The 130566-nt window shown below is 37.3% G+C and overlaps 2 protein-coding genes across 7 annotated transcripts in view; both read left to right on the top strand.

Moving 5' to 3' along the window:
* Positions 1–4139, top strand: part of LOC142933462 (uncharacterized) — a 10944-nt gene extending 6805 nt beyond the window's left edge. For all 4 annotated transcript variants that reach the window (XM_076077581.1, XM_076077579.1, XM_076077580.1 and 1 more), the window contains 4 exons: positions 909–1091; positions 1611–1762; positions 1882–2188; positions 3608–4139. In XM_076077581.1, the coding sequence (XP_075933696.1) occupies positions 909–1091; positions 1611–1762; positions 1882–2188; positions 3608–3963 (998 nt within the window). In that variant the 3' untranslated portion in view covers positions 3964–4139. The remainder of the gene's footprint in view (positions 1–908; positions 1092–1610; positions 1763–1881; positions 2189–3607) is intronic.
* A 5477-nt stretch (positions 4140–9616) lies between these two features.
* dgkzb (diacylglycerol kinase, zeta b) lies at positions 9617–86042 on the top strand. 3 transcript variants are annotated; one of them, XM_076077556.1, is made up of 33 exons: positions 9620–10771; positions 30786–30894; positions 32158–32253; positions 34290–34367; positions 34440–34496; positions 35538–35606; positions 35695–35766; positions 39181–39297; positions 39973–40047; positions 40379–40480; positions 41350–41432; positions 41546–41606; positions 42277–42390; positions 44386–44526; positions 44615–44693; positions 45840–45895; positions 45977–46039; positions 46910–46983; positions 47051–47162; positions 48571–48770; positions 48858–48958; positions 49107–49210; positions 49670–49739; positions 49816–49856; positions 49934–50127; positions 50286–50375; positions 51434–51502; positions 51585–51619; positions 52573–52616; positions 52899–53019; positions 54944–54980; positions 55072–55171; positions 85072–86042. In XM_076077556.1, the coding sequence occupies exons 1-33, from the start codon at positions 10608–10610 to the stop codon at positions 85186–85188; spliced, it is 3045 nt and encodes a 1014-aa protein (XP_075933671.1). In that variant the 5' UTR covers positions 9620–10607; the 3' UTR covers positions 85189–86042. The 3 variants fall into 3 exon arrangements, with proteins under 3 accessions (XP_075933670.1, XP_075933671.1, XP_075933672.1); XM_076077557.1 differs by lacking the exon at positions 9620–10771 and adding an exon at positions 28928–29949; XM_076077555.1 differs by having other exon boundaries at positions 9617–10771; positions 34290–34496.
* Positions 86043–130566: the final 44524 nt, after the last annotated feature.

The following is a 130566-nucleotide window of genomic DNA, read 5'->3' as shown; positions in this document are numbered from 1 at the left end:
AGACACTTCTACTCAGGTTAGTTAGTACTAGTTAGTTTCACGAGGACATCACGTTTAACCACGTTCCTTCCTCCAGTAGAGTCTGCTCCAGACACTTCTACTCAGGTTAGTTAGTACTAGTTAGTTTCACGAGTACATCACGTTTAACCACGTTCCTTCCTCCGGTAGAGTCTGCTCCAGACACTTCTACTCAGGTTAGTTAGTACTAGTTAGTTTAAACTATTACAAGTTAGTAACAAATAATACAAGTTAGTTCAAACTAAAAGAGGTTAGTTACAACTAATCAAACAGCAGTAAACCTTCCAGCAGGAGAAGACATATTTAGTCAAAGTTCTGCAGTGAAAATGTTACTCAAGTCAAAGTACAAGTACCTCAAATGTGTACTTGAGTAAATGTACTTTATTGGATTCCACTAGTAAGTTCTTCCCTCGTATAATGTTTAAAGTGTTTTAGAGAGGAGACGTTTTAAATTGACCACCTTCTAGAGACAGAAACCAGACTGTAGAACCACTGTGAACAGGAAGTGATTTATTTATCTTTATATTTTGGGTCTTCAAAAACACAACCCTCCAGGTGCATGCTGGGTCTTTACCTGCCTACCCATTGCTCCGTTCTTACTAATGAAACCACCGTAAACTAAACTAATAACTATATTAAATAAAAGTAAATCAATCATATACACAGAGTGTTGAAATTAATTCTTTCTCAGGACATAAATAATCTAAACTCAAGGTGCACTTACCAGGCTGATCCCAGAGCTTTTGACCACATCTTCATAATAAGACTTTCTCAGGAATATTAATAAACATCTTCTGCAAAGTGAACATCATGAACTCTTAGAAGTTACACAACAGATTCTCTGATGTAAACAGAGCTAGATATTGGTATTAAAGACTGTGTGTTTGCAGGTAAACCCTCTTATGAAGGACTGGAGTCGGATCCAGACTGGGTTCCTTCACTGCTGATGGGTCCCAGTGAGGGAACCACCGGAACCACCAAAGGTCTCCTCCAGTCTGTGCATAGGGACCGAGACCAGGACCAGAGACGCTCCACAGAGACCAGATCTTTAACTGAGACAGAGACAGCAGGAGGTGAGGAACTTCTAACAGGTCCTGAATCAGTCTCAGTGTAGTCCTGATCCTCTATGTGAACCAGTCTCAGTGTAGTCCTGATCCTCTATCAGACCTCCATCAGTAAATAGACCATCAGAGAGAAGATGGTCTATTTCTATAGAGTTATTCTTGATGATGTCATCCGTCATCTGCTGGAGACCCAGGACGTGTTGCTGGACCCGCTGGAGGGAAGGGAGGCTCAGGAGAACCAGAACCAGGACTGAGAGGGTCAGACTGTCAGACCTGCTGCAGTAACATGAGAGGTTTTCTAAAGAGACTCTGGTGCTCAGAGACACTACCACTTTAGTCCACAGGGGCCAGAATCACCACTAAAAGAACTTTCGTAGTGACTTTAACTTATCAGAGAAACAAGCTAAGCTAACGTTAGCATCATCTCGGCTCCTCCAGGACGTTGGAGAAACACAGATTTTCAACGTGACGTCTTTAGTGCTGCAGTAAAGTTAAAATGTTTCCTTTCTGTACTCCGTGGTGTTTCAGGTGCAGAGCGTCCGGCGGTCCGTCCCTGGACAGAAGTCCGTCCTCTGCTGCAGTCCGTCCTGCAGCGTAAAACCGTCTTCAGCCACCTGCCTGCATACGAGACTCGGGGACGAGCTGCTCCTGCTGTGAAGGAGACGCACCTGGACTTCAGAGTAGGACTTTACTTCCAGAGGATTCCTCTTTAGTTTGCATGTCAGTGAGTTGAAGATGAGAAACATCTGGATCAAAGTTGGGTTAATTTATTTATTCTGTATTTATTATTTTGTTTCAGGATTTCATCCGAGACGCTCTGGAAGCTTCTCTGGAGGCCTCTCTGGAGGCCTCCAGCAGGTCCAGGATCTCCGTGGAGCTGGACTCAGAGGGTCCCCCCATGAAGGAGGTTCACCAGACCTGTGAGCAGTCCTCCTCCTGTGAGAACTGTGTCCGGCTGATGAAGAGGAGCATGGAGCTGCAGGAGAAGCTGAGTCGTCTCACAGGAGGACCGGAGGACATGGAGGTCTTCACAGAGACCCTCCTCCATCCAGACCAGGACCAGCAGAGTCCTGAGACGGTCCACGTAGAGGAGCAGGACCCTGCAGGTGAATCTCAGTGATAGATGGTTATTGATCATTGATGATCCATATAAGCCCGAGAGGAGAAGACTTAGCAAAACACAGTGTGAAGCAATGCACTAATCACTAACATAATGATGTTGCACATCAGATTAAACAGCAGAACCTGAGCTACAAGAATATGTAAGCTGTTTGTACATGCTCCTAACACAACTCAAACACCAACTAAATACAGGACCAAATATCAAAATCCATATAACGCCACCTAGTCAACCCACTCGCCACATGTCTGCGCCCTGCTGATTCTGATTGGCTAACAGTGCTGTCAATCTCATTCTGGTGGGTGTAGCTAAATTCTGTTGGCTCTAACAATTCAAATGAGGTGTCATTCACTCAAATCGACCAATCCGCTGCGGAGATATAGCCCTGCGTATTCACAGGCAGCTGGCGTAGAGAAAACCTTCATTACGCACGTGACACCACCACAGCATGGTCTCCCATCAGCCTCTTCCAGCTTTTCTTCTCAGCATCTGTTGTCCGAAAAATCATTGACACAAATGCCAACGCTGCCAAAAGAAAGCAAGCTGGGATGAAGTTCAAGTGGGAAGTGGTCACCGTGAAGGATCTTTACATATTCCTCTCCGTTATCATCTCCACTGGCCTTGTGACAGTCCACCACAGGTCTGACTACCTTCACCTCAGCGACCCGGAAGAGAACGAGGAGAATGAGAAGATAAGGAACAGTGCTGAGTATGACCGCCTGTTCAAGATGAAGCTGCTCTACACAGAGATGGTGAACGCCTGCAAAGCCCATTTCCAGGCGTACTAGAATGTGTCCATTGATGAGCGGATGGTCGCAACCATCAAGGACACGCCCACAAAGTGGGGTTATAAACTGTTTGTGCTGGCTGATTCATCGATAGCCTATACCTGGAGTTTCTTTGTCTACGCAGGTAAAAGTGAGTCCACCACTGAGTTACTCAGCAGTGATGGACCTTTTGTCTTTTCCTCTCCTCGGTAAAGGCTACGAGGCTGGAACGCCGAGGGTGAAGACAGCCGTGTACTGCAGGAGGTGTACGGTTCCTCTGCCTCACCTTAAAGAAGAACTGCGGACAGTTACGACGACAGTAACTTCCTGATGTGTGTGTGTAGATGGACAATAGTGTCCATAGTTTTGGTTTTATGTGTTTTGAGGTTAAACACTGGTTGGTTGTTTACAATGTCACATTATCAGAGATCAGAGACTAGAAACACATGTTCTACTGAAACGATCGTCAGTAAAACTTTATTTACACTCTGATGGTTAACGTTAAACTGTGAGGGGGGGTCAGTATGGACCACTATTGTTTGTGGTCTAGAGACTTGGTTTCTCCTAAACAGGAAGTGTTACTAAGTGTGTTACTTTGGAGCCTCGGTAGAGTTTAAAAGTGCCGTCTGTCTCCTCAGGGATGGAGCCTCCTCTCTCGTCTCCTCCTGCGGTTCTAAAAGACGGCGAACGGGACCCGGACTCAGCCGACAAGCGGACTCAGGAGGGCCAGGCGTCCAAGCCTAAACCTCGACGGCCTCCTCGCTTCCAGAATGCCTGGCTGAAAAGGTTCTGGTTCCTCTGCTACTCGCCGACCCTGGACCTGATGTGGTGCCACATCTGCCGCCTCCACTCGGACAGGTCCCACTCCACCAAAGGTCTGATCAAAGGTTCCAGGATGTTCAAGTTACAGAACATCCATAAGCACAGTTCCAGCAACCACCACAAGAACAACGAGTCTCGCCACAAGATGATGGGGGGTCACCTGCAGCCGTGAGGCGTCACACGGGACTCATTGTGTCTTCAACCTCTGGTATAAATGTATACATGTGTTAAAGCTGCATTCTCTCTAGTGTCCACCAGGGGGCGACTCCTCTGGTTGTATAGAAGTCTATGAGAAAATTACTCTACTTCTCTCTTGATTTATTACCTCAGTAAACATTGTAAACATGAGTTTATGGTCTCAATCTCTAGTTTCAAGTCTTCTTCAATACAGCATGATGTTCATTTAGTACATTATGGTCCATTTAGAGTCACACAGACCATAAAGCAGGGGATGCTTTAGGGCGGGGCTACACAGTGATTGACAGGTCTCTACCAGACCATAAAGCAGGGGATGCATTAGGGACATCAGTCTAACTGAGTTAAAGCTAAACCTGCCAACACTTATTCATGTCTCATTTATTTAGACATAACTCATCTCTAAACCTTTTCTTTATTCGATGAGTCAGTGATATTAAAGCATAATGAGCAGACATAGAGTATTAATAGTCCAGCAGTTAAGATATAATACTAATATAAGTATAAATATATATAACTTCTACTCAACGTGGTCTGAATGATGTAATGAAGACGTCAGCGTTTATCTTCATGAAACACTTGTTTGCCGGTAGAAACGTGTCAGAATAAAACAATTGGCTTCATAATCTCAGATGTGTGTTGGAAGGCTCCGCCTCCAGCTGGAGTCTGTTAACGTCCATCAGCTCCCAGTCGTCTCTGCTCTGCTTTGATCAGCTGCTCTGGCTGTTTATTCTCAGGAGTTCAAACACGTTTAAACCAATCAGGAGGCTTTAAAGCTGCTGTCAGCTGATGGAGAACAAACAAAAAGACACTTCAAAGCAGAACAGATGAAGACACACTGATTAAAGTCTTTATGATTGTTCATATCTGATCTCGACATGGACTGATGTTTCATCATCGTTCAGGATGAATATTGACCACTGATCCTCTGAAGCTGATCGCTGTGACGAGGACGTTATTGATGGTTTCAGAGTTCAGAGGTTTCCAGTTAAACTCCTTTATTAAGAGCCTTTATTCTCATAATACCTCATAATATATTTTAATTTAAAACTAATCTACACATGATTATTTTATGTCCATTAGTTATTGCTAAAATGATCAAGTTAGAGAGAAGGAAACATAACAGGTTAATAACAATAAACTGGTTGATAACAGGTTAATAACAATAAACTGGTTGATAACAGGTTAATAACAATAAACTGGTTGATAACAGGTTAATAACAATAAACTGGTTGATAACAGGTTAATAACAATAAACTGGTTGATAACAGGTTAATAACAATAAACTGGTTGATAACAGGTTAATAACAATAAACTGGTTGATAACAGGTTAATAACAATAAACTGGTTGATAACAGGTTAATAACAATAAACTGGTTGATAACAGGTTAATAACAATAAACTGGTTGATAACAGGTTAATAACAATAAACTGGTTGATAACAGGTTAATAACAATAAACTGGTTGATAACAGGTTAATAACAATAAACTGGTTGATAACAGGTTAATAACAATAAACTGGTTGATAACAGGTTAATAACAATAAACTGGTTGATAACAGGTTAATAACAATAAACTGGTTGATAACAGGTTAATAACAATAAACTGGTTGATAACAGGTTAATAACAATAAACTGGTTGATAACAGGTTAATAACACTAAACTGGTTGATAACAGGTTAATAACACTAAACTGGTTGATAACAGGTTAATAACACTAAACTGGTTGATAACAGGTTAATAACACTAAACAGGTTGATAACAGGTTAATAACACTAAACAGGTTGATAACAGGTTAATAACACTAAACAGGTTGATAACAGGTTAACAACACTAAACTGATTGATAACAGGTTAACAACAATAAACTGGTTGATAACAATAAACTGGTTAATAACAGGTTAATAACACTAAACAGGTTAATAACAGGTTAATAACAAACTGGTTGATAACAGGTTAATAACAATAAACTGGTTGATAACAGGTTAACAACAATAAACTGGTTGATAACAGGTTAATAACAATAAACTGGTTAATAACAGGTTAATAACACTAAACAGGTTAATAACAGTTTAATAACACTAAACAGGTTAATAACAGGTTAATAACAATAAACTGGTTGATAACAGGTTAATAACAGGTTAATGACCAGCTTGTCTAATCTATTATTATATTATATCTGTTATACTATTTAACCCCTTCATTCTGTGACCGGGACAGGCTACTAGCTAGCTGCTAGCTGAGCATAAGTAGCTAACGTTAGCTTCGCTGGATAATCATCTTGCTTTTAAAACACAGATCAGTAACGCACACACACACATTCAGTCATCAAGAAGACGTGAAGACAGAATCTTAATAAAAATATTCTGAGATCCATTTAAAGTTCATATTTCACAATAAGATGCTGTGAGACACAAAACTGATTCATGATGTTTACACTGTAAATAATCAATAAGTAACATATAAGTATTCATTCCTCTCCAGAGTACTGTCAGCAAAGTGTACTAGAGATCACAGTACTCCTGAGTACTTGTATCAGTATCTGATGACATCACAGGAATGTAACTAAGTACATTTACTTTAGTTATGTACTTGAAAAATTGTACAAATTTGAGATACTTTACAGTATTAATTATTGATGCTAAAACCTTTGTGTTTTTTTTATCTATGGTACCAGATTACTTCTTCCACCAATAATAATAATTATAATAATATTTATAATAATAATAATGATTATATTAATAATAATGATTATAATAATGATTTTAATAATAATGATTTTAATGATTATAATAATAATAATGATAATAATAATATTATTAATAATATAGTCTTCCTAGAGGAATAGCTGGTGTAGGGGAGTACACACATGTTGGTTGATGATGGTGTGTTGTGCTCAGTCTCTGTAACACACTGAAGATCTAACAGTAGTCATTATGCTCCTGTGTTACTGGGAGAAGTAATGAGATTACAGGAACCTCCGGGACCATTACTACAGCAGAGAGAGAGAGCAGGCTGATGGGATTATGTAGAACCAGGCCAGCTGCGTCCTGGAGGACATGTTTTATGTCATATTCATGATTTATTGATTTATTCATCCACAGTTAACGCTTCACGTTGTTCCACCCTGAGGACCAAAGAGTTCATCAACAACAGAGACCAAGATGTTTCTGACCAACAGTGAAGGAGTCATCACATCAACCTCTTCTTCTACAACACGAACTGACAACAACATGTAATAAACAACAGTACACCCAATAACAACACTTCAAAATATATATATACGTACTCTATACACTACCTGTTCAGGTACTCTGTTCTCTACCTGTTCAGGTACTCTGTTCTCTACCTGCTCAGGTACTCTGTTCTCTACCTGCTCAGGTACTCTGTTCTCTACCTGCTCAGGTACTCTGTTCTCTACCTGTTCAGGTACTCTGTTCTCTACCTGCTCAGGTTCTCTGTTCTCTACCTGCTCAGGTTCTCTGTTCTCTACCTGTTCAGGTACTCTGTTCTCTACCTGCTCAGGTTCTCTGTTCTCTACCTGTTCAGGTACTCTGTTCTCTACCTGCTCAGGTACTCTGTTCTCTACCTGTTCAGGTACTCTGTTCTCTACCTGCTCAGGTACTCTGTTCTCTACCTGTTCAGGTACTCTGTTCTCTACCTGCTCAGGTACTCTGTTCTCTACCTGCTCAGGTACTCTGTTCTCTACCTGTTCAGGTACTCTGTTCTCTACCTGTTCAGGTACTCTGTTCTCTACCTGCTCAGGTACTCTGTTCTCTACCTGCTCAGGTACTCTGTTCTCTACCTGTTCAGGTACTCTGTTCTCTACCTGCTCAGGTTCTCTGTTCTCTACCTGTTCAGGTACTCTGTTCTCTACCTGCTCAGGTTCTCTGTTCTCTACCTGTTCAGGTACTCTGTTCTCTACCTGCTCAGGTTCTCTGTTCTCTACCTGTTCAGGTACTCTGTTCTCTACCTGCTCAGGTTCTCTGTTCTCTACCTGTTCAGGTACTCTGTTCTCTACCTGCTCAGGTTCTCTGTTCTCTACCTGTTCAGGTACTCTGTTCTCTACCTGCTCAGGTTCTCTGTTCTCTACCTGCTCAGGTTCTCTGTTCTCTACCTGCTCAGGTTCTCTGTTCTCTACCTGCTCAGGTTCTCTGTTCTCTACCTGTTCAGGTACTCTGTTCTCTACCTGCTCAGGTACTCTGTTCTGGTTCTAATTCAGGACTCAGAGGACCAGAAGAACTATAACAGCACTGATTTGAGGTGTTTTCTCAAAAATGGAGGCGACCAGTTTGACTCGTTACCGAGTAGAGAAACAAACATGGACACCAGGTGTTCACATTCCATCTCCTCAGAATCATAACTCAAATCATCCATAAATTGTGTTAAAATAATTGCAGAAAGATGCTCTTTACTCTTTTGTTTTAACATAATTGAACAAAGATTCTTATATTTAGTTCTGTATTCATTCATAAACATATTGAGAATTCTGCAACTCACATGAAGATTGTGTATTTCTGAGTCGCCTTTATTGTGAAAGTAACAAAATGAACCAATGACAAAAGACCATGTTTCAAACTAAGTGAGCTGAATGGTTCCTCTGATATTAATAACTGGTGGTGGAGGAATCGCTGGTTCTCAACATGTTCTCTGGAGAGAAACCAGGTCACAAGAGTCTGAGCCGACGCATCACATCCACTCTGCAGTGTGAGATACCAGCTCTACCATCAGCTGCAGGTGAGCATCATCTTCATCATCATCACCATCATCATCGTCATCATCAACATCATCATCTTCTTCATCATCATCGTCATATTCGTCATCATCATCATCATCATCTTCATCTTCATCTTCATCATCACCCAGGCATGTTCAGTAGAAGTAGAAGTACCCAGAGTACAACGTTTCATCAGCAACATGTACTTAAAGTATCTGAAGTAAAAGTACTCGACTCACTTCACATAATTCAAGTCAAAAGATGTATTTCTTTGAGCATTAGATATTATTGTTATTAATATTAATAATATTAATAATAATACTATTATTATTAATACAATTATTAATAATAATAATATTAATAATAATACTATTATTATTAATATTATTATTAATAATAATAATATTAACAATAATATTATTATTCATATTATTATTCAAATTATTATTATTGCAGCTGATTTTGAACATTTGAATCTAATAATTATAAACTGATCATATGTTTTGTGTTTGAAATAAACTATAAAACTAAATATAGTTTAATAAATGGAGAATATTCATAGAATTGTATTATAAGTAAAGTAGATGAATTAATTTCCACAGAACAGAATCAAGAAATGAAGATAAAGAAAATAAGACGATAAGAACCCAAACCTCCATGTTTCTCCAAATAGCTGCACAATAAGAGCGTCTGATTCATTTATTGAACTCACGGATAGCTTCACAATAAGAGCGTCTGATTCATTTATTGAACTCATGGATAGAAACTGTCACAAGTGTTTTATGGTTTAACTTTAACTTAAAAAAGGACGAGATGCACTTTATCAAAAATGTTTAAAGGCACCAGAACATGATGTCATCATGATGTCATCTGTCCTGAAACACTTCTGAGTGAATCTGTTTAAGGTCTCAGGTCTGAACCTGCTAATTGGCTATCAAAAATAACCCTCATCTTCATCTTCATCTTCATCTTCATCTCCACCTCAGAGCAGAGAACCTCAGGGGAGGAAGACACAGACACACACACACACACACACACACACACACACGTAATGTGGGCTGGTTCACCATCTGTTTGTAAAACCTACAGTATGTGGGATGTGAGCACATTGCAGAGTAGAGCTTGAGAAATGTGATCAAGTGAGAGGACAATATGTTGTGATTCATCAGCATGTTTGATTAGAAGAAGAAGAGGAGGAGAAGAAGCAGAAGAAGAGGAGAAGAAGCAGAAGAAGAGGAGGAGAAGAAGAAGAAGAGGCCGTGTCTGCAGCTCTGAGAGGAGAGGAGGAGTCAACTTCCTCTATTTTAGCAGCTGTACAGCCTCACAAGCTCCAGCAGGTGGCCCAGCACTCACCTCACCCTCTCAGCCAATCAGAGCGGCTGGAGCCAGAGGTGGGCGGGGCATAAGAAGAAAAAGAGAGGGAGAGCCTCAGAGCTCAGAGCTGAGATAAAAAGTAGAAAGAACAGAGAGAGCAGAGCAGCAGAGACTCTGGACACCGAGGACACAGAAGAGAGCCGTGAAGTGAGGGAGGAGAGGAAGAGTGCAGCTCCTGCTACACACTTCTTCTTCTTTGTTGTTTTTTCTGTCACTGTTCAAACTTCCTGGATCTGCTGGTGAGCGTGAGGAGAAAGAGGAGGTCTGTTCAGAGAGCATGAGGAGGAGAGAGGCTTTCTCCGGCTGGGAGCGTTAAGAGAAGGAAGGAAGGAAGCAAAGGAAGGAAGCCAGTTTATAGACACAGCAGCCCTCCTCACCTCCTCCTCCTCCTTCCTCCCTCGGCTGTAACAGTTTGTTGTGCTGCTGCTTCCTGGTGTGAAGCTGAAGCTCCACTTCCTGAGAAGTTGTCACGATGGCTGACGGCTCTCTGACCTCAGACCAGCTGTGAGGAGCTAGGAAAGGAAAGGAAGCCATGGACCAGCAGCCTGAGGAGGAGCAGCCGACCTCCTCGCTGCAGGATGGAGGAGGAGAGGAGCCTCCCTCCTCTTCCTCTTCCTCCTCTTCGTCCCCTCACACAGAGCTGCCCCCCCCGGCCCCCAGCAGGACCTTCACTGGCCTGAGGATCTTCTGCAGGAGGTGAGTGTGTCTCCTTCACATCATCTTCATCTCCCTCAGCTGTTCATGCAGCTCCTCTTCCTCAGCACAGGAAGTGATGCGTTGTGTCTCTGAGCATCTTCTTCACAAACAGGACGTGTTTGGTGTCACAGCTGTTATTGTTCTGGTCATGAAGAAGAAGAAACTCTTCTTCTGTAGTGTTTCTGCAGTAGTGGTGGTGTCCTGTTTGTGTCTTCACAGACGTAACATCAGAGAGAATGAAGAAGAAGAAGTCAGACGTTGTAGACCGGTGTGTTAAATAACATTTGGTTCACGAGATGCAGGCAGCATGTTTTATACTTAATGTGAATATAATTCATACTTTGTTGGCATCTTATTCTGAAAACCGGATGTTCGTCTGAAGAAACCGGATGTTGTCTCACGTTAATCTTTCCGCTAACTTTCAAAGTCCTTCGCTCGCTCCCGATCTGTGCCGTTTGAATGCGTTTACCGTGAATGTCAGCATATAGGTGCACTAACATGTAAGTGTCTGCTGAGTTGACCGCAGCGATGTCCAGTAGTCTCCAGGGAGAGCAACAGCTGGTGCAGCTTCTCTCTTTATTTCTGCCCCCCCCCTCGACCAGAAGCGGAAGTCGCCTTTTCTCTACGGCAACGCTGAAGGGACATCATATCTCCAATACAAAACGATAAACATGAGACAGTCTGTTACAATAATAATAAATTAAAAATACTTACCTGTTTTTTTGTTGTTGTTGTTTTTTAATTATTATTATTATTTTTTGTTTTTCCATCTCAAAAGGCTCAAGGACACACACACACACACACACACACACACACACACACACACACGCACACACACACACACACACACACACACACACACACACAACTGACTATAGGATGTTTGCTGGCTTTTATCCCACTGTTCTTGTCATCCTCTTGTTGTTATATATATGTATTGTCTCTTGTCTTTCAATTAAAAAAAAAAATAAAAATTATAATAAATTTAAAAAATGCGTTAACGCGTGATAAAATAATTGTCAGCATTAATTAATGAATGCGTTAACGCGTTAAATTGCCCAGCACTAATATATATATATATATATATATATATTATGATTATATTATGATTCTTTAACTGAGATCAGACACAGAGAGACGTCTGTTTATGGACAGATTTCTGAATTCATGATTCAGATTCTCGTTTGTTTTCTGACTGAAGCTCAGGACGTGTTGTGGAGATCATCATCATCATCAGTAGATGAACTAATATTAATATCAGTCGTATACTTTAGGTAACTAACAGGTTTTAATACTCTAAAGCTGAGAAACCGTCTTTGTGTTGTTATTGTTTTTAATAGAGAACAAACAAATAATCAAATTAAATGATTTCTTTGTGAAAAATTAAATAATGATTTCAAAGGAACCTTTTTAATGACGCACAACGTTAACGTAAAGACATTATTAATGAATCTGTTGTTATTCTGTTTGGAGATGAAACGAATTGTTTGAACGACAGAGAATATTATTGTTCTTGTTTTTATTACATTTCATTTATTTGAGTTTTTTTAAATTTTGGTGAGATAAAATGTGAAGACGTCACATGACAACAGTTTAATGGAGAAATGTTCTCATGAGCAGATTAATAAAATAGTTTTTATTAAAAGTTTAACAATCAAAGCTTCAACATTGAAGAAGCAACAAAAACAACAAACTGATGTTTATTGATGTCAATTAAACAATATTCAATAAGCTTTAAATATTCTCAAACATAGAAAACTAAAGATGATTCTAGTCAGAATAAATAATGAATAACAATGACACTGAAGTGTGTGAGTGAGCGTGAGTGTGTGAGTGTGAGGGTGTGTGTGAGTGTAAGTGTGTGTGTGTGTGTGTGAGTGTGAGTGTGTGTGTGTGAGAGAGGGTGTGTGTGAGTGTGTGTGTGTGTGAGTGTGTGTGTGTGTCCGTGTGTGAGAGTGAGGGTGTGTGAGTGAGTGTGTGTGAGGGTGTGTGTGAGTGTAAGTGTGTGTGTGTGTGAGTGAGTGTGTGTGAGTGAGGGTGTGTGTGTGTGAGTGTGAGTGTGTGTGTGTGAGAGAGGGTGTGTGTGAGTGTGTGTGTGTGTGAGTGTGTGTGTCCGTGTGTGAGAGTGAGGGTGTGTGAGTGAGTGTGTGTGAGGGTGTGTGTGAGTGTAAGTGTGTGTGTGTGTGAGTGAGTGTGTGTGAGTGAGGGTGTGTGTGTGTGAGTGTGAGTGTGTGTGTGTGAGAGAGGGTGTGTGTGAGTGTGTGTGTGTGTGAGTGTGTGTGTGTCCGTGTGTGAGAGTGAGGGTGTGTGAGTGAGTGTGTGTGAGGGTGTGTGTGAGTGTAAGTGTGTGTGTGTGTGAGTGAGTGTGTGTGAGTGAGGGTGTGTGTGTGTGAGTGTGAGTGTGTGTGTGTGAGAGAGGGTGTGTGTGAGTGTGTGTGTGTGTCCGTGTGTGAGAGTGAGGGTGTGTGAGTGAGTGTGTGTGAGGGTGTGTGAGAGAGTGTGTGAGTGAGGGTGTGTGTGTGAGTGTGTCCGTGTGTGTGAGAGTGAGGGTGTGTGTGTGATCCTCGACTGGGACGTGTCACGTGTCGAAGTGTCCCTGAGTAAGACACTGAACCCCCGGCTCCCCGGGCGCCTGTTATTGGCAGCCCACTGCTCCCTATATACAGTTGTGTGAAAAAGTGTTTGCCCCCTTCCTGATTTCTTATTTTTTTGCATGTTTGTCACACTTAAATGTTTCAGATCATCAAACAAATTTAAATATTAGACAAAGATAACACAAGTAAACACAAAATGCAGTTTTTAAATGAAGGTTTTTATTATTAAGGGGGAAAACAAATCCAAACCTACATGGCCCTGTGTGAAAAAGTGATTGCCCCCTAAACCTAATAACTGGTTGGGCCACCCTTAGCAGCAACAACTTTCTGTGTCCACGTTGTAGAGACGCCTGAACGAGTTGATTAGGATCCAGTTTGTAACTTTAGACGTCGTCTGATGAATTATTTGTCGTCTATTGTTGTTGTATTCTGATCCTGATCTTGTTAAAAGTTGAGTTTTCTCTGCTCTGTGTGATGTCGATGTTAAAGATCAGCAGCTTATGTATTTGGTGTGATCTTCAGGATGGAAGTGTGTTCTCAGTGTGTTGAGGCTGATGTTCTCCATCATGATGAATCACATGACCTGAGTGACACATGGTATCAGAGCGGCCTGAGATCAAAGGGTTCCAACAAAGGAAGGAAGCATTGTGAAACAAACATCCATATCCTCACCTGTGTACAAACAATAGATCCTACTCTGAAGTTTCACTTCATACCTCCGTCCTCTGATGAAGTCACTGAGTTGTTGGTGTTCTACAGAGAAAGCTCTTTACTGGACTTTGAGTTAGTCTGCAGTCTGTTACAACAGTAGAAATGTCATTAGAAGGATTCTGCTGCTTCTATCGTAGACACTTCTATCCTTCACGGCCGAGTGAAACATCTCAACACCTTTTGGATGGATTGTGATCAGATGTCTTGTTTTTATAGATAGGAAGTGACATGAGGGGGTGGAGCTACATGCCTCAGCTGGTTTACCCATAGTTAGCTGGTGTTAGCATGCTAACAGACTAGCTAACGCTAACTGGCTTTGGATGTCTTCAAAACACTTTCGATAAAAATGTGTGCTTCGTCATTTGAGTGAACTGACCCTTTAAAGTAGTATTTTGGTACCTCGTGTGTGTGTGTGTGTGTGGATCCAGAGATTACACAGACCCATTTCCTGAGCTATCTTTGTCACTCACTTGCCCTGTTTCTATAAATAGTCTGGTCCAGGAGGGACTCTGGCTCTCAGGGAAGAGGAGGAGGAAGAAGATGAAGAGCTGGAGGAGTACAAGGTCTATAAGGAGGATGAGGAGAGACAGGAGTAGTAAAAAGAGTGTGGGAGGTCATAGGGAGGACGAAGAGGAGGAGAAGGAAGACGAGGAAGAGGAGGAGGAGGGTCATAAGAGAAGGAGGATGATGGACAGGAGGAAGGAAAATAAAAGGATTTGCCGGGTCGGGGTAAAACGATTAGGAGCTCGGTAGGAGGAGGACCATGAGGGGGTGCAGGGTGAGGGCATGATGAAACAAAGGAGGAGCAGGAGATTTAGTGTTGACGAAAAGAAGGAAAAAGGAGAGACCAGAGGAGGAATAATAACAGAGAGCTTCTCCTGCTTTTAAGGAGCAGGAGCAGCAACTGAAAAGAGTTGTGAAGTAAAAAGCAACAGCAGCAGGAAAGAAGAAGAAGACGAGGAGGAGGAGGTGTGATGGAAGAGTAAAGGGTGGGCGGTCAGGAAGGAAGGAAAGAGCTCAGGTCACAGGTCAATTACATTACAGTCATTTAGCAGACGCTTTTTATCCAAAGTGACTTACAATTCAGATTCTATCACATTTCTACACCGTAGGCACAGCTACGGGAGCAATTTTGGGGTTAAGTGTGTTGCTCAAGGACACATCGACATGCGACTAGCGGAGCCGGAGCCAGGGATTGAACCGCCGACCCTCTGATTGAAAGACGGCCCTGCTATCCACTTAGCCACAATCGCCCAGTCAATCATCCTGAACACCAGTGGTGGGCCGTCAGGGCCTGCAAGGCCTTCTCTGCTGGCCTAAACAGAATCACTAAGCTATATCTATTTTATAATTTAATAATGTTTCTTAAATACACTACATGTATTATAATTTATAATAATATTTTCCACATTATCTTATGTTCTCATTGCACAGCTCCTGTCTTCCTCAGTTGCTCTGCTTCCAGTGCAGCTTGTTTTAAGTAGAGCTTTTATCCAATCAGATCTCACCTCTGTGTCTCTAGGTAAGAACAGAGGCAGAGGCCTGCAGACTCACAAGTGAATCCATGTGCAGTTTAAGTGAATGGGGACGATATTGTTGATTGTCATAGTGTTCAACCAATCAGATCTTTAGTTTGACATGTTGGGCGTATTCTTTGACGTGTCAGAGCTGCTAGCCGGCCTACAAGTACGTCATCATTACATGCAGCTCAGTGTTCAGGTGCAGCTCTGCAGTGAGGTGCAGCGTGTGCTGTGATTGGTCAGTGGGCGAGCACGTGACTATCGTGAAACAAAACTTAACAGCAGAGGCTTAGTAGAAGTGAGAGTTCAAATTGAAAGATATGGAAGAAATGACATTTTTTGCATTTATTATTTTACCTGCTGTGTTTTTTTAACACTCAATGGCTGAAGGAGGAGAAACAGATTTGCGAGTTGGGATTTAACCGGATTAAACTCTTAGTCAACAAAGAAAGGAGGATGGAGTTTGTCTTTAAGTCATATCACATCTAGTATCTGAACGGCCCTCCAGTGTGCAGCAGAATGCGTGTTGCTGCAGGTCTGCTGGATTGATTTGTTGCTCTGTTGTCGTATGAATATGTGTGACTGGTTCTTGTGAGTTTGTTGTTGTCATTGTGTTAATTATATAGATTTGGACTTTATGCATTGTCCGTTAATTACGAAGCATCCCGTCATGCGCGGAGTTATTGTTTGTTAAGCTAAACATCGAACAAAAAGTTCGGAAATTAGTGTTTGGTAGATTATTTCTCTGTTGTAACGATGCTTCTTGGCAATAAATCTTATACCGTTGGAAAGCCTGTTTATTTACCTTTCAAACGGTGACACATTTGTAAGAAACATGCATTTGTGGGATGAGCAGCACAGCTGAGTATGTGGATTGCGCCCATGAAAAATTTGCCAAATCTTCTCTGCCAAACAGCTTATTCTGCTGTTGACTCTTGTTTGGTGTTGTTTGGTGGATTGGATGATTGAAGTCTATCAGTATTGTAGCACCCCGTTGCCACAGAGACCCGGTTCAAAACACCATAAAGGCACGTACACACAGGAAGCAGCGTTATGAAAATATAAATCTTTTATTGGTACAAATCTAACTATGTGGAGTAACAGCAGTGACAGCTGGTTTAGCGGGCAGGAGGAGTTCACAGACCAGGTGCTAAGATCGCATCACAAACAACTTAAAGCAACAGAAACAAAACAAAAGACCAACGCAGCGTCTCACTAACTAGAAAAGAAATTAAAACGAAAACATAAGTAATCACAAACAACTGCCAATAAACAGAAAACAAACCCAAAAAGATTGTAATTCCACCCACCGAATGTTCAGCAACCCAGCCACCCCCACTTGGATTCCCCCCCAGCTACCATTGGGTGCACTGCTCAGGAAGCTCTAAAAAACACAAATACAACATTACATCTTTCTTAAGTGTACCCAATTTCCCCAGCACACAAAATACATAAAGAAAACCCTTCCACTATAAATATCTATACCTGCATCAGCCATCCCCCAAACACACGCTGTCCCCCCCGTAACGGATGCCTCCCAGACACTGCGCTACCGACGCACCTTATGCGGCCTCACGCTACGTCTCCGCTTGTTGCGGGAGAGCAAGTAGTTGGACTGCCCGCTTGTGGCGGCGGAGACAGAAAGCAGATTCAGCACAGCCGCTCGTGACGGCGGAGAGAAAGACAAAGGACGCGATTTGCCAGCAGGTGCATCTTTTCACTTAATCAGGCCCGTGCACCTCATTACCGGTCCGGCGGACCCAATAGTTTCACCCAGTCAGTTCCACTTGGTTACAGTAACAAGGAAGAAACAAGACATATTGGCAATTTTACAATTTATTCATTTAACAAACAGGAGCCTCAGTAGCGTGTGGAAGAACCATACACAGCCACAACAGCCTGGCTCCTCCTCCTCATGCTGGTCACCAGCCTGCTCACACACTGCTGTGGGATGGCATTCCACTCCTCATGCAGGATTTGTCGCAAGTCAGCCAACGTGGTTGTGTTGGTCACTCTGGCACGAACAGCTGGTCCCACAAGTGTTCACTTGGGTTGAGGTCAGGACTGCTGGCGGCCATTCCATCCTCTACTCCCACATTCTGGAGGTAGTCTCTGATGAACCGCTCTGTGGGGGCGAGCGTCTTCATCTTGGAGGATGGAGTTCGGTCCCAGACTGTGGAGAAATGGGATTGCCACTGGTTGCAGAATCTCATCTCGATATCTCTCTGCATTGAGATTGCCTCCAATGAAGACAAGCCTCGTTTCTCCAGTGATGGAGATGCCGCCCCACACCATCACACTGCCTCCACCAAGAGGTGTTCCTCTATTGGTGCAGCAATCAGCATAGCGTTCTCCCCGTCTTCTCCACACTTTGACCCTACGATCCAACTTCCTGAGGCAGAATCTGGACTCATCGCTGAACATAACGTTCCTCCACATGTTCAGGTTCCAGTGCAGGTGTTGCCGACACCAATGCAAACGGGCCTGACGGTCAATAGCAACAGCAGAATAAGCTGTTTGGCAGAGAAGATTTGGCAAATTTTTCATGGCCGCAACCCACATACTCAGCTGTGCTGCTCATCCCACAAATGCATGTTCCTTACAAATGTGTCACCGTTTAAAAGGTAAATAAACAGGCTTTCCAACGGTATAACATTTATTACCAAGAAGCATTGTTACAGAGAAATAATCTACCAAACACTAATTTCCGAAAATTTTGTTCGATGTTTAGTTTAGCCAGTAGTGGGCCGTGCATTTTATACCTGGGCCTTCACTGCTGTCCTGCAGCTGAAATACCACCTTATAACCACATGATGGCACCACAGCTGTTATTCATTTTTAAGACTGTAACTATGTACGTCTTCATATTAAACCGTTCGGTACGAGTCGTCTGAATAATGCTAGAGCATTTAGAAAATGCAAAAGCCTAAATTCAGGAAAATATAATGTTCTCAGCTGGTCTGGCTGTGGGATCTACTGTCATTCCTTAATGAATCCTATGTTAATTTCTGTGGGTCGCGACCCACAGAAATTAACATAGGATTTTACTTTCACAACTTGAACATTGAACGTACTGCTCTGCAATGTCTTTCCTCGTCTCAGGTTCCTCTCTCATGGTGCATCTCACTCAGTCAGAATGCATTTTGATTGGCTGAGCTGCATCACGTGATGTGATTCACTACCCATCAGCTTCTGCTGGCTGTTAAGTTTCGTTTCACGATAGTCACGTGCTCGCCCACTGACCAATCACAGCACACTCTATACCTCGCGGGAAAGCTACACATGGACACTGGCGGCATGTAATGCTGACATCATTATAGGCCAGCGCGCAGGCTCTGACACGTCAAAGAATACGCCCAACATGTCAAACTAAAGATCTGATTGGTTGAACACTATGACAATCAACAATATCGTCCCCATTCACTTAAACTGCACATGGATGCACTTGTGAGTCTGCAGGCCTCTGTTCTTACCTAGAGACACAGAGGTGAGATCTGATTGGATAAAAGCTCTACTTAAAACAAGCTGCACTGGAAGCAGAGCAACTGAGGAAGACAGTAGCTGTGCAATGAGAACATAAGATAAGAAAATATGATAATGTAGTGTATTTAAGAAAAATTATTAAATTATAAAATAGATATAACTTTGTGATTCTGTTTAGGCCAGCAGAGAAGGCCTTGCAGGCCCTGACGGCCCACCACTGAGTTTAGCGTAGCCTCCCAGAAGTGCGGGGCCTCATTTTCATTTCCCCACAATTTAAGCTTCTGCATTTTCCAAATGCACTAGTATTATTCAAACATATTGTTCAGTTCGTAAGCCTCGTACCGAACGGTTTAATACGAATACGTGATGTTACACCCCTAGAAACAAATAACCGTAGCTGTGGCACCATCATGAGGTTATTAGGAGATGGTTCAGCTGCAGGACAGCACTGAAGGCCCAGGTATGAAATGCACGGCCCGCCACTGTTGAACACAGACGTTGATTATTGAGGAGTAATGAGTGTTAATGCTGACTAATGAGGATTAATGATTTAAATCTTCTGTGGAGTCAGAAACCACACCACAGCTGAAGTACCATCTCCCACCAGCAGAGAGCAGCAACACCAAAGTCTTCAGACATTTAGCAGCTAAAGAAAAGAACCAAACTTCTGTTTCATTTAAAATGACTCGTTAATGAGAGTATGAGCTCATGGAGCAGTATTTATAAGTATTTATTAGTAGTATCAGTGGTATTATTGTCAGCAGAGAATCTGTCCTGCTCAGATGTGTTGATCACATTCGTCTCCACTGACTGAACCTAATTAGTTCATTTGTCATCTCACTCTGAAAGCTGATATCTCACCTGGTCCTGAATCAGTTTTCCTCTCTGTGAAAGGACCAGGTTAACCCAGATCCTTTATCTTTATCTACGGACGTCAAGCTTCACCTGAACGTCTCTTAGTAGTTATTTTGCGTTTCTTTGTGGTTGTTTTGCGTCTCTTAGTGGTTGTTTTGCGTCTCTTTGTAGTTGTTTTGTGTCTCTTTGTGGTTGTTTTGTGTCTCTTAGTAGTTGTTTTGCGTCTCTTAGTGGTTGTTTTGCGTCTCTTTGTGGTTGTTTTGCATCTCTTTGTAGTTGTTTTGCGTCTCTTTGTAGTTGTTTTGAGTCTCTTTGTGGTTGTTTTGTGTCTCTTTGTGGTTGTTTTGTGTCTCTTTGTGGTTGTTTTGTGTCTCTTTGTAGTTGTTTTGCGTCTCTTTGTGGTTGTTTTGCGTCTCTTTGTAGTTGTTTTGCGTCTCTTTGTGGTTGTTTTGTGTCTCTTTGTAGTTGTTTTGCGTCTCTTTGTGGTTGTTTTGCATCTCTTTGTAGTTGTTTTGCGTCTCTTTGTGGTTGTTTTGCGTCTCTTTGTAGTTGTTTTGCGTCTCTTTGTAGTTGTTTTGAGTCTCTTTGTGGTTGTTTTGCGTCTCTTTGTAGTTGTTTTGCGTCTCTGGGGGCCTCGGGGGCCCCTGAGCTCGTTCAGTAATGGCCCCGGGCCCCGGAGCCTGACGTGGGGCCACCGTGCCTAATCTCGCCTTGTTGCAACCGGAAACCGACATTATTTAAGGGAAATCTATTGAACACATCAGACAGAGTCTGTCTGCAGGTTTCTCTGGTTAGTTTTATCACCATGAGAGGCGAACGTCTCTACAGATTATCATGATTATCATTTCAGATTTCAACACAATCATCCACTTTATGACACAACAGATCCAAATAATCCTTATTAATAATCCAGCTGCTCCTCGCTGTGCTCTAATTTCAGACAACAAAACAAAGTGCAATATGTCGTCTCTCATGAATGATGCAAGCAGCCAAGAGCCAATCAGTGGCCAGTAAATAAGTACTGGAGTGAGTAACTCATTTAAGTAGAAGATGTAGTGGAGTAGAAGTATAAAGCAACATAAACGCAGTACTTGAGTGTAGTACTTGTGGTAGTACTTGAGTGTAGTACTTAAGTGTAGTACTTCTGGTACAGTAACGCGGTGCAGCTGGTTTTAAATAGCCTGCCGGGTCAGTGAAGGCATCGTCACTCGGCTGCTGATCTTTTAATCCTCTTCCAGCTAATCTGTTGCCTCGTTTAAGAAACACCAACAAGGAAGATCCTCTGTCCACAACCACAGAAGAAGAAGAAGAAGAACACCTCATGTTAATGAGGACGCGTCACAGAAAGTCACCTTTTAATTAATTAGTCATGTTTGTTCCTCCTCCTGATGACATCATGGTGATGTCATCGTGATGTCTTCAGGGACTCGCGGTCGATCAGGCTGTTAATGAAAAGACACCATCCAGGTGCATTATGGGAAATGTAGGCTCAAGTGTTTCTAGGACTAAAAGTCTCCAACTCTGTTAATCAGATTCTAAACATCAGAATGTGATTTATATATTATTTATATGATTGAGCGTCTTCATATTGATCTGAAGTTATGATCAGTTATTGATCAGTTATCGATCAGTTATCGATCAGTTATCGATCCGTTATCGATCAGTTATCGATCAGTTATCGATCCGTTATCGATCCGTTATCGATCCGTTATCGATCAGTTATCGATCCGTTATCGATCAGTTATCGATCCGTTATCGATCAGTTATCGATCAGTTATCGATCCGTTATCGATCCGTTATCGATCCGTTATTGATCAGTTATCGATCAGTTATCGATCAGTTATCGATCAGTTATCGATCAGTTATCGATCCGTTATCGATCAGTTATCGATCCGTTATCGATCCGTTATCGATCAGTTATCGATCCGTTATCGATCAGTTATCGATCCGTTATCGATCAGTTATCGATCCGTTATCGATCCGTTATCGATCAGTTATCGATCCGTTATCGATCAGTTATCGATCCGTTATCGATCCGTTATCGATCCGTTATCGATCCGTTATCGATCCGTTATCGATCCGTTATCGATCAGTTATCGATCAGTTATCGACTCGTTTGATGGAGTCGAGCTGCTGATGAACACGTTTAAGTGTTTAACCACTTCAAGATTCAATCACAACAGCAAGTTCACTCAACGCCTGTCAGACCCCCAACCCACAAACAAGCAGCTAAAATATCGACGCAACTCACCAATGAAGCCTCATAATAATCCACCATCGATAATATTCCAAGAAAAGCGCTCTTGTTACATTAGCAAAGGTCCAGACGATCCGATCCAGTAACATATTTAGTCCCAAACACAGTATTACCATAAATACCCACGGACTGCTGTTGCATCATTTCAAATTAGCCGGCAGATATGCCTAATTATTTATGTATTTTCAGTTTGCATGTAAACATTGACGCTCTCTGGGTCTCAAAATGGCGGCTGCCCTCTGACCTTTAGATTGACACCTCACTTGACCCAATAGGAGCTTCCATGTCCTGTCCACAGCCTACAACAACCAACGAGAGCCCCCGTTGAAGGACAGTGCCCGCCCCTCTTCTTTCGTGTAAAGCTCGAGCCAATTGCAACCGATCGTTCTGATGACTGACGCTTCGTATAGCCAATGAAATTTAAAAAATAATGATATACAGATTCAGGGGTTAGATTTAGAGGCAGAACGAGGAAGTGACTGTTGAAACCGCGAGTCGGGTCCTTGTGGCCGTGCCTTAAGTGCAGAGTGTGGTTGTTGAGAGTTTTGGAGACTTTAGGAAAGTGAATAACGGTGAAATAACTTATAGTTTACTGTATATCGACATAAATAAGCTTTAGTTTGAATTATGAATACACATTATTACACAGCCTAGGTATGTTACCATGGTTACTATGGGTCCCCAAATGTCCTTTTTTGTAAAGCTCCTCGACATACCCTCAGTAAACGTGTAAAATATTCATTTTCTGTGGTATTGTTATAATATATATATATATATATAAGGCTTCATGCTGCGGTCCCTTTGTGTTTCCCAGGTAATACGTCTCAGCTACAGACATCTGTTTGCATAGAAACCTCCTTCAGAGTGTTCAGACTTCTCTGACTGCAGCACGTGCAGTGATCCTGATGTTGGGGGAGGAGCTTCAGAGTGACTCAGTGACTGGTGAGCCGTGGATCGGCCGTTTAGAGGTTAAACATCACTTTCATAAAACAGACTCAATCAAAGTTCACACACATCATCACATGATTCACTGCATTGTATTCAAATTGAATGATGATTTGATACATTTTTAATAAACTTATTATAATAATAACTTAAACACCATCAGGAGAAGACTTGTTTTTAATATATATTTTATTTATAATATTTAAACTGTAATCGATCAAAATGAATGTTTTATGATTTATTAATAGTTTCAGATTGTTTTTATATTTGAATGGTTTTATGATGTCATCAGTCTATTAATTGATTAGATCTTCGTAGTCAATAAATCGATGACATCATCAGTGCGTCATCGATCTGGGTCCTGAGGGGCTCGAGACCGGTTGCCATGACGCTCGCTCCTCCGGTACAATGGCGTCACGTGACCTCCTCCTCTGATCTCCTGTTGATGCGGATCCATAATTCAGCAGCAGCCTTGAAGTGTTAATGAGCAGAGAGACAGACTATTATGGGATGTTGGAGAGCTGCTCCTGGATCAGTTTCTCCCGGGTCGGTCCTGTTAGGGAGCGGGTCCCGGATCAGCTCCGCGGTCCCGGATCAGCCAGCAGAGCGGCTCGTGCAGCTGCTCTGGGATCAGATTAGTTAAAGAGTTATTTTAAACAGCAGCTTAGTGTCACTCCTCTTCCTCCTCCTCCTCCTCCTCCTCTTCCTCAGCGGACCGAGTCTTCCTCTCAGGTTGTATCAAAGCTCTCTGATGGTTTTCTGTGGTTCTGCTTTAGTTGTGGACCTGGACCACCTCAGTCCTTCTGTGTGTGTGTGTGTGTGTGTGTGTGGACCACAGTACTCTCTGTGGTCTCTGTTTGTCTCTACAGGTGCTGTGATGTGTTTGTATCTCTAACGGACCTTCAGCAGCTCTAACGCTTCATAAAATATGTAAAATGATCCAAATTCAGCTTCAAATCAGAAGTTTTACTGTTTTTATCTCCGTCAAGCTTCGATGTGATTCACTTAGTGAGTTTAATATCTCAGCTGTTTTATTGTGTTTCTATGTTTGTTTGAATATGTGGAGATGATTGATCAGATGAGAGCGTTTGATCAGATCAGATTAGTTTCATCCTGTTGACATGAACTGTGTGTTTAATGCACATTTAAATATATCTTCTGGATGTTGAGTTCTTCTCTGAACGTGTGACCTGATGAACAAGCAGCAGCTGATGGATGATTCATGGATGTTTAGAGGCTCAATAACTCGATATGTTGATGAAAATAATCATTTAAAAACAGCCACAATAAAAGCTGTTCTGTTGACACCAATATTGCTTGCGTTATATTCAAATGGAATCATGTTATGTTTGGTGTATTTGCCATATTAACGTATTAGAATCATCAGGATGTCGACTTGAACACAAAGACTGACTCTGAAATGTAGTAATTATTTTTTATTGGTGCCTTTGTCTTTAATTAAATGCTCAGTTTGTCCGTAAAAGAATGTTAATAATAATTTATTTAATGAATAAATTCCTCCAGATCTGAGGACGCTTTAATCTCTGTTAATTCATCGCTGTAATAACGTTGTGATATTCATATTATCACATATTGACGTGTCATGAAGCAGAAGAAGTTAGAGATCACTAAGTGTTCAAACTGATGAAGCTAACGTTAGCACGCTAATATGTGATCCGGTTAACGTTAGCAGTTTGTTTTTCATGATTCATATTATTGATTATCATCGATCACTGAGATCATTTAGAAACATCAGAAACACACACATGAATTATTGTGAATAATAATGATTATTCTGTGTATTATTAGAGCAGCAGGACAACCCTTTAAGTGTTTTGGGCTCTTCAGGGTGAACAGATGTTGACGACAGCTATCTATCTACGATGTTTAGATAGATAAACTTTATTGTCCTTGAAATCTGTCTTTTGCTATCAGGCCGTCATTGTGCACATTGTTTAACAGTTATCAGGCTGTCATTGTGCACATTGTTTAACAGTTATCAGACTGTCATTGTGCACATTGTTTAACAGTTATCAGACTGTCATTGTGCACATTGTTTAACAGTTATCAGGCTGTCATTGTGCACATTGTTTAACAGTTATCAGACTGTCATTGTGCACATTGTTTAACAGTTATCAGGCTGTCATTGTGCACATTGTTTAACAGTTATCAGGCTGTCATTGTGCACATTGTTTAACAGTTATCAGACTGTCATTGTGCACATTGTTTAACAGTTATCAGGCTGTCATTCTGCACATTGTTTAACAGTTATCAGACTGTCATTGTGTACATTGTTTAACAGTTATCAGGCTGTCATTGTGCACATTGTTTAACAGTTATCAGACTGTCATTGTGCACATTGTTTAACAGTTATCAGGCTGTCATTGTGCACATTGTTTAACAGTTATCAGGCTGTCATTGTGCACATTGTTTAACAGTTATCAGGCTGTCATTGTGCACATTGTTCAACAGTTATCAGACTGTCATTGTGCACATTGTTTAACAGTTATCAGACTGCCATTGTGCACATTGTTTAACAGTTATCAGGCTGTCATTGTGCACATTGTTTAACAGTTATCAGACTGTCATTGTGCACATTGTTTAACAGTTATCAGACTGTCATTGTGCACATTGTTTAACAGCTATCAGGCTGTCATTGTGCACATTGTTTAACAGTTATCAGGCTGTCATTGTGCACATTGTTTAACAGTTATCAGACTGTCATTGTGCACATTGTTTAACAGTTATCAGGCCGTCATTGTGCACATTGTTTAACAGTTATCAGGCCGTCATTGTGCACATTGTTTAACAGCTATCAGGCTGTCATTGTGCACATTGTTTAGCAGTTATCAGACTGTCATTGTGCACATTGTTTAACAGCTATCAGGCTGTCATTGTGCACATTGTTTAGCAGTTATCAGGCTGTCATTGTGCACATTGTTTAACAGTTATCAGGCTGTCATTGGTGCACATTGTTTAACAGTTATCAGACTGTCATTGTGCACATTGTTTAACAGTTATCAGGCCGTCATTGTGCACATTGTTTAACAGTTATCAGGCTGTCATTGTGCACATTGTTTAACAGCTATCAGGCTGTCATTGTGCACATTGTTTAGCAGTTATCAGACTGTCATTGTGCACATTGTTTAACAGTTATCAGGCTGTCATTGTGCACATTGTTTAACAGTTATCAGGCTGTCATTGGTGCACATTGTTTAACAGTTATCAGACTGTCATTGTGCACATTGTTTAACAGTTATCAGGCTGTCATTGTGCACATTGTTTAACAGTTATCAGGCTGTCATTGTGCAAATTGTTTAACAGTTATCAGACTGTCATTGTGCACATTGTTTAGCAGTTATCAGACTGTCATTGTGCACATTGTTTAACAGTTATCAGGCTGTCATTGGTGCACATTGTTTAACAGTTATCAGACTGTCATTGTGCACATTGTTTAACAGTTATCAGACTGTCATTGTGCACATTGTTTAACAGTTATCAGACTGTCATTGTGCACATTGTTTAACAGTTATCAGGCCGTCATTGTGCACATTGTTTAACAGTTATCAGACTGTCATTGTGCACATTGTTTAACAGTTATCAGGCTGTCATTGGTGCACATTGTTTAACAGTTATCAGACTGTCATTGTGCACATTGTTTAACAGTTATCAGACTGTCATTGGTGCACATTGTTTAACAGTTATCAGACTGTCATTGTGCACATTGTTTAACAGTTATCAGGCCGTCATTGTGCACATTGTTTAACAGTTATCAGGCTGTCATTGTGCACATTGTTTAACAGCTATCAGGCTGTCATTGTGCACATTGTTTAGCAGTTATCAGACTGTCATTGTGCACATTGTTTAACAGTTATCAGGCTGTCATTGTGCACATTGTTTAACAGTTATCAGGCTGTCATTGGTGCACATTGTTTAACAGTTATCAGACTGTCATTGTGCACATTGTTTAACAGTTATCAGGCTGTCATTGTGCACATTGTTTAACAGTTATCAGGCTGTCATTGTGCAAATTGTTTAACAGTTATCAGACTGTCATTGTGCACATTGTTTAGCAGTTATCAGACTGTCATTGTGCACATTGTTTAACAGTTATCAGGCTGTCATTGGTGCACATTGTTTAACAGTTATCAGACTGTCATTGTGCACATTGTTTAACAGTTATCAGGCTGTCATTGGTGCACATTGTTTAACAGTTATCAGGCTGTCATTGTGCACATTGTTTAACAGTTATCAGGCTGTCGTTGGAGCACATTGTTTAACAGCTATCAGGCTGTCATTGTGCACATTGTTTAACAGTTATCCGGCTGTCGTTGGAGCACATTGTTTAACAGCTATCAGGCTGTCATTGTGCACATTGTTTAACAGTTATCAGGCTGTCATTGGTGCACATTGTTTAACAGTTATCAGGCTGTCATTGTGCACATTGTTTAACAGTTATCAGACTGTCATTGTGCACATTGTTTAACAGTTATCAGGCTGTCATTGTGCACATTGTTTAACAGTTATCAGGCTGTCATTGTGCACATTGTTTAACAGTTATCAGACTGTCATTGTGCACATTGTTTAACAGTTATCAGGCTGTCGTTGGAGCACATTGTTTAACAGTTATCAGGCTGTCATTGTGCACATTGTTTAGGATCAGGACTACACTGAGACTGGTTCATATAGAGGATCAGGACTACACTGAGACTGGTTCAGGACCAGTTAGAAGGTTCAAAAACCCTGTAATGATCTTGTGTTAAACTCTTCTTCTCTGAAACCAGTCAAACACTCAGGATGTTGTCACAGACTAATTACTGGAGTGTTGTTGTTGTTTGGAGGAAGATAAGCCAGCATGTAGTTGTGGCCTTAACCACTGTTCCTTCCTGTTGACATTCTGCCCCCCCCACCCCTGAATGTTTTATTATTCATGTTCCTCAGAAACAGCAGTTTGTCTTCCACAACATCTAGTAGTGATGATGTGTTCATGCTCATTCTGGAAATCAGCAACTTAGTGAACCTAGAATGAATTTAATTGACATTTATGTTGCAGCAGCTTCCACACAATACAGTTTTACTAACGATGGTTCTCCTCCAATACTCAGTAGAACATGTGTTTCTAGTCTCTGATCTCTGATAATGTTTCATTGTAAACAACCAATCAGTGTTTTAAAGCAACAGGAGGAGAGCTAGTGACGTTAGCAGCACCGCTAACGGCTAACCAACGGAGGTTCACTTCAGTTACATTATGATGCCTTCAGGCTCTGCTCAGTGAACATGAGTACTGGCTGAAGGTACATTATAACGTTATCATGATCAGGAATCTATAACAGATGATTTGCTCTTTTTTTTCTCTTGTGCTGATCTGATCCGTGATCAGGTTTAAAAACTGTAGTCGGATACAGAACTTTAGTTACAAACTGAGGTGGTCCAGTGGTTTTATACAGAGCTGAAGTCATGATGTCACTTCCTGTCTGGTTTCAATGAAATCTTTCATTCAAGGTTTCTTTCATCCATGAATCCACTCGACTCTACTGTCCAACTATTATTACAGACACCTGAACTAACCACAGACACTAGAAGAACTAGAACCTAGAAGTCACAGTTGAACTTCGGCTCTCTATAAAACAGATTATTTTAGTTTTTAATGGATGAATTACACTTCCTGTAGTTTTCGTATAATAAAACATATATAATATATAATATCTTAGTATCTCCTTAAGCTCTTCACACCAAGCTAACTACTTTTTGCGCCCAACAGCCAGAGAGGAGCATTTCAGACGTCTTCCTTGTCTCTCCGTCCATCATGGACACGTTTTTCCGCCGTCACTTTAAGAGGAAGGAGGCGGCTCCACTGGCAGGGGCAGAGTCTAAATCGGTCAACCAGCGGAGGCCCAGCGTGGCCGTCCCAACCAGCAAGGCCCGCCGGAGGTCCAACGCCGGGCTGCCGTCCTCCTCGCTGACCCAGCAGCGACGCCCCAGTGTCCAGCTGCAGGGGGCGCTGTCGTGCGCTGGAGGGGGGCGTCTGGCGAAGACGTCCCGGCACAGCAGGTGGGCGGGGCACGTCCGGCGGCGCTCCAGCACCACCACCCCCAGCCTCAACCTCAGGTTCGCCGTGTGCAGGAGGAAGGTGGGCAAGCTGCGGACCATCGACACGCACCTGCTGGGCCCGTCCATGCTGCTCGCCAGCCTCATCCAGATGGCTGAGGAAGAGGAGGAGGTGGAGGGGGCGGGGCTACCGGCCGGAGAGCAGCAGGTGGAGGTGAGGGGCGGGGCCAGCAACAGGAGGATGTTCTCACGCTCCAGCAGCCTCCAATCTGACAGCAGTGATTACTCCACCGCCAACGACAGCCAATCAGAAGCCAGCCAACCGTCCGAGGAGGCGGAGCAGCTGGCGGAGGAGGAGGAGGACGAAGATGCCTGCTGGTCGCACGTCTCCTCCTCCTCCGACCGCCCGTCCTCCTCCAACCGCCCGTCCTCCTCCTCCGGCCTGGAGGTGATGAGAGAGACTCCGCGCCCCCCCCCGGCGTGGCGGCCCCTCATCCGGGCCCCTCGCTGCCTGAGGAGGAACTCGTCTCAGCTGTTCTTAGGAGACGGCGCTCCTCTCGGCCGCCACCGGGCGTCCAGCCAGAGGAAGAGGAGGAGGATCTCCACCATCTCTAAGGCCGGGAGCCCCTGGCCGGGGAGGGGCCCCCCGCTGCCCAGCCGCAGGAGCTCGGTCCACTACCTCCACCAGCCGGCCTTCTACCGGGGCCCCGGGGCCCTCAGCCCGCTGGGCGACGCCCACCTGGAGAGCTGGAGCAGCTTCCTGCTGTATGTAGACCTCCAACACGGCGGCTCAAGTTTAGCTGAATGTTACTGGCTGCAGGTTTACTCCACAACAAACCTCAAAGAGTTTTAAATGATTCACGTTTCATCAAGTTCATCATAAAACACAACACCTCATCCTCTCACTTCATTAAAGTCGTGAGATGATTAAAATGGTTCTCAGCTGGAGACACACGTCTGAAGCTCATTGATTGATCACTGATCACAGCAGAGCAAAGGAATGGATGTGTGTGTGTACTTATGGATGTGTGTGTGTACTTATACAACTGTCGTTGTGAGGACCAGTTAGAACCTTAGAGCTTGTGAGGACACTTTTGGAAACGAGGACTTTTTGTCCTCTCTTCTTCAAAGGCTTGTTTAAGGGTTCAGACTTTAAAGGTTGAGGTTCATGTCAGTGTCCTCTCAAATGTAAAACGACAGGTGTGTGTGTGTGTGTGTGTGTGTGTGTGTGTGTGTGTGTGTGTGTGGCAGGAAGTGTTCAGCACACTGTCCTCAAAATGCAAATAAAGTTTCATATTATAACAGAAACAGAGTATCTGCTGCTGATTCTTCAAAAGAATAAAACTAGTTTCACATCATTATAAATCAATGCTTAATTTATTATAGGTTTCAGGTAACCATAGCAGCAACTATAGATATAACATGTAGAATATATTTTTGGTCATGAGATATCAAAAGACATTATATTGCTCCATTAATCCTGAACGTATCCATGATCCGGCAGGGAAAATATTAACATGACAAAACTACAACTAATAAAACGTATAAACTAATCTGGAGTCTGTTTCCTTAAAAGGTCTTTTGTCCTCTTGTGGTTTCAGGAAAGCGATGGCGAAGTCGGGTCTGCAGCACGCGGCGGCTCAGCCCAAGGCGGCAATGTCCGGACAGACCGACCCGCTGCAGGAGCCCAACAGCACCGTGGACTGGAGCGTGAGTCACTGCTGAACCAGCCGATCTTCATTCAGCTTCAGATGATTCAATCAATGAGGAAACCTGATTTATTTTTAAATCAGTCCGGATGTTAAAACCAGAAAGCAAAGAACCTTCCTCCTTTTATTTGTCTCTGCGACGTCCATGACAACCAGGGAACATAACGCTCATCTTGAAGTGAATTTTACTTTTATTTATTTTATTCAAACGTTTGTTTTACAGGAATATTTTCTATTGAGAGGCCTGGCGAAGATGGCAGGATGAACAAAATCCAAACTACAGATGTCAGACAAAACAGAGTTACAGTGAACCAACTTCCTCATTGCAGTTTGTTTGGATAGTCTGACTGAACTGAGAAAGAGAAAACGGTTCTAAACATGTATTTACTTCCCTAGAAAACATTTGCAAAGCCAACTTTTTTCAAGCATTTGAAATCCATCATTGTTTACATCCACCGTCACTTACTTTCTCTTTTACATTTTAAATATAAACTACGTATAAAAAACATTTCAATACTCGATATCGCTGAAAGCTCATTTTCATCCCGGGCCAGATGGACAATAATACAAACAAGGATGATAAAATAATATTCACTGTGTACATAGTCACAGGATACTGATGGTGTTTACAGAACAGTTCTGGTTGTTTGATTAGTTAACAACATACAATTAAATTCATGATTGCATTCTTGATTCTCCTTTAACCTTTAACTTTTTAGCATCATAGAAAAACACACGTCTACGTTAATAAATGGGATGGAAGAGAGTTTCTTTTTTGTGCCTTTAATGGAAAAATCCGACACATTTTGTGGATCTTGAGGGGAAAACACAGTCGCCTCTAGCTGTAGTTCTGTTATTGTTCTCAGTTTTGTTCTTCACATTGCAGCACATCTCATCATATAGTGTATATTGTAAAACCATCAGCGCTACAATAGGACTAAAACTACATCTCTTTTAAATTGTATTTAGAAAGTTCAGGTTCAACAAAAAGAGTCTGTTTGACTCTTGAATGCAAAATCTTTATCTTCTGTTTTTATTTATTTGTATTATATGATGGTTTTATTGTTACTACTAAATTCTTAACGTTTATTGTAATAGTTTTAAAGTTAACTCAACGTGTCTGAATGATTTGGGCCTTTGAAATGGTGTTCTTTTAAAATCAACCTTTTAAATTGATATTTAAATGTCAGGTTTATATTTTTATGTTAGATTCTGTGAAACAAAAAAGCTTGTAGAAATGTTTTTGATTTGTTTTCCATCCCAGGATAACGCCCAGTTCGGGGACCACATCTGGTTTGAGACCAGTGGCTCTGGAGACTTCTGTTATGTTGGAGAGCAGTACTGCATAGCTAAGTCACTGGTGAGTCACGGCGCCCCCTGTGGTCACAAACTGTACTTCCTGTTAATGAAACAGAGCGCTAGTGTCTTAACCTGAGGGGACTGTACACATGTTAAGAATTTTATAATTTTCTTTAGACCCTCCTGTTGACTAAGAAATTGAAGATTGCATATATATTCAAAATATGTAAAAGTGTTCAAATACTTACCCTTTTAACCATAGACCTATTTTTAGGCCTCTGCTCAAAAATTGCATACTCATATTAAAAAGAGTGTATTTCTATAACTACAAGGTCTATTTTAATTATTTGTATGTTATAATGAAGGTAGCACTTGTGAGATTTGTTCAGATGTGTAAATATCAGTATATCTGTTACTGGTTAAGAGTAAATGAAGATGACACACAGCTCAAATTGAAAAGTTTCAGGTTCACCTGAAAAAAAAGCCATTTCATTGTTATTATTTCTTGAAATGAGGCAGTGGTTACCCTAAAACATATCCCAAATCATAGCACAACATGTCAACAGTCCCTATGCAAATTTTGACTTTGATAAAGTGAAACAGAAAAAAGTTAGAGAGGTTTTAGTACAGAGAGGTCAGGCGAGGTCAAGCAAAATTGTCATTTTGGAACCAGCTGTTCCAGCTGTTCCATTATAATTTTATATACTATATAACTATATATTTCACTTGTTTTATCACTAATAGTGTTCAATCTATCCAAATACAGCAGTTTGGCTTCATTTTGAGAGCCTGAATCCTCTCTGAGCCTGTGAACCATGGATCCATCCTCGTCTGACTGCTTTTTCCCTGTGTGTATGTGGACTTATCTCAGCCTATGATTGGTCGATTGGAGTGAATGAGACCTCCTTCGACGCGTCATAGTCCAGAGAAATGAGTGGAGGTGACGTGAGCTTGATTGACAGAATCGTTAGCCAGTCAAAATCAAAACTGCGCCATGCCTCGCCGAACGTAAACAACTATACGCCCGAAAGTGAAATCCCTACCCCCCGGTCCCCCATGCTTGGTTGACCCCCCTTTCTTCAGGAAACAGTTCAGAAACACACAGGATATACGTAGCAACAGTGTTTTTAGCCGGGAACCGGAATATTATTCCTTTCTCTTCATGATTCATCTCAAAGTAAGGGGCAGTTATGATTTTTTCTGCGGTGAAGCGGCTTGATTTTGTGTTGCTTGTTGGCTGTATCTCTGTAATGGTTTCACGGAGAGAAATTCTGAAGATATCTCTGGATTCTGTGTCGAATTCTCTTGGTCTGTGATGTATTGGTTGTTCGTGTTAGCTTTTAGCTTTGTGTTCGTAGCTTTGTCCGGAGTGCGTAGCTCGCCGAGTCATCGCGAAAAATACGTGATATTGTGGTACATCTTCTAGTTGATGATATTGGTTTGTGTATAATTGTGTTTGCAGCGTGTAAAATGGCTTACGTGATATTATTGCCCAGAATCTCTTCGTTAAGTGGGTATAACACGCTCTTCGCTAAACTTTCTCGCCGGAACCCCAAATGGTCCTTGCTCGGTACCAAATAGTTTTGAGATGGTGTGTTCCAATCTGAACCTCAATACTTTAACAGAATAATCATTTTCACATTTCAAAAATCATAAACAGAAGAGTGGAAATTAAATATTTTTCACTCTGTTAATATTTTACATGCATATTTTACTGCATATTTTACTGAAGTACAAACATACTCAAACTGTGCATTAACGTATGTAACTTAAAAAAAGTAACAAACATACTTATTTTAAGTTGAACTAAACATAACCAAGTACTTTTGTTGCGTTATTGTTTTGTTTCAATTTACAACATTAGCCACGTGTTTAAAACTGCGACCGTAACCCGGGAGAAAATACATTTCCTTCCTTCTTCACACCAAGAATTGTGACACATTTACCGTAATGTAGTTCTGCTTTCTGTTGATATAAGTATGATGGTTTCAAATCACTAAAGACCTCACTTTACTCTCTCAAATATTCAGACTACCCTCTGTTACCGAGCTATTAATATGCATCACAATGCAATACATCTGTTGTTATTTTCTGCAGCAAAAGTCAGTGGCGAGGAAGAAATGTGCCGGCTGTAAGATATCGGTCCACACGATGTGCATGGAGCAGCTGGAGAAGGTAAATCTTCTGAGCAGCTTCACTCAGATTCTTCTTTCGTCTCTGCTCACAGTCCCTCGTCTCTTTGTTCAGATTAATTTCAGGTGCAAGCCGTCATTTAGAGAACCAGGATGTCGGGCCATTCGAGAGGTCAGTCTGAGGAAATTTCTTCTTAAAACGCACTCACGCAGATTTCATTGTGACATTCACCGATGTTTTCTTATTTTGGATTTATTCTTTAGTATAAACAGAATCTATGCACCATCAAGAACAGGCTTACCCACATATGAGATCTGACCAAATCATTTGTTATCCTGTTTTCTTCAATTCTACAATTGTAGGATTAAAATTACAAAAATATTTGTATCATGTATAATATTTTTTTATAATTATTTTCATTACAGTGGAAACAGCTTATAGTGATTATAAAGTTTGGGACAAAATCATTCATTGACAATTTAGAAATGCACTGAAATCACTGCCAAGCGGTAGCCTGTTAACACTTCTGATGTTACTGTATCTGTAAACAGCACAGTACTGTTTGAGGCTACAGTAAGATATATTTTATGTACTGTACTGTATTATAGTGTAAGCGTTTAAAACAGTCAATACAATTCAGTAAATGGTAAAGCTGACAGTTTTATTACTGTATATTCATGTAATGAATATCCAGATGTCAATTAGATGGTAATCTGCATGAGAAATAAGGAAAGAAAATGAATGAATAAATAAACTATTTTTTTCATATAATAATCATCCGCTTATGGTGTAAATTTGACCCTGACAAATGTGATCACTATAAGAGCTATTCACCGTATTTAACAAAGCATTATGGTCTTTTAAAATAAATAAATATTACTCTAACACGAACACTAAATCTATCCCATCTATCTTATTTTGTTATTTAAATAACATATGAATCCGCTACTGATCCTACTTTCCACATGTAACAATTCTACCGTTTAAGAACACTTCACGAATCTGACATAAACTTTTCTTAGGAACTTTCTGAAGAACAAATTTAAGAAAAAGTCATCAGGATCGTGGTGAATGAGGCCCATCGTCGTTGTTGTGTCTCTCTAATAACTTCTATAATTCACAAGATGATCAGAACCACTTCAATGTGAAAAGTTCACATTCAGGAAATCAAAACAGGAACTGAACTCTTATAAATCATTGGTTGTTTTTCAGTCCAACGTTGTGCGACACCACTGGGTCCACAGGAGACGTCAAACAGGGAAGTGTCGACAGTGTGGGAAGGTGAGCCTCCATCAGTCACTCAAAGCGCTTCCACTGATAAGCTGCAGAGTCTGAGAGCTAACAGGGTCTCCTCTTTTATCACCAACAGGGATTTCAACAGAAGTTTTCATTTCACAGCAAAGAGATTGTTGCCATCAGCTGCTCGTGGTGCAAACAGGCGGTAAGTTCACAGTCAGAGAACAGAAACCTGAGGTTTCACATTAGTTAGATATTGTAACATCCAAATATCAGAGACATTGATAATGGCCTCAGTGTGTTCAGTGTGGTGGAGAAAGTACTAATACTACTCTGTTACAGTAAAAGTGCTAATACCACTTATCACAATATTACTAATACATTAACATTGTTAACATTATTACTACTGCATTAACATTGTTAACATTATTACTACTGCATTAACATTGTTAACATTATTACTACTGCATTAACATTGTTAACATTATTACTACTGCATTAACATTGTTAACATTATTAGTAATGCATTAACATTGTTAACATTATTACTACTGCATTAACATTGTTAACATTATTAGTAATGCATTAACATTGTTAACATTATTACTACTGCATTAACATTGTTAACATTATTAGTAATGCATTAACATTGTTAACATTATTACTAATGCATTAACATTGTTAACATTATTACTATGCATTAACATTGTTAACATTATTACTAATGCATTAACATTGTTAACATTATTACTACTGCATTAACATTGTTAACTTTATTAGTAATGCATTAACATTGTAAACATTATTACTACTGCATTAACATTGTTAACATTATTACTACTGCATTAACATTGTTAACATTATTAGTAATGCATTAACATTGTTAACATTATTAGTAATGCATTAACATTGTTAACATTATTAGTAATACATTAACAGTATTACCATTATTAGTAATGCATTAACATTGTTAACATTATTAGTAATGCATTAACATTGTTAACATTATTACTAATGCATTAACATTGTTAACATTATTACTAATACATTAACATTGTTAACATTATTACTACTGCATTAACATTGTTAACATTATTAGTAATGCATTGACATTGTTAACATTATTACTACTGCATTAACATTGTTAACATTATTAGTAATGCATTGACATTGTTAACATTATTACTACTGCATTAACATTGTTAACATTATTAGTAATGCATTAACATTGTTAACATTATTACTACTGCATTAACATTGTTAACATTATTAGTAATGCATTAACATTGTTAACATTATTACTACTGCATTAACATTGTTAACATTATTACTAATGCATTAACATTGTTAACATTATTAGTAATGCATTAACATTGTTAACATTATTACTACTGCATTAACATTGTTAACATTATTAGTAATGCATTAACATTGTTAACATTATTACTACTGCATTAACATTGTTAACATTATTAGTAATGCATTAACATTGTTAACATTATTACTACTGCATTAACATTGTTAACATTATTACTAATGCATTAACATTATTAACATTATTACTACTGCATTAACATTGTTAACATTATTACTAATGCATTAACATTGTTAACATTATTAGTAATGCATTAACATTGTTAACATTATTACTACTGCATTAACATTGTTAACATTATTACTAATGCATTAACATTGTTAACATTATTACTAATACATTAACATTGTTAACATTATTACTACTGCATTAACATTGTTAACATTATTAGTAATGCATTGACATTGTTAACATTATTACTACTGCATTAACATTGTTAACATTATTAGTAATGCATTGACATTGTTAACATTATTACTACTGCATTAACATTGTTAACATTATTAGTAATGCATTAACATTGTTAACATTATTACTACTGCATTAACATTGTTAACATTATTAGTAATGCATTAACATTGTTAACATTATTACTACTGCATTAACATTGTTAACATTATTACTAATGCATTAACATTGTTAACATTATTAGTAATGCATTAACATTGTTAACATTATTACTACTGCATTAACATTGTTAACATTATTAGTAATGCATTAACATTGTTAACATTATTACTACTGCATTAACATTGTTAACACTATTAGTAATGCATTAACATTGTTAACATTATTACTACTGCATTAACATTGTTAACATTATTACTAATGCATTAACATTATTAACATTATTACTACTGCATTAACATTGTTAACATTATTACTAATGCATTAACATTGTTAACATTATTAGTAATGCATTAACATTGTTAACATTATTACTACTGCATTAACATTGTTAACATTATTACTAATGCATTAACATTGTTAACATTATTACTAATGCATTAACATTGTTAACATTATTACTACTGCATTAACATTGTTAACATTATTAGTAATGCATTAACATTGTTAACATTATTACTACTACATTAACATTGTTAACATTATTAGTAATGCATTAACATTGTTAACATTATTACTACTGCATTAACATTGTTAACATCATTAGTAATGCATTAACATTGTTAACATTATTACTACTGCATTAACATTGTTAACATTATTAGTAATGCATTAACATTGTTAACATTATTACTACTGCATTAACATTGTTAACATTATTACTACTGCATTAACATTGTTAACATTATTAGTAATGCATTAACATTGTTAACATTATTACTACTGCATTAACATTGTTAACATTATTACTACTGCATTGACATTGTTAACATTATTACTACTGCATTAACATTGTTAACATTATTAGTAATGCATTAACATTGTTAACATTATTAGTAATGCATTAACATTGTTAACATTATTAGTAATACATTAACAGTATTAACATTATTAGTATGCATAAATAACCCATGAAGCATGTGACTTTGGGTGTATTCATAGCTAGTTCTGTTGGACCAGTTGTTTTGAAACCTGGAGCGTGTGGAGGCTCTCTATCATTGATAGATCTGAATTAGGAATTTAGCACCTTAAACCACATAAACACAATACAAATAAAACACTCTGCTGGTGCCCCCATAATATAGAAGAAAGAAAAGAAAGAGGAGGAAGAGTTCTGAGGAAAATCTTCCTGATAACAATTGTGACCAATAAGAGAACAATTGCATGGCATTTGTTTACATTGTTTTACCACTCTTGAATGTTGCCGTGTGAACCCAAATGAACCAGAGCAACAAATGGAACAGTTGTATCAAAGTAGTCCTGAACAGGAACAAAAAGCTTAAAACATGAGATGTTTGTGGAGCAATGAGGAAGCTGTGACCGTCCCCACATTAATAAATTAAACTAACACAAATGGTTTTCCATCATTTGACTCGAGCTCTTTTAATCACCTTTTCTTCTTGTGCAGTGATTTAATAGCACTGACTAGCTGTTTGTGTATATCGTACTAATATTCACACAACAGGAGTGGATGGAAACAGGACTTCAGTCAAGTTTTATTTTATACATTTTATAGAAATTTGGTTAAAATTTGTACAAACTTAAGCTGGAAAACATACTTATGGCACGGTCTGCCTGCATTTTAGTATGGTGACTTGCTGTCTGTCTGTGTTTCAGTACCACAATAAGGTGACGTGCTTCATGCTGCAGCAGATAGAGGAGTGCTGCTCTCTGGGAGCTCACGCTGCCGTCATCATTCCTCCTACCTGGATCATCAGGGTCCGCAGAATACAGGTACATACATATGTTTGTCTCTCTGTACTTGTGAGGACCCTATGTATTCCCTAGCTCCTAACCCTTACCATCACAACTAAATGCCTCTCTGCCTACTATAACTCTAAACTAGACCTAATTCCAACATGAACCTTCAACCAGTCCAAACTGTCGTTATGTCAAATTACTCGTTAATCCCTCAGTTTATCAGCAAAATTCAAAATCATTAAATGTGGAGATAAATGGTTTTCATTCAACAGCTACATTACTTCTTGCACTTGTTTAAACCTAGTCATAATTACTAATTGGCACTTAACACCACAATTTGTATCATGACAGCATATTTTGGGTACTACACTAAGTTATTGAGCAGTTTATTTTTCATTTTATTATTATTACTGTATGTATGACCAACACTTTCTTCTCAGACAAGTAGAAAGAGAAAGTAGAACAGAACATGAAGGTCCGTCACTCATTGTTTGGACATAAACTTTAAATTGTGTGTATATGTGGAGTTGGCTTTACGGTCCCCACAAGGTAGGTTGGTCCCCACAATGTCAGTGTGCCATCAGGTCCTCACACTGTTCAATAAATAAGCGTAGATCCACACACACACACACACACACACACACACACACACACACACACACACACATATATCGTCTGATGTTGTTGTGTTTGTCTTCCTTTGTTCAGTCGTCCCTGAAGTCGAGTAAAAAGAAGAAAAGGACGTCGCTGAAATGCAACAAATCGAGCAAGAAGGGATCAGAGGTGAGGAAGAGACCGAACTCAACATTTTACAAATCTAAAGCGAAACTTCTTTAAGGTTTCAGCGCGGACGACAGATGTAAATTAGCTTCTAGCTAACTATGGTACAGCTAAGGAGCTGTGCACTCTCCCTATAGAACATGTAGCCTACGCTGCTTTTAATCATGTGTCCTTTGAGTCTGACTTTAATAACCTGACATTTTAAAAAGAGTATTTTGAGAGGTTGTCATATAATTAGAATATCTGTTGTATTAAGGTTAATGAGTTGGGATGATGTAATGTGATGAGTGGTGTAAATGTGTTTTTCGTCTCCTGGGTGTTTCTACTCCGTCAGATCCAAGATGGCCGCTGGAAGCCCTTCCTGGTGAAGCCCCTCCCCTCTCAGCTCATGAAGCCTCTGCTGGTGTTTGTTAACCCGAAGAGTGGAGGAAACCAGGTAGAGTCACCTTCCTGCTTCTCAAGGGCCTCATTTCATCTGAACATGTTTGAATCTGAATTTATTTTAAGGATAGCCTCTTGAGATGTAGCATCTCATTATCAAAGGGTTTCCTGTAGACATAAATGCAAACACATACAGACAAAACATCATTGATATAACAAACTACAAATAAACACATACAGACAAAAACATCATTGATATCATAACATAAACTACAAATACAGACAGCTCGCTGACCCTTCCCCTCCCCCACCTCAGCCCTCAGCTATTGTACAAGAAATACAAGGATATGATAAATTAACAATTCACATCAGCATACAGAGCAACTTTTTAAAATTCAGTTAGACTGAAAGAAGGCACAAATTAAAAGCATAAGATGAGAAAATAAAGAAGTCCTGAAGCAGTCGAAGGAGATGATTGGTCACAGAGAAAGACAGAGGTTATTCCAATCAAAAGGAGCTTTTTACTGGAATTACTGGGGACAATGAAAAAGGGATATTGCATGAAGTGAAGCTAGAGCATTAATAATGCAGCAATTTAATTAGCATTTTGTATTATATAATATCAAGAAAACATGATGAGCTTAACGTTGTTGAAGAACCTCAAGTATTTTTTTAAAATTATAACAAACGTTTCCACTACAATATCCGTCATCAAATATTTGTTTTGTTCAGCCAGTAAAAAATAAATTAAATTAATAATGAATGACAAAAGACGCAAATCCTCATATTTGAAATTGGACCCACAGAATGATGAAAAAATGACGTTAACCATTGATTGAATTTGCAAAATGATACGCTGTTAATTTTCTGTTGATTGATAAACAGAGTAATAGACAAACTGTTTTTATTTTATTTTGTTTTCAGGGAGCGAAGATCATCCAATCCTTCATGTGGTACCTGAACCCTCGGCAGGTGTTTGACCTGACGAAGGGAGGACCCAGAGAGGGGTAAGACCAGACCGGCACAGGGGTGCATCCCAATTCCCTTTTTTTCTGTTCGGAGGAGTGAGGAGTGAACCGCTGAGGAGATGTTCAGGCTTTACTTTGTGTTTCTCCTGCAGGTTGGAGCTGTACGCCAAAGTGCCCAACCTGAGGATCCTGGCCTGTGGGGGGGACGGGACAGTGAGTCCAACCTTAAACTTAAACTTAAACCTAAACTTAACACTTAGAGCACAATCAACCTCAATCAACAGAGAGCTGCAGGGACGACGTGTTTCTGTCCAACAGGAAGTCATCGTCACTGCTTCCCTCCACAAACAGGCAATAGGAATTTTCCATTGGATTTTGAATTATTGCAGAAAGTAATCTGTCAGATAAACTTTATGATACTTACACGTTTTGTTCAAACAATCTTCACGATTTTTTTATATAATTCAATTCATGTGAACAGATTGAACAACATAAAAGTTACAACACATTCAATGCATATGACATATATGATTCATATGGAAGTAGTAATAATAGTAGTGGTACTAATAATAGCAGAATAATAATAGAAAAATGATGACTAATAATAATAACAGCAGGTGTAGTTATATTAGAATATAAAGAATTAAAGCAGTAATAAAATAAATGTGACTAGCTAATGTTCTCCTGACCAAAATGTTTCAAAACTGATGAAAATACTGTGAGAGTTAAGCACGTTTCGGTGTGTGTGCTAGTTCCCAGGACCCCCCAAAATATGTATGTGATCAAAAGTATACCGTTATTCCATTTAGAAAGTGGTGTCCCCACGTGTAACCTCCTAGACTGAAGTCCCCACGATGTAGCAAAAATGTATGTGTGTGTTCAGGTTGGCTGGATCTTGTCCGTGTTGGATGAGCTGAAGCTCCGCCCCCAGCCTCCTGTAGGTATCCTCCCTCTGGGGACCGGAAACGACCTGGCGAGGACTCTCAACTGGGGAGGGGTGAGTTATGCTGGGGTTTAACTGGAGTTATACTGGGGTTTAACTGGAGTTATACTGGGGTTTAGCTGGAGCTATACTGGGGTTTAACTGGAATTATACTGGGGTTTAACTGTAGTTATACTGGGGTTTAACTGGAGTTATACTGGGGTTTAACTGTAGTTATACTGGGGTTTAACTGGAGTTATACTGGGGTTTAACTGGAGTTATACTGGGGTTTAGCTGGAGCTATACTGGGGTTTAACTGGAATTATACTGGGGTTTAACTGGAGTTATACTGGGGTTTAACTGGAGCTATACTGAGGTTTAACTGGAGTTATACTGGGGTTTAACTGGAGCTATACTGGGGTTTAACTAGAGTTATACTGGGGTTTAACTGGAGTTATACTGGGGTTTAACTGGAGCTATACTGGGGTTTAACTGTAGTTATACTGGGGTTTAACTGGAGTTATACTGGGGTTTAACTGGAGCTATACTGAGGTTTAGCTGGAGTTATACTGGGGTTTAACTGGAGTTATACTGAGGTTTAACTGGAGTTATACTGAGGTTTAACTGGAGTTATACTGGGGTTTAACTAGAGTTATACTGGGGTTTAACTAGAGTTATACTGGGGTTTAACTGGAGCTATACTGAGGTTTAACTGGAGTTATACTGGGGTTTAACTGGAGTTATACTGGGGTTTAACTGGAGCTATACTGAGGTTTAACTGGAGTTATACTGGGGTTTAACTAGAGTTATACTGGGGTTTAACTGGAGCTATACTGAGGTTTAACTGGAGTTATACTGGGGTTTAACTAGAGTTATACTGGGGTTTAACTGGAGTTATACTGAGGTTTAACTGGAGTTATACTGGGGTTTAACTGGAGTTATACTGGGGTTTAACTGGAGCTATACTGGGGTTTAACTGTAGTTATACTGGGGTTTAACTGGAGTTATACTGGGGTTTAACTGGAGTTATACTGGGGTTTAACTGGAGCTATACTGAGGTTTAGCTGGAGTTATACTGGGGTTTAACTGGAGTTATACTGAGGTTTAACTGGAGTTATACTGAGGTTTAACTGGAGTTATACTGGGGTTTAACTAGAGTTATACTGGGGTTTAACTAGAGTTATACTGGGGTTTAACTGGAGCTATACTGAGGTTTAACTGGAGTTATACTGGGGTTTAACTGGAGTTATACTGGGGTTTAACTGGAGCTATACTGAGGTTTAACTGGAGTTATACTGGGGTTTAACTAGAGTTATACTGGGGTTTAACTGGAGCTATACTGAGGTTTAACTGGAGTTATACTGGGGTTTAACTAGAGTTATACTGGGGTTTAACTGGAGCTATACTGAGGTTTAACTGGAGTTATACTGGGGTTTAACTGGAGTTATACTGGGGTTTAACTGGAGCTATACTGGGGTTTAACTGTAGTTATACTGGGGTTTAACTGGAGTTATACTGGGGTTTAACTGGAGCTATACTGGGGTTTAACTGGAGCTATACTGAGGTTTAGCTGGAGCTATACTGGGGTTTAACTGTAGTTATACTGGGGTTTAACTGGAGTTATACTGAGGTTTAACTGGAGTTATACTGGGGTTTAACTAGAGTTATACTGGGGTTTAACTAGAGTTATACTGGGGTTTAACTGGAGCTATACTGAGGTTTAACTGGAGTTATACTGGGGTTTAACTGGAGTTATACTGGGGTTTAACTGGAGTTATACTGAGGTTTAACTGGAGCTATACTGAGGTTTAACTGGAGTTATACTGGGGTTTAACTGGAGTTATACTGGGGTTTAACTGGAGTTATACTGGGGTTTAACTGGAGTTATACTGAAGTTTAACTGGAATTATACTGAGGTTCAACTGGAGCTCTACTTGCCAGCTTTTCACAGTGGTCCTGATGCGGTGTGAATGATAGAAGTAATACTACAGTATAAAAATACTTCAATACAAGTTCTGCATTCAGACATTCATATTATTACAGATTGAAAGTGTCTCTCCTCTCTCCCAGGGTTACACCGACGAGCCGATAACAAAGATCCTCTCACACGTCGAGGACGGAAACATCGTCCAGCTGGATCGATGGAACCTGAATGTGGAGGCGAACCCCGAGGCCCGACCGGAGGACCGGGACGAGCATCAGACCGACAAGGTCTGCGGAGAGTCTGAGACTCATTACACGAGAGGTCACGTTAAGTCAGACGTCTTTAACCACGGTGATTCTTTCTGCTGTTTCTCAGCTTCCTATCGACGTCTTCAACAACTACTTCAGTCTGGGCTTCGATGCTCACGTCACGCTGGGCTTCCATGAATCCAGAGGTCAGTCTGAGCTCTCTGAGGCAGGAAGAGTCAACTTTCTCTTAAACAAACATTAATACCATTTATCAGATAAACTGAACAGACATTAATAGGGCCATAACTCACCTTTATCTATCTGAGGATATTCAGGGTTCAGTCTGATGTTTTGATAATCTAATATATTTTCATGTTTTTTTCTTATTGACATTGAATTTATATTTATTGTGAGTTTGAAAAGCAAGAACAGTTGAGTATCACTGCACTAAAGCCTCTTCACACATCAATCACTGGGATTACCTTCAGTCACTTCTATTTATTACTATTCACACACACACCCGTGTTCAAACATTCAGGAGCATTTCCATCTCAATAATAATAATAATGACTTTATTTATATAGCACCCACAGCTCAGTGAAACAGTCACGAATACAAATAAACTAAGAAATAAATAACATAAAATAGAAAAAATGTAGTAAAATAATTTAGTAAAATCAACAAATAAAATAATAAAACAGAAAAGCGACGACATCCCATTAAAGTCGACCTTTAAAAATGTTTTAAGAAGTGATTTCATTTACGGATGCCGAGCTGAAGACAGTAATGGAGCGTTGTGATTGGTCAGTTTGTCTTCTGTCACCATTCACAACATTCTGATTCTATGAAATGTTTGGAGCAAAGCTGTTCTATCAGAGGCCGCATTCTAAAATTTAGACTGAAAGTTTTAATAAAAACAAGTTTTTACAAATAATTCAAATATTTAGAAATTACTTCAACAAAGTAAAAGTATAACATTTAGTATTTTTGATGGTTCACTGACTTCAGAGAAGTTGAAATGAATAATACATGTTCCGGATCCTTGTAGACCAGCTGCTGTAATCAAACATGTATCTGAGGCTCCTCCTCCTCTCTCCGTTATCCTCACTGCTCCTCCTTTATTTGTTCTGTTCTCATCCACATCCCCAGTGACCTCATCACCCAACAGGGACCAATAGAAAGCTCTCTAATCAATGTAAACTCACATAATGAAACCGAGAAACCAAACGATCCATGGAAATGTGAGCGAGCTGAGTTCCTTCCTTAGTTCCAGATAACGAGCTTATGAGTCTGTGTTTCATGTCACAGATGCTTTCTGATGTAAAAATCGAAACACTTTGTTTTTCTTCCAGAGGCGAACCCAGAGAAGTTTAACAGCCGCTTCAGGAACAAGATGTTCTATGCAGGAGTAAGTGTAGCTCTGTTGTTGTTATTATTACTTTATTATTATTATTATCATTATGATTTATGATGTGTGTGTGTGTTTCAGACGGCCTTCTCAGACTTCCTGAGCGGGAGCTCCAAAGACCTCGCCAAGCACATCAGAGTGGTGGTGAGTCTTCCTCTCTCTTCCTCATCATCATCTCTCTCTTCTTGACATCAGGACATCACTCACTACTAATATGGACGGAAGTCAAAGACGAGAGACAAAACATTTCCCGCTTGAATTACACATCAGGGTTAGGGTTAGGGTAAAAAAACAGATACTTTTGCAGCAAGAAAGTCTCATTTTGTCAAGTTAGCTAGCTGCGAGCTAACTCAGGTGACGGCCATGTTGGAACTTTGTTTCTGTATCAGCTGCATCAGTTATTACATTTCATATATCCGCATATATATACATCCATATATATATATATATGGATGTATATATATACGGATGTGTATATATACATCCATCAGTTAGAAACATCGATGCTCAAAGACCAGATGAACTGTTTTATTTAAATATGTAAACACTAATGTACAACATGTGACAGAAGGCTTATAAATATGATTTACATGTGAAGCTTTATTGTAGCTTTTATTTAAGAAACAGGAGGAAGTAGTGACTTTGTTGGGGACTACTTTCAGTGGCGGATTAATCCACATTTGGCTGCTGACACAAACAACAGAGTAGAACAGCAGCAACATTTATTCAGAATAACTCAAATGTGTTTTACATTTTCTATATAAATAGTTTCATGTCCGTCAGATTGAAAGTTTATGTGTTTAATCCTCACCTGAAATCAGAGACCTGAGCTTCTGTACATCACGTCCTCTATTACAACCATCTGTTGAAAATGTGTCTTATATTTAATATAAAACAAGATTTACCTGAATAATACATAAATATAAATACATATCGTCAGTATTGCTGCAGGATACTGTGTGAGTACTGTGAGTACTGTGTGTACTTGTATTTAGTCTGCGTCTCCCTCCTCAGTGTGACGGTACAGACCTGACGGCCAAAGTCCAGGACCTGAAGCTACAGTGTCTGCTCTTCCTCAACATCCCCAGGTACGCTGAGTGACTGTTTCTACAGTTTGAACCGGTCTGCAGACCTCTGACCGGTCTCTGTGTGCAGGTACTGTGCCGGCACCGTGCCGTGGGGTCACCCCAGTGAACACCAGGACTTTGAACCGCAGCGCCACGACGACGGCTGCATCGAGGTCATCGGCTTCACCATGACGTCTCTGGTGAGCTGTCAGACCACATGAGACCACGTCAAACCACATGAGACCACGTCAGACCACGTCAGACCACGTCAGACCACATGAGACCACGTCAGACCACATCAGACCACGCCAGACCACGTCAGACCACATGAGACCACGTCAGACCACATGAGACCACATGAGACCACGTCAGACCACGTGAGACCACGTCAGACCACGTCAGCTCATCAGCCACATATTTTTGATTCGTATACAATTCTGTCTTTGGTGTCAAAAATTACACCAAAGACACCAAACCATGTGTTTAATCTACACGAGTCATGACTCAAGCAGCAGCAGCTCCACCTGCGGTTGTTGCTTGTGTCTTGGTGACCTGCGGTTGTTGCTTGTGTCTTGGTGACCTGCGGGTGTTGTTTGTGTCTTGGTGACCTGCGGTTGCTGTTTGTGTCTTGGTGACCTGCGGTTGGTGCTTGTGTCGACCACCTCAGGTTATTCTTTTGTGTAGTTGACCTGCGGTTGTTGTGTCGGTGACCTGTGGTTATTGTAACACACTTTTCTCATCACTCAGTGTAGCTGCTCTTAACCGTTTGCAGGTCATCCAAAACGATGCCGCCAGATTACTCACCAGGACAAATAGACGGTCTCACATCACCCCGTACTCAGATCTCTCCACTGGCTCCCTGTAGCATTTAGGATACACTTCAAAATACTCACTCTCACTTACAGAGCACTACACGGTCAGGCTCCCACATATGTGGCTGAACTACTTCACCCTTATTCAGCCGCCGCGCTCTCAGGTCAAACATGTTAAACTATCTGTCTGTCCCACGCACTCGTCTTAAGACCCGTGGTGATCTAGGTTTTGAGGCAGTAGCACCGAGGCTATGGAATGCTCTGCCTGCACCCCTACGCTGTTTGTGTCTTGGTGACCTGCGGTTGTTGTTTGTGTCTTGGTGACCTGCGGTTGTTGCTTGTGACTTGGTGACCTGCGGTTGTTGCTTGTGTCTTGGTGACCTGCGGTTGTTGTTTGTGTCTTGGTGACCTGCGGTTGCTGTTTGTGTCTTGGTGACCTGCGGTTGTTGTTTGTGTCTTGGTGACCTGCGGGTGTTGTTTGTGTCTTGGTGACCTGCGGGTGTTGTTTGTGTCTTGGTGACCTGCGGTTGTTGCTTGTGTCTTGGTGACCTGCGGTTGTTGTTTGTGTCTTGGTGACCTGCGGGTGCTGTTTGTGTCTTGGTGACCTGCGGTTGTTGTTTGTGTCTTGGTGACCTGCGGGTGTTGTTTGTGTCTTGGTGACCTGCGGGTGTTGTTTGTGTCTTGGTGACCTGCGGTTGTTGCTTGTGTCTTGGTGACCTGCGGTTGTTGTTTGTGTCTTGGTGACCTGCGGTTGCTGTTTGTGTCTTGGTGACCTGCGGTTGTTGTTTGTGTCCAGGCCACACTGCAGGTGGGCGGTCACGGCGAGCGGCTCCATCAGTGTAAAGAAGTGACCCTCACCACCTACAAGTCGATCCCCATGCAGGTGGACGGAGAGCCCTGTAAACTGGCTCCCTCCATCATCCACATCAACCTGAGGAACCAGGCCAACATGGTGCAGAAGACCAAGAGGAGGATCTCCATGCCCCACCTCAACGAGTAAACTCTACACCAATCCATCACATGTTTCTGAGTCTTTACTGCAGTAAAAGTACTAATACCTGCTGTGAAAATACTCCACTGCAGTCAGCAGCCGGTTCCTGAGAAGCTCCAGATCAGAGTGAACCGGATCAGCATGGCGGCGTACGAGGCTCTGCACTACGACAAGGACCAGCTGAAGGAGGCCTGTGAGTCACTGAAGGGTTAACTGTGATCAGATCAATAAGAAGAAGAATTAAATATCAGCTGTTTGATTATTTATGAGTTGATCAAATGATGTCATAGTCGTGTAACGTCAGACTGAACAGGTTCACTCTGACCTTGTCCTCCTCTCAGCGACTCCTCTGGGAGTCATCACCGTCCCCGGAGACAGCGACCTGGAGACCTGCCGTCCGCTCATCGAGCATCTGCATGAGGACCTGGACCAGGTCCAGGACCAGGTAATACTACTACTACTACTACTATTACTACTACTACTACTACTACTACTACTATTACTACTACTATTACTACTACTACTACTAATACTACTACTACTACTACTACTACTACTACTACTAATACTAATACTACTAATACTACGAATACTACTATGAATACTACTACTACTACGAATACTACGAATACTACTACTACTACTAATACTAATATATTTACTAACAATAATAATAATGATTTTATGATGATAATATTGGTGATAGTAATAATAATTATAACAATTATAATGATGATCATAAAATTATCACTTTTTTCATCAACCAAAAACAACTGAAGTAGAAAACAAACAACAGACGCGTCATAAAAACATTGGAGGATAAAATAAAGTAAAGATGATCAACAGCGTGTTCAGAGAGATGTTATGAATAATAATAATGAACGAAGTGTCTCTGCTCCTCCAGGACGGAGACCTGATGAAGGTGGACGGTCTGTCTCCTCACAAGTTGTCCATGAAGTGGTGTTTCCTGGACTGTAAGCCCCCCCCCCTACAGGTTCTCAGAGTCCGTCCCTCACAGAGAACCTGATCCTGGTCTTCTTTGTGTTCCAGGTACCACAGCAGACCGCTTCTACCGGATCGACCGGGCTCAGGTGTGACAGCAGAACCGGATCAGCTTAATTTCTTTTCTCTCTGACATCATTCTATTTATACTGATTCTGTGTCTCAGGAGCACCTGAACTACGTGACGGAGATCTCTCAGGAGGAGCTCTACATCCTGGACCCGGAGCTGGTCGTCACCGAGACGGTGGGCACCTCCCCCGGCGTGCCGGACCTGCTGGATTCTGAGGACCACCAGGACCAGGACCAGCAGAGACAGTTCGTCTTCCCGGTCTCATCGGTCTCCCCATCAATCCCCCCGAGGTGAGAGATGTCTAAACTATTAATAAAAATAATTAACTAAAATATTAATAATAATAATGATGATTGACTATTTATCTTTAACAACATTTATCTCAGAGTCAAAGACAATAATATGTCTCATACTGTCTGTCTGTCTGTCTGTCTGTCTTGTGTTCCAGACTCAGAGACCTCCAGAGAAAGAGGATCTCCAGTGACAGTTGTGTGTCTGAGGTTTTGTCTCAGAGTTCCTCACAGAGCGCCCTCTGCAGGTAGTAAACGTGTTCACGTGATTCATACAGTAAAGATTTAAAAGACACGTTAATGAGATTCAATACGAGTAAAACAAGACCTGAACCAGACCAGATCTGAACCAGACCTGAACCAGACCTGAACCGGACCTGAACCGGACCTGAACCAGACCTGAATAAGATCTGAACCGGACCAGACCTGAACCAGACCTGAACCAGACCTGAACAGTAGTCAGTAATTAATAAACCAACAGCAGAATTTAAAAATCAATTATTTGATAAAAACTGTTGCTTTTTTCTCTTTAATTCTAGTTGTGTTAAATAATCAATAATATTCTATATATTAGAAATATTCATATTTATTTACTGTAAAAAGGATCAGATCAACAACAATAAAGTAAAAGTACTGAATGTGTACTTTAGTTATTGTACTTTTCACGTCACTTTTATGATAAATAATTTTTATTATTTCACATAAACGGGAAATAAAATAACTGTTTGTCTCGTCATCATGTGTACATGTATGTATTTATGTGTATATATGTACTGTATATACATACATACACATACCTTCATACACACATATATATATATACGTGTGTATATGTCTCCGTCTGACTGCTTGAAATACTTCATGGTACTACTTACAGTACACATATGTTTTACCTCATACAGTACATATACATGATACTTCATAGATTACACATACATGGTACCTCATACAGTACACATACACTACACATACGTAGTACCTCGTACAGTACACATATGTAGTACCACATACATGGTACCTCATGCAATACACATACAGTACACATACATGGTACTTCATAGAATACACATACAGTACACATACATAGTACCACATACATGGTACCTCATGCAATACACATACAGTACACTTCATAGAATACACATACAGTACACATACATAGTACCACATACATGGTACCTCATGCAATACACATACAGTACACTTCATAGAATACACATACAGTACACATACATGGTACTTCATAGAGTACACATCCGTAGTACCTGGAGCTGACGTCTCATTGTGTCCATCTTGTGGTCTGAAGGAGAGGAGCAAAGATTGTTAATGTTCATCGCTTCAACACAACGCTGGCTGACTTCAGACCCATCGTTAGGTATGACATCATCAGTGTGTGTGGTGTGACATCATCGGTGTGTGATCTTCTCTAACGTTGATCTGATCTGTCTCTCTCACAGTCCTTCCAGAGCGACCTCACACGGCCCTCAACAAGGTAAACCTAACTCCTAACTCCTAACCCCTAACTCCTAACTCCTAACCCCTAACTCCTAACCCCTAACTCCTAACTCCTAACCCCTAACTCCTAACCCCTAACTCCTAACTCCTAACCCCTAACCCCTAACTCCTAACTCTTAAACCCTAACTCCTAACCCCTAAACCCTAACTCCTAACCCCTAACCCCTAACTCCTAACTCCTAACTCCTAACCCCTAACTCCTAACTCCTAACCCCTAACTCCTAACTCTTAAACCCTAACTCCTAACCCCTAACTCCTAACCCCTAACTCCTAACCCCTAATCCCTAACCCCTAACCCCTAACTCCTAACTCCTAACCCCTAACCCCTAACTCCTAACCCCTAACTCCTAACTCCTAACCCCTAACTCCTAACTCCTAACCCCTAACCCCTAACTCCTAACTCCTAACCCCTAACTCCTAACTCCTAACCCCTAACTCCTAACTCTTAAACCCTAACTACTAAACCCTAACTCCTAACCCCTAACTCCTAACCCCTAACCCCTAACTCCTAACTCTTAAACCCTAACTCTTAACCCCTAACTCCTAACTCCTAACCCCTAATCCCTAACCCCTAACTCCTAACTCCTAACCCCTAACTCCTAACTCCTAACCCCTAACTCCTAACTCCTAACCCCTAATCCCTAACCCCTAACCCCTAACTCCTAACTCCTAACCCCTAACTCCTAACTCCTAATCCCTAATCCCTAACCCCTAACTCCTAACTCCTAACCCCTAACTCCTAACTCCTAACCCCTAACCCCTAAACCCTAACTCCTAAACCCTAACTCCTAACCCCTAACGGTCTCTCATAGTTTTATGAAGTTCAGAAAGTCTAAACATGATTTATTACAGAAGAACGTTCTTCTGAGTGGTTGTAGGAATAGAAAGCAACAGTTGGAGAGTTTTCACTGTAACTGGTTTGTTCTGTAGATGCTGAGTTGATCCACTGCATCAGGACTGAAGACCTGAACAGAGTGAGTGAACCCTCTGAGGTCTGATGCTCATTAACACTTATCTTTAATAAAACATCAACGTTTACATTAAATGTGTTCATTTCAACTTTCACTTCACTGGATGTTCACTTTGTTTCTGTTGGAAACACGACTATGTGTTAATTTACTCCTCAACCTGGGCCCCGTTCCTCGTACGTGGTTCAACTAAGTTGATCAAATGTCCTATTAGCAGCTTAAATTAACCCGATGATTGATGTCAGGCTATCTCAGGCTGTTGTTGTTGTTGTTATTGTTGTGGTGCAGCTGACGGAGCTCCACCAGCAGGGGGCAGACCTCCTGCTGCAGGACGAGGCCGGCTGCACTCTGCTGCATCACGCTGTGGAGAACGAGAGCAGAGAGATCCTCAAGTACCTCATCGACCACGGTGAAAGAAGCACACACACACTATATACACACACTACACACACACTGTACACACACTCTGTATACACAGTATACAAAAAACTGTATACTCACTGTATACACTATACACACTGTACATACACACTGTACACACTATACGCACTGTACATACACACTGTATACACATTGTACACACATTGTACTAATCAGGAGAACACCAGAGTACCGTATGAAGGAATACTTCTAATGTAATGAGATAAAAGGCAGTAAGTAAAATACTAGTAGATGAGTTTAGGACGTGTTTCCTGTTTCCTGTTGGTGTCCGACCTGTTTAGCTCTTCTGTCTGTTATCGAGTGAAAACTTTCATCTGTGTAAATATGAATCATTTCTATAATCACGTTTGTGCTTCATTAGAATGCAGATCAGTTTAACACACAGAAGGTTTCTATAAAATACATGAAGCAGAAGTTTATTCTCTGAGTTTCTATTTAAACGTTTAAAAGGATTCTGACAGTTTAAGTTTGTTTGTAGAGAAACTCCAGTCCACTAGGGAGCGCCAGTAGCACACTGACTGCTACTCGCGTGTTACAGTGCTTATAATAAGTATGATAATATTATATTTTCTCACTTTTTTTACTGTGATCAGCAGAAAAAGTGTCGTTCACTTTGACATTTAAGGTCTTTTTCTGTGAAGTGTTTAAAAAAAGGCCAAATTAAATCCCCTTTGAAAATGATAAAACCGTCTTTTTATAGGTACTATTATTAAAAACATAATTTAAAGAGAGTTTATTTTGTAATACTTGTAAGCTGGTTCTCAGTTAACAGAGTAGTTTAGACCAGTTGTTCTCTTTCCACATACTTGTATTCTGAATTCAGACGTTTTTTCCACTCTGTGGTCGTTAAGGTTCCATTTCTCTGGTATGTGCAGCAGGAGAACCTCCAGCAGCAGGAGAACCTCCAGCCTCCTCACAACCGCCCGTTAATCACTTCTGTTCTGATCGATTAGTTTGAACTTTGTGTCTGACAGCTGCACAACATTTCACTGAGTCACAAAGAGTTCCTCAACATTCCTGTTGGTTCAGTGTGTTCAACATAAATATGACATAACAACAACATATATGTTGTTACATTAACAACATATATGTTGTTAATGTAACAACATAACCTTTGTGGGAGCAGAAGAAGAAAAACGTCATATTACCTGATTCACTTTCATGTGACATAACAGAAGACGGTCTGCAGACACTTTAAGAAAATCTTCTATGAGACACACACACACACATCAATACACACACACACACACGCGCACACACACAAACAAACTAATATTAATTGAACAACATTTTAAATCATTTCTGTGAATTCTTTAGTTTGACTCCACTGTTTAGTTTCTTTCTTATCTTTATTTAATAAAGCTTTTAGCTTTAGCCATTAGCTCCTTTATCTCCTTTATCTCCTTTATCTCCTTTATCTCCTTTATCTCCTTTATCTCCTTTAGCTCCTTGTCTCCTTTATGTCCTTTAGCTCCTTTACCTCCTTTAGCTCCTTTATCTTATTTATCTCCTTTATCTCCTTTATCTCCTTTAGCTCCTTTAGCTCCTTTAGCTCATTTATTTCCTTTATCTCTTTTATCTCCTTTATCTCCTTTATCTCCTTTATCTCCTTTATCTCTTTTAGCTCCTTTATCTCTTTTAGCTCCTTTAGCTCCTTTATTTCCTTTAGCTCCTTTATCTCCTTTAGCTCCTTTATCTCTTTTAGCTCCTTTATCTCCTTCAGCTCCTTTAATATTCTGCCGTTTCATAATCTTTGACTTTAAAAACATTTTGTTGGTTTGTTCACTTGAATCAATTAATCGTTCTTATATATATTTATACATGTTCATATTGTATTCTAAAGATAATACAGTTTGTTGATGTTTCTAAATGCATTTTGTGTGTTTTTTTAGTGCCCACGTCTCACCTGGACATAACGGAGAAGGAGACGTGAGTCAAGTTTCTTTTAAAATACCTGTTTAGACTTTCTCTGAATACTTTAAACTGTTTGTGTTATTAATATTCATGTTTTGTTCTCCAGAGGTGAGACAGCGCTCCACAAAGCCGCCTCCTCCTGTCAGAGGAGCATCTGTCACTACCTGGTGGAGGCCGGGGCGTCGCTCATGAAGACCGACCTGCAGGTAAACCGTCACTCACCTGTGACACACCTGTAACACACACTGACACGTTTACACTGTGAGCAACACACTCCACCTGGCAGGTGAGAGGGGAGTGGACATTGTTATTGATAACAGCTGAAACATATAAGAACATTGTTATTGATAACAGCTGAAACATATAAGAACATTGTTATTGATAACAGCTGAAACATATAAGAACATTGTTATTGATAACAGTTGAAACACATGAGAACATTGTTATTGATAACAGCTGAAACACATGAGAACATTGTTATTGATAACAGCTGAAACACATGAGAACATTGTTATTGATAACAGCTGAAACACATGGGAACATTGTTATTGATAACAGCTGAAACACATAAGAACATTGTTATTGATAACAGGTGAAACATATACAAACATTGTTATTGATAACAGCTGAAACACACGAGAACATTGTTATTGATAACAGGTGAAACATATAAGAACATTGTTATTGATAACAGCTGAAACATATAAGAACATTGTTATTGATAACAGGTGAAACATATACGAACATTGTTATTGATAACAGCTGAAACACATAAGAACATTGCTATTGATAACAGCTGAAACATATAAGAACATTGTTATTGATAACAGCTGAAACACATAAGAACATTGTTATTGATAACAGCTGAAACACATTAGAACATTGTATTTGATAACAGTTGAAACACATGAGAACATTGTTATTGATAACAGCTGAAACACACGAGAACATTGTTATTGATAACAGCTGAAACATATAAGAACATTGTTATTGATAACAGCTGAAACATATAAGAACATTGTTATTGATAACAGTTGAAACACATGAGAACATTGTTATTGATAACAGCTGAAACACATGAGAACATTGTTATTGATAACAGCTGAAACACATAAGAACATTGTTATTGATAACAGCTGAAACACATGAGAACATTGTATTTGATAACAGTTGAAACACATGAGAACATTGTTATTGATAACAGCTGAAACACATGAGAACATTGTTATTGATAACAGCTGAAACACATGAGAACATTGTTATTGATAACAGCTGAAACACACGAGAACATTGTTATTGATAACAGGTGAAACATATAAGAACATTGTTATTGATAACAGCTGAAACATATAAGAACATTGTTATTGATAACAGCTGAAACATATAAGAACATTGTTATTGATAACAGTTGAAACACATGAGAACATTGTTATTGATAACAGCTGAAACACATGAGAACATTGTTATTGATAACAGCTGAAACACATAAGAACATTGTTATTGATAACAGCTGAAACACATGAGAACATTGTTATTGATAACAGCTGAAACACATGAGAACATTGTTATTGATAACAGCTGAAACACATGAGAACATTTTTATTGATAACAGGTGAAACATATACAAACATTGTTATTGATAACAGCTGAAACATATAAGAACATTGTTATTGATAACAGCTGAAACACATGAGAACATTGGTATTGATAACAGGTGAAACATATAAGAACATTGTTATTGATAACAGCTGAAACATATACGAACATTGTTATTGATAACAGCTGAAACATATGAGAACATTGTTATTGATAACAGCTGAAACACATGAGAACATTGTTATTGATAACAGCTAAAACACATGAGAACATTGTTATTGATAACAGGTGAAACATATACGAACATTGTTATTGATAACAGCTGAAACATATAAGAACATTGTTATTGATAACAGCTGAAACATATAAGAACATTGTTATTGATAACAGCTGAAACATATAAGAACATTGTTATTGATAACAGTTGAAACACGAGAACATTGTTATTGATAACAACTGAAACACATGGGAACATTGTTATTGATAACAGCTGAAACATATAAGAACATTGTTATTGATAACAGCTGAAACACATGAGAACATTGTTATTGATAACAGCTGAAACATATACGAACATTGTTATTGATAACAGCTGAAACATATAAGAACATTGTTATTGATAACAGCTGAAACATATAAGAACATAGTTATTGATAACAGCTGAAACATATGAGAACATTGTTATTGATAACAGTTGAAACACATGAGAACATTGTTATTGATAACAGCTGAAACACATGAGAACATTGTTATTGATAACAGCTGAAACACACGAGAACATTGTTATTGATAACAGGTTAAACATATAAGAACATTGTTATTGATAACAGCTGAAACATATAAGAACATTGTTATTGATAACAGGTGAAACATATACGAACATTGTTATTGATAACAGCTGAAACATATAAGAACATAGTTATTGATAACAGCTGAAACATATGAGAACATTGTTATTGATAACAGTTGAAACACATGAGAACATTGTTATTGATAACAGCTGAAACACACGAGAACATTGTTATTGATAACAGCTGAAACACATAAGAACATTGCTATTGATAACAGCTGAAACACATAAGAACATTGTTATTGATAACAGCTGAAACACATGAGAACATTGTATTTGATAACAGTTGAAACACATGAGAACATTGTTATTGATAACAGCTGAAACACATGAGAACATTGTTATTGATAACAGCTGAAACACACGAGAACATTGTTATTGATAACAGGTGAAACATATAAGAACATTGTTATTGATAACAGCTGAAACACATGAGAACATTGTTATTGATAACAGCTGAAACACATGAGAACATTGTTATTGATAACAGCTGAAACACACGAGAACATTGTTATTGATAACAGGTGAAACATATAAGAACATTGTTATTGATAACAGCTGAAACATAAGAACATTGTTATTGATAACAGCTGAAACACATGAGAACATTGTTATTGATAACAGCTGAAACACATGAGAACATTGTTATTGATAACAGCTGAAACACACGAGAACATTGTTATTGATAACAGCTGAAACATATAAGAACATTGTTATTGATAACAGCTGAAACATATAAGAACATTGTTATTGATAACAGTTGAAACACATGAGAACATTGTTATTGATAACAGCTGAAACATATGAGAACATTGTTATTGATAACAGCTGAAACACATGAGAACATTGTTATTGATAACAGCTGAAACACATAAGAACATTGTTATTGATAACAGCTGAAACACATGAGAACATTGTTATTGATAACAGCTGAAACACATGAGAACATTGTTATTGATAACAGCTGAAACACATGAGAACATTGTTATTGATAACAGGTGAAACATATACGAACATTGTTATTGATAACAGCTGAAACATATACGAACATTGTTATTGATAACAGCTGAAACATATAAGAACATTGTTATTGATAACAGCTGAAACATATAAGAACATAGTTATTGATAACAGCTGAAACATATGAGAACATTGTTATTGATAACAGTTGAAACACATGAGAACATTGTTATTGATAACAGCTGAAACACATGAGAACATTGTTATTGATAACAGCTGAAACACATGAGAACATTTTTATTGATAACAGGTGAAACATATACAAACATTGTTATTGATAACAGCTGAAACATATAAGAACATTGTTATTGATAACAGCTGAAACACATGAGAACATTGGTATTGATAACAGGTGAAACATATAAGAACATTGTTATTGATAACAGCTGAAACATATACGAACATTGTTATTGATAACAGCTGAAACACACGAGAACATTGTTATTGATAACAGGTGAAACATATAAGAACATTGTTATTGATAACAGCTGAAACATATAAGAACATTGTTATTGATAACAGCTGAAACATATGAGAACATTGTTATTGATAACAGCTGAAACACATGAGAACATTGTTATTGATAACAGCTGAAACACACGAGAACATTGTTATTGATAACAGGTGAAACATATAAGAACATTGTTATTGATAACAGTTGAAACACATGAGAACATTGTTATTGATAACAACTGAAACACATGGGAACATTGTTATTGATAACAGCTGAAACATATAAGAACATTGTTATTGATAACAGCTGAAACACATGAGAACATTGTTATTGATAACAGCTGAAACATATACGAACATTGTTATTGATAACAGCTGAAACATATAAGAACATTGTTATTGATAACAGCTGAAACATATAAGAACATAGTTATTGATAACAGCTGAAACATATGAGAACATTGTTATTGATAACAGTTGAAACACATGAGAACATTGTTATTGATAACAGCTGAAACACATGAGAACATTGTTATTGATAACAGCTGAAACACATGAGAACATTGTTATTGATAACAGGTGAAACATATACGAACATTGTTATTGATAACAGCTGAAACATATAAGAACATTGTTATTGATAACAGCTGAAACATATGAGAACATTGTTATTGATAACAGTTGAAACACATGAGAACATTGTTATTGATAACAGCTGAAACACATGAGAACATTGTTATTGATAACAGGTGAAACATATACGAACATTGTTATTGATAACAGCTGAAACATATAAGAACATTGTTATTGATAACAGCTGAAACATATGAGAACATTGTTATTGATAACAGCTGAAACACATGAGAACATTGTTATTGATAACAGCTGAAACACACGAGAACATTGTTATTGATAACAGGTGAAACATATAAGAACATTGTTATTGATAACAGCTGAAACATATAAGAACATTGTTATTGATAACAGCTGAAACATATAAGAACATTGTTATTGATAACAGTTGAAACACATGAGAACATTGTTATTGATAACAGCTGAAACACATGAGAACATTGTTATTGATAACAGCTGAAACACATAAGAACATTGTTATTGATAACAGCTGAAACACATAAGAACATTGTTATTGATAACAGGTGAAACATATACAAACATTGTTATTTATAACAGCTGAAACATATAAGAACATTGTTATTGATAACGGCTGAAACACATGAGAACATTGTTATTGATAACAGCTGAAACACATGAGAACATTGTTATTGATAACAGGTGAAACATATACGAACATTGTTATTGATAACAGCTGAAACATATAAGAACATTGTTATTGATAACAGCTGAAACATATGAGAACATTGTTATTGATAACAGTTGAAACACATGAGAACATTGTTATTGATAACAGCTGAAACACATGAGAACATTGTTATTGATAACAGGTGAAACATATACGAACATTGTTATTGATAACAGCTGAAACATATACGAACATTGTTATTGATAACAGCTGAAACATATAAGAACATTGTTATTGATAACAGCTGAAACATATAAGAACATAGTTATTGATAACAGCTGAAACATATGAGAACATTGTTATTGATAACAGTTGAAACACATGAGAACATTGTTATTGATAACAGCTGAAACACATGAGAACATTGTTATTGATAACAGCTGAAACACATGAGAACATTTTTATTGATAACAGGTGAAACATATACAAACATTGTTATTGATAACAGCTGAAACATATAAGAACATTGTTATTGATAACAGCTGAAACACATGAGAACATTGGTATTGATAACAGGTGAAACATATAAGAACATTGTTATTGATAACAGCTGAAACATATACGAACATTGTTATTAATAACAGCTGAAACATATAAGAACATTGTTATTGATAACAGCTGAAACATATGAGAACATTGTTATTGATAACAGTTGAAACACATGAGAACATTGTTATTGATAACAGCTGAAACACATGAGAACATTGTTATTGATAACAGCTAAAACACATGAGAACATTGTTATTGATAACAGCTGAAACATATAAGAACATTGTTATTGATAACAGCTGAAACATATAAGAACATTGTTATTGATAACAGCTGAAACATATAAGAACATTGTTATTGATAACAGTTGAAACACATGAGAACATTGTTATTGATAACAACTGAAACACATGGGAACATTGTTATTGATAACAGCTGAAACATATAAGAACATTGTTATTGATAACAGCTGAAACACATGAGAACATTGTTATTGATAACAGCTGAAACATATACGAACATTGTTATTGATAACAGCTGAAACATATAAGAACATTGTTATTGATAACAGCTGAAACATATAAGAACATAGTTATTGATAACAGCTGAAACATATGAGAACATTGTTATTGATAACAGTTGAAACACATGAGAACATTGTTATTGATAACAGCTGAAACACATGAGAACATTGTTATTGATAACAGCTGAAACACATGAGAACATTTTTATTGATAACAGGTGAAACATATACAAATATTGTTATTGATAACAGCTGAAACATATAAGAACATTGTTATTGATAACAGCTGAAACACATGAGAACATTGGTATTGATAACAGGTGAAACACATGAGAACATTGTTATTGATAACAGCTGAAACACATGAGAACATTGTTATTGATAACAGCTGAAACATATACGAACATTGTTATTGATAACAGCTGAAACATATAAGAACATTGTTATTGATAACAGCTGAAACATATAAGAACATAGTTATTGATAACAGCTGAAACATATGAGAACATTGTTATTGATAACAGTTGAAACACATGAGAACATTGTTATTGATAACAGCTGAAACACATGAGAACATTGTTATTGATAACAGCTGAAACACATGAGAACATTTTTATTGATAACATGTGAAACATATACAAACATTGTTATTGATAACAGCTGAAACATATAAGAACATTGTTATTGATAACAGCTGAAACATATAAGAACATTGTTATTGATAACAGCTGAAACATATAAGAACATTGTTATTGATAACAGTTGAAACACATGAGAACATTGTTATTGATAACAGCTGAAACACATGAGAACATTGTTATTGATAACAGCTGAAACACATAAGAACATTGTTATTGATAACAGCTGAAACACATAAGAACATTGTTATTGATAACAGGTGAAACATATACAAACATTGTTATTTATAACAGCTGAAACATATAAGAACATTGTTATTGATAACGGCTGAAACACATGAGAACATTGTTATTGATAACAGCTGAAACACATGAGAACATTGTTATTGATAACAGGTGAAACATATACGAACATTGTTATTGATAACAGCTGAAACATATAAGAACATTGTTATTGATAACAGCTGAAACATATGAGAACATTGTTATTGATAACAGTTGAAACACATGAGAACATTGTTATTGATAACAGCTGAAACACATGAGAACATTGTTATTGATAACAGGTGAAACATATACGAACATTGTTATTGATAACAGCTGAAACATATACGAACATTGTTATTGATAACAGCTGAAACATATAAGAACATTGTTATTGATAACAGCTGAAACATATAAGAACATAGTTATTGATAACAGCTGAAACATATGAGAACATTGTTATTGATAACAGTTGAAACACATGAGAACATTGTTATTGATAACAGCTGAAACACATGAGAACATTGTTATTGATAACAGCTGAAACACATGAGAACATTTTTATTGATAACAGGTGAAACATATACAAACATTGTTATTGATAACAGCTGAAACATATAAGAACATTGTTATTGATAACAGCTGAAACACATGAGAACATTGGTATTGATAACAGGTGAAACATATAAGAACATTGTTATTGATAACAGCTGAAACATATACGAACATTGTTATTAATAACAGCTGAAACATATAAGAACATTGTTATTGATAACAGCTGAAACATATGAGAACATTGTTATTGATAACAGTTGAAACACATGAGAACATTGTTATTGATAACAGCTGAAACACATGAGAACATTGTTATTGATAACAGCTAAAACACATGAGAACATTGTTATTGATAACAGCTGAAACATATAAGAACATTGTTATTGATAACAGCTGAAACATATAAGAACATTGTTATTGATAACAGCTGAAACATATAAGAACATTGTTATTGATAACAGTTGAAACACATGAGAACATTGTTATTGATAACAACTGAAACACATGGGAACATTGTTATTGATAACAGCTGAAACATATAAGAACATTGTTATTGATAACAGCTGAAACACATGAGAACATTGTTATTGATAACAGCTGAAACATATACGAACATTGTTATTGATAACAGCTGAAACATATAAGAACATTGTTATTGATAACAGCTGAAACATATAAGAACATAGTTATTGATAACAGCTGAAACATATGAGAACATTGTTATTGATAACAGTTGAAACACATGAGAACATTGTTATTGATAACAGCTGAAACACATGAGAACATTGTTATTGATAACAGCTGAAACACATGAGAACATTTTTATTGATAACAGGTGAAACATATACAAATATTGTTATTGATAACAGCTGAAACATATAAGAACATTGTTATTGATAACAGCTGAAACACATGAGAACATTGGTATTGATAACAGGTGAAACACATGAGAACATTGTTATTGATAACAGCTGAAACACATGAGAACATTGTTATTGATAACAGCTGAAACATATACGAACATTGTTATTGATAACAGCTGAAACATATAAGAACATTGTTATTGATAACAGCTGAAACATATAAGAACATAGTTATTGATAACAGCTGAAACATATGAGAACATTGTTATTGATAACAGTTGAAACACATGAGAACATTGTTATTGATAACAGCTGAAACACATGAGAACATTGTTATTGATAACAGCTGAAACACATGAGAACATTTTTATTGATAACATGTGAAACATATACAAACATTGTTATTGATAACAGCTGAAACATATAAGAACATTGTTATTGATAACAGCTGAAACACATGAGAACATTGGTATTGATAAAAGGTGAAACATAAAAGAACATTGTTATTGATAACAGCTGAAACATATACGAACATTGTTATTGATAACAGCTGAAACATATAAGAACATTGTTATTGATAACAGCTGAAACATATGAGAACATTGTTATTGATAACAGTTGAAACACATGAGAACATTGTTATTGATAACAGCTGAAACACATGAGAACATTGTTATTGATAACAGCTAAAACACATGAGAACATTGTTATTGATAACAGGTGAAACATATACGAACATTGTTATTGATAACAGCTGAAACATATAAGAACATTGTTATTGATAACAGCTGAAACATATAAGAACATTGTTATTGATAACAGCTGAAACATATAAGAACATTGTTATTGATAACAGTTGAAACACATGAGAACATTGTTATTGATAACAACTGAAACACATGAGAACATTGTTATTGATAACAGCTGAAACATATAAGAACATTGTTATTGATAACAGCTGAAACACATGAGAACATTGTTATTGATAACAGTTGAAACACATGAGAACATTGTTATTGATAACAGCTGAAACACATGAGAACATTGTTATTGATAACAGCTGAAACACATGAGAACATTTTTATTGATAACAGGTGAAACATATACAAACATTGTTATTGATAACAGCTGAAACATATAAGAACATTGTTATTGATAACAGCTGAAACACATGAGAACATTGGTATTGATAACAGGTGAAACATATAAGAACATTGTTATTGATAACAGCTGAAACATATACAAACATTGTTATTGATAACAGCTGAAACATATAAGAACATTGTTATTGATAACAGCTGAAACATATGAGAACATTGTTATTGATAACAGTTGAAACACATGAGAACATTGTTATTGATAACAGCTGAAACACATGAGAACATCGTTATTGATAACAGCTAAAACACATGAGAACATTGTTATTGATAACAGGTGAAACATATACGAACATTGTTATTGATAACAGCTGAAACATATAAGAACATTGTTATTGATAACAGCTGAAACATATAAGAACATTGTTATTGATAACAGCTGAAACATATAAGAACATTGTTATTGATAACAGTTGAAACACATGAGAACATTGTTATTGATAACAACTGAAACACATGAGAACATTGTTATTGATAACAGCTGAAACATATAAGAACATTGTTATTGATAACAGCTGAAACACATGAGAACATTGTTATTGATAACAGCTGAAACACATGAGAACATTGTTATTGATAACAGCTGAAACATATGAGAACATTGTTATTGATAACAGCTGAAACACATGAGAACATTGTTATTGATTACAGCTGAAACACATGAGAACATTGTTATTGATTACAGCTGAAACACATGATAACATTGTTATTGATAACAGGTGAAACATTTACGAACATTGTTATTGATAACAGTTGAAACACATGGGAACAGTGTTATTGATAACAGCTGAAACACATGAGAACATTGTTATTGATAACAGTTGAAACACATGAGAACATTGTTAATGATAACAGCTGAAACACATGAGAACATTGTTATTGATAACAGCTGAAACATATAAGAACATTGTTATTGATAACAGCTGAAACATATAAGAACATTGTTATTGATAACAGCTGAAACATATAAGAACATTGTTATTGATAACAGTTGAAACACATGAGAACATTGTTATTGATAACAACTGAAACACATGGGAACATTGTTATTGATAACAGCTGAAACATATAAGAACATTGTTATTGATAACAGCTGAAATACATGAGAACATTGTTATTGATAACAGCTGAAACATATACGAACATTGTTATTGATAACAGCTGAAACATATAAGAACATTGTTATTGATAACAGCTGAAACATATAAGAACATAGTTATTGATAACAGCTGAAACATATGAGAACATTGTTATTGATAACAGTTGAAACACATGAGAACATTGTTATTGATAACAGCTGAAACACATGAGAACATTGTTATTGATAACAGCTGAAACACATGAGAACATTTTTATTGATAACAGGTGAAACATATACAAACATTGTTATTGATAACAGCTGAAACATATAAGAACATTGTTATTGATAACAGCTGAAACACATGAGAACATTGGTATTGATAACAGGTGAAACACATGAGAACATTGTTATTGATAACAGCTGAAACACATGAGAACATTGTTATTGATAACAGCTGAAACACACGAGAACATTGTTATTGATAACAGGTGAAACATATAAGAACATTGTTATTGATAACAGCTGAAACATATAAGACCATTGTTATTGATAACAGCTGAAACATATCAGAACATTGTTATTGATAACAGTTGAAACACATGAGAACATTGTTATTGATAACAGTTGAAACACATGAGAACATTGTTATTGATAACAGCTGAAACACATGAGAACATTGTTATTGATAACAGCTGAAACACATGAGAACATTTTTATTGATAACAGGTGAAACATATACAAACATTGTTATTGATAACAGCTGAAACATATAAGAACATTGTTATTGATAACAGCTGAAACACATGAGAACATTGGTATTGATAACAGGTGAAACATATAAGAACATTGTTATTGATAACAGCTGAAACATATACAAACATTGTTATTGATAACAGCTGAAACATATAAGAACATTGTTATTGATAACAGCTGAAACATATGAGAACATTGTTATTGATAACAGTTGAAACACATGAGAACATTGTTATTGATAACAGCTGAAACACATGAGAACATCGTTATTGATAACAGCTAAAACACATGAGAACATTGTTATTGATAACAGGTGAAACATATACGAACATTGTTATTGATAACAGCTGAAACATATAAGAACATTGTTATTGATAACAGCTGAAACATATAAGAACATTGTTATTGATAACAGCTGAAACATATAAGAACATTGTTATTGATAACAGTTGAAACACATGAGAACATTGTTATTGATAACAACTGAAACACATGAGAACATTGTTATTGATAACAGCTGAAACATATAAGAACATTGTTATTGATAACAGCTGAAACACATGAGAACATTGTTATTGATAACAGCTGAAACACATGAGAACATTGTTATTGATAACAGCTGAAACATATGAGAACATTGTTATTGATAACAGCTGAAACACATGAGAACATTGTTATTGATTACAGCTGAAACACATGAGAACATTGTTATTGATTACAGCTGAAACACATGATAACATTGTTATTGATAACAGGTGAAACATTTACGAACATTGTTATTGATAACAGTTGAAACACATGGGAACAGTGTTATTGATAACAGCTGAAACACATGAGAACATTGTTATTGATAACAGTTGAAACACATGAGAACATTGTTAATGATAACAGCTGAAACACATGAGAACATTGTTATTGATAACAGCTGAAACATATAAGAACATTGTTATTGATAACAGCTGAAACATATAAGAACATTGTTATTGATAACAGCTGAAACATATAAGAACATTGTTATTGATAACAGTTGAAACACATGAGAACATTGTTATTGATAACAACTGAAACACATGGGAACATTGTTATTGATAACAGCTGAAACATATAAGAACATTGTTATTGATAACAGCTGAAATACATGAGAACATTGTTATTGATAACAGCTGAAACATATACGAACATTGTTATTGATAACAGCTGAAACATATAAGAACATTGTTATTGATAACAGCTGAAACATATAAGAACATAGTTATTGATAACAGCTGAAACATATGAGAACATTGTTATTGATAACAGTTGAAACACATGAGAACATTGTTATTGATAACAGCTGAAACACATGAGAACATTGTTATTGATAACAGCTGAAACACATGAGAACATTTTTATTGATAACAGGTGAAACATATACAAACATTGTTATTGATAACAGCTGAAACATATAAGAACATTGTTATTGATAACAGCTGAAACACATGAGAACATTGGTATTGATAACAGGTGAAACACATGAGAACATTGTTATTGATAACAGCTGAAACACATGAGAACATTGTTATTGATAACAGCTGAAACACACGAGAACATTGTTATTGATAACAGGTGAAACATATAAGAACATTGTTATTGATAACAGCTGAAACATATAAGACCATTGTTATTGATAACAGCTGAAACATATCAGAACATTGTTATTGATAACAGTTGAAACACATGAGAACATTGTTATTGATAACAGCTGAAACACATGAGAACATTGTTATTGATAACAGCTGAAACACATAAGAACATTGTTATTGATAACAGCTGAAACACATGAGAACATTGTTATTGATAACAGCTGAAACACATGAGAACATTGTTATTGATAACAGCTGAAACACATAAGAACATTGTTATTGATAACAGGTGAAACATATACAAACATTGTTATTCATAACAGCTGAAACATATAAGAACATTGTTATTGATAACGGCTGAAACACATGAGAACATTGTTATTGATAACAGGTGAAACATATACGAACATTGTTATTGATAACAGCTGAAACATATAAGAACATTGTTATTGATAACAGCTGAAACATATGAGAACATTGTTATTGATAACAGTTGAAACACATGAGAACATTGTTATTGATAACAGCTGAAACACATGAGAACATTGTTATTGATAACAGGTGAAACATATACGAACATTGTTATTGATAACAGCTGAAACATATACGAACATTGTTATTGATAACAGCTGAAACATATAAGAACATTGTTATTGATAACAGCTGAAACATATAAGAACATAGTTATTGATAACAGCTGAAACATATGAGAACATTGTTATTGATAACAGTTGAAACACATGAGAACATTGTTATTGATAACAGCTGAAACACATGAGAACATTGTTATTGATAACAGCTGAAACACATGAGAACATTTTTATTGATAACAGGTGAAACATATACAAACATTGTTATTGATAACAGCTGAAACATATAAGAACATTGTTATTGATAACAGCTGAAACACATGAGAACATTGGTATTGATAAAAGGTGAAACATAAAAGAACATTGTTATTGATAACAGCTGAAACATATACGAACATTGTTATTGATAACAGCTGAAACATATAAGAACATTGTTATTGATAACAGCTGAAACATATGAGAACATTGTTATTGATAACAGTTGAAACACATGAGAACATTGTTATTGATAACAGCTGAAACACATGAGAACATTGTTATTGATAACAGCTAAAACACATGAGAACATTGTTATTGATAACAGGTGAAACATATACGAACATTGTTATTGATAACAGCTGAAACATATAAGAACATTGTTATTGATAACAGCTGAAACATATAAGAACATTGTTATTGATAACAGCTGAAACATATAAGAACATTGTTATTGATAACAGTTGAAACACATGAGAACATTGTTATTGATAACAACTGAAACACATGAGAACATTGTTATTGATAACAGCTGAAACATATAAGAACATTGTTATTGATAACAGCTGAAACACATGAGAACATTGTTATTGATAACAGTTGAAACACATGAGAACATTGTTATTGATAACAGCTGAAACACATGAGAACATTGTTATTGATAACAGCTGAAACACATGAGAACATTTTTATTGATAACAGGTGAAACATATACAAACATTGTTATTGATAACAGCTGAAACATATAAGAACATTGTTATTGATAACAGCTGAAACACATGAGAACATTGTTATTGATAACAGCTGAAACATATAAGAACATTGTTATTGATAACAGCTGAAACACATGAGAACATTGTTATTGATAACAGCTGAAACACATGAGAACATTGGTATTGATAAAAGGTGAAACATAAAAGAACATTGTTATTGATAACAGCTGAAACATATACGAACATTGTTATTGATAACAGCTGAAACATATAAGAACATTGTTATTGATAACAGCTGAAACATATGAGAACATTGTTATTGATAACAGTTGAAACACATGAGAACATTGTTATTGATAACAGCTGAAACACATGAGAACATTGTTATTGATAACAGCTGAAACACATAAGAACATTGTTATTGATAACAGCTGAAACACATGAGAACATTGTTATTGATAACAGCTGAAACACATGAGAACATTGTTATTGATAACAGCTGAAACACATAAGAACATTGTTATTGATAACAGGTGAAACATATACAAACATTGTTATTCATAACAGCTGAAACATATAAGAACATTGTTATTGATAACGGCTGAAACACATGAGAACATTGTTATTGATAACAGGTGAAACATATACGAACATTGTTATTGATAACAGCTGAAACATATAAGAACATTGTTATTGATAACAGCTGAAACATATGAGAACATTGTTATTGATAACAGTTGAAACACATGAGAACATTGTTATTGATAACAGCTGAAACACATGAGAACATTGTTATTGATAACAGGTGAAACATATACGAACATTGTTATTGATAACAGCTGAAACATATACGAACATTGTTATTGATAACAGCTGAAACATATAAGAACATTGTTATTGATAACAGCTGAAACATATAAGAACATAGTTATTGATAACAGCTGAAACATATGAGAACATTGTTATTGATAACAGTTGAAACACATGAGAACATTGTTATTGATAACAGCTGAAACACATGAGAACATTGTTATTGATAACAGCTGAAACACATGAGAACATTTTTATTGATAACAGGTGAAACATATACAAACATTGTTATTGATAACAGCTGAAACATATAAGAACATTGTTATTGATAACAGCTGAAACACATGAGAACATTGGTATTGATAAAAGGTGAAACATAAAAGAACATTGTTATTGATAACAGCTGAAACATATACGAACATTGTTATTGATAACAGCTGAAACATATAAGAACATTGTTATTGATAACAGCTGAAACATATGAGAACATTGTTATTGATAACAGTTGAAACACATGAGAACATTGTTATTGATAACAGCTGAAACACATGAGAACATTGTTATTGATAACAGCTAAAACACATGAGAACATTGTTATTGATAACAGGTGAAACATATACGAACATTGTTATTGATAACAGCTGAAACATATAAGAACATTGTTATTGATAACAGCTGAAACATATAAGAACATTGTTATTGATAACAGCTGAAACATATAAGAACATTGTTATTGATAACAGTTGAAACACATGAGAACATTGTTATTGATAACAACTGAAACACATGAGAACATTGTTATTGATAACAGCTGAAACATATAAGAACATTGTTATTGATAACAGCTGAAACACATGAGAACATTGTTATTGATAACAGTTGAAACACATGAGAACATTGTTATTGATAACAGCTGAAACACATGAGAACATTGTTATTGATAACAGCTGAAACACATGAGAACATTTTTATTGATAACAGGTGAAACATATACAAACATTGTTATTGATAACAGCTGAAACATATAAGAACATTGTTATTGATAACAGCTGAAACACATGAGAACATTGTTATTGATAACAGCTGAAACATATAAGAACATTGTTATTGATAACAGCTGAAACACATGAGAACATTGTTATTGATAACAGCTGAAACACATGAGAACATTGGTATTGATAAAAGGTGAAACATAAAAGAACATTGTTATTGATAACAGCTGAAACATATACGAACATTGTTATTGATAACAGCTGAAACATATAAGAACATTGTTATTGATAACAGCTGAAACATATGAGAACATTGTTATTGATAACAGTTGAAACACATGAGAACATTGTTATTGATAACAGCTGAAACACATGAGAACATTGTTATTGATAACAGCTAAAACACATGAGAACATTGTTATTGATAACAGGTGAAACATATACGAACATTGTTATTGATAACAGCTGAAACATATAAGAACATTGTTATTGATAACAGCTGAAACATATAAGAACATTGTTATTGATAACAGCTGAAACATATAAGAACATTGTTATTGATAACAGTTGAAACACATGAGAACATTGTTATTGATAACAACTGAAACACATGAGAACATTGTTATTGATAACAGCTGAAACATATAAGAACATTGTTATTGATAACAGCTGAAACACATGAGAACATTGTTATTGATAACAGTTGAAACACATGAGAACATTGTTATTGATAACAGCTGAAACACATGAGAACATTGTTATTGATAACAGCTGAAACACATGAGAACATTTTTATTGATAACAGGTGAAACATATACAAACATTGTTATTGATAACAGCTGAAACATATAAGAACATTGTTATTGATAACAGCTGAAACACATGAGAACATTGGTATTGATAACAGGTGAAACATATAAGAACATTGTTATTGATAACAGCTGAAACATATACAAACATTGTTATTGATAACAGCTGAAACATATAAGAACATTGTTATTGATAACAGCTGAAACATATGAGAACATTGTTATTGATAACAGTTGAAACACATGAGAACATTGTTATTGATAACAGCTGAAACACATGAGAACATCGTTATTGATAACAGCTAAAACACATGAGAACATTGTTATTGATAACAGGTGAAACATATACGAACATTGTTATTGATAACAGCTGAAACATATAAGAACATTGTTATTGATAACAGCTGAAACATATAAGAACATTGTTATTGATAACAGCTGAAACATATAAGAACATTGTTATTGATAACAGTTGAAACACATGAGAACATTGTTATTGATAACAACTGAAACACATGAGAACATTGTTATTGATAACAGCTGAAACATATAAGAACATTGTTATTGATAACAGCTGAAACACATGAGAACATTGTTATTGATAACAGCTGAAACACATGAGAACATTGTTATTGATAACAGCTGAAACATATGAGAACATTGTTATTGATAACAGCTGAAACACATGAGAACATTGTTATTGATTACAGCTGAAACACATGAGAACATTGGTATTGATAACAGGTGAAACACATGAGAACATTGTTATTGATAACAGCTGAAACACACGAGAACATTGTTATTGATAACAGGTGAAACATATAAGAACATTGTTATTGATAACAGCTGAAACATATAAGACCATTGTTATTGATAACAGCTGAAACATATCAGAACATTGTTATTGATAACAGTTGAAACACATGAGAACATTGTTATTGATAACAGCTGAAACACATGAGAACATTGTTATTGATAACAGCTGAAACACATAAGAACATTGTTATTGATAACAGCTGAAACACATGAGAACATTGTTATTGATAACAGCTGAAACACATGAGAACATTGTTATTGATAACAGCTGAAACACATAAGAACATTGTTATTGATAACAGGTGAAACATATACAAACATTGTTATTCATAACAGCTGAAACATATAAGAACATTGTTATTGATAACGGCTGAAACACATGAGAACATTGTTATTGATAACAGGTGAAACATATACGAACATTGTTATTGATAACAGCTGAAACATATAAGAACATTGTTATTGATAACAGCTGAAACATATGAGAACATTGTTATTGATAACAGTTGAAACACATGAGAACATTGTTATTGATAACAGCTGAAACACATGAGAACATTGTTATTGATAACAGGTGAAACATATACGAACATTGTTATTGATAACAGCTGAAACATATACGAACATTGTTATTGATAACAGCTGAAACATATAAGAACATTGTTATTGATAACAGCTGAAACATATAAGAACATAGTTATTGATAACAGCTGAAACATATGAGAACATTGTTATTGATAACAGCTGAAACATATACGAACATTGTTATTGATAACAGCTGAAACATATAAGAACATTGTTATTGATAACAGCTGAAACATATGAGAACATTGTTATTGATAACAGTTGAAACACATGAGAACATTGTTATTGATAACAGCTGAAACACATGAGAACATTGTTATTGATAACAGCTAAAACACATGAGAACATTGTTATTGATAACAGGTGAAACATATACGAACATTGTTATTGATAACAGCTGAAACATATAAGAACATTGTTATTGATAACAGCTGAAACATATAAGAACATTGTTATTGATAACAGCTGAAACATATAAGAACATTGTTATTGATAACAGTTGAAACACATGAGAACATTGTTATTGATAACAACTGAAACACATGAGAACATTGTTATTGATAACAGCTGAAACATATAAGAACATTGTTATTGATAACAGCTGAAACACATGAGAACATTGTTATTGATAACAGTTGAAACACATGAGAACATTGTTATTGATAACAGCTGAAACACATGAGAACATTGTTATTGATAACAGCTGAAACACATGAGAACATTTTTATTGATAACAGGTGAAACATATACAAACATTGTTATTGATAACAGCTGAAACATATAAGAACATTGTTATTGATAACAGCTGAAACACATGAGAACATTGGTATTGATAACAGGTGAAACATATAAGAACATTGTTATTGATAACAGCTGAAACATATACAAACATTGTTATTGATAACAGCTGAAACATATAAGAACATTGTTATTGATAACAGCTGAAACATATGAGAACATTGTTATTGATAACAGTTGAAACACATGAGAACATTGTTATTGATAACAGCTGAAACACATGAGAACATCGTTATTGATAACAGCTAAAACACATGAGAACATTGTTATTGATAACAGGTGAAACATATACGAACATTGTTATTGATAACAGCTGAAACATATAAGAACATTGTTATTGATAACAGCTGAAACATATAAGAACATTGTTATTGATAACAGCTGAAACATATAAGAACATTGTTATTGATAACAGTTGAAACACATGAGAACATTGTTATTGATAACAACTGAAACACATGAGAACATTGTTATTGATAACAGCTGAAACATATAAGAACATTGTTATTGATAACAGCTGAAACACATGAGAACATTGTTATTGATAACAGCTGAAACACATGAGAACATTGTTATTGATAACAGCTGAAACATATGAGAACATTGTTATTGATAACAGCTGAAACACATGAGAACATTGTTATTGATTACAGCTGAAACACATGAGAACATTGTTATTGATTACAGCTGAAACACATGATAACATTGTTATTGATAACAGGTGAAACATTTACGAACATTGTTATTGATAACAGTTGAAACACATGGGAACAGTGTTATTGATAACAGCTGAAACACATGAGAACATTGTTATTGATAACAGTTGAAACACATGAGAACATTGTTAATGATAACAGCTGAAACACATGAGAACATTGTTATTGATAACAGCTGAAACATATAAGAACATTGTTATTGATAACAGCTGAAACATATAAGAACATTGTTATTGATAACAGCTGAAACATATAAGAACATTGTTATTGATAACAGTTGAAACACATGAGAACATTGTTATTGATAACAACTGAAACACATGGGAACATTGTTATTGATAACAGCTGAAACATATAAGAACATTGTTATTGATAACAGCTGAAATACATGAGAACATTGTTATTGATAACAGCTGAAACATATACGAACATTGTTATTGATAACAGCTGAAACATATAAGAACATTGTTATTGATAACAGCTGAAACATATAAGAACATAGTTATTGATAACAGCTGAAACATATGAGAACATTGTTATTGATAACAGTTGAAACACATGAGAACATTGTTATTGATAACAGCTGAAACACATGAGAACATTGTTATTGATAACAGCTGAAACACATGAGAACATTTTTATTGATAACAGGTGAAACATATACAAACATTGTTATTGATAACAGCTGAAACATATAAGAACATTGTTATTGATAACAGCTGAAACACATGAGAACATTGGTATTGATAACAGGTGAAACACATGAGAACATTGTTATTGATAACAGCTGAAACACATGAGAACATTGTTATTGATAACAGCTGAAACACACGAGAACATTGTTATTGATAACAGGTGAAACATATAAGAACATTGTTATTGATAACAGCTGAAACATATAAGACCATTGTTATTGATAACAGCTGAAACATATCAGAACATTGTTATTGATAACAGTTGAAACACATGAGAACATTGTTATTGATAACAGCTGAAACACATGAGAACATTGTTATTGATAACAGCTGAAACACATAAGAACATTGTTATTGATAACAGCTGAAACACATGAGAACATTGTTATTGATAACAGCTGAAACACATGAGAACATTGTTATTGATAACAGCTGAAACACATAAGAACATTGTTATTGATAACAGGTGAAACATATACAAACATTGTTATTCATAACAGCTGAAACATATAAGAACATTGTTATTGATAACAGCTGAAACACATGAGAACATTGTTATTGATAACAGGTGAAACATATACGAACATTGTTATTGATAACAGCTGAAACATATAAGAACATTGTTATTGATAACAGCTGAAACATATGAGAACATTGTTATTGATAACAGTTGAAACACATGAGAACATTGTTATTGATAACAGCTGAAACACATGAGAACATTGTTATTGATAACAGGTGAAACATATACGAACATTGTTATTGATAACAGCTGAAACATATACGAACATTGTTATTGATAACAGCTGAAACATATAAGAACATTGTTATTGATAACAGCTGAAACATATAAGAACATAGTTATTGATAACAGCTGAAACATATGAGAACATTGTTATTGATAACAGTTGAAACACATGAGAACATTGTTATTGATAACAGCTGAAACACATGAGAACATTGTTATTGATAACAGCTGAAACACATGAGAACATTTTTATTGATAACAGGTGAAACATATACAAACATTGTTATTGATAACAGCTGAAACATATAAGAACATTGTTATTGATAACAGCTGAAACACATGAGAACATTGGTATTGATAAAAGGTGAAACATAAAAGAACATTGTTATTGATAACAGCTGAAACATATACGAACATTGTTATTGATAACAGCTGAAACATATAAGAACATTGTTATTGATAACAGCTGAAACATATGAGAACATTGTTATTGATAACAGTTGAAACACATGAGAACATTGTTATTGATAACAGCTGAAACACATGAGAACATTGTTATTGATAACAGCTAAAACACATGAGAACATTGTTATTGATAACAGGTGAAACATATACGAACATTGTTATTGATAACAGCTGAAACATATAAGAACATTGTTATTGATAACAGCTGAAACATATAAGAACATTGTTATTGATAACAGCTGAAACATATAAGAACATTGTTATTGATAACAGTTGAAACACATGAGAACATTGTTATTGATAACAACTGAAACACATGAGAACATTGTTATTGATAACAGCTGAAACATATAAGAACATTGTTATTGATAACAGCTGAAACACATGAGAACATTGTTATTGATAACAGTTGAAACACATGAGAACATTGTTATTGATAACAGCTGAAACACATGAGAACATTGTTATTGATAACAGCTGAAACACATGAGAACATTTTTATTGATAACAGGTGAAACATATACAAACATTGTTATTGATAACAGCTGAAACATATAAGAACATTGTTATTGATAACAGCTGAAACACATGAGAACATTGGTATTGATAACAGGTGAAACATATAAGAACATTGTTATTGATAACAGCTGAAACATATACGAACATTGTTATTGATAACAGCTGAAACATATAAGAACATTGTTATTGATAACAGCTGAAACATATGAGAACATTGTTATTGATAACAGTTGAAACACATGAGAACATTGTTATTGATAACAGCTGAAACACATGAGAACATTGTTATTGATAACAGCTAAAACACATGAGAACATTGTTAGTGATAACAGGTGAAACATATACGAACATTGTTATTGATAACAGCTGAAACATATAAGAACATTGTTATTGATAACAGCTGAAACATATAAGAACATTGTTATTGATAACAGCTGAAACATATAAGAACATTGTTATTGATAACAGTTGAAACACATGAGAACATTGTTATTGATAACAACTGAAACACATGAGAACATTGTTATTGATAACAGCTGAAACATATAAGAACATTGTTATTGATAACAGCTGAAACACATGAGAACATTGTTATTGATAACAGCTGAAACACATGAGAACATTGTTATTGATAACAGCTGAAACATATGAGAACATTGTTATTGATAACAGCTGAAACACATGAGAACATTGTTATTGATTACAGCTGAAACACATGAGAACATTGTTATTGATTACAGCTGAAACACATGATAACATTGTTATTGATAACAGGTGAAACATTTACGAACATTGTTATTGATAACAGTTGAAACACATGGGAACAGTGTTATTGATAACAGCTGAAACACATGAGAACATTGTCATTGATAACAGTTGAAACACATGAGAACATTGTTAATGATAACAGCTGAAACACATGAGAACATTGTTATTGATAACAGCTGAAACACATGAGAACATTGTTATTGATAACAGCTGAAACAAATGAGAACATTGTTATTGATAACAGTTGAAAGACATGAGAACATTGTTATTGATAACAGCTGAAACACATTAGAACATTGTTATTGATAACAGCTGAAACACATACGAACATTGTTATTGATAACAGCTGAAACATATAAGAACATTGTTATTGATAACAGCTGAAACACATGAGAACATTGTTATTGATAACAGCTGAAACACATACGAACATTGTTATTGATAACAGCTGAAACATATAAGAACATTGTTATTGATAACAGCTGAAACACATGAGAACATTGTTATTGATTACAGCTGAAACACATGATAACATTGGTATTGATAACAGGTGAAACATATACGAACATTGTTATTGATAACAGCTGAAACATATAAGAACATTGTTATTGATAACAGTTGAAACACATGAGAACATTGTTATTGATAACAGTTGAAACACATGAGAACATTGTTATTGATAACAGGTGAAACATATAAGAACATTGTTATTGATAACAGGTGAAACATATGAGAACATTGTTATTGATAACAGTTGAAACACATGAGAACATTGTTATTGATAACAGCTGAAACACATGAGAACATTGTTATTGATAACAGCTGAAACACATGAGAACATTGTTATTGATAACAGTTGAAACACATGAGAACATTGTTATTGATAACAGCTGAAACACATGAGAACATTGTTATTGACAACAGCTGAAACACATGAGAACATTGTTATTGATAACAGCTGAAACACATGAGAACATTGTTATTGATAACAGCTGAAACACATACGAACATTGTTATTGATAACAGCTGAAACATATAAGAACATTGTTATTGATAACAGCTGAAACACATGAGAACATTGTTATTGATTACAGCTGAAACACATGAGAACATTGTTATTGATTATAGCTGAAACACATGAGAACATTGTTATTGATAACAGCTGAAACATATAAGAATATTGTTATTGATAACAGCTGAAACATATGAGAACATTGTTATTGATTACAGCTGAAACACATGATAACATTGTTATTGATAACAGGTGAAACATATACGAACATTGTTATTGATAACAGCTGAAACATATAAGAACATTGTTATTGATAACAGCTGAAACACATGAGAACATTGTTATTGATAACAGCTGAAACACATAAGAACATTGTTATTGATAACAGCTGAAACACATAAGAACATTGTTATTGATAACAGCTGAAACATATAAGAACATTGTTATTGATAACAGGTGAAACACATGAGAACATTGTTATTGATAACAGCTGAAACATATCAGAACATTGTTATTGATAACAGCTGAAACATATAAGAACATTGTTATTGATAACAGCTGAAACACATAAGAACATTGTTATTGGTAACAGGTGAAACACATGAGAACATTGTTATTGATAACAGCTGAAACATATGAGAACATTGTTATTGATAACAGCTGAAACACATGAGAACATTGTTATTGATTACAGCTGAAACACATGAGAACATTGTTATTGATTACAGCTGAAACACATGATAACATTGTTATTGATAACAGGTGAAACATATACGAACATTGTTATTGATAACAGCTGAAACATATGAGAACATTGTTATTGATAACAGTTGAAACACATGAGAACATTGTTATTGATAACAGCTGAAACATATAAGAACATTGTTATTGATAACAGCTGAAACATATAAGAACATTGTTATTGATAACAGCTGAAACATATGAGAACATTGTTATTGATAACAGTTGAAACACATGGGAACAGTGTTATTGATAACAGCTGAAACACATGAACATTGTTATTGATAACAGTTGAAACACATGAGAACATTGTTAATGATAACAGCTGAAACACATGAGAACATTGTTATTGATAACAGCTGAAACACATGAGAACATTGTTATTGATAACAGCTGAAACAAATGAGAACATTGTTATTGATAACAGTTGAAAGACATGAGAACATTGTTATTGATAACAGCTGAAACACATTAGAACATTGTTATTGATAACAGCTGAAACACATACGAACATTGTTATTGATAACAGCTGAAACATATAAGAACATTGTTATTGATAACAGCTGAAACACATGAGAACATTGTTATTGATAACAGCTGAAACACATAAGAACATTGTTATTGATAACAGCTGAAACATATAAGAACATTGTTATTGATAACAGCTGAAACACATGAGAACATTGTTATTGATTACAGCTGAAACACATGATAACATTGTTATTGATAACAGGTGAAACATATACGAACATTGTTATTGATAACAGCTGAAACATATAAGAACATTGTTATTGATAACAGCTGAAACACATGAGAACATTGTTATTGATAACAGTTGAAACACATGAGAACATTGTTATTGATAACAGCTGAAACACATGAGAACATTGTTATTGACAACAGCTGAAACACATGAGAACATTGTTATTGATAACAGCTGAAACACATGAGAACATTGTTATTGATAACAGCTGAAACACATACGAACATTGTTATTGATAACAGCTGAAACATATAAGAACATTGTTATTGATAACAGCTGAAACACATGAGAACATTGTTATTGATTACAGCTGAAACACATGAGAACATTGTTATTGATTACAGCTGAAACACATGAGAACATTGTTATTGATAACAGCTGAAACATATAAGAATATTGTTATTGATAACAGCTGAAACATATGAGAACATTGTTATTGATTACAGCTGAAACACATGATAACATTGTTATTGATAACAGGTGAAACATATACGAACATTGTTATTGATAACAGCTGAAACATATAAGAACATTGTTATTGATAACAGCTGAAACATATGAGAACATTGTTATTGATAACAGCTGAAACACATGAGAACATTGTTGTTGATAACAGTTGAAACACATGAGAACATTGTTAATGATAACAGCTGAAACACATGAGAACATTGTTATTGACAACAGCTGAAACACATGAGAACATTGTTATTGATAACAGCTGAAACACATAAGAACATTGTTATTGATAACAGGTGAAACACATGAGAACATTGTTATTGATAACAGCTGAAACATATCAGAACATTGTTATTGATAACAGCTGAAACATATAAGAACATTGTTATTGATAACAGCTGAAACAAATGAGAACATTGTTATTGATAACAGTTGAAAGACATGAGAACATTGTTATTGATAACAGCTGAAACACATTAGAACATTGTTATTGATAACAGCTGAAACACATACGAACATTGTTATTGATAACAGCTGAAACATATAAGAACATTGTTATTGATAACAGCTGAAACACATGAGAACATTGTTATTGATAACAGCTGAAACACATACGAACATTGTTATTGATAACAGCTGAAACATATAAGAACATTGTTATTGATAACAGCTGAAACACATACGAACATTGTTATTGATAACAGCTGAAACACATGAGAACATTGTTATTGATAACAGCTGAAACACATACGAACATTGTTATTGATAACAGCTGAAACACATGAGAACATTGTTATTGATTACAGCTGAAACACATGATAACATTGTTATTGATAACAGGTGAAACATATACGAACATTGTTATTGATAACAGCTGAAACATATAAGAACATTGTTATTGATAACAGCTGAAACACATGAGAACATTGTTATTGATAACAGTTGAAACACATGAGAACATTGTTATTGACAACAGCTGAAACACATGAGAACATTGTTATTGATAACAGCTGAAACACATGAGAACATTGTTATTGATAACAGCTGAAACACATACGAACATTGTTATTGATAACAGCTGAAACATATAAGAACATTGTTATTGATAACAGCTGAAACACATGAGAACATTGTTATTGATTACAGCTGAAACACATGAGAACATTGTTATTGATTACAGCTGAAACACATGAGAACATTGTTATTGATAACAGCTGAAACATATAAGAATATTGTTATTGATAACAGCTGAAACATATGAGAACATTGTTATTGATTACAGCTGAAACACATGATAACATTGTTATTGATAACAGGTGAAACATATACGAACATTGTTATTGATAACAGCTGAAACATATAAGAACATTGTTATTGATAACAGCTGAAACATATGAGAACATTGTTATTGATAACAGCTGAAACACATGAGAACATTGTTGTTGATAACAGTTGAAACACATGAGAACATTGTTAATGATAACAGCTGAAACACATGAGAACATTGTTATTGACAACAGCTGAAACACATGAGAACATTGTTATTGATAACAGCTGAAACACATAAGAACATTGTTATTGATAACAGGTGAAACACATGAGAACATTGTTATTGATAACAGCTGAAACATATCAGAACATTGTTATTGATAACAGCTGAAACATATAAGAACATTGTTATTGATAACAGCTGAAACACATAAGAACATTGTTATTGGTAACAGGTGAAACATATAAGAACATTGTTATTGATAACAGTTGAAACATATAAGAACATTGTTATTGATAACAGCTCAAACATTATTTTGACACTCAGCATTAACCAGCTTCCTTTTATATGAGGCGGCTCAGTGATGCGTTCAGGGTCCTCCAACCTGAATCTGACCCAGCGACTCTTTAAGGGTCTCCAGCTCAGTTTGACCCACTTTTTACAGTGATTAATGTTGTGTGTCATCGAGAGACGAAGCGCCGCAGGATCCCCGGGAGACACACAATGGCTGTGGCTCACCGTTGCCATGGTGAAGGTAGTGGTAACAGGAAGCAGCCCATAATCGCAGTTTTTTTTATTCTTCTTCTTCTCCAGCGAATGAAAATAGTTCATTTGTTACTCATTGTGTAAACTGTTGGTGTGAAGGGTTAGAGAGGAGTGGGTTTTTATCATGCTGCTTCATTTCTCCCATCATCGATCTATTGATCTATCTATTGTTCTATCTATTGATCTATTTATTGATCTATTTATTGATCTATCTATTGATATATCTATTGTTCTATTTATTGATCTATTTATTGATCTATCTATTGATCTATCTATTGATCTATCTATTGATCTATCTATTGTTCTATTTATTGATCTATCTATTGATCTATCTATTGATCTATCTATTCATCTATCTATTCATCTATTTATTGATCTATATATTGATCTATTTATTGATCTATTTATTGATCTATTTATTGATCTATTTATTGATCTATCTATTCATCTATTTATTGATCTATATATTGATCTATTTATTGATCTATTTATTGATCTATCTATTCATCTATTTATTGATCTATCTATTGATCTATTTATTGATCTATCTATTCATCTATCTATTGATCTATCTGTTGATCTATTCATCTATCTATCTATTCATCTATCTATTCATCTATTTATTGATCAATCTATTCATCTATTTATTGATCTATCTATTGATCTATTTATTGATCTATCTATTCATCTATCTATTGATCTATCTGTTGATCTATTTATTGATCTATCTATTCATCTATCTATTCATCTATCTATTGATATATCTATTCATCTATCTATTCATCTATTTATTCATCAACACCTGCTATAGTAGTAACTTTTAATAATATTTTATTGCCTTTTGAATGTTTTCCTTTGCAGAAAATAATAAAATAAGTAAAATAAGAAAAATTGAATTTTGTCCCCTTCAATCTAAAGTAGAGGCTCATTTATTACAAACATTATTAAAACCCAGAAAAGTTTCATTTAAATTCTAGTGTTGATCCAAACATTTACTAAAATCTTTCGGAGAAAAGTATTTAAAGTTATGTACAAGTGGACATGTGGAGAGTTTCTTTACTGTGTTTTAGTACTTTATTCTATTGCATCTCTTTACTGTACTTTACTGTGTTTCTTTACTTCTTTACTGTACTTTACTGTGTTTCTTTACTGTACTTTACTATGTTTCTTTACTTCTTTACTGTACTTTACTGTTTCTTTACTTATTTACTTTACTTTACTGTTTCTTTACTGTATTTACGGTGTTTCTTTACTGTACTTTACTGTGTTTCTTCACTGTACTTTACTGTGTTTCTTTACTCTACTTTACTGTGTTTCTCTACTGTACTTTACTGTGTTTCTTTACTGTACTTTACTGTGTTTCTTTACTACACTACTAGTGTTTTAGCCTAAATTGCAGCGTTTCAGTGCCAATGAGCTGATGATATCAACTAAAATCATCTTTTGAGGGAAGATATTCTCCAATAATCAGATAAATATTTGAGCCTTTTAACTTAATATCTTTGAATATTTGGATCTAGAAGCGTGTGAAAAATAAGATGTCTCTTTCTTTCATATTTCAATATGTCAGATACATATTTATGCAGGTGACATATATATATACATGAATAATATTTAAGATCCTTTGTGTTTCAGGGCGAGACTCCCAAACATCGCGCTGAGAAGGCCGACGACCAGGAACTGACTGAATATCTGGAGAACCGGCAACATTACCAGATGATCCAGAGGGAGGACCACGAGACGGCGGTCTGAAGTCCTCACGTCTGTCTTCAGGTCCAGAGGGAGGACCACGAGACGGCGGTCTAAAGTCCTCACGTCTGTCTTCAGGTCCAGAGGGAGGACCACGAGACGGCGGTCTGAAGTCCTCACGTCTGTCTTCAGGTCCTTCACTTTCAGCTTTTCTCCTCTCAAACCTCTAAAGAGTCAAAAGAGAAAAGAGGACACCGGAGACACATTGACATGGACTATTATTATTATTATTATGATTATTATTATTACTCATTCGTCCCCTTTAAGAGAGCAGAGATGATGTTTCTCTTTCTGGTAAAGTCGAGTTTAGCTTCAGTCCTCTGGACACTAAAGTGAATTCAAAGTTGTCTCTCGAGGCCACAAAGACTCACAGATCTGCTTCAAACTGCGTTTATGAACGTATGAATGTGTCTTTATGGAGGAGAGTATTCATGTGATGAACGAGACGCTCTCATTGTGGATGTTTCTGTTTACTGTTTGTTCACACATTTGGATATTTAACTCTTTATGATTTATGGAATTTAGCTCTTTATGATTTATTTGTAGAGATTAAAGAATAACAGGTTGTGCTTTGAGTTCAAACTCGACTGCTTCAGACTGAATTTAGATATTTCAGTCGACATGTGAGATCTGTTTGTTTGTCTGTTACATAACTGTAAAACAAGATGGCCGCCAGCAGGAAGCTTTAGTGTGATGTGTGTGTAGCTGATAGACTCGTCAGTGTTCAGCCAAAGCAGTGTGTTTTAGTAATAAGTGACATTAATAGTCAGAATGACGTCATCTGTGTGATATCGGAGTAATAACTGTTTCTTTGGTTCATCATTTCTGATGACCTGCAATAAAAAGCATGTCGCTAAGTTTTCTGAGAGGAAAATGAAATTATTCCATTTAGAGTTAAACAATCATCAGAATATGTAAAATATGTCAAATCAATCATCATCGTCATCATCATCATCATCGTCATTGTCATCATCGTTGTTATTCCTTCACATCAACTTCATCACATCAGACGGATCCACGAGGAAACACACGATAACACGTGTTCACATGTTAACACGTGTTCACATGTTAACACGTGTTCACATGTTTTAAAATCATTTTGTTTAAACACTTCAAGAAAAAAAAACATCCTGAAGAACCTCAAGGAGAACCAGAAGGAGGACCAGGAGGACCAGAAGGAGGACCAGAAAGAGGACCAGAAAGAGGACCAGAAAGAGGACCAGAAGGTCCTCCTCTGCACACACACACTCTTCATGTTAATGGTGTGAGCTTGTTTTGTTCCTCAGTGTTTGGATTAAAGCGTGTGTGTGTGTGTGTGCAGCAGAGACAGAAGTCTTCCTCTCTTCAGTCGACCGGCTGCTCCTCTGAGCTCAGCAAGTGAGTTTTGATCTTTTACACTTTTCACTGAATCTGAGTTAATTTATTAACATATATATATATAAATATATACATATATATATATATATATGTATATATTTATATACATATATATATATATATATATATATATATATATATATGTATATATATGTATATGTATATGTATATGACGATGATGATTTAATCTGCTACTTTTTAAATAAAGCTTTAATCATTCGAGTCACTTTAAGCTGAAATACTTCTTTCTTGAATATGATGATTTATATTAAATTATATTTGATATAGTTAACTCTTGACCTGTAATCAATAAACATATTTGTATATATATATTTTCAGATTTTGCATGATTTTACTGTTTATGTTTGTCTCTTAATTTAAAACAAACAAGAAAGAGTTTGTTATATTTCATCGTATGTTATGTAATATTTAGTGTTTTTATCACTTCTGTGATTTTCCACTTGGTCCAAAAAAGGAAATCCTTTCTAGAAGATGTGCAGATGTTTCATAAGCTTCATGTTGTTGTTGTTGTTGCAGTCAGCTGGAGGAGTTCGTGCATTTCTAGCTTTATATTTTGATCTAAAATTCTACAAAAAGTCGTTCTTCCAGCAGAAAAACATTTTGGAGAAACGAGATTACAAATGTGAATTATCTCGTCTTCATCGTTTCCTCAGAAACACACTCGTCTTTGTTTCGTCTGAACTTCGGGCTCAGAAAACAAAACTGTTCACATCTTAAATTCATTTCATCTTTGGTTTGAATGTTTCCCTCCGGATGTGAGAGTGAACCCTGAGATTCAGGAGGAACTTCCTCTAAATGTTGCTGCTAGTTTTGGACCAAAGGGAGCATCCCTCTGCTGTTCTTCATGCTAAGATTTCATTGTTTTCTTATGCAAATACGTTTTTATTGAGGGCGGTGGGGGGGGGGGGGGTCAGCTCCTAAGACGTGGTGTGGAATCTGCGCTGGGCCTTAGAGAAATGAAACCAGGCTAGAGGAGGCTTTGTTTTGGGCCAATGAATCAGTATTCTTTTGAGGGGAAATCTAAAGGGCTCTTTCAGGCTGCTGCTTGCCCCCCCCCCCCCCCCTCCTCTTCTTCATTGATGGAGGACAGACTGGAGGCCTGCTGAGAGCCGGTTCTCTCTTCATAAAAGGCCGCAGGAGGAGTGAGAGGAGCAGGATTTGCTCTGCCAGCTGACATGTGAAAGAGGACCATTGCTTTAATGGAGGCCTGAAAGAGGAGGCTGTCATTTTCTCAACACAACAGAGAGGGAAAGAGGTGCTTTGTGGATAATTGACTCTCTCCTTTTTTTCAAATTAGAGCCGAGAGCCCCACACTACATTTCCTCCTCTGAGCTGATGGATGTTTGTTCGAAGGAAACTCAAGGAGAAATTAAATCCAGAAATGTGCAGAAGAACAACAGAATAATAGAGTCTGTGATGACAACAGGAACAATATCCGAATACATTAGCCTACTTTTATAATCCTGATGCCGCTCTGACTACAATAGTCAGATTATTAGGCTTAAGCGTTCTGAGGTTTGGGGGGCCGCGGCTGTAACGGGAGCAGATTTGGACTAAACGTGGACCATCTGGCCCAAGAAGGCCAAACCGGCTCGTATGACGCTACAAACATCAAGATTACGACCGCCGCAAAACAAGATAAAAAATACATAGATATTAGATAGATAGAAATTCAAGCAAGTTTCTACCGATTTAGAACAACTTTTCTATTCAGATCAAAGTGTTGAAAGAGGTGCAGCTGAACCCCCCCCGCACCCACATAAGAGCAAGACCCCCAGAGAGAAAGAGGCACAAATCTTTTATACTTCGGAGACTCTTTGTCGACCTTTTCCATCTCCTTGTGGTTGTTTTCTAGATTTTGGCATCTATTTGAAGTCTCTTTGTAGTTGTTTTACATCTCTTTGAAGTCTCTTTGTAGTCGTTTTACATCTCTTTGAAGTATCTTTGTAGTCATTTTACATCTCTTTGAAGTCTCTTTGTAGTTGTTTTACATCTCTTTGAAGTCTCTTTGTAGTCATTTTACATCTCTTTGAAGTCTCTTTGTAGTTGTTTTACATCTCTTTGAAGTCTCTTTGTAGTCGTTTTACATCTCTTTGATGTATCTTTGTAGTTGTTTTACATCTCTTTGAAGTGGTTTTACATCTCTCTGAAGTCTCTTTGAAGTCGTTTTACATATCTTTGAAGTCTCTTGGTAGTCGTTTTACATCTCTTTGAAGTCTCTTCGTAGTAGGTTTACATCTCTTTGAAGTCTCTTTGTAGTCGTTTTACATCTCTTTGAAGTCTCTTTGTAGTTGTTTTACATCTCTTTGAAGTCGTTTTACATATCTTTGAAGTCTCTTTGTAGTCGTTTTACATCTCTCTGAACTCTCTTTGTAGTCATTTTACATCTCTCGGAAGTCTCTTTGTAATCGTTTTACATCTCTTTGAAGTCTCTTTGTAGTTGTTTTACATCGCTTTGAAGTCTCTTTGTAGTCGTTTTACATCTCTCTGAAGTCTCTTTGTAGTCGTTTTACATATCTTTGAAGTCTCTTTGTAGTCGTTTTACATATCTTTGAAGTCTCTTCGTAGTTGCTTTGGGTTTATTTGAAGTATCTTCGTAGTTGCTTTGGGTTTCTTTGAAGTCTCTTCTTAGTTGCTTTGGGTTTCTTTGAAGTCTCTTCGTAGTTGTTTTGGGTTTATTTGAAGTCTCTTTGTAGTCGTTTTACATGTCTTTGAAGTCTCTTTGTAGTCGTTTTACATATCTTTGAAGTCTCTTCGTAGTTGCTTTGGGTTTATTTGAAGTATCTTCGTAGTTGCTTTGGGTTTCTTTGAAGTCTCTTCTTAGTTGCTTTGGGTTTCTTTGAAGTCTCTTTGTAGTTGTTTTGTAGATTTTTGCATCTCTTTGTAGTTGTTTTGTAGATTTTTTAATCTCTTTATAGTCGTTTTACATCTCTTTGAAGTCACGTTGTAGTCGTTTTACATCTATTTGAAGTCTCTTTGTTGTCGTTTTACATCTATTTGAAGTCTCTTTGTAGTCGTTTTACATCTCTTTGAAGTCACTTTGTAGTCGTTTTACATCTCTTTGAAATCTATTTGAACTCGTTTTACATATCTTTGAAGTCTCTTTAAACTCGTTTTACATCTCTTTGAAGTCTCTTTGTAGTCGTTTTACATATCTTTGAAGTCTCTTTGTAGTCATTTTACATCTCTTTGAAGTCTCTTTGTAGTCGTTTTACATATCTTTGAAGTCTCTTCGTAGTTGTTTTGTAGATTTTTGCGTCTCTTTGTAGTTGTTTTGGGTTTCTGTTTAGTCTCTTCGTAGTTGTTTTGGGTTTCTTTGAAGTCTCTTCGTAGTTGCTTTGGGTTTCTGTGAAGTCTCTTCGTAGTTGCTTTGGGTTTCTTTGAAGTCTCTTCGTAGTTGTTTTGTAGATTTGTGCGTCTCTTTGTAGTTGTTTTGGGTTTCTGTGAAGTCTCTTCGTAGTTGCTTTGGGTTTCTTTGAAGTCTCTTCGTAGTTGTTTTGGGTTTCTGTGAAGTCTCTTCGTAGTTGTTTTGGGTTTCTTTGAAGTCTCTTTGTAGTTTTGTAGATTTTTGCGTCTCTTTGTAGTTGTTTTGGGTTTCTGTGAAGTCTCTTCGTAGTTGCTTTGGGTTTCTGTGAAGTCTCTTCGTAGTTGTTTTAGGTTTCTGTGAAGTCTCTTCGTAGTTGTTTTGGGTTTCTGTGAAGTCTCTTCGTAGTTGCTTTGGGATTCTTTGAAGTCTCTTCGTCGTTGTTTTGGGTTTCTGTGAAGTCTCTTCGTAGTTGTTTTGGGTTTCTTTGAAGTCTCTTCGTAGTTGCTTTGGGTTTCTGTTAAGTCTCTTCGTAGTTGTTTTGGGTTTCTGTGAAGTCTCTTCGTAGTTGTTTTAGGTTTCTGTGAAGTCTCTTCGTAGTTGTTTTGGGTTTCTTTGAAGTCTCTTTGTAGTTTTGTAGATTTTTGCATCTCTTTGTAGTTGTTTTGGGTTTCTGTGAAGTCTCTTCGTAGTTGCTTTGGGTTTCTTTGAAGTCTCTTTGTAGTTTTGTAGATTTTTGCGTCTCTTTGTAGTTGTTTTGGGTTTCTGTGAAGTCTCTTCGTAGTTGCTTTGGGTTTCTGTGAAGTCTCTTCGTAGTTGTTTTGGGTTTCTGTGAAGTCTCTTCGTAGTTGCTTTGGGATTCTTTGAAGTCTCTTCGTCGTTGTTTTGGGTTTCTGTGAAGTCTCTTCGTAGTTGTTTTGGGTTTCTTTGAAGTCTCTTCGTAGTTACTTTGGGTTTCTGTTAAGTCTCTTCGTAGTTGTTTTGGGTTTCTGTGAAGTCTCTTCGTAGTTGTTTTAGGTTTCTGTGAAGTCTCTTCGTAGTTGTTTTGGGTTTCTTTGAAGTCTCTTCGTAGTTTTTTTGTAGATTTTTGCGTCTCTTTGTAGTTGTTTTGGGTTTCTGTGAAGTCTCTTCGTAGTTGTTTTGGGTTTCTTTGAAGTCTCTTTGTAGTTTTGTAGATTTTTGCGTCTCTTTGTAGTTGTTTTGGGTTTCTGTGAAGTCTCTTCGTAGTTGCTTTGGGTTTCTGTGAAGTCTCTTCGTAGTTGTTTTAGGTTTCTGTGAAGTCTCTTCGTAGTTGTTTTGGGTTTCTGTGAAGTCTCTTCGTAGTTGCTTTGGGATTCTTTGAAGTCTCTTCGTAGTTGTTTTGGGTTTCTGTGAAGTCTCTTCGTAGTTGTTTTGGGTTTCTTTGAAGTCTCTTCATAGTTGGTTTGGGTTTCTGTTAAGTCTCTTCGTAGTTGTTTTGGGTTTCTGTGAAGTCTCTTCGTAGTTGTTTTAGGTTTCTGTGAAGTCTCTTCGTAGTTGTTTTGGGTTTCTTTGAAGTCTCTTCGTAGTTGTTTTGTAGATTTTTGCGTCTCTTTGTAGTTGTTTTGGGTTTCTGTTTAGTCTCTTCGTAGTTGCTTTGGGTTTCTGTGAAGTCTCTTCATAGTTGCTTTGGGTTTCTTTGAAGTCTCTTCGTAGTTGTTTTGTAGATTTGTGCGTCTCTTTGTAGTTGTTTTGGGTTTCTGTGAAGTCTCTTCGTAGTTGTTTTGGGTTTCTTTGAAGTCTCTTCGTAGTTGCTTTGGGTTTCTGTTAAGTCTCTTCGTAGTTGTTTTGGGTTTCTGTGAAGTCTCTTCGTAGTTGTTTTAGGTTTCTGTGAAGTCTCTTCGTAGTTGTTTTGGGTTTCTTTGAAGTCTCTTCGTAGTTTTTTTGTAGATTTTTGCGTCTCTTTGTAGTTGTTTTGGGTTTCTGTGAAGTCTCTTCGTAGTTGTTTTGGGTTTCTTTGAAGTCTCTTTGTAGTTTTGTAGATTTTTGCGTCTCTTTGTAGTTGTTTTGGGTTTCTGTGAAGTCTCTTCGTAGTTGCTTTGGGTTTCTGTGAAGTCTCTTCGTAGTTGTTTTAGGTTTCTGTGAAGTCTCTTCGTAGTTGTTTTGGGTTTCTGTGAAGTCTCTTCGTAGTTGCTTTGGGATTCTTTGAAGTCTCTTCGTAGTTGTTTTAGGTTTCTGTGAAGTCTCTTCGTAGTTGTTTTGGGTTTCTGTGAAGTCTCTTCGTAGTTTTTTTGTAGATTTTTGCGTCTCTTTGTAGTTGTTTTGGGTTTCTGTGAAGTCTCTTCGTAGTTGTTTTGGGTTTCTTTGTAGTTTTGTAGATTTTTGCGTCTCTTTGTAGTTGTTTTGGGTTTCTGTGAAGTCTCTTCGTAGTTGCTTTGGGTTTCTGTGAAGTCTCTTCGTAGTTGTTTTAGGTTTCTGTGAAGTCTCTTCGTAGTTGTTTTGGGTTTCTGTGAAGTCTCTTCGTAGTTGCTTTGGGATTCTTTGAAGTCTCTTCGTAGTTGTTTTGGGTTTCTGTGAAGTCTCTTCGTAGTTGTTTTGGGTTTCTTTAAAGTCTCTTCGTAGTTGGTTTGGGTTTCTGTTAAGTCTCTTCGTAGTTGTTTTGGGTTTCTGTGAAGTCTCTTCGTAGTTGTTTTAGGTTTCTGTGAAGTCTCTTCGTAGTTGTTTTGGGTTTCTTTGAAGTCTCTTCGTAGTTGTTTTGTAGATTTTTGCGTCTCTTTGTAGTTGTTTTGGGTTTCTGTTTAGTCTCTTCGTAGTTGCTTTGGGTTTCTGTGAAGTCTCTTCATAGTTGCTTTGGGTTTCTTTGAAGTCTCTTCGTAGTTGTTTTGTAGATTTGTGCGTCTCTTTGTAGTTGTTTTGGGTTTCTGTGAAGTCTCTTCGTAGTTGCTTTGGGTTTCTTTGAAGTCTCTTCGTAGTTGTTTTGGGTTTCTGTGAAGTCTCTTCGTAGTTGTTTTGGGTTTCTGTGAAGTCTCTTCGTAGTTTTTTGGGTTTCTTTGAAGTCTCTTTGTAGTTTTGTAGATTTTTGCATCTCTTTGTAGTTGCTTTGGGTTTCTTTGAAGTCTCTTCGTAGTTGTTTTGTAGATTTGTGCGTCTCTTTGTAGTTGTTTTGGGTTTCTGTGAAGTCTCTTCGTAGTTGCTTTGGGTTTCTTTGAAGTCTCTTCGTAGTTGTTTTGGGTTTCTGTGAAGTCTCTTCGTAGTTGTTTTGGGTTTCTTTGAAGTCTCTTCGTAGTTGTTTTGGGTTTCTGTGAAGTCTCTTCGTAGTTGTTTTGGGTTTCTTTGAAGTCTCTTTGTAGTGTTGTAGATTTTTGCATCTCTTTGTAGTTGTTTTGGGTTTCTGTGAAGTCTCTTCGTAGTTGCTTTGGGTTTCTTTGAAGTCTCTTTGTAGTTTTGTAGATTTTTGCGTCTCTTTGTAGTTGTTTTGGGTTTCTGTGAAGTCTCTTCGTAGTTGCTTTGGGTTTCTGTGAAGTCTCTTCGTAGTTGTTTTGGGTTTCTGTGAAGTCTCTTCGTAGTTGCTTTGGGATTCTTTGAAGTCTCTTCGTCGTTGTTTTGGGTTTCTGTGAAGTCTCTTCGTAGTTGTTTTGGGTTTCTTTGAAGTCTCTTCGTAGTTACTTTGGGTTTCTGTTAAGTCTCTTCGTAGTTGTTTTGGGTTTCTGTGAAGTCTCTTCGTAGTTGTTTTAGGTTTCTGTGAAGTCTCTTCGTAGTTGTTTTGGGTTTCTTTGAAGTCTCTTCGTAGTTTTTTTGTAGATTTTTGCGTCTCTTTGTAGTTGTTTTGGGTTTCTGTGAAGTCTCTTCGTAGTTGTTTTGGGTTTCTTTGAAGTCTCTTTGTAGTTTTGTAGATTTTTGCGTCTCTTTGTAGTTGTTTTGGGTTTCTGTGAAGTCTCTTCGTAGTTGCTTTGGGTTTCTGTGAAGTCTCTTCGTAGTTGTTTTAGGTTTCTGTGAAGTCTCTTCGTAGTTGTTTTGGGTTTCTGTGAAGTCTCTTCGTAGTTGCTTTGGGATTCTTTGAAGTCTCTTCGTAGTTGTTTTGGGTTTCTGTGAAGTCTCTTCGTAGTTGTTTTGGGTTTCTTTGAAGTCTCTTCATAGTTGGTTTGGGTTTCTGTTAAGTCTCTTCGTAGTTGTTTTGGGTTTCTGTGAAGTCTCTTCGTAGTTGTTTTAGGTTTCTGTGAAGTCTCTTCGTAGTTGTTTTGGGTTTCTTTGAAGTCTCTTCGTAGTTGTTTTGTAGATTTTTGCGTCTCTTTGTAGTTGTTTTGGGTTTCTGTTTAGTCTCTTCGTAGTTGCTTTGGGTTTCTGTGAAGTCTCTTCATAGTTGCTTTGGGTTTCTTTGAAGTCTCTTCGTAGTTGTTTTGTAGATTTGTGCGTCTCTTTGTAGTTGTTTTGGGTTTCTGTGAAGTCTCTTCGTAGTTGTTTTGGGTTTCTTTGAAGTCTCTTCGTAGTTGCTTTGGGTTTCTGTTAAGTCTCTTCGTAGTTGTTTTGGGTTTCTGTGAAGTCTCTTCGTAGTTGTTTTAGGTTTCTGTGAAGTCTCTTCGTAGTTGTTTTGGGTTTCTTTGAAGTCTCTTCGTAGTTTTTTTGTAGATTTTTGCGTCTCTTTGTAGTTGTTTTGGGTTTCTGTGAAGTCTCTTCGTAGTTGTTTTGGGTTTCTTTGAAGTCTCTTTGTAGTTTTGTAGATTTTTGCGTCTCTTTGTAGTTGTTTTGGGTTTCTGTGAAGTCTCTTCGTAGTTGCTTTGGGTTTCTGTGAAGTCTCTTCGTAGTTGTTTTAGGTTTCTGTGAAGTCTCTTCGTAGTTGTTTTGGGTTTCTGTGAAGTCTCTTCGTAGTTGCTTTGGGATTCTTTGAAGTCTCTTCGTAGTTGTTTTAGGTTTCTGTGAAGTCTCTTCGTAGTTGTTTTGGGTTTCTGTGAAGTCTCTTCGTAGTTTTTTTGTAGATTTTTGCGTCTCTTTGTAGTTGTTTTGGGTTTCTGTGAAGTCTCTTCGTAGTTGTTTTGGGTTTCTTTGTAGTTTTGTAGATTTTTGCGTCTCTTTGTAGTTGTTTTGGGTTTCTGTGAAGTCTCTTCGTAGTTGCTTTGGGTTTCTGTGAAGTCTCTTCGTAGTTGTTTTAGGTTTCTGTGAAGTCTCTTCGTAGTTGTTTTGGGTTTCTGTGAAGTCTCTTCGTAGTTGCTTTGGGATTCTTTGAAGTCTCTTCGTAGTTGTTTTGGGTTTCTGTGAAGTCTCTTCGTAGTTGTTTTGGGTTTCTTTAAAGTCTCTTCGTAGTTGGTTTGGGTTTCTGTTAAGTCTCTTCGTAGTTGTTTTGGGTTTCTGTGAAGTCTCTTCGTAGTTGTTTTAGGTTTCTGTGAAGTCTCTTCGTAGTTGTTTTGGGTTTCTTTGAAGTCTCTTCGTAGTTGTTTTGTAGATTTTTGCGTCTCTTTGTAGTTGTTTTGGGTTTCTGTTTAGTCTCTTCGTAGTTGCTTTGGGTTTCTGTGAAGTCTCTTCATAGTTGCTTTGGGTTTCTTTGAAGTCTCTTCGTAGTTGTTTTGTAGATTTGTGCGTCTCTTTGTAGTTGTTTTGGGTTTCTGTGAAGTCTCTTCGTAGTTGCTTTGGGTTTCTTTGAAGTCTCTTCGTAGTTGTTTTGGGTTTCTGTGAAGTCTCTTCGTAGTTGTTTTGGGTTTCTGTGAAGTCTCTTCGTAGTTTTTTGGGTTTCTTTGAAGTCTCTTTGTAGTTTTGTAGATTTTTGCATCTCTTTGTAGTTGCTTTGGGTTTCTTTGAAGTCTCTTCGTAGTTGTTTTGTAGATTTGTGCGTCTCTTTGTAGTTGTTTTGGGTTTCTGTGAAGTCTCTTCGTAGTTGCTTTGGGTTTCTTTGAAGTCTCTTCGTAGTTGTTTTGGGTTTCTGTGAAGTCTCTTCGTAGTTGTTTTGGGTTTCTTTGAAGTCTCTTCGTAGTTGTTTTGGGTTTCTGTGAAGTCTCTTCGTAGTTGTTTTGGGTTTCTTTGAAGTCTCTTTGTAGTGTTGTAGATTTTTGCATCTCTTTGTAGTTGTTTTGGGTTTCTGTGAAGTCTCTTCGTAGTTGCTTTGGGTTTCTTTGAAGTCTCTTCGTAGTTGTTTTGGGTTTCTGTGAAGTCTCTTCGTAGTTGTTTTGGGTTTCTGTGAAGTCTCTTCGTAGTTGTTTTAGGTTTCTGTGAAGTCTCTTCGTAGTTGTTTTGGATTTCTGTTAAGTCTCTTCGTAGTTGTTTTGGGTTTCTGTGAAGTCTCTTCGTAGTTGTTTTAGGTTTCTGTGAAGTCTCTTCGTAGTTGTTTTGGGTTTCTTTGAAGTCTCTTCGTAGTTGTTTTGTAGATTTTTGCGTCTCTTTGTAGTTGTTTTGGGTTTCTGTTTAGTCTCTTCGTAGTTGCTTTGGGTTTCTTTGAAGTCTCTTCGTAGTTGTTTTGGGTTTCTGTGAAGTGTCTTCGTAGTTGTTTTGGGTTTCTTTGAAGTCTCTTCGTAGTTTTGTAGATTTTTGCATCTCTTTGTAGTTGTTTTGGGTTTCTGTGAAGTCTCTTCGTAGTTGTTTTGGGTTTCTTTGAAGTCTCTTCGTAGTTGGTTTGGGTTTCTGTTAAGTCTCTTCGTAGTTGTTTTGGGTTTCTGTGAAGTCTCTTCGTAGTTGTTTTAGGTTTCTGTGAAGTCTCTTCGTAGTTGTTTTGGGTTTCTTTGAAGTCTCTTCGTAGTTATTTTATAGATTTTTGCGTCTCTTTGTAGTTGTTTTGGGTTTCTGTTTAGTCACTTCGTAGTTGCTTTGGGTTTCTGTGAAGTCTCTTCATAGTTGCTTTGGGTTTCTTTGAAGTCTCTTCGTAGTTGTTTTGTAGATTTGTGCGTCTCTTTGTAGTTGTTTTGGGTTTCTGTGAAGTCTCTTCGTAGTTGCTTTGGGTTTCTTTGAAGTCTCTTTGTAGTTGTTTTGGGTTTCTGTGAAGTCTCTTCGTAGTTGTTTTGGGTTTCTGTGAAGTCTCTTCGTAGTTGTTTTGGGTTTCTTTGAAGTCTCTTTGTAGTTTTGTAGATTTTTGCATCTCTTTGTAGTTGCTTTGGGTTTCTTTGAAGTCTCTTCGTAGTTGTTTTGTAGATTTGTGCGTCTCTTTGTAGTTGTTTTGGGTTTCTGTGAAGTCTCTTCGTAGTTGCTTTGGGTTTCTTTGAAGTCTCTTCGTAGTTGTTTTGGGTTTCTGTGAAGTCTCTTCGTAGTTGTTTTGGGTTTCTTTGAAGTCTCTTCGTAGTTGTTTTGGGTTTCTGTGAAGTCTCTTCGTAGTTGTTTTGGGTTTCTTTGAAGTCTCTTTGTAGTTTTGTAGATTTTTGCATCTCTTTGTAGTTGTTTTGGGTTTCTGTGAAGTCTCTTCGTAGTTGCTTTGGGTTTCTTTGAAGTCTCTTCGTAGTTGTTTTGGGTTTCTGTGAAGTCTCTTCGTAGTTGTTTTGGGTTTCTGTGAAGTCTCTTCGTAGTTGTTTTAGGTTTCTGTGAAGTCTCTTCGTAGTTGTTTTGGGTTTCTGTTAAGTCTCTTCGTAGTTGTTTTGGGTTTCTGTGAAGTCTCTTCGTAGTTGTTTTGGGTTTCTGTGAAGTCTCTTCGTAGTTGTTTTGGGTTTCTGTGAAGTCTCTTTGTAGTTGTTTTGGGTTTCTGTTAAGTCTCTTCGTAGTTGTTTTAGGTTTCTGTGAAGTCTCTTCGTAGTTGTTTTGGGTTTCTTTGAAGTCTCTTCGTAGTTGTTTTGTAGATTTTTGCGTCTCTTTGTAGTTGTTTTGGGTTTCTGTTTAGTCTCTTCGTAGTTGCTTTGGGTTTCTTTGAAGTCTCTTCGTAGTTGTTTTGGGTTTCTGTGAAGTGTCTTCGTAGTTGTTTTGGGTTTCTTTGAAGTCTCTTTGTAGTTTTGTAGATTTTTGCATCTCTTTGTAGTTGTTTTGGGTTTCTGTGAAGTCTCTTCGTAGTTGCTTTGGGTTTCTTTGAAGTCTCTTCGTAGTTGTTTTGGGTTTCTGTGAAGTCTCTTCGTAGTTGTTTTGGGTTTCTGTGAAGTCTCTTCGTAGTTGTTTTAGGTTTCTGTGAAGTCTCTTCGTAGTTGTTTTGGGTTTCTGTGAAGTCTCTTCGTAGTTGCTTTGGGTTTCTTTGAAGTCTCTTCGTAGTTGTTTTGTAGATTTGTGCGTCTCTTTGTAGTTGTTTTGGGTTTCTGTGAAGTCTCTTCGTAGTTGTTTTGGGTTTCTTTGAAGTCTCTTCGTAGTTGTTTTGGTTTTCTGTGAAGTCTCTTCGTAGTTGCTTTGGGTTTCTTTGAAGTCTCTTCGTAGTTGTTTTGTAGATTTGTGCGTCTCTTTGTAGTTGTTTTGGGTTTCTGTGAAGTCTCTTCGTAGTTGTTTTGTAGATTTGTGCGTCTCTTTGTAGTTGTTTTGGGTTTCTGTTAAGTCTCTTCGTAGTTGTTTTGGGTTTCTGTTTAGTCTCTTCGTAGTTGCTTTGGGTTTCTTTGAAGTCTCTTCGTAGTTGTTTTGGGTTTCTGTGAAGTGTCTTCGTAGTTGTTTTGGGTTTCTTTGAAGTCTCTTTGTAGTTTTGTAGATTTTTGCATCTCTTTGTAGTTGTTTTGGGTTTCTGTGAAGTCTCTTCGTAGTTGTTTTGGGTTTCTTTGAAGTCTCTTCGTAGTTGGTTTGGGTTTCTGTTAAGTCTCTTCGTAGTTGTTTTGGGTTTCTGTGAAGTCTCTTCGTAGTTGTTTTAGGTTTCTGTGAAGTCTCTTCGTAGTTGTTTTGGGTTTCTTTGAAGTCTCTTCGTAGTTGTTTTATAGATTTTTGCGTCTCTTTGTAGTTGTTTTGGGTTTCTGTTTAGTCTCTTCGTAGTTGCTTTGGGTTTCTGTGAAGTCTCTTCATAGTTGCTTTGGGTTTCTTTGAAGTCTCTTCGTAGTTGTTTTGTAGATTTGTGCGTCTCTTTGTAGTTGTTTTGGGTTTCTGTGAAGTCTCTTCGTAGTTGCTTTGGGTTTCTTTGAAGTCTCTTCGTAGTTGTTTTGGGTTTCTGTGAAGTTTCTTCGTAGTTGTTTTGGGTTTCTGTGAAGTCTCTTCGTAGTTGTTTTGGGTTTCTTTGAAGTCTCTTTGTAGTTTTGTAGATTTTTGCATCTCTTTGTAGTTGCTTTGGGTTTCTTTGAAGTCTCTTCGTAGTTGTTTTGTAGATTTGTGCGTCTCTTTGTAGTTGTTTTGGGTTTCTGTGAAGTCTCTTCGTAGTTGCTTTGGGTTTCTTTGAAGTCTCTTCGTAGTTGTTTTGGGTTTCTGTGAAGTCTCTTCGTAGTTGTTTTGGGTTTCTTTGAAGTCTCTTCTTAGTTGTTTTGGGTTTCTGTGAAGTCTCTTCGTAGTTGTTTTGGGTCTCTTTGTAGTTTTGTAGATTTTTGCATCTCTTTGTAGTTGTTTTGGGTTTCTGTGAAGTCTCTTCGTAGTTGCTTTGGGTTTCTTTGAAGTCTCTTCGTAGTTGTTTTGGGTTTCTGTGAAGTCTCTTCGTAGTTGTTTTGGGTTTCTGTGAAGTCTCTTCGTAGTTGTTTTAGGTTTCTGTGAAGTCTCTTCGTAGTTGTTTTGGGTTTCTGTTAAGTCTCTTCGTAGTTGTTTTGGGTTTCTGTGAAGTCTCTTCGTAGTTGTTTTGGGTTTCTGTGAAGTCTCTTCGTAGTTGTTTTGGGTTTCTGTGAAGTCTCTTTGTAGTTGTTTTGGGTTTCTGTTAAGTCTCTTCGTAGTTGTTTTAGGTTTCTGTGAAGTCTCTTCGTAGTTGTTTTGGGTTTCTTTGAAGTCTCTTCGTAGTTGTTTTGTAGATTTTTGCGTCTCTTTGTAGTTGTTTTGGGTTTCTGTTTAGTCTCTTCGTAGTTGCTTTGGGTTTCTTTGAAGTCTCTTCGTAGTTGTTTTGGGTTTCTGTGAAGTGTCTTCGTAGTTGTTTTGGGTTTCTTTGAAGTCTCTTTGTAGTTTTGTAGATTTTTGCATCTCTTTGTAGTTGTTTTGGGTTTCTGTGAAGTCTCTTCGTAGTTGCTTTGGGTTTCTTTGAAGTCTCTTCGTAGTTGTTTTGGGTTTCTGTGAAGTCTCTTCGTAGTTGTTTTGGGTTTCTGTGAAGTCTCTTCGTAGTTGTTTTAGGTTTCTGTGAAGTCTCTTCGTAGTTGTTTTGGGTTTCTGTGAAGTCTCTTCGTAGTTGCTTTGGGTTTCTTTGAAGTCTCTTCGTAGTTGTTTTGTAGATTTGTGCGTCTCTTTGTAGTTGTTTTGGGTTTCTGTGAAGTCTCTTCGTAGTTGTTTTGGGTTTCTTTGAAGTCTCTTCGTAGTTGTTTTGGTTTTCTGTGAAGTCTCTTCGTAGTTGCTTTGGGTTTCTTTGAAGTCTCTTCGTAGTTGTTTTGTAGATTTGTGCGTCTCTTTGTAGTTGTTTTGGGTTTCTGTGAAGTCTCTTCGTAGTTGTTTTGTAGATTTGTGCGTCTCTTTGTAGTTGTTTTGGGTTTCTGTTAAGTCTCTTCGTAGTTGTTTTGGGTTTCTGTGAAGTCTCTTCGTAGTTGTTTTAGGTTTCTGTGAAGTCTCTTCGTAGTTGTTTTGGGTTTCTTTGAAGTCTCTTCGTAGTTGTTTTGTAGATTTTTGCGTCTCTTTGTAGTTGTTTTGGGTTTCTGTTTAGTCTCTTCGTAGTTGCTTTGGGTTTCTGTGAAGTCTCTTCATAGTTGCTTTGGGTTTCTTTGAAGTCTCTTCGTAGTTGTTTTGTAGATTTGTGCGTCTCTTTGTAGTTGTTTTGGGTTTCTGTGAAGTCTCTTCGTAGTTGCTTTGGGTTTCTTTGAAGTCTCTTCGTAGTTGTTTTGGGTTTCTGTGAAGTCTCTTCGTAGTTGTTTTGGGTTTCTGTGAAGTCTCTTCGTAGTTTTTTGGGTTTCTTTGAAGTCTCTTTGTAGTTTTGTAGATTTTTGCATCTCTTTGTAGTTGCTTTGGGTTTCTTTGAAGTCTCTTCGTAGTTGTTTTGTAGATTTGTGCGTCTCTTTGTAGTTGTTTTGGGTTTCTGTGAAGTCTCTTCGTAGTTGCTTTGGGTTTCTTTGAAGTCTCTTCGTAGTTGTTTTGGGTTTCTGTGAAGTCTCTTCGTAGTTGTTTTGGGTTTCTTTGAAGTCTCTTCGTAGTTGTTTTGGGTTTCTGTGAAGTCTCTTCGTAGTTGTTTTGGGTTTCTTTGAAGTCTCTTTGTAGTTTTGTAGATTTTTGCATCTCTTTGTAGTTGTTTTGGGTTTCTGTGAAGTCTCTTCGTAGTTGCTTTGGGTTTCTTTGAAGTCTCTTCGTAGTTGTTTTGGGTTTCTGTGAAGTCTCTTCGTAGTTGTTTTGGGTTGCTGTGAAGTCTCTTCATAGTTGTTTTAGGTTTCTGTGAAGTCTCTTCGTAGTTGTTTTGGGTTTCTGTTAAGTCTCTTCGTAGTTGTTTTGGGTTTCTGTGAAGTCTCTTCGTAGTTGTTTTAGGTTTCTGTGAAGTCTCTTCGTAGTTGTTTTGGGTTTCTTTGAAGTCTCTTCGTAGTTGTTTTGTAGATTTTTGCGTCTCTTTGTAGTTGTTTTGGGTTTCTGTTTAGTCTCTTCGTAGTTGCTTTGGGTTTCTTTGAAGTCTCTTCGTAGTTGTTTTGGGTTTCTGTGAAGTGTCTTCGTAGTTGTTTTGGGTTTCTTTGAAGTCTCTTTGTAGTTTTGTAGATTTTTGCATCTCTTTGTAGTTGTTTTGGGTTTCTGTGAAGTCTCTTCGTAGTTGTTTTGGGTTTCTTTGAAGTCTCTTCGTAGTTGGTTTGGGTTTCTGTTAAGTCTCTTCGTAGTTGTTTTGGGTTTCTGTGAAGTCTCTTCGTAGTTGTTTTAGTTTCTGTGAAGTCTCTTCGTAGTTGTTTTGGGTTTCTTTGAAGTCTCTTCGTAGTTGTTTTATAGATTTTTGCGTCTCTTTGTAGTTGTTTTGGGTTTCTGTTTAGTCTCTTCGTAGTTGCTTTGGGTTTCTGTGAAGTCTCTTCATAGTTGCTTTGGGTTTCTTTGATGTCTCTTCGTAGTTGTTTTGTAGATTTGTGCGTCTCTTTGTAGTTGTTTTGGGTTTCTGAGAAGTCTCTTCGTAGTTGCTTTGGGTTTCTTTGAAGTCTCTTCGTAGTTGTTTTGGGTTTCTGTGAAGTCTCTTCGTAGTTGTTTTGGGTTTCTGTGAAGTCTCTTCGTAGTTGTTTTGGGTTTCTTTGAAGTCTCTTTGTAGTTTTGTAGATTTTTGCATCTCTTTGTAGTTGCTTTGGGTTTCTTTGAAGTCTCTTCGTAGTTGTTTTGTAGATTTGTGCGTCTCTTTGTAGTTGTTTTGGGTTTCTGTGAAGTCTCTTCGTAGTTGCTTTGGGTTTCTTTGAAGTCTCTTCGTAGTTGTTTTGGGTTTCTGTGAAGTCTCTTCGTAGTTGTTTTGGGTTTCTTTGAAGTCTCTTCGTAGTTGTTTTGGGTTTCTGTGAAGTCTCTTCGTAGTTGTTTTGGGTTTCTTTGAAGTCTCTTTGTAGTTTTGTAGATTTTTGCATCTCTTTGTAGTTGTTTTGGGTTTCTGTGAAGTCTCTTCGTAGTTGCTTTGGGTTTCTTTGAAGTCTCTTCGTAGTTGTTTTGGGTTTCTGTGAAGTCTCTTCGTAGTTGTTTTGGGTTTCTGTGAAGTCTCTTCGTAGTTGTTTTAGGTTTCTGTGAAGTCTCTTCGTAGTTGTTTTGGGTTTCTGTTAAGTCTCTTCGTAGTTGTTTTGGGTTTCTTTGAAGTCTCTTCGTAGTTGTTTTGGGTTTCTTTGAAGTCTCTTTGTAGTTTTGTAGATTTTTGCATCTCTTTGTAGTTGTTTTGGGTTTCTGTGAAGTCTCTTCGTAGTTGCTTTGGGTTTCTTTGAAGTCTCTTCGTAGTTGTTTTGGGTTTCTGTGAAGTCTCTTCGTAGTTGTTTTGGGTTTCTGTGAAGTCTCTTCGTAGTTGTTTTAGGTTTCTGTGAAGTCTCTTCGTAGTTGTTTTGGGTTTCTGTGAAGTCTCTTCGTAGTTGCTTTGGGATTCTTTGAAGTCTCTTCGTAGTTGTTTTGGTTTTCTGTGAAGTCTCTTCGTAGTTGCTTTGGGTTTCTTTGAAGTCTCTTCGTAGTTGTTTTGTAGATTTGTGCGTCTCTTTGTAGTTGTTTTGGGTTTCTGTGAAGTCTCTTCGTAGTTGCTTTGGGTTTCTTTGAAGTCTCTTCGTAGTTGTTTTGGGTTTCTGTGAAGTCTCTTCGTAGTTGTTTTGGGTTTCTGTGAAGTCTCTTCGTAGTTGTTTTGGGTTTCTTTGAAGTCTCTTTGTAGTTTTGTAGATTTTTGCATCTCTTTGTAGTTGCTTTGGGTTTCTTTGAAGTCTCTTCGTAGTTGTTTTGTAGATTTGTGCGTCTCTTTGTAGTTGTTTTGGGTTTCTGTGAAGTCTCTTCGTAGTTGCTTTGGGTTTCTTTGAAGTCTCTTCGTAGTTGTTTCGTAGATTTTTGCGTCTAATTGTAGTTGTTTTGGGTTTCTGTTTAGTCTCTTCGTAGTTGTTTTGGGTTTCTGTGAAGTCTCTTCGTAGTTGTTTTGTAGATTTGTGCGTCTCTTTGTAGTTGTTTTGGGTTTCTGTGAAGTCTCTTCGTAGTTGCTTTGGGTTTCTTTGAAGTCTCTTTGTAGTTTTGTAGATTTTTGCGTCTCTTTGTAGTTGTTTTGGGTTTCTGTGAAATCTCTTCGTAGTTGTTTTGGGTTTCTTTGAAGTCTCTTCGTAGTTGTTTTGTAGATTTGTGCGTCTCTTTGTAGTTGTTTTGGGTTTCTGTGAAGTCTCTTCGTAGTTGCTTTGGGTTTCTTTGAAGTCTCTTCGTAGTTGTTTTGGGTTTCTGTGAAGTCTCTTCGTAGTTGTTTTGGGTTTCTGTGAAGTCTCTTCGTAGTTGTTTTAGGTTTCTGTGAAGTCTCTTCGTAGTTGTTTTGGGTTTCTTTGAAGTCTCTCCGTAGTTGTTTTGGGTTTCTGTGAAGTCTCTTCGTAATTGTTTTAGGTTTCTGTGAAGTCTCTTCGTAGTTGTTTTGGGTTTCTGTGAAGTCTCTTCGTAGTTGTTTTGGGTTTCTTTGAAGTCTCTTCGTAGTTGTTTTGGGTTTCTTTGAAGTCTCTCCGTAGTTGTTTTGGGTTTCTGTTAAGTCTCTTCGTAGTTGTTTTGGGTTTCTGTGAAGTCTCTTCGTAGTTGTTTTAGGTTTCTGTGAAGTCTCTTCGTAGTTGTTTTGGGTTTCTTTGAAGTCTCTTCGTAGTTGTTTTGGGTTTCTTTGAAGTCTCTTCGTAGTTGTTTTGTAGATTTTTGCGTCTCTTTGTAGTTGTTTTGGGTTTCTGTTTAGTCTCTTCGTAGTTGTTTTGGGTTTCTGTGAAGTCTCTTCGTAGTTGTTTTGTAGATTTGTGCGTCTCTTTGTAGTTGTTTTGGGTTTCTGTGAAGTCTCTTTGTAGTTGCTTTGGGTTTCTTTGAAGTCTCTTTGTAGTTTTGTAGATTTTTGCGTCTCTTTGTAGTTGTTTTGGGTTTCTGTGAAATCTCTTCGTAGTTGTTTTGGGTTTCTTTGAAGTCTCTTCGTAGTTGTTTCGTAGATTTTTGCGGCTCTTTGTAGTTGTTTTGGGTTTCTGTTTAGTCTCTTCGTAGTTGTTTTGGGTTTCTGTTTAGTATCTTCGTAGTTCCTTTGGGTTTCTTTGAAGTCTCCTCGTAGTTGTTTTAGGTTTCTGTTAAGTCTCTTCGTAGTTGTTTTGGGTTTCTTTGAAGTCTCTTCGTAGTTGTTTGGGGTTTCTTTGAAGTCTCTCCGTAGTTGTTTTGGGTTTCTGTGAAGGCTCTTTGTAGTTGTTTTGGGTTTCTGTGAAGTCTCTTCGTAGTTGTTTTGGGTTTCTTTGAAGTCTCTTCGTAGTTGTTTTGGGTTTCTGTGAAGTCTCTTCGTAGTTGTTTTGGGTTTCTGTGAAGTCTCTTCGTAGTTGTTTTAGGTTTCTGTGAAGTCTCTCCGTTGTTGTTTTGGGTTTCTGTGAAGTCTCTTCGTAGTTGTTTTGGGTTTCTTTGAAGTCTCTTCGTAGTTGCTTTGGGTTTCTTTGAAGTCTCTTCGTAGTTGTTTTGGGTTTCTGTGAAGTCTCTTCGTAGTTGTTTTGGGTTTCTGTGAAGTCTCTTCGTAGTTGTTTTAGGTTTCTGTGAAGTCTCTTCGTAGTTGTTTTGGGTTTCTTTGAAGTCTCTTCGTAGTTGTTTTGGGTTTCTTTGAAGTCTCTCCGTAGTTGTTTTGGGTTTCTGTGAAGGCTCTTCGTAGTTGTTTTGGGTTTCTGTGAAGTCTCTTCGTAGTTGTTTTGGGTTTCTTTGAAGTCTCTTCGTAGTTGTTTTGGGTTTCTGTGAAGTCTCTTCGTAGTTGTTTTGGGTTTCTGTGAAGTCTCTTCGTAGTTTCTTTGAAGTCTCTTCTTAGTTGTTTTGGGTTTCTTTGAAGTCTCTTCGTAGTTGTTTTGGGTTTCTGTGAAGTCTCTTCGTAGTTGTTTTGGGTTTCTTTGAAGTCTCTTTGTAGGTTTGTAGATTTTTGTGTCTCTTTGTAGTTGTTTTGGGTTTCTGTGAAGTCTCTTCGTAGTTGTTTTGGGTTTCTTTGAAGTCTCTTCGTAGTTGTTTTGTAGATTTGTGCGTCTCTTTGTAGTTGTTTTGGGTTTCTGTGAAGTCTCTTCGTAGTTGTTTTGGGTTTCTGTGAAGTCTCTTTGTAGTTGTTTTGGGTTTCTTTGAAGTCTCTTCGTAGTTGTTTTGGGTTTCTGTGAAGTCTCTTCGTAGTTGTTTTGGGTTTCTTTGAAGTCTCTTCGTAGTTGCTTTGGGTTTCGTTGAAGTCTCCTCGTAGTTGTTTTGGGTTTCTGTGAAGGCTCTTCGTAGTTGTTTTGGGTTTCTGTGAAGTCTCTTTGTAGTTGTTTTGGGTTTCTTTGAAGTCTCTTCGTAGTTGTTTTGGGTTTCTGTGAAGTCTCTTCGTAGTTGTTTTGGGTTTCTGTGAAGTCTCTTCGTAGTTGTTTTAGGTTTCTGTGAAGTCTCTCCGTTGTTTTGGGTTTCTGTGAAGTCTCTTCGTAGTTGTTTTGGGTTTCTGTGAAGTCTCTTCGTAGTTGTTTTAGGTTTCTGTGAAGTCTCTTCGTAGTTGTTTTGGGTTTCTTTGAAGTCTCTTCGTAGTTGTTTTGGGTTTCTTTGAAGTCTCTCCGTAGTTGTTTTGGGTTTCTGTGAAGGCTCTTCGTAGTTTCTTTGAAGTCTCTTCTTAGTTGTTTTGGGTTTCTTTGAAGTCTCTTCGTAGTTGTTTTGGGTTTCTGTGAAGTCTCTTCGTAGTTGTTTTGGGTTTCTTTGAAGTCTCTTTGTAGTTTTGTAGATTTTTGCGTCTCTTTGTAGTTGTTTTGGGTTTCTGTGAAGTCTCTTCGTAGTTGTTTTGGGTTTCTTTGAAGTCTCTTCGTAGTTGTTTTGTAGATTTGTGCGTCTCTTTGTAGTTGTTTTGGGTTTCTGTTTAGTCTCTTCGTAGTTGTTTTGGGTTTCTGTGAAGTCTCTTCGTAGTTGTTTTGTAGATTTGTGCGTCTCTTTGTAGTTGTTTTGGGTTTCTGTGAAGTCTCTTCGTAGTTGCTTTGGGTTTCTTTGTAGTTTTGTAGATTTTTGCGTCTCTTTGTAGTTGTTTTGGGTTTCTGTGAAATCTCTTCGTAGTTGTTTTGGGTTTCTTTGAAGTCTCTTCGTAGTTGTTTTGTAGATTTGTGCGTCTCTTTGTAGTTGTTTTGGGTTTCTGTGAAGTCTCTTCATAGTTGTTTTGGGTTTCTTTGAAGTCTCTTCGTAGTTGCTTTGGGTTTCTTTGAAGTCTCCTCGTAGTTGTTTTGGGTTTCTGTGAAGGCTCTTCGTAGTTGTTTTGGGTTTCTGTGAAGTCTCTTCGTAGTTGTTTTGGGTTTCTTTGAAGTCTCTTCGTAGTTGTTTTGGGTTTCTGTGAAGTCTCTTCGTAGTTGTTTTGGGTTTCTGTGAAGTCTCTTCGTAGTTGTTTTAGGTTTCTGTGAAGTCTCTCCGTTGTTGTTTTGGGTTTCTGTGAAGTCTCTTCGTAGTTGTTTTGGGTTTCTTTGAAGTCTCTTCGTAGTTGCTTTGGGTTTCTTTGAAGTCTCTTCGTAGTTGTTTTGGGTTTCTGTGAAGTCTCTTCGTAGTTGTTTTGGGTTTCTGTGAAGTCTCTTCGTAGTTGTTTTAGGTTTCTGTGAAGTCTCTTCGTAGTTGTTTTGGGTTTCTTTGAAGTCTCTTCATAGTTGTTTTGGGTTTCTTTGAAGTCTCTCCGTAGTTGTTTTGGGTTTCTGTGAAGGCTCTTCGTAGTTGTTTTGGGTTTCTGTGAAGTCTCTTCGTAGTTGTTTTGGGTTTCTTTGAAGTCTCTTCGTAGTTGTTTTGGGTTTCTGTGAAGTCTCTTCGTAGTTGTTTTGGGTTTCTGTGAAGTCTCTTCGTAGTTTCTTTGAAGTCTCTTCGTAGTTGTTTGGGGTTTCTTTGAAGTCTCTTCGTAGTTGTTTTGGGTTTCTGTGAAGTCTCTTCGTAGTTGCTTTGGGTTTCTTTGAAGTCTCTTTGTAGTTTTGTAGATTTTTGCGTCTCTTTGTAGTTGTTTTGGGTTTCTGTGAAATCTCTTCGTAGTTGTTTTGGGTTTCTTTGAAGTCTCTTCGTAGTTGTTTTGTAGATTTGTGCGTCTCTTTGTAGTTGTTTTGGGTTTCTGTGAAGTCTCTTCATAGTTGTTTTGGGTTTCTTTGAAGTCTCTTCGTAGTTGCTTTGGGTTTCTTTGAAGTCTCCTCGTAGTTGTTTTGGGTTTCTGTGAAGGCTCTTCGTAGTTGTTTTGGGTTTCTGTGAAGTCTCTTCGTAGTTGTTTTGGGTTTCTTTGAAGTCTCTTCGTAGTTGTTTTGGGTTTCTGTGAAGTCTCTTCGTAGTTGTTTTGGGTTTCTGTGAAGTCTCTTCGTAGTTGTTTTAGGTTTCTGTGAAGTCTCTCCGTTGTTGTTTTGGGTTTCTGTGAAGTCTCTTCGTAGTTGTTTTGGGTTTCTTTGAAGTCTCTTCGTAGTTGCTTTGGGTTTCTTTGAAGTCTCTTCGTAGTTGTTTTGGGTGTCTGTGAAGTCTCTTCGTAGTTGTTTTGGGTTTCTGTGAAGTCTCTTCGTAGTTGTTTTAGGTTTCTGTGAAGTCTCTTCGTAGTTGTTTTGGGTTTCTTTGAAGTCTCTTCATAGTTGTTTTGGGTTTCTTTGAAGTCTCTCCGTAGTTGTTTTGGGTTTCTGTGAAGGCTCTTCGTAGTTGTTTTGGGTTTCTGTGAAGTCTCTTCGTAGTTGTTTTGGGTTTCTTTGAAGTCTCTTCGTAGTTGTTTTGGGTTTCTGTGAAGTCTCTTCGTAGTTGTTTTGGGTTTCTGTGAAGTCTCTTCGTAGTTTCTTTGAAGTCTCTTCGTAGTTGTTTGGGGTTTCTTTGAAGTCTCTTCGTAGTTGTTTTGGGTTTCTGTGAAGTCTCTTCGTAGTTGTTTTGGGTTTCTTTGAAGTCTCTTTGTAGTTTTGTAGATTTTTGCGTCTCTTTGTAGTTGTTTTGGTTTCTGTGAAGTCTCTTCGTAGTTGTTTTGGGTTTCTTTGAAGTCTCTTCGTAGTTGTTTTGTAGATTTGTGCGTCTCTTTGGAGTTGTTTTGGGTTTCTGTGAAGTCTCTTCGTAGTTGCTTTGGGTTTCTTTGAAGTCTCTTCGTAGTTGTTTTGGGTTTCTGTGAAGTCTCTTCGTAGTTGTTTTGGGTTTCTGTGAAGTCTCTTCGTAGTTGTTTTAGGTTTCTGTGAAGTCTCTTCGTAGTTGTTTTGGGTTTCTGTGAAGTCTCTTCGTAGTTGTTTTGGGTTTCTGTGAAGTCTCTTCGTAGTTGTTTTGGGTTTCTTTGAAGTCTCTTCGTAGTTGTTTTGGGTTTCTGTTAAGTCTCTTCGTAGTTGTTTTGGGTTTCTTTGAAGTCTCTTCGTAGTTGTTTTGTAGATTTTTGCGTCTCTTTGTAGTTGTTTTGGGTTTCTGTGAAGTCTCTTCGTAGTTGTTTTGGGTTTCTTTGAAGTCTCTTCGTAGTTGTTTTGGGTTTCTGTTTAGTCTCTTCGTAGTTGTTTTGGGTTTCTGTGAAGTCTCTTCGTAGTTGTTTTGTAGATTTGTGCGTCTCTTTGTAGTTGTTTTGGGTTTCTGTGAAGTCTCTTCGTAGTTGTTTTGGGTTTCTGTGAAGTCTCTTCGTAGTTGTTTTGGGTTTCTGTGAAGTCTCTTCGTAGTTGTTTTGGGTTTCTTTGAAGTCTCTTCGTAGTTGCTTTGGGTTTCTTTGAAGTCTCTTCGTAGTTGTTTTGGGTTTCTGTGAAGTCTCTTCGTAGTTGTTTTGGGTTTCTGTGAAGTCTCTTCGTAGTTGTTTTAGGTTTCTGTGAAGTCTCTTCGTAGTTGTTTTGGGTTTCTTTGAAGTCTCTTCATAGTTGTTTTGGGTTTCTTTGAAGTCTCTCCGTAGTTGTTTTGGGTTTCTGTGAAGGCTCTTCGTAGTTGTTTTGGGTTTCTGTGAAGTCTCTTCGTAGTTGTTTTGGGTTTCTTTGAAGTCTCTTCGTAGTTGTTTTGGGTTTCTGTGAAGTCTCTTCGTAGTTGTTTTGGGTTTCTGTGAAGTCTCTTCGTAGTTTCTTTGAAGTCTCTTCGTAGTTGTTTGGGGTTTCTTTGAAGTCTCTTCGTAGTTGTTTTGGGTTTCTGTGAAGTCTCTTCGTAGTTGCTTTGGGTTTCTTTGAAGTCTCTTTGTAGTTTTGTAGATTTTTGCGTCTCTTTGTAGTTGTTTTGGGTTTCTGTGAAATCTCTTCGTAGTTGTTTTGGGTTTCTTTGAAGTCTCTTCGTAGTTGTTTTGTAGATTTGTGCGTCTCTTTGTAGTTGTTTTGGGTTTCTGTGAAGTCTCTTCATAGTTGTTTTGGGTTTCTTTGAAGTCTCTTCGTAGTTGCTTTGGGTTTCTTTGAAGTCTCCTCGTAGTTGTTTTGGGTTTCTGTGAAGGCTCTTCGTAGTTGTTTTGGGTTTCTGTGAAGTCTCTTCGTAGTTGTTTTGGGTTTCTTTGAAGTCTCTTCGTAGTTGTTTTGGGTTTCTGTGAAGTCTCTTCGTAGTTGTTTTGGGTTTCTGTGAAGTCTCTTCGTAGTTGTTTTAGGTTTCTGTGAAGTCTCTCCGTTGTTGTTTTGGGTTTCTGTGAAGTCTCTTCGTAGTTGTTTTGGGTTTCTTTGAAGTCTCTTCGTAGTTGCTTTGGGTTTCTTTGAAGTCTCTTCGTAGTTGTTTTGGGTGTCTGTGAAGTCTCTTCGTAGTTGTTTTGGGTTTCTGTGAAGTCTCTTCGTAGTTGTTTTAGGTTTCTGTGAAGTCTCTTCGTAGTTGTTTTGGGTTTCTTTGAAGTCTCTTCATAGTTGTTTTGGGTTTCTTTGAAGTCTCTCCGTAGTTGTTTTGGGTTTCTGTGCAGGCTCTTCGTAGTTGTTTTGGGTTTCTGTGAAGTCTCTTCGTAGTTGTTTTGGGTTTCTTTGAAGTCTCTTCGTAGTTGTTTTGGGTTTCTGTGAAGTCTCTTCGTAGTTGTTTTGGGTTTCTGTGAAGTCTCTTCGTAGTTTCTTTGAAGTCTCTTCGTAGTTGTTTGGGGTTTCTTTGAAGTCTCTTCGTAGTTTATTTGGGTTTCTGTGAAGTCTCTTCGTAGTTGTTTTGGGTTTCTTTGAAGTCTCTTTGTAGTTTTGTAGATTTTTGCGTCTCTTTGTAGTTGTTTTGGTTTCTGTGAAGTCTCTTCGTAGTTGTTTTGGGTTTCTTTGAAGTCTCTTCGTAGTTGTTTTGTAGATTTGTGCGTCTCTTTGGAGTTGTTTTGGGTTTCTGTGAAGTCTCTTCGTAGTTGCTTTGGGTTTCTTTGAAGTCTCTTCGTAGTTGTTTTGGGTTTCTGTGAAGTCTCTTCGTAGTTGTTTTGGGTTTCTGTGAAGTCTCTTCGTAGTTGTTTTAGGTTTCTGTGAAGTCTCTTCGTAGTTGTTTTGGGTTTCTGTGAAGTCTCTTCGTAGTTGTTTTGGGTTTCTGTGAAGTCTCTTCGTAGTTGTTTTGGGTTTCTTTGAAGTCTCTTCGTAGTTGTTTTGGGTTTCTGTTAAGTCTCTTCGTAGTTGTTTTGGGTTTCTTTGAAGTCTCTTCGTAGTTGTTTTGTAGATTTTTGCGTCTCTTTGTAGTTGTTTTGGGTTTCTGTGAAGTCTCTTCGTAGTTGTTTTGGGTTTCTTTGAAGTCTCTTCGTAGTTGTTTTGGGTTTCTGTTTAGTCTCTTCGTAGTTGTTTTGGGTTTCTGTGAAGTCTCTTCGTAGTTGTTTTGTAGATTTGTGCGTCTCTTTGTAGTTGTTTTGGGTTTCTGTGAAGTCTCTTCGTAGTTGCTTTGGGTTTCTTTGAAGTCTCTTTGTAGTTTTGTAGATTTTTGCGTCTCTTTGTAGTTGTTTTGGGTTTCTGTGAAATCTCTTCGTAGTTGTTTTGGGTTTCTTTGAAGTCTCTTCATAGTTGTTTTGTAGATTTGTGCGTCTCTTTGTAGTTGTTTTGGGTTTCTGTGAAGGCTCTTCGTAGTTGTTTTGGGTTTCTGTGAAGTCTCTTCGTAGTTGTTTTGGGTTTCTTTGAAGTCTCTTCGTAGTTGTTTTGGGTTTCTGTGAAGTCTCTTCGTAGTTGTTTTGGGTTTCTTTGAAGTCTCTTCGTAGTTGTTTTGGGTTTCTGTGAAGTCTCTTCGTAGTTGTTTTGGGTTTCTGTGAAGTCTCTTCGTAGTTTCTTTGAAGTCTCTTCTTAGTTGTTTTGGGTTTCTTTGAAGTCTCTTCGTAGTTGTTTTGGGTTTCTGTGAAGTCTCTTCGTAGTTGTTTTGGGTTTCTGTGAAGTCTCTTCGTAGTTGTTTTAGGTTTCTGTGAAGTCTCTTCGTAGTTGTTTTGGGTTTCTGTGAAGTCTCTTCGTAGTTGTTTTGGGTTTCTGTGAAGGCTCTTCGTAGTTGTTTTGGGTTTCTGTGAAGTCTCTTTGTAGTTGTTTTGGGTTTCTTTGAAGTCTCTTCGTAGTTGTTTTGGGTTTCTGTGAAGTCTCTTCGTAGTTGTTTTAGGTTTCTGTGAAGTCTCTTCGTAGTTGTTTTGGGTTTCTTTGAAGTCTCTTCGTAGTTGTTTTGGGTTTCTTTGAAGTCTCTCCGTAGTTGTTTTGGGTTTCTGTGAAGGCTCTTCGTAGTTGTTTTGGGTTTCTGTGAAGTCTCTTCGTAGTTGTTTTGGGTTTCTGTGAAGTCTCTTCGTAGTTTCTTTGAAGTCTCTTCTTAGTTGTTTTGGGTTTCTTTGAAGTCTCTTCGTAGTTGTTTTGGGTTTCTGTGAAGTCTCTTCGTAGTTGTTTTGGGTTTCTTTGAAGTCTCTTTGTAGTTTTGTAGATTTTTGCGTCTCTTTGTAGTTGTTTTGGGTTTCTGTGAAGTCTCTTCGTAGTTGTTTTGGGTTTCTTTGAAGTCTCTTCGTAGTTGTTTTGTAGATTTGTGCGTCTCTTTGTAGTTGTTTTGGGTTTCTGTTTAGTCTCTTCGTAGTTGTTTTGGGTTTCTGTGAAGTCTCTTCGTAGTTGTTTTGTAGATTTGTGCGTCTCTTTGTAGTTGTTTTGGGTTTCTGTGAAGTCTCTTCGTAGTTGCTTTGGGTTTCTTTGAAGTCTCTTTGTAGTTTTGTAGATTTTTGCGTCTCTTTGTAGTTGTTTTGGGTTTCTGTGAAATCTCTTCGTAGTTGTTTTGGGTTTCTTTGAAGTCTCTTCGTAGTTGTTTTGTAGATTTGTGCGTCTCTTTGTAGTTGTTTTGGGTTTCTGTGAAGTCTCTTCATAGTTGTTTTGGGTTTCTTTGAAGTCTCTTCGTAGTTGCTTTGGGTTTCTTTGAAGTCTCCTCGTAGTTGTTTTGGGTTTCTGTGAAGGCTCTTCGTAGTTGTTTTGGGTTTCTGTGAAGTCTCTTCGTAGTTGTTTTGGGTTTCTTTGAAGTCTCTTCGTAGTTGTTTTGGGTTTCTGTGAAGTCTCTTCGTAGTTGTTTTGGGTTTCTGTGAAGTCTCTTCGTAGTTGTTTTAGGTTTCTGTGAAGTCTCTCCGTTGTTGTTTTGGGTTTCTGTGAAGTCTCTTCGTAGTTGTTTTGGGTTTCTTTGAAGTCTCTTCGTAGTTGCTTTGGGTTTCTTTGAAGTCTCTTCGTAGTTGTTTTGGGTTTCTGTGAAGTCTCTTCGTAGTTGTTTTAGGTTTCTGTGAAGTCTCTTCGTAGTTGTTTTGGGTTTCTTTGAAGTCTCTTCATAGTTGTTTTGGGTTTCTTTGAAGTCTCTCCGTAGTTGTTTTGGGTTTCTTTGAAGTCTCTTCATAGTTGTTTTGTAGATTTGTGCGTCTCTTTGTAGTTGTTTTGGGTTTCTGTGAAGGCTCTTCGTAGTTGTTTTGGGTTTCTGTGAAGTCTCTTCGTAGTTGTTTTGGGTTTCTTTGAAGTCTCTTCGTAGTTGTTTTGGGTTTCTGTGAAATCTCTTCGTAGTTATTTTGGGTTTCTTTGAAGTCTCTTCGTAGTTGTTTTGTAGATTTGTGCGTCTCTTTGTAGTTGTTTTGGGTTTCTGTGAAGGCTCTTCGTAGTTGTTTTGGGTTTCTGTGAAGTCTCTTCGTAGTTGTTTTGGGTTTCTTTGAAGTCTCTTCGTAGTTGTTTTGGGTTTCTGTGAAGTCTCTTCGTAGTTGTTTTGGGTTTCTGTGAAGTCTCTTCGTAGTTTCTTTGAAGTCTCTTCTTAGTTGTTTTGGGTTTCTTTGAAGTCTCTTCGTAGTTGTTTTGGGTTTCTGTGAAGTCTCTTCGTAGTTGTTTTGGGTTTCTTTGAAGTCTCTTTGTAGGTTTGTAGATTTTTGCGTCTCTTTGTAGTTGTTTTGGGTTTCTGTGAAGTCTCTTCGTAGTTGTTTTGGGTTTCTTTGAAGTCTCTTCGTAGTTGTTTTGTAGATTTGTGCGTCTCTTTGTAGTTGTTTTGGGTTTCTGTTTAGTCTCTTCGTAGTTGTTTTGGGTTTCTGTGAAGTCTCTTCGTAGTTGTTTTGTAGATTTGTGCGTCTCTTTGTAGTTGTTTTGGGTTTCTGTGAAGTCTCTTCGTAGTTGCTTTGGGTTTCTTTGAAGTCTCTTTGTAGTTTTGTAGATTTTTGCGTCTCTTTGTAGTTGTTTTGGGTTTCTGTGAAATCTCTTCGTAGTTGTTTTGGGTTTCTTTGAAGTCTCTTCGTAGTTGTTTTGTAGATTTGTGCGTCTCTTTGTAGTTGTTTTGGGTTTCTGTGAAGTCTCTTCGTAGTTGTTTTGGGTTTCTTTGAAGTCTCTTCGTAGTTTCTTTGAAGTGTCCTCGTAGTTGTTTTGGGTTTCTGTGAAGGCTCTTCGTAGTTGTTTTGGGTTTCTGTGAAGTCTCTTTGTAGTTGTTTTGGGTTTCTTTGAAGTCTCTTCGTAGTTGTTTTGGGTTTCTGTGAAGTCTCTTCGTAGTTGTTTTGGGTTTCTGTGAAGTCTCTTCGTAGTTGTTTTAGGTTTCTGTGAAGTCTCTCCGTTGTTGTTTTGGGTTTCTGTGAAGTCTCTTCGTAGTTGTTTTGGGTTTCTGTGAAGTCTCTTCGTAGTTGTTTTGGGTTTCTGTGAAGTCTCTTCGTAGTTGTTTTAGGTTTCTGTGAAGTCTCTTCGTAGTTGTTTTGGGTTTCTTTGAAGTCTCTTCGTAGTTGTTTTGGGTTTCTTTGAAGTCTCTCCGTAGTTGTTTTGGGTTTCTGTGAAGGCTCTTCGTAGTTGTTTTGGGTTTCTGTGAAGTCTCTTCGTAGTTGTTTTGGGTTTCTGTGAAGTCTCTTCGTAGTTTCTTTGAAGTCTCTTCTTAGTTGTTTTGGGTTTCTTTGAAGTCTCTTCGTAGTTGTTTTGGGTTTCTGTGAAGTCTCTTCGTAGTTGTTTTGGGTTTCTTTGAAGTCTCTTTGTAGTTTTGTAGATTTTTGCGTCTCTTTGTAGTTGTTTTGGGTTTCTGTGAAGTCTCTTCGTAGTTGTTTTGGGTTTCTTTGAAGTCTCTTCGTAGTTGTTTTGTAGATTTGTGCGTCTCTTTGTAGTTGTTTTGGGTTTCTGTTTAGTCTCTTCGTAGTTGTTTTGGGTTTCTGTGAAGTCTCTTCGTAGTTGTTTTGTAGATTTTTGCGTCTCTTTGTAGTTGTTTTGGGTTTCTGTGAAATCTCTTCGTAGTTGTTTTGGGTTTCTTTGAAGTCTCTTCGTAGTTGTTTTGTAGATTTGTGCGTCTCTTTGTAGTTGTTTTGGGTTTCTGTGAAGTCTCTTCATAGTTGTTTTGGGTTTCTTTGAAGTCTCTTCGTAGTTGCTTTGGGTTTCTTTGAAGTCTCCTCGTAGTTGTTTTGGGTTTCTGTGAAGGCTCTTCGTAGTTGTTTTGGGTTTCTTTGAAGTCTCTTTGTAGGTTTGTAGATTTTTGCGTCTCTTTGTAGTTGTTTTGGGTTTCTGTGAAGTCTCTTCGTAGTTGTTTTGGGTTTCTTTGAAGTCTCTTCGTAGTTGTTTTGTAGATTTGTGCGTCTCTTTGTAGTTGTTTTGGGTTTCTGTTTAGTCTCTTCGTAGTTGTTTTGGGTTTCTGTGAAGTCTCTTCGTAGTTGTTTTGTAGATTTGTGCGTCTCTTTGTAGTTGTTTTGGGTTTCTGTGAAGTCTCTTCGTAGTTGCTTTGGGTTTCTTTGAAGTCTCTTTGTAGTTTTGTAGATTTTTGCGTCTCTTTGTAGTTGTTTTGGGTTTCTGTGAAATCTCTTCGTAGTTGTTTTGGGTTTCTTTGAAGTCTCTTCGTAGTTGCTTTGGGTTTCTTTGAAGTGTCCTCGTAGTTGTTTTGGGTTTCTGTGAAGGCTCTTCGTAGTTGTTTTGGGTTTCTGTGAAGTCTCTTTGTAGTTGTTTTGGGTTTCTTTGAAGTCTCTTCGTAGTTGTTTTGGGTTTCTGTGAAGTCTCTTCGTAGTTGTTTTGGGTTTCTGTGAAGTCTCTTCGTAGTTGTTTTAGGTTTCTGTGAAGTCTCTCCGTTGCTGTTTTGGGTTTCTGTGAAGTCTCTTCGTAGTTGTTTTGGGTTTCTGTGAAGTCTCTTCGTAGTTGTTTTGGGTTTCTGTGAAGTCTCTTCGTAGTTGTTTTAGGTTTCTGTGAAGTCTCTTCGTAGTTGTTTTGGGTTTCTTTGAAGTCTCTTCGTAGTTGTTTTGGGTTTCTTTGAAGTCTCTCCGTAGTTGTTTTGGGTTTCTGTGAAGGCTCTTCGTAGTTGTTTTGGGTTTCTGTGAAGTCTCTTCGTAGTTGTTTTGGGTTTCTGTGAAGTCTCTTCGTAGTTTCTTTGAAGTCTCTTCTTAGTTGTTTTGGGTTTCTTTGAAGTCTCTTCGTAGTTGTTTTGGGTTTCTGTGAAGTCTCTTCGTAGTTGTTTTGGGTTTCTTTGAAGTCTCTTTGTAGTTTTGTAGATTTTTGCGTCTCTTTGTAGTTGTTTTGGGTTTCTGTGAAGTCTCTTCGTAGTTGTTTTGGGTTTCTTTGAAGTCTCTTCGTAGTTGTTTTGTAGATTTGTGCGTCTCTTTGTAGTTGTTTTGGGTTTCTGTTTAGTCTCTTCGTAGTTGTTTTGGGTTTCTGTGAAGTCTCTTCGTAGTTGTTTTGTAGATTTGTGCGTCTCTTTGTAGTTGTTTTGGGTTTCTGTGAAGTCTCTTCGTAGTTGCTTTGGGTTTCTTTGAAGTCTCTTCGTAGTTGTTTTGGGTTTCTGTGAAGTCTCTTCGTAGTTGTTTTGGGTTTCTTTGAAGTCTCTTCGTAGTTGTTTTGGGTTTCTGTGAAGTCTCTTCGTAGTTGTTTTGGGTTTCTGTGAAGTCTCTTCGTAGTTTCTTTGAAGTCTCTTCTTAGTTGTTTTGGGTTTCTTTGAAGTCTCTTCGTAGTTGTTTTGGGTTTCTGTGAAGTCTCTTCGTAGTTGTTTTGGGTTTCTTTGAAGTCTCTTCGTAGTTGTTTTGTAGATTTGTGCGTCTCTTTGTAGTTGTTTTGAGTTTCTGTTTAGTCTCTTCGTAGTTGTTTTGGGTTTCTGTGAAGACTCTTCGTAGTTGTTTTGTAGATTTGTGCGTCTCTTTGTAGTTGTTTTGGGTTTCTGTGAAGTCTCTTCGTAGTTGCTTTGGGTTTCTTTGAAGTCTCTTTGTAGTTTTGTAGATTTTTGCGTCTCTTTGTAGTTGTTTTGGGTTTCTGTGAAATCTCTTCGTAGTTATTTTGGGTTTCTTTGAAGTCTCTTCGTAGTTGTTTTGTAGATTTGTGCGTCTCTTTGTAGTTGTTTTGGGTTTCTGTGAAGGCTCTTCGTAGTTGTTTTGGGTTTCTGTGAAGTCTCTTCGTAGTTGTTTTGGGTTTCTTTGAAGTCTCTTCGTAGTTGTTTTGGGTTTCTGTGAAGTCTCTTCGTAGTTGTTTTGGGTTTCTTTGAAGTCTCTTTGTAGGTTTGTAGATTTTTGCGTCTCTTTGTAGTTGTTTTGGGTTTCTGTGAAGTCTCTTCGTAGTTGTTTTGGGTTTCTTTGAAGTCTCTTCGTAGTTGTTTTGTAGATTTGTGCGTCTCTTTGTAGTTGTTTTGGGTTTCTGTTTAGTCTCTTCGTAGTTGTTTTGGGTTTCTGTGAAGTCTCTTCGTAGTTGTTTTGTAGATTTGTGCGTCTCTTTGTAGTTGTTTTGGGTTTCTGTGAAGTCTCTTCGTAGTTGCTTTGAAGTCTCTTCTTAGTTGTTTTGGGTTTCTTTGAAGTCTCTTCGTAGTTGTTTTGGGTTTCTGTGAAGTCTCTTCGTAGTTGTTTTGGGTTTCTTTGAAGTCTCTTTGTAGGTTTGTAGATTTTTGCGTCTCTTTGTAGTTGTTTTGGGTTTCTGTGAAGTCTCTTCGTAGTTGTTTTGGGTTTCTTTGAAGTCTCTTCGTAGTTGTTTTGTAGATTTGTGCGTCTCTTTGTAGTTGTTTTGGGTTTCTGTTTAGTCTCTTCGTAGTTGTTTTGGGTTTCTGTGAAGTCTCTTCGTAGTTGTTTTGTAGATTTGTGCGTCTCTTTGTAGTTGTTTTGGGTTTCTGTGAAGTCTCTTCGTAGTTGCTTTGGGTTTCTTTGAAGTCTCTTTGTAGTTTTGTAGATTTTTGCGTCTCTTTGTAGTTGTTTTGGGTTTCTGTGAAATCTCTTCGTAGTTGTTTTGGGTTTCTTTGAAGTCTCTTCGTAGTTGTTTTGTAGATTTGTGCGTCTCTTTGTAGTTGTTTTGGGTTTCTGTGAAGTCTCTTCGTAGTTGTTTTGGGTTTCTTTGAAGTCTCTTCGTAGTTGCTTTGGGTTTCTTTGAAGTGTCCTCGTAGTTGTTTTGGGTTTCTGTGAAGGCTCTTCGTAGTTGTTTTGGGTTTCTGTGAAGTCTCTTTGTAGTTGTTTTGGGTTTCTTTGAAGTCTCTTCGTAGTTGTTTTGGGTTTCTGTGAAGTCTCTTCGTAGTTGTTTTGGGTTTCTGTGAAGTCTCTTCGTAGTTGTTTTAGGTTTCTGTGAAGTCTCTCCGTTGTTGTTTTGGGTTTCTGTGAAGTCTCTTCGTAGTTGTTTTGGGTTTCTGTGAAGTCTCTTCGTAGTTGTTTTGGGTTTCTGTGAAGTCTCTTCGTAGTTGTTTTAGGTTTCTGTGAAGTCTCTTCGTAGTTGTTTTGGGTTTCTTTGAAGTCTCTTCGTAGTTGTTTTGGGTTTCTTTGAAGTCTCTCCGTAGTTGTTTTGGGTTTCTGTGAAGGCTCTTCGTAGTTGTTTTGGGTTTCTGTGAAGTCTCTTCGTAGTTGTTTTGGGTTTCTGTGAAGTCTCTTCGTAGTTTCTTTGAAGTCTCTTCTTAGTTGTTTTGGGTTTCTTTGAAGTCTCTTCGTAGTTGTTTTGGGTTTCTGTGAAGTCTCTTCGTAGTTGTTTTGGGTTTCTTTGAAGTCTCTTTGTAGTTTTGTAGATTTTTGCGTCTCTTTGTAGTTGTTTTGGGTTTCTGTGAAGTCTCTTCGTAGTTGTTTTGGGTTTCTTTGAAGTCTCTTCGTAGTTGTTTTGTAGATTTGTGCGTCTCTTTGTAGTTGTTTTGGGTTTCTGTTTAGTCTCTTCGTAGTTGTTTTGGGTTTCTGTGAAGTCTCTTCGTAGTTGTTTTGTAGATTTGTGCGTCTCTTTGTAGTTGTTTTGGGTTTCTGTGAAGTCTCTTCGTAGTTGCTTTGGGTTTCTTTGAAGTCTCTTTGTAGTTTTGTAGATTTTTGCGTCTCTTTGTAGTTGTTTTGGGTTTCTGTGAAATCTCTTCGTAGTTGTTTTGGGTTTCTTTGAAGTCTCTTCGTAGTTGTTTTGTAGATTTGTGCGTCTCTTTGTAGTTGTTTTGGGTTTCTGTGAAGTCTCTTCATAGTTGTTTTGGGTTTCTTTGAAGTCTCTTCGTAGTTGCTTTGGGTTTCTTTGAAGTCTCCTCGTAGTTGTTTTGGGTTTCTGTGAAGGCTCTTCGTAGTTGTTTTGGGTTTCTGTGAAGTCTCTTCGTAGTTGTTTTGGGTTTCTTTGAAGTCTCTTCGTAGTTGTTTTGGGTTTCTGTGAAGTCTCTTCGTAGTTGTTTTGGGTTTCTGTGAAGTCTCTTCGTAGTTGTTTTAGGTTTCTGTGAAGTCTCTCCGTTGTTGTTTTGGGTTTCTGTGAAGTCTCTTCGTAGTTGCTTTGGGTTTCTTTGAAGTCTCTTCGTAGTTGTTTTGGGTTTCTGTGAAGTCTCTTCGTAGTTGTTTTGGGTTTCTGTGAAGTCTCTTCGTAGTTGTTTTAGGTTTCTGTGAAGTCTCTTCGTAGTTGTTTTGGGTTTCTTTGAAGTCTCTTCATAGTTGTTTTGGGTTTCTTTGAAGTCTCTCCGTAGTTGTTTTGGGTTTCTGTGAAGGCTCTTCGTAGTTGTTTTGGGTTTCTGTGAAGTCTCTTCGTAGTTGTTTTGGGTTTCTTTGAAGTCTCTTCGTAGTTGTTTTGGGTTTCTGTGAAGTCTCTTCGTAGTTGTTTTGGGTTTCTGTGAAGTCTCTTCGTAGTTTCTTTGAAGTCTCTTCGTAGTTGTTTGGGGTTTCTGTGAAGTCTCTTCGTAGTTGTTTTGGGTTTCTTTGAAGTCTCTTTGTAGTTTTGTAGATTTTTGCGTCTCTTTGTAGTTGTTTTGGTTTCTGTGAAGTCTCTTCGTAGTTGTTTTGGGTTTCTTTGAAGTCTCTTCGTAGTTGTTTTGTAGATTTGTGCGTCTCTTTGTAGTTGTTTTGGGTTTCTGTGAAGTCTCTTCGTAGTTGCTTTGGGTTTCTTTGAAGTCTCTTCGTAGTTGTTTTGGGTTTCTGTGAAGTCTCTTCGTAGTTGTTTTGGGTTTCTGTGAAGTCTCTTCGTAGTTGTTTTAGGTTTCTGTGAAGTCTCTTCGTAGTTGTTTTGGGTTTCTGTGAAGTCTCTTCGTAGTTGTTTTGGGTTTCTGTGAAGTCTCTTCGTAGTTGTTTTGGGTTTCTTTGAAGTCTCTTCGTAGTTGTTTTGGGTTTCTGTTAAGTCTCTTCGTAGTTGTTTTGGGTTTCTTTGAAGTCTCTTCGTAGTTGTTTTGTAGATTTTTGCGTCTCTTTGTAGTTGTTTTGGGTTTCTGTGAAGTCTCTTCGTAGTTGTTTTGGGTTTCTTTGAAGTCTCTTCGTAGTTGTTTTGGGTTTCTGTTTAGTCTCTTCGTAGTTGTTTTGGGTTTCTGTGAAGTCTCTTCGTAGTTGTTTTGTAGATTTGTGCGTCTCTTTGTAGTTGTTTTGGGTTTCTGTGAAGTCTCTTCGTAGTTGCTTTGGGTTTCTTTGAAGTCTCTTTGTAGTTTTGTAGATTTTTGCGTCTCTTTGTAGTTGTTTTGGGTTTCTGTGAAATCTCTTCGTAGTTGTTTTGGGTTTCTTTGAAGTCTCTTCATAGTTGTTTTGTAGATTTGTGCGTCTCTTTGTAGTTGTTTTGGGTTTCTGTGAAGGCTCTTCGTAGTTGTTTTGGGTTTCTGTGAAGTCTCTTCGTAGTTGTTTTGGGTTTCTTTGAAGTCTCTTCGTAGTTGTTTTGGGTTTCTGTGAAGTCTCTTCGTAGTTGTTTTGGGTTTCTGTGAAGTCTCTTCGTAGTTGTTTTAGGTTTCTGTGAAGTCTCTCCGTTGTTGTTTTGGGTTTCTGTGAAGTCTCTTCGTAGTTGTTTTGGGTTTCTTTGAAGTCTCTTCGTAGTTGCTTTGGGTTTCTTTGAAGTCTCTTCGTAGTTGTTTTGGGTTTCTGTGAAGTCTCTTCGTAGTTGTTTTGGGTTTCTGTGAAGTCTCTTCGTAGTTGTTTTAGGTTTCTGTGAAGTCTGTTCGTAGTTGTTTTGGGTTTCTTTGAAGTCTCTTCGTAGTTGTTTTGGGTTTCTTTGAAGTCTCTCCGTAGTTGTTTTGGGTTTCTGTGAAGGCTCTTCGTAGTTGTTTTGGGTTTCTGTGAAGTCTCTTCGTAGTTGTTTTGGGTTTCTTTGAAGTCTCTTCGTAGTTGTTTTGGGTTTCTGTGAAGTCTCTTCGTAGTTGTTTTGGGTTTCTGTGAAGTCTCTTCGTAGTTTCTTTGAAGTCTCTTCGTAGTTGTTTTGGGTTTCTGTGAAGTCTCTTCGTAGTTGTTTTGGGTTTCTGTGAAGTCTCTTCGTAGTTTCTTTGAAGTCTCTTCGTAGTTGTTTGGGGTTTCTTTCAAGTCTCTTCGTAGTTGTTTTGGGTTTCTCTGAAGTCTCTTCGTAGTTGTTTTGGGTTTCTTTGAAGTCTCTTCGTAGTTGTTTTGTAGATTTTTGCGTCTCTTTGTAGTTGTTTTGGGTTTCTGTGAAGTCTCTTCGTAGTTGTTTTGGGTTTCTGTGAAGTCTCTTCGTAGTTGTTTTGGGTTTCTTTGAAGTCTCTTCGTAGTTGCTTTGGGTTTCTTTGAAGTCTCTTCGTAGTTGTTTTGGGTTTCTGTGAAGTCTCTTCGTAGTTGTTTTGGGTTTCTGTGAAGTCTCTTCGTAGTTGCTTTGGGATTCTTTGAAGTCTCTTCGTAGTTGTTTTGGGTTTCTGTGAAGTCTCTTCGTAGTTGTTTTGGGTTTCTGTGAAGTCTCTTCGTAGTTGTTTTGGGTTTCTTTGAAGTCTCTTCGTAGTTGTTTTGGGTTTCTGTTAAGTCTCTTCGTAGTTGTTTGGGGTTTCTTTGAAGTCTCTTCGTAGTTGTTTTGGGTTTCTGTGAAGTCTCTTCGTAGTTGTTTTGGGTTTCTTTGAAGTCTCTTTGTAGTTTTGTAGATTTTTGCGTCTCTTTGTAGTTGTTTTGGTATCTGTGAAGTCTCTTCGTAGTTGTTTTGGGTTTCTTTGAAGTCTCTTCGTAGTTGTTTTGTAGATTTGTGCGTCTCTTTGTAGTTGTTTTGGGTTTCTGTGAAGTCTCTTCGTAGTTGCTTTGGGTTTCTTTGAAGTCTCTTCGTAGTTGTTTTGGGTTTCTGTGAAGTCTCTTCGTAGTTGTTTTGTAGATTTTTGCGTCTCTTTGTAGTTGTTTTGGGTTTCTGTGAAGTCTCTTCGTAGTTGTTTTGGGTTTCTGTTAAGTCTCTTCGTAGTTATTTTGGGTTTCTGTGAAGTCTCTTCGTAGTTGTTTTGGGTTTCTTTGAAGTCTCTTCGTAGTTGTTTTGGGTTTCTGTTAAGTCTCTTCGTAGTTGTTTTGGGTTTCTTTGAAGTCTCTTCGTAGTTGTTTTGTAGATTTTTGCGTCTCTTTGTAGTTGTTTTGGGTTTCTGTGAAGTCTCTTCGTAGTTGTTTTGGGTTTCTGTGAAGTCTCTTCGTAGTTGTTTTGGGTTTCTTTGAAGTCTCTTCGTAGTTGCTTTGGGTTTCTTTGAAGTCTCTTCGTAGTTGTTTTGGGTTTCTGTGAAGTCTCTTCGTAGTTGTTTTGGGTTTCTGTGAAGTCTCTTCGTAGTTGTTTTGGGTTTCTTTGAAGTCTCTTCGTAGTTGTTTTGGGTTTCTGTGAAGTCTCTTCGTAGTTGTTTTGGGTTTCTGTGAAGTCTCTTCGTAGTTTCTTTGAAGTCTCTTCGTAGTTGTTTTGGGTTTCTGTGAAGTCTCTTCGTAGTTGTTTTGGGTTTCTGTGAAGTCTCTTCGTAGTTTCTTTGAAGTCTCTTCGTAGTTGTTTGGGGTTTCTTTCAAGTCTCTTCGTAGTTGTTTTGGGTTTCTGTGAAGTCTCTTCGTAGTTGTTTTGGGTTTCTTTGAAGTCTCTTCGTAGTTGTTTTGTAGATTTTTGCGTCTCTTTGTAGTTGTTTTGGGTTTCTGTGAAGTCTCTTCGTAGTTGTTTTGGGTTTCTGTGAAGTCTCTTCGTAGTTGTTTTGGGTTTCTTTGAAGTCTCTTCGTAGTTGCTTTGGGTTTCTTTGAAGTCTCTTCGTAGTTGTTTTGGGTTTCTGTGAAGTCTCTTCGTAGTTGTTTTGGGTTTCTGTGAAGTCTCTTCGTAGTTGCTTTGGGATTCTTTGAAGTCTCTTCGTAGTTGTTTTGGGTTTCTGTGAAGTCTCTTCGTAGTTGTTTTGGGTTTCTGTGAAGTCTCTTCGTAGTTGTTTTGGGTTTCTTTGAAGTCTCTTCGTAGTTGTTTTGGGTTTCTGTTAAGTCTCTTCGTAGTTGTTTGGGGTTTCTTTGAAGTCTCTTCGTAGTTGTTTTGGGTTTCTGTGAAGTCTCTTCGTAGTTGTTTTGGGTTTCTTTGAAGTCTCTTTGTAGTTTTGTAGATTTTTGCGTCTCTTTGTAGTTGTTTTGGTATCTGTGAAGTCTCTTCGTAGTTGTTTTGGGTTTCTTTGAAGTCTCTTCGTAGTTGTTTTGTAGATTTGTGCGTCTCTTTGTAGTTGTTTTGGGTTTCTGTGAAGTCTCTTCGTAGTTGCTTTGGGTTTCTTTGAAGTCTCTTCGTAGTTGTTTTGGGTTTCTGTGAAGTCTCTTCGTAGTTGTTTTGTAGATTTTTGCGTCTCTTTGTAGTTGTTTTGGGTTTCTGTGAAGTCTCTTCGTAGTTGTTTTGGGTTTCTGTTAAGTCTCTTCGTAGTTATTTTGGGTTTCTGTGAAGTCTCTTCGTAGTTGTTTTGGGTTTCTTTGAAGTCTCTTCGTAGTTGTTTTGGGTTTCTGTTAAGTCTCTTCGTAGTTGTTTTGGGTTTCTTTGAAGTCTCTTCGTAGTTGTTTTGTAGATTTTTGCGTCTCTTTGTAGTTGTTTTGGGTTTCTGTGAAGTCTCTTCGTAGTTGTTTTGGGTTTCTGTGAAGTCTCTTCGTAGTTGTTTTGGGTTTCTTTGAAGTCTCTTCGTAGTTGCTTTGGGTTTCTTTGAAGTCTCTTCGTAGTTGTTTTGGGTTTCTGTGAAGTCTCTTCGTAGTTGTTTTGGGTTTCTGTGAAGTCTCTTCGTAGTTGCTTTGGGATTCTTTGAAGTCTCTTCGTAGTTGTTTTGGGTTTCTGTGAAGTCTCTTCGTAGTTGTTTTGGGTTTCTGTGAAGTCTCTTCGTAGTTGTTTTGGGTTTCTTTGAAGTCTCTTCGTAGTTGTTTTGGGTTTCTGTTAAGTCTCTTCGTAGTTGTTTTGGGTTTCTTTGAAGTCTCTTCGTAGTTGTTTTGTAGATTTTTGCGTCTCTTTGTAGTTGTTTTGGGTTTCTTTGAAGTCTCTTCGTAGTTGCTTTGGGATTCTTTGAAGTCTCTTCGTAGTTGTTTTGGGTTTCTGTGAAGTCTCTTCGTAGTTGTTTTGGGTTTCTGTGAAGTCTCTTCGTAGTTGTTTTGGGTTTCTTTGAAGTCTCTTCGTAGTTGTTTTGGGTTTCTGTTAAGTCTCTTCGTAGTTGTTTTGGGTTTCTTTGAAGTCTCTTCGTAGTTGTTTTGTAGATTTTTGCGTCTCTTTGTAGTTGTTTTGGGTTTCTGTGAAGTCTCTTCGTAGTTGCTTTGGGATTCTTTGTAGTCTCTTCGTAGTTGTTTTGGGTTTCTGTGAAGTCTCTTCGTAGTTGTTTTGGGTTTCTGTGAAGTCTCTTCGTAGTTGTTTTGGGTTTCTTTGAAGTCTCTTCGTAGTTGCTTTGGGTTTCTTTGAAGTCTCTTCGTAGTTGTTTTGGGTTTCTGTGAAGTCTCTTCGTAGTTGTTTTGGGTTTCTGTGAAGTCTCTTCGTAGTTGTTTTGGGTTTCTTTGAAGTCTCTTCGTAGTTGTTTTGGGTTTCTGTGAAGTCTCTTCGTAGTTGTTTTGGGTTTCTGTGAAGTCTCTTCGTAGTTTCTTTGAAGTCTCTTCGTAGTTGTTTTGGGTTTCTGTGAAGTCTCTTCGTAGTTGTTTTGGGTTTCTGTGAAGTCTCTTCGTAGTTTCTTTGAAGTCTCTTCGTAGTTGTTTGGGGTTTCTTTCAAGTCTCTTCGTAGTTGTTTTGGGTTTCTGTGAAGTCTCTTCGTAGTTGTTTTGGGTTTCTTTGAAGTCTCTTCGTAGTTGTTTTGTAGATTTTTGCGTCTCTTTGTAGTTGTTTTGGGTTTCTGTGAAGTCTCTTCGTAGTTGTTTTGGGTTTCTGTGAAGTCTCTTCGTAGTTGTTTTGGGTTTCTTTGAAGTCTCTTCGTAGTTGCTTTGGGTTTCTTTGAAGTCTCTTCGTAGTTGTTTTGGGTTTCTGTGAAGTCTCTTCGTAGTTGTTTTGGGTTTCTGTGAAGTCTCTTCGTAGTTGCTTTGGGATTCTTTGAAGTCTCTTCGTAGTTGTTTTGGGTTTCTGTGAAGTCTCTTCGTAGTTGTTTTGGGTTTCTGTGAAGTCTCTTCGTAGTTGTTTTGGGTTTCTTTGAAGTCTCTTCGTAGTTGTTTTGGGTTTCTGTTAAGTCTCTTCGTAGTTGTTTGGGGTTTCTTTGAAGTCTCTTCGTAGTTGTTTTGGGTTTCTGTGAAGTCTCTTCGTAGTTGTTTTGGGTTTCTTTGAAGTCTCTTTGTAGTTTTGTAGATTTTTGCGTCTCTTTGTAGTTGTTTTGGTATCTGTGAAGTCTCTTCGTAGTTGTTTTGGGTTTCTTTGAAGTCTCTTCGTAGTTGTTTTGTAGATTTGTGCGTCTCTTTGTAGTTGTTTTGGGTTTCTGTGAAGTCTCTTCGTAGTTGCTTTGGGTTTCTTTGAAGTCTCTTCGTAGTTGTTTTGGGTTTCTGTGAAGTCTCTTCGTAGTTGTTTTGTAGATTTTTGCGTCTCTTTGTAGTTGTTTTGGGTTTCTGTGAAGTCTCTTCGTAGTTGTTTTGGGTTTCTGTTAAGTCTCTTCGTAGTTATTTTGGGTTTCTGTGAAGTCTCTTCGTAGTTGTTTTGGGTTTCTTTGAAGTCTCTTCGTAGTTGTTTTGGGTTTCTGTTAAGTCTCTTCGTAGTTGTTTTGGGTTTCTTTGAAGTCTCTTCGTAGTTGTTTTGTAGATTTTTGCGTCTCTTTGTAGTTGTTTTGGGTTTCTGTGAAGTCTCTTTGTAGTTGTTTTGGGTTTCTGTGAAGTCTCTTCGTAGTTGTTTTGGGTTTCTTTGAAGTCTCTTCGTAGTTGCTTTGGGTTTCTTTGAAGTCTCTTCGTAGTTGTTTTGGGTTTCTGTGAAGTCTCTTCGTAGTTGTTTTGGGTTTCTGTGAAGTCTCTTCGTAGTTGCTTTGGGATTCTTTGAAGTCTCTTCGTAGTTGTTTTGGGTTTCTGTGAAGTCTCTTCGTAGTTGTTTTGGGTTTCTGTGAAGTCTCTTCGTAGTTGTTTTGGGTTTCTTTGAAGTCTCTTCGTAGTTGTTTTGGGTTTCTGTTAAGTCTCTTCGTAGTTGTTTTGGGTTTCTTTGAAGTCTCTTCGTAGTTGTTTTGTAGATTTTTGCGTCTCTTTGTAGTTGTTTTGGGTTTCTTTGAAGTCTCTTCGTAGTTGCTTTGGGATTCTTTGAAGTCTCTTCGTAGTTGTTTTGGGTTTCTGTGAAGTCTCTTCGTAGTTGTTTTGGGTTTCTGTGAAGTCTCTTCGTAGTTGTTTTGGGTTTCTTTGAAGTCTCTTCGTAGTTGTTTTGGGTTTCTGTTAAGTCTCTTCGTAGTTGTTTTGGGTTTCTTTGAAGTCTCTTCGTAGTTGTTTTGTAGATTTTTGCGTCTCTTTGTAGTTGTTTTGGGTTTCTGTGAAGTCTCTTCGTAGTTGCTTTGGGATTCTTTGTAGTCTCTTCGTAGTTGTTTTGGGTTTCTGTGAAGTCTCTTCGTAGTTGTTTTGGGTTTCTGTGAAGTCTCTTCGTAGTTGTTTTGGGTTTCTTTGAAGTCTCTTCGTAGTTGTTTTGGGTTTCTGTTAAGTCTCTTCGTAGTTGTTTTGGGTTTCTTTGAAGTCTCTTTGTAGTTGTTTTGTAGATTTTTGCGTCTCTTTGTAGTTGTTTTGGGTTTCTGTGAAGTCTCTTCGTAGTTGTTTTGGGTTTCTGTGAAGTCTCTTCGTAGTTGTTTTGGGTTTCTTTGAAGTCTCTTCGTAGTTGCTTTGGGTTTCTTTGAAGTCTCTTCGTAGTTGTTTTGGGTTTCTGTGAAGTCTCTTCGTAGTTGCTTTGGGTTTCTTTGAAGTCTCTTCGTAGTTGTTTTAGGTTTCTGTGAAGGCTCTTCGTAGTTGTTTTAGGTTTCTGTGAAGTCTCTTCGTAGTTGTTTTGGGTTTCTTTGAAGTCTCTCCGTAGTTGTTTTGGGTTTCTGTGAAGTCTCTTCGTAGTTGTTTTGGGTTTCTGTGAAGTCTCTTCGTAGTTGTTTTGGGTTTCTTTGAAGTCTCTTCGTAGTTGCTTTGGGTTTCTTTGAAGTCTCTTCGTAGTTGTTTTGGGTTTCTGTTAAGTCTCTTCGTAGTTGTTTTGGGTTTCTTTGAAGTCTCTTCGTAGTTGTTTTGGGTTTCTTTGAAGTCTCTCCGTAGTTGTTTTGGGTTTCTGTGAAGGCTCTTCGTAGTTGTTTTGGGTTTCTGTGAAGTCTCTTCGTAGTTGTTTTGGGTTTCTTTGAAGTCTCTTCGTAGTTGTTTTGGGTTTCTGTGAAGTCTCTTCGTAGTTGTTTTGGGTTTCTGTGAAGTCTCTTCGTAGTTGTTTTAGGTTTCTGTGAAGTCTCTTCGTAGTTGTTTTGGGTTTCTTTGAAGTCTCTCCGTAGTTGTTTTGGGTTTCTGTGAAGTCTCTTCGTAGTTGTTTTGGGTTTCTGTGAAGTCTCTTCATAGTTGTTTTAGGTTTCTGTGAAGTCTCTTCGTAGTTGTTTTGGGTTTCTTTGAAGTCTCTTCGTAGTTGTTTTGGGTTTCTTTGAAGTCTCTCCGTAGTTGTTTTGGGTTTCTGTGAAGGCTCTTCGTAGTTGTTTTGGGTTTCTGTGAAGTCTCTTCGTAGTTGTTTTGGGTTTCTTTGAAGTCTCTTCGTAGTTGTTTTGGGTTTCTTTGAAGTCTCTTCGTAGTTGTTTTGGGTTTCTTTGAAGTCTCTTCGTAGTTGTTTTGGGTTTCTGTGAAGTCTCTTCGTAGTTGTTTTGGGTTTCTTTGAAGTCTCTTTGTAGTTTTGTAGATTTTTGCGTCTCTTTGTAGTTGTTTTGGGTTTCTGTGAAGTCTCTTCGTAGTTGTTTTGGGTTTCTTTGAAGTCTCTTCGTAGTTGTTTTGTAGATTTGTGCGTCTCTTTGTAGTTGTTTTGGGTTTCTGTGAAGTCTCTTCGTAGTTGCTTTGGGATTCTTTGAAGTCTCTTCGTAGTTGTTTTGGGTTTCTGTGAAGTCTCTTCGTAGTTGTTTTGGGTTTCTGTGAAGTCTCTTCGTAGTTGTTTTGGGTTTCTTTGAAGTCTCTTCGTAGTTGTTTTGGGTTTCTGTTAAGTCTCTTCGTAGTTGTTTTGGGTTTCTTTGAAGTCTCTTCGTAGTTGTTTTGTAGATTTTTGCGTCTCTTTGTAGTTGTTTTGGGTTTCTTTGAAGTCTCTTCGTAGTTGCTTTGGGATTCTTTGAAGTCTCTTCGTAGTTGTTTTGGGTTTCTGTGAAGTCTCTTCGTAGTTGTTTTGGGTTTCTGTGAAGTCTCTTCGTAGTTGTTTTGGGTTTCTTTGAAGTCTCTTCGTAGTTGTTTTGGGTTTCTGTTAAGTCTCTTCGTAGTTGTTTTGGGTTTCTTTGAAGTCTCTTCGTAGTTGTTTTGTAGATTTTTGCGTCTCTTTGTAGTTGTTTTGGGTTTCTGTGAAGTCTCTTCGTAGTTGCTTTGGGATTCTTTGTAGTCTCTTCGTAGTTGTTTTGGGTTTCTGTGAAGTCTCTTCGTAGTTGTTTTGGGTTTCTGTGAAGTCTCTTCGTAGTTGTTTTGGGTTTCTTTGAAGTCTCTTCGTAGTTGTTTTGGGTTTCTGTTAAGTCTCTTCGTAGTTGTTTTGGGTTTCTTTGAAGTCTCTTTGTAGTTGTTTTGTAGATTTTTGCGTCTCTTTGTAGTTGTTTTGGGTTTCTGTGAAGTCTCTTCGTAGTTGTTTTGGGTTTCTGTGAAGTCTCTTCGTAGTTGTTTTGGGTTTCTTTGAAGTCTCTTCGTAGTTGCTTTGGGTTTCTTTGAAGTCTCTTCGTAGTTGTTTTGGGTTTCTGTGAAGTCTCTTCGTAGTTGCTTTGGGTTTCTTTGAAGTCTCTTCGTAGTTGTTTTAGGTTTCTGTGAAGGCTCTTCGTAGTTGTTTTAGGTTTCTGTGAAGTCTCTTCGTAGTTGTTTTGGGTTTCTTTGAAGTCTCTCCGTAGTTGTTTTGGGTTTCTGTGAAGTCTCTTCGTAGTTGTTTTGGGTTTCTGTGAAGTCTCTTCGTAGTTGTTTTGGGTTTCTTTGAAGTCTCTTCGTAGTTGCTTTGGGTTTCTTTGAAGTCTCTTCGTAGTTGTTTTGGGTTTCTGTTAAGTCTCTTCGTAGTTGTTTTGGGTTTCTTTGAAGTCTCTTCGTAGTTGTTTTGGGTTTCTTTGAAGTCTCTCCGTAGTTGTTTTGGGTTTCTGTGAAGGCTCTTCGTAGTTGTTTTGGGTTTCTGTGAAGTATCTTCGTAGTTGTTTTGGGTTTCTTTGAAGTCTCTTCGTAGTTGTTTTGGGTTTCTGTGAAGTCTCTTCGTAGTTGTTTTGGGTTTCTGTGAAGTCTCTTCGTAGTTGTTTTAGGTTTCTGTGAAGTCTCTTCGTAGTTGTTTTGGGTTTCTTTGAAGTCTCTCCGTAGTTGTTTTGGGTTTCTGTGAAGTCTCTTCGTAGTTGTTTTGGGTTTCTGTGAAGTCTCTTCATAGTTGTTTTAGGTTTCTGTGAAGTCTCTTCGTAGTTGTTTTGGGTTTCTTTGAAGTCTCTTCGTAGTTGTTTTGGGTTTCTTTGAAGTCTCTCCGTAGTTGTTTTGGGTTTCTGTGAAGGCTCTTCGTAGTTGTTTTGGGTTTCTGTGAAGTCTCTTCGTAGTTGTTTTGGGTTTCTTTGAAGTCTCTTCGTAGTTGTTTTGGGTTTCTTTGAAGTCTCTTCGTAGTTGTTTTGGGTTTCTGTGAAGTCTCTTCGTAGTTGTTTTGGGTTTCTTTGAAGTCTCTTTGTAGTTTTGTAGATTTTTGCGTCTCTTTGTAGTTGTTTTGGGTTTCTGTGAAGTCTCTTCGTAGTTGTTTTGGGTTTCTTTGAAGTCTCTTCGTAGTTGTTTTGTAGATTTGTGCGTCTCTTTGTAGTTGTTTTGGGTTTCTGTGAAGTCTCTTCGTAGTTGCTTTGGGTTTCTTTGAAGTCTCTTCGTAGTTGTTTTGGGTTTCTGTGAAGTCTCTTCGTAGTTGTTTTGGGTTTCTGTGAAGTCTCTTCGTAGTTGTTTTAGGTTTCTGTGAAGTCTCTTCGTAGTTGTTTTGGGTTTCTGTGAAGTCTCTTCGTAGTTGCTTTGGGATTCTTTGAAGTCTCTTCGTAGTTGTTTTGGGTTTCTGTGAAGTCTCTTCGTAGTTGTTTTGGGTTTCTGTGAAGTCTCTTCGTAGTTGTTTTGGGTTTCTTTGAAGTCTCTTCGTAGTTGTTTTGGGTTTCTGTTAAGTCTCTTCGTAGTTGTTTTGGGTTTCTTTGAAGTCTCTTCGTAGTTGTTTTGTAGATTTTTGCGTCTCTTTGTAGTTGTTTTGGGTTTCTTTGAAGTCTCTTCGTAG

This window comes from Anarhichas minor, unplaced genomic scaffold (assembly GCF_050575085.1).
Source record: "Anarhichas minor isolate MPS153535 unplaced genomic scaffold, ASM5057508v1 ptg000061l, whole genome shotgun sequence".
Classification (NCBI taxonomy): domain Eukaryota; kingdom Metazoa; phylum Chordata; class Actinopteri; order Perciformes; family Anarhichadidae; genus Anarhichas; species Anarhichas minor.
Note: the sequence above shows the minus strand (reverse complement) of the source record. Positions and strands in the feature narration are given on the sequence as shown.

Excerpts from the sequence above, each read along its gene's own strand:
- dgkzb (XM_076077557.1), top strand. The coding sequence starts at position 28,943 with ATGGACACGTTTTTCCGCCGTCACTTTAAGAGGAAGGAGGCGGCTCCA. Across the intron at positions 30,895-32,157 it reads ACAGCACCGTGGACTGGAGC|GATAACGCCCAGTTCGGGGA; the intron begins GTGAGTCACTGC and ends TTTCCATCCCAG. Across the intron at positions 44,527-44,614 it reads ACGAGCATCAGACCGACAAG|CTTCCTATCGACGTCTTCAA; the intron begins GTCTGCGGAGAG and ends GCTGTTTCTCAG.